At 42.1% G+C, this 137,036-nt stretch overlaps 3 protein-coding genes across 6 annotated transcripts; 2 read left to right on the top strand and 1 right to left on the bottom strand.

Moving 5' to 3' along the window:
• The first annotated feature begins 19,158 nt into the window (after positions 1-19,158).
• Positions 19,159-37,134, top strand: LOC102452447 (transthyretin). Its single transcript, XM_006113604.4, has 4 exons — positions 19,159-19,310; positions 20,508-20,647; positions 33,259-33,394; positions 34,690-37,134. The coding sequence occupies exons 1-4, from the start codon at positions 19,242-19,244 to the stop codon at positions 34,795-34,797; spliced, it is 453 nt and encodes a 150-aa protein (XP_006113666.3). The 5' UTR covers positions 19,159-19,241; the 3' UTR covers positions 34,798-37,134.
• Positions 37,135-37,886: 752 nt separating this feature from the next.
• LOC102452195 (transthyretin) lies at positions 37,887-47,863 on the top strand. Its single transcript, XM_006113603.5, has 4 exons — positions 37,887-38,046; positions 40,002-40,123; positions 42,335-42,470; positions 47,520-47,863. The coding sequence occupies exons 1-4, from the start codon at positions 37,978-37,980 to the stop codon at positions 47,640-47,642; spliced, it is 450 nt and encodes a 149-aa protein (XP_006113665.1). The 5' UTR covers positions 37,887-37,977; the 3' UTR covers positions 47,643-47,863.
• A 2,469-nt stretch (positions 47,864-50,332) lies between these two features.
• On the bottom strand, positions 50,333-96,847 carry B4GALT6 (beta-1,4-galactosyltransferase 6). 4 transcript variants are annotated; one of them, XM_014568775.4, is made up of 10 exons: positions 95,985-96,847; positions 86,949-86,974; positions 74,170-74,286; positions 73,632-73,745; positions 70,048-70,172; positions 69,283-69,399; positions 67,198-67,385; positions 64,335-64,457; positions 61,026-61,127; positions 50,333-53,734 (listed from the first exon to the last, which is right to left on the bottom strand). In XM_014568775.4, exons 3-10 carry the CDS (start codon positions 74,267-74,269, stop codon positions 53,587-53,589), a joined length of 1,017 nt encoding a protein of 338 aa, XP_014424261.3. In that variant the 5' UTR covers positions 74,270-74,286; positions 86,949-86,974; positions 95,985-96,847; the 3' UTR covers positions 50,333-53,586. The 4 variants fall into 4 exon arrangements, with proteins under 4 accessions (XP_014424261.3, XP_006113667.3, XP_014424262.3 ...); XM_006113605.4 differs by lacking the exon at positions 86,949-86,974; XM_014568776.4 differs by lacking the exons at positions 86,949-86,974; positions 95,985-96,847 and adding an exon at positions 86,770-86,938.
• Positions 96,848-137,036: the final 40,189 nt, after the last annotated feature.

Here is a 137,036-nt window from a genome sequence, read left to right as displayed (position 1 = left end):
CAGAGCTCTAACTTCTCTAGGCTGTGGTCGCCCTGGTCTTTACATTACATGGATCTTTGTGATTGTACACTGCCTCAGCTTTCCCTGGGACAGTGTTGTGCTGGTAACAACTGTTAAGGCTAAAGAAATCTGGGTATTTTATGCAAGTTTGCTAACTGTCTTATCACACAAATCCAAACACCCTTATCATAGAATCCTAGAACTGGAAGGGACCTTGAGAGGTCATCAAGTCCAGTCCCCTGCACTCACAGCAGCACCAAGCACCATCTAGATCAGCTCTACTCAACTTTGGAAGCCCCAGGGGCCTCAATGATCCTCACAGCACATGCCGAGGGCCGCAACTTAAGTGTGGTTGTATATACATGCAAATATATATGCAAATATATGCAAATAGCTTATTTCACACTCGCAGACATGAATACAAAGATTAAGGCAAGACTATACAACACACAGGCCCTATTTAAGTCAGTTCTGCTGATATTAATATAATGGTCTTCTGTTGACATGTGTTTTAGCAGTTAAACTCCTGGATTGTCATTGCTCATTAAAATGCTGTCATATGGGTGGAAATCAGGTAACTATTGCATTTTATTGACTCCTTTTTTGTTTTGGCTCCCACCTGGGGGCCACGTGTTGAGTCCCACGTAAACCCAAATTGCACCTTGGGCCACAAACAAATGGACCATGGGCCGCATGCAGCTCACAGGCTGCGTGTTGAATAGCCCTGATCTGATCACCCCTGATACATGTCTATCCAACCTGCTCTTAAGTAGCTCCCGTGATGGGGATTCCACAACCTCTCTAAGCAATTTATTTCAGTGTTTAACCACCCTGAGTTAGGAAGTTTTTCCTAATGTCCAACCTAAACCTCCCTTGCTGCAGTTTATGCCCATTGCTTCTTGTTCTATCCTCAGAGGCCAAGGAGAACAATTTTTCTCCCTCTTCCTTGTAACACCATTTTAGCTACTTGAAAACGGCTACCGTGTCCTCTCTCCGTCTTCTCTTTTCTAAACCAAACAAGCCCAATTTGTTCAGTCTTCCCTCAGAGCTCATGTTTTCTAGACCTTTCATCATTTTTGTTGCGCTGCTCGGGACCTTCTCCAGTTTCTCCATATCTTTCTTGAAATGTGGCCCCAACCCTTGCTCTGCTCCTTCTTCAAGGCCACCCCCTCGCCACTCATTCTATTACCCTCCCTCCTTTGTTTGCTCTCCCCCGTCCCTCATTCACTTTCACTAGCATGGGGGCAAAGGATTGGGGTGCTGAGATCAAGGGTTTGGAGAGTGTAAGGACTCTGGGCTGAGCCTGTGTAGGGAGTTGGGGTACATGAGGGTTGTGGGCATTGAGAGGGAGTTTGAGTGCAAGAGGGGGCTCAGGAATTATAATTTGGGAGAGGGTGCAGCATGCTGGTTCAGGAGAGGGCTCAGAGCTGGGGCAGGAGATTGGAGGAGTTTCATGGTTCTGGTAGGGGCAGCAGTTTGGGGTGCAGGGTTTTGGCTGGAGCAGGAATTTGTGGTGAGGGAGTGAGCTCTGGACTGAGCCTGGCTGGGGAGTAGGGGTACAGGAGAGGTTCAGCCTCTGGGCTCAGCAGTTAGGGTGCAAGTGCACCCAATGATAGGTGTGGAGGCTTGGGGTGCAGTGGGAGAGCAGGATATGCGGGTGCAGGTTGCTGGCTGCAGGAGGGGACTCAGAGCAAGGGTTGGGGGTTTCACTGTGAGAGGAAATGCAGGGTGTTGAGAGGGGTTGGGGTGTGGGGTGCTGACTGGAACAGCGGTTTGAAGTGAAGGAGGGCTATGGGTGCTAGTTCTGGCCAGGCAGTGCTTACCTTGGGCAACTCCCAATAGGGAGCACAGAAGGTTAAGGTGGGCTCCCTGACTGGCCTGGCCCTACACCACTCTCAGAAGTTGCAGGCCCATCCCTGTAGCCCCTGGGGGGCAGGGGTCTCTGTGCCAATGGGAGCTGTGGAATCAAGCTTGAGGCAGGGGCAGCACACAGAGATCTCCTGTTGCAGGCAGGGACATCCAGCCTCTTCCAGGAGTGGCACAGGGCCAGGCCAGGCAGGGAGCCCGCTTAACATTGCTGTGCCCCCAGACTTTCAGCCATTTAAAAATCTCCTGGAAGAGCAAAACTAGTTCCAGGAGACTCCTGGCAAAACAGGGATGGTTGGCAATGATACAGCCTGCAAGTCATGTCACACCTTCCTATGGTTATGCAGCTGAGATAATGCATAGTCAACATTCGTTTGTCTTAAAAAAAAACACTTGTTTTTATTTTCTACCTCTTCTTCCAGTTCTCCCCTCAGGAAGTGCAAGAACAATTAACATGCTATTACAGTCAGTGGAAAATGTTACTGGATATTTAGGTCCTAAAACAACTGAAATATAAATACAAACTGTAGCCAAATTCCTGCCTCTAGACTCTGTCTTGGACAATACATTGTCTCAACCACACCAATCCACTCGTTTAATGTTACATACAACTCACCAGCTCCAAGTGGCAGGAACCCTGACATTCCTGCTTCCTTCAGGACAGGATACCGTCTCGCTCCGTCTTAGAGGTAAATGCATTTATACAATACCCTGTCCTGTGCCATCCCCATGACAGACACACATACACACACCCCATCTCCCCCATAATTTAAGACTGTTTTTTCTTTCACAACATTTGGGGTATTTCTATGCCCTTTCCCTACCCCATTTCTCCCTTGTGGAAATTCCTTCCTGCCTCCCATTGTAATGTATTTCCCTTCTGGAAGGGTGGGGTAGCAAAGGACACACTCCACTGGACATGGGACGAAGAGGGTCAGATGTAGAAAGGGAAGAAGGAATGAGAAGGTGTCACTATCCTTATCTCAGGGTACTCAGTAGAGGCAGAAAGTGGCGTGGTCACTTGGGCACCCTCTGAGCTGGCACTGGGGAGGTGGGGAAGGAGCCTCCTGTGAAGCTCCAGAGCAGGCATGGCGGAGGTGGAAGTAGTGGAGAGCTGTTGCAGGGGAAGGAGAGCAGAGTGCACATTTGCCCATGAATAGTTACATACTTGCTATCTCTACAGGCTCAAGGAAGTGGCTGTAGTCCAGGGCTGTGACAGTTTAGCTGAAACCACAGATTAGGAAGCTAAACAGTCCCAACCTGCATCTTGTTGCATCTCTCTGGGTGATTTGGGCACCTGCTCAGGAACCAAAAAGACTCTTGAAGTTGTGAGTGTCCAGGCAAAACAGCAGCTGAACTAAGCTCCGCGTGCTGACTGCCACAGCGCTGTTTGCAAGCTTGTGTTTTCACACAGCACCAGGCTGCTGCTGTCCTGTAGCCTGTTTGCATATCCTGAGTGCCACATCCTCCCTGCTCTCCTCCCAGCGTCCTCCCATTGCTTTGACCAACCCCTGTCAGTGATTGATTAGGGGTTTGAAGGGTCTTGGCCCAGAGCAAATGAGGACCTCTCTCTACCCCTTCCACCTTCGATTGCCCATCTCCTGCCAGGGAGGGGGGGGGTAGGGATTAGGGGCTTACCTCTCACTCTGGCAGGAGCACCAAGTGGATGGAGCTGGGTAGCACCCATTTTTTCAGAGCTCCCAGTTGGCTAGAACCCCTGCTCATGAGCTCCCTTGGCTCCATGGATAATCTACCATTGACCCTTGTCCTCCATACTCCCCATTGCTGCAGCTTCTGTCTTCACTCACTTATTCCCCTCTCCTCCCCACCACCACCATTGCCTGCAACTCATCTGCCCCCAGAAGCACATCCTGGTGCATTCACACCCACCCTATCCATTCTGGTTGCTTCAGTCTAGCTCCTCTCCTCCCTGCTGCTCCGTTAGTAAGTCAGCTTCTCACATTCACCCTCTTCCCTTCCCTCCTAGTGAGATGTCCTAAGGCTACCTTGCCCTTTAGTCCTATCATCCCTTCTTCTAGCAATTCTCCACAACATCGCCTTCCTAGCCCTGCTCATCCCATTGCTGAGAGCTATCCTATCATGGCCTTCCTTACCATCAGCTCTCAGCTGTAAGCACCCTGTCCCATAGCAGTTTTCATGATCCCTTTTCATTCCACTTCATGGGCCATGCCTAATCCTCTGCCCTATCTCTCCATTTTCACTGACTCTCTTTCCTCTCCTTAGCCCACTGGATTGCTGTGAGGTGTCCCCTCTGCTCTTCCCATGGCTCATAGCTTCATGCTTCCTCATCCCGCATGATTGCCTCTCCGCCCTATTCAGTGTATCTTTATGGGTTCTTTGGAAATTTAACACTTAATATTGGTCAGTTTCCCCCAGAGGATGAGATGGTTTCTTCATTCATCTCCAAGTCCTTGTCCTATTGATTGTGTCAGTTGGATTGTTCCCCTAGATTACTGGGAAACCTGTGGTGGGGAATTTGCTGATGGAGAGAGGGTCTCTAGGGACCTCAGAAGAGCTGAACGTTCCATAACATTTTCCCAGGAGACTATCACACAATAAACAGGTCAACAAATCCCAAGCAGATCATGTACTGAGCACCAGAGGCCCTAAATGCATAAACACGCTATGTACTTCTATCAGAGAGGTTTGTAGTTGGAGACTAGAGGTGACAGTGAACAGTAAAGGCAGGATGAAGGCCAGGTGGTTGGGGTAACTAATCAATCTCAGTGCACAATGGTGGGATTAATGCAAGGAGGGAAAATAAGTGTGAGTACTAATCTCTTGACCAATAAAATAAACGAAATGTGGAATTATACAGAAGTTCTGAATAGAGGTTGTGATCTGTTAATCTCCTTTAGTTGTCACTTAGCAACACAACCACAAACTGAAGCCAGCAAGCCCAGAATTCTTTTTGGTAGGATGGAGGGTGATAAAATCCAAGTTTTTTCAAAAGATTCCTGAATGCCCTTTGTTACTAAGGGCTGACATGAAAAAATATTGCCATTTAAGTGTAAAGTCATGATAAACTGCCCTGTTCAACTAAAACAGTATTAAACAGTGCAGCTACTGATATAGCAAGCTAGTTCAAAAATTGACGCTGATTTACACAATTGTTATTAGTTATGCCCTGCAGATATAATTTCCAATATGCCATACTATGCTTTTCAGCACATACCTAACAAAGGGCAGTGAAAAGCTGCAGTATCCCAGCAGGGGCATTGGAATGATAAGGCCTCTCTGAGTACGTAGAGGTAGCATGCCATTCCACTGCCTGGCCTTAGGAGGCTGTACTGTACACAACAGCGGCATTGACTGGCGAGAAGGGGATTTGGGTAGCCCTCCGGGTCACTACTTTTAGGGTGCTTTGTTCTTGAAAAGCAGTCAGCAAGACACAGAGCCTGGTTTCAGGAGAGTTCAGGAACTGCAATTGTGGGCAAGCAAGAAAGGGGGCCCACAGCTCCTTGTGACACTGCCATTTACTCATGCACCACCCACAACTTAGCTTTATATTTATAGACTCCTAGGATTGGAAAGGACTTTGAGGGTCATCTAGTCCAGTCCTCTAAACTCATGGCAGGACTAAGTGTTATCTAGACCATCCCTAACAGATGTTTGCCTAACCTGTGCTTAAAAATCTCCCATAACGAAAATTCCACAGTCTCTCTAGGCAATGTATTCCCGTGTTTAATTACCCCGGCAGGAAGTTTTTCCTAATGTCTAACTTAAACCACCCTTGCTGCAATTTAATCATATTGCTTCTGGGCCTATCCTCCAAAGTTAACAAGGGCAATTTTTTCCTGCCTTCTTGTAACAACATTTTATGTCCATAAAAATTGTTATTATGTCCCCTTCAGTCCCCTAACCTGAGCCCTGTTCTGCACCTAACCTCCATCTCAGACCGTGCATCCTCTCCATAGAAAAGTGTGGCCCTTGCCCACTTGGCAAAATCTTGACGTGGCCTCCTCATCAAAAATTATTGCTCACCCTTGATCTAAATAATTGATGAGAATATTGACCAGAACCAAAATTGATCCTTGAGGGACTCTACTTGATGTGCCCTTTCCGTTTGCTTGTGAGTCATTATTAACTATGCCTTCTCCCAACCAGCTATACTCCCACCTTACAGTAGTTCCATCTAGATGCATTTTCCTAGTCTGCTTTTGTGAGCTAGTATCAAAAGCCTTATTAAAATCAACATAAACCACATCTACTGCTTCGCCCCTTTCGACAAAGCTTATTACTCTGTCAAAGGCCAGGCTATGTCTAGACTGCAGGCTTCTTTCAGAAGCAGCTTTTCCAGAAGAGATCTTCAAAAAAAACTTCTTCCAAAAGAGCGCGTCCATACTGCCAAAGCACATCCAAAAAGCAATCTGCTTTTTCGAAAGATAACGTCCACACTGAGGCATTGTCTACACTGCAGGGTTTTTGCACAAGAAGCTTTTTGCAGAAGAGATCATCTGCAAAAACTTCTTGCTCAAAAGCGCACCCAGATCTCAAAGCACATAGCAAGAGAGCAACCACACTGCATGGACACTCTTGCGCAAGAAAGCTCTAATGACCATGCATTTTCCAACAGGAGTTTCTTGCACAAAAACCCCTCTGGAGTGTCTACACCTGCCTTTTTGTGCAAGAGCTGTAGCACGAAAAGGAGTTATTCCACGTGGGGAGAGGAATAACTCTATCAGCAAAAGCCCTCTGTTCTGCCGAATTTACTTGCGCAAAAATTATAGAATCATGGAATACTAGGACTGGAAGGGGCCTCGAGAGGTCATCGAGTCCAGTCCCCTGCCCTCATGGTTCTTGAGGTGTGGACAAACCTTTTGCACAAAACCCTTAGGCTACATCTACACTGGCATTATTTTCCGAAAATGCTTTTAATGGAAAACTTTTCCATTAAAAGCATTTTCAGAAAAGCACACCTAGATTGGCAGGATGCTTTTCCGCAAAAGCACGTTTTGTGGAAAAGCATCTGTGGCCAATCTAGACGCAGTTTTCCGCAAAAAAGCCCCGATCGCCTTTTTCGCGATCGGGGCTTCTTTGCGGAAAACAGAACTATGCTGTCTACACTGGCCCTTTTGCACAAAAGTCTTTCAGAAAAAGACTTTTGCCCAAATGGGAGCAGCATAGTTTTTCCGGAAAAGCACAGATGATTTTACATGAGATGGTCAGTGCTTTTCCGGAAATTCAAGCGGCCAGTGTAGACAGCTGGCAAGTTTTTCCGGAAAAGCAGATGATTTTCCAGAAAAACTTGCCAATCTAGACACAGCCTTATAGTGTAGATGTAGCCTGAATGGAAGCTCTCTCACATTTAAGATGTGATTATTATGGAAGGAGTGGCCACCAGGGCACCTGTGCTCCTCTTTCCTCTTCTTTCAAAAGAATTCCCTCTTCCCTGACCACACACACCTTTTTCCAAAAGCGCTCTTTCAGAAAAAGGCTTTTTCCTCATAGAACGAGGATTATCAATGTCAGAAAAACCCCTCTCTTCTTTCAATTTTCTTTTGGAAGAACACAATTTCAGTGTGAAGTTTTTTCAGTGATGAGTTTGGGTTCAGAAGAGAAAAGGAGAGAGGGTTTATGTGGCCTGTAGCCTGCCAGAAGGCCACTAACCACTATTCCACTTCCTAGCTGTGCTAGCTGTGTCCCTTCATGGGTCATAAGCTGGCAGAGGTTTGGCCATCTCTGCCATTGGCTGAAAACCTATGAAGAGGAGTGATTGTTGGAAACTGTCTGTACTCTTCCATCATTGTTGTGGTAGCTAGGGGGATCCAATGATACAGAACAGACTTGTGTGTGTGATAGTTGCTATTGATCCCATTACCTGCAATTGTGGTCTTTCCCAAGGGCAAAGAGTGCCATCTGACTGTGACTCTGTCCTTCAGCCCATGATGTTGAATCAAAGTCAATGACTAATGAACTGAACACCATCCATGGTATGAACCAGGATGAAAGGCCTGACTTTTCACACATAGCAGAGATGTGACTAGATGTTGTGCAGTAGGTCAATTATTTGTCCAGTTCCCACCAGCTAAGGTGGCTGTATTATTTGCATGTGCCTTAAAAATATAGTAGTTCAGTTGCTTCATTACTGGATCTGAGAAAACAAGCCCACACTGCATGAGAGCACCTGTATTTATTTTGCAGTACCACTCAGCTGGCCTTGCTGTGTGAGGTGCTATAAAGCACAGAAAAATATGGTATATTCTTCCTGAACATGAAAGCAGGGAAACTCATAATCACTCACAGGATGCTGTAAGCACTCTGTACCAGCAAGTATTGTTGTGTCTTGTGGCAAGTCTGGGATAAGCCCCCTAGGTCCTCTGCTTCCTGGTGGGGTCTTTGCATGCTCCTCAGAGGATCACGGTGTTCCTACCACTGCCAGGAAGGAAAGGGTACCCCACTCCAAGAGCCCTTTTCATCATTGTCCAGTCCAGGGTTTTGGAGGTCAGACCCTCCGATAGACCATGAGTCACCATGGCAGCCCATCAGCCAAGAGGAGGGTTGGGGGATGTTACCCACCAGCTCTGTGATTCTTGGGAAACCAGAACATGGTCACCTGTCAGCCTGGTGCTCTTGGGGAGCCAGGGAGTGACATTCATGGAAAACCATCCCCCTCCCTTAGGCCCCTGCTAGAATCAAAGACAAAGCAATGAAAAGGCGGGGGAAGACACACCTAAACTGCTTCAGACAAGGGTGATAGAATTAAGGAAACACCCCAGCCTCATTTGCATTAAAGATGGAACAGAGGGACATCTCATTAGCATACAGAATGGAGAGCAGCTCTTCCAAGGCAGGAACCGCACTGAACTATGGGACACCGAAAGCAGAGAAGCACTGCCTGATGGGAAATCCCTGCTCCAGATGCTAATGAACCTAGGCCTGCTCACACCCAAATTAGTCATTATCAGACCAATTCTAGTAACGATCCTATTGACATCTAAAATACTGAAACTGCCTAGTTGCATTGTGAGCTCGTTCAAGGAACATCACCCATAACCAGGGGTGATCAGTCTCTATTGTCTCTCCTCTTTCTCTTTGAACTATCCCTATAAAAACTCCTCTCCTTGCCCCAAGAAAACTGTTCTGATACCTGGACTTAAACTGCATCAGTTCCATTGAGACTTCTTCATCTCCTGTCTGATCGTGCTGGGGAGTCTGTCCTGCTTTTCTCCTGCCCTCTGGACCCCCGGCTACCATCATCATCTGGGAACCCCAATCAGTGCAAGCTCCGTGGAGTGGTGAGGTCTCTCTCTCTCTCTCTCTCTCTCTTTCTTTCTCTCATCAACTATCTCTCTAAGCATAACCTCCTGACCCTGCCCTGTGTAAACTGTTATATGGTTACCTAACATTTGTAATCAGTTTCAATTTAGATTTAATATTGTAATTGTTAGATTTAATATTGTAACCTTTTGATATCTATTCACTACTCAGAAATAAATCACTTTCATTGTTAAACTGGTTGCTTCTCTCTCTTTCTTTCTCTTTTGCTCACTCTTCCTTAAGGGGTGTTGTTTTGGCTTCCCCATTCGCTCTGCAACAACGCTTCTTGTACCCAAGCAAAAGATCCCTGTAGTGCCTAAAATCCTGTGGGGTTTGCTCATCGTGTGGTTTACCAGTGAATGACTGTGGTGTGAAAGTGGGGATAGGGGGTGCTGAACCTGGGGGCTTATGAGGATGGCAGCTTAAAGTGCTGTTTAATCCAGCCCACGGAGTCCAAAGGCATATGAGGGTGCAGTGTGGCATTGCTGTGAAACCCAGCCAGCTGAGTCCAGGGACATATGAGGGGGTCAGCTTGTGAGTGCTGAGTACCCAGTCCTCTCAGACGTGCTCTGATTAGTGGGTGTGAGTGTCTGTGTGTGTTGCCAAGGTGGCAAGAACCCCATCCTGAGGTACCTAGTTCCTGCAGGAGAGCTCCAGTGGGAGGGGGAATTGGCAGCAGGGAGAATTCAGCTCCATATGAGAGCACAAGTAAGCACCAACAGCACACTGATAGAATTGTTAACCTTCCCCCAGTCCCATCAGGGTAACCCTGATAAATGAGCATACCCCAGAGTATTGGGCGAATCTGGTAACAGGGAAACCCGGTCCCACCCACTTGCTCCGGGTTCCGGCCCAGGGCTCTATGGGATAGCCCCAAGTGGGGCTGTGAGTCTTGGCCCTTGACCCACTGAATAGCAGCCCCACTGGACCAGTTCCCCAACCTGGAGAACCTCCTCCCTGGAGTCTTGGAACAGGCCCGGTTAGTTTGCTGCCTTCCAGGTTTGTCTTCTGTTCAGCCTAGCCTAGCCTCACCTAGCCTTGTCTCACCTCGCCTCTGGTCAGCCCCTTTTCTCCGTCCCCTGTCTCGCCTGAGGGAAGGTTTTTGTGGTATGCCCATAAGTCTTAACTGGCAGCTGGTGTTCTAATCAGCCTTCCCTCCAGGCTGACTCCAGATGGGCTTCAGGTGTCCTAATGGCTAAGCTGCAGTCTTTGGAAGCCTAACTCAGGGAACATAAACCCACATACCCAATTCCCCGTGTATTTGCCTTCCACCAGGCTTCTGCAGTCCCCTGCTTTCGGGCTACCATAGACTCTATATCATGTGGAAATATTATGGAAGCACATGGTTCTATAGTTTTGACTGAATTGAATTATGCACTTGAAGCTGGGTATATTAATTTTATGCTGTGATAAACTCCTCAAATAAACCAGATAGTCTAAGGATGGCTTCTACTTAATAGTTTCCTGTAGAAAACATCACACTGAAATATTCAGGAAATCTCCACTCCTCTGACGCTTGAGCATGTTTCTGATACACACACTAGAATCCAGTCTTCCATCCATTTGAGAAGTTGGTAATGGGGTAATAAGCACAGCAGATTAATTAAAATATGCCTCTTGTTGAGCCTATTAAAGTGACAATTTGTGGTTGCAATTATGTGCCCAACTCTAGGCAGGTAGCATTTTGCACAGTATACAAGTTAGTGGAGGATGTGTCTGTAGGTGCAAAAAATATAGCTGGCCTCGTTTTCACAGGCACAATTGCCAGTTAAGTTCCTGTTAGCACTATTAGCTTTGCTAAGGGTTTTTCAAACTCTGAAAATGATATTTGTCCCAGCCAGCACAAAACTAGCTTTCCCCACCCCTCATTTGCAGGAAACCATGTGAGTTGTATTGTCTAAGGGCTTGTCTACACTAGGAAATTATTTTTAAATAACTAAATTCAAAATAACCCCCGAAATAACAAATCAAAATAGTGTCTCCCCACTACGGTGTAGCCTAAAAATTACTCTGAGGCAGGCTCCGTTATTGAGAACGTGCTACCTCAACTTAGAGCCCCAGGAAGCACTAGGGAGTAATTACTTCAATTTACTCTAGGAAGTACTCATTTTGAAATAGCAGCAGGGGAGCCTCCACACTACAGGCAGTCCCTGACTTACGCAGATCCGACTTATGTCGGATCCGCACTTACGAACGGGGCTTTTCTCGCCCCGGAGCTCACGGGCGGCGGGTCGCCGCCCGTGTCCTCCGGGGTGAGAAAAGCTTCTCCCCGTCTCCCTGGTCTGCTGGGGGGGTCCAGTGGCTTTGCTGGACCCCCTCAGCAGACCAGGGGGACAGGAGCAAAGCCACCCAGGCAGCGGGGGTCCCGCTGCCTGGGTGGCTTTGCTCCCGGGCAAACAAGCAAAGCCGCCCAGGCAGCGGCTTTGCTTGGGTGTCCCTGGTCTACTGGGGGGGTCCAGCGGCTTTGCTGGACCCCCCCAGCAGACCAGGGAGACAGGAGCAAAGCCGTACGGAAAGCGGGGTCCCTCCACCTGTGCGGCTTTGCTCGGGTCTCCCGGGTCTGCTGGGGGGGGGAAGGGATGCAGCTAGTGCGCCCCTCCCCCAGCAGACCAGGCTTTTGTTGCGGGACACCTTGGGTAGAGCAGCTGGGGTGCTGCCGGGTTGGTCCTGTGGGAACCTACCGGGCAGCGCCCCAGCTGTTCTGTCCCAGGCTCCAGATTCAGCAGCTGTTGAAACTGATCGGGCTGATTCCAGGAAGCTGGGGGCAGAGAAACTCTGCCTCTGGCTTCCTGTAGTCAGCCCCTGGTCAATTTCAGTGGCAGCAGCTGAATCTGGAGCCAGTTCCAACTTACATACAAATTCAACTTAAGAACAAACCTATAGTCCTTATCTTGTACGTAACCTGGGGACTGCCTGTACTGCTATTGTGAAATAACTATTTTGAAATAAGCGTTATTCCCCAAGGAAAGCAAGAGCACAGATTTCAAAATAACCAGCCTATTTCAAAATAATGGGCTTGGTAGTGTGGACACTCCACTTGTTATTTTGAAATAAGGGGGAGGGGGTATTTTGAAATAACTCCCTAGTGTAGACCAGGGCTAGGTGTCCTAAGCAGGGGAGGCCGGCCTCTGTGTACGCTAGCCATATGCAGGGCCAGACGGAGGCATGGTCGAGCCGGGCAGCTGCCCAGGGCGTCGACCGATGTGGGGCACTTGATGGCAGCTGTAAGGAGCGTGCGGCATCCCTTACAGCTGCCATCAGGCGCTGCACGCCCAGCTCCCACAGCGCCGGCCCGCGCGCATCCCTGTGGCACTGGCCAACAACGCCCTTTCTCCCATGTCCGCGGGGCCTTACACAGCCCAGCGCGCGTGCCAGCAGCAACAGCCAGGTTGGACTGGGCCGTGCTTGCGCCATGCACCCCGGGGGCAGGCCTGCGCACCCTAGGGGGGCGGGCCCGCTCTCCACAGGTGGGCTCACGCATGCACCGTGCGCCCAGGGTCAGGCGCCGCACACCCGTGCCCAGGGCACCAGAGTGCCTCGGTCGGGCCCTGGACATATGGAAAGAGTTTGGGATATTACTACAAAAATGTTTCGCTGCTATGCTTCCCTGGGGTCAGATACTGGTTGATTAAGCTCCTGGCTTTCACCACTTCTATTTTGGACGGCCTGATGACATTTCACTGGAGATGTTTGGATCAGAGACTCTAGATTAAGAATTGTGGCTGCTCAACCAAATACTTTTTAGCTAATCACTTCGTCATCTCCTGCTTCATGTTATGTATCCATAAGGTCCGTAATCTATGATAGTGGTCAAACTTCTCTGCCATACTTAAAACCAGACAGACCCCCCACAAACAGAAAGAAAAATCTGGAAGAGTTCCTTAAACTCTAAATCAAGACACATTCAACCATGTGCAGCCTCTTTGCTTTGCATGAGCAAGGTTTTGTTCAAGCTTACATTTATGTGCATGCACAAATACACTGATCTGTGTGGACCTAGTGACCTCAGCTAAAGAATTTGGGTCCTGATCCAAAATCCACTGAAGTATATGGACAGGCCATTATCCCCATCAGAAACGGTGTAGATGAGACAATATGGCTAGGTCTAGATTACGGGGCTTTACAGGAAAAAGCTATTCAAATTGTGCTCCGCAATTTGCTTAGCTTTTTCTGATCGCTTTTGCGGAAGAGGATTTTCCACCATTTGGCCCAGGGTAGACAAGGCCAAATGGCAGAAAAGCCTCCTCTTTCGATGGAGCCCTTATGCCTTATGACACGAGGTATACAGGGCTTCCCGAAAGAGCGCATTTGCTCTTCTATGAAAAAAAGTGAAAGAGCAAATCTCTGGTATCCCACAAAAAACCCATAGTCTAGACTTAGCTTATGTTGAACATGGCATTTCCTGAAAATTTTGAGCCACAAGCTGTCATTGGGGCAATCCATAACAAGAGAAAAGCAAAGGTATGTGACCACTTTCATCACAGGTGTGGAGAGGCATGACCCATAATTACCAAACCATGTGACAGTGACTGTGGTGATTGGGATAGCGTGACAGTAAATGGAAAGTAGTTAACTCAAACAGTGTACATGGTAGCTGAAATCGTGCTGTATCGGAGCTGAGATACTGCACTTACTAATTCAGTGGTGAGACAGAGTTCCAGAAATGCAGGGCCAGACACATCGAGGCAATTAATCAGAGAAGACAGACAATGGCCTGAGCTATACCAGCACAGCTCAACGTGAACCAACACATTCATAGCATTACTAAATGACTGATATTCATTTATAAATGGCTGCCAGGATATTCCACTAAAACACCCGCCTCGTGGCATGCAGCTCCTGAACAAGAAAATACCACAGCCATGTGGAAACCGTCTGTCCAGCAGCCTCTTAGGGAGGCTGACCATTCAGAGCGGTTCTCCACCTTGACAAGACTGGGGTTGTCCCTACCTCATCTTGCAGGAAGTCATAGTCTCCCCAAGTGTAAAGCCTCATCTTCATTTGCCCAAGCCTCATTCCTTCCCAAAGAGCCAGTGTAAACTCACCTGAATGTGTTGTGCCCCAAATACCCAAGAGCAAATGCAAGAATTGTCACTGACATGCATAAGGAAGTCACCCAGAATCGTGAGGACTCCAGCGCTACTCCCAACAAGAATACAGCATGACCAGAGCTGAGAGGAGTAGCAGGGGGGCTGCAGGCTAACAACTCCCAAATATATTTTATTGTTCAGACTCTCAGCCCAAGAGAACACATTGAGGCTATGTCTATACTACTCTTCCGAAAAAACTTCATTTACATCTACACTGCAATTGCATTCTTTTGAAAAAAAAATTGAAAGAACAGAGGGGTTTTTCCGACATTGGTAAACCTCTTTCTATGAGGAAGAAGCCTTTTTCCGAAACAGTTCTTTCAGAAAAAGGCGCGTGTGGACCGGGAAGCAGGGAACCAGCTGTTGATTCACCCCCCTCAATCAGCTTTGCACCCAGCTGGCCATTTACCTTGGAAACTGCGCAGGTTTCATGTAATCCCGATGAATGTGAAGATCTTGATAGCAGACAGAACCCAAGTATGCAGGATTACTTGCAAAGGCTTATTAACAAGCTAATGCAATGAAAATTATTCTTTCTGGCTTTATGGGTGCACAAATGTCTGCTTTACATTCTCACAGTTTCTGTGCTACCCTTGGCAGTTATCTTCTTTGTTGTGTTCTTACAAAGAGAGAAATATCAAAACATTAATTTAAGCTGTCACAATGCAAAGGGCTGACAGTCACATAAAGAATTATCATCATGGCAGAGAATCGAAACAAGTTAGAGAAGGAAAATTACAGTGACTAGCTAAACAGAACCAAACTTTTTGAAAAATCTAGGGTATTGCCATGACAATTGAGATTGCTGGAACTTTTTCTTTGTGTTTTTTCAGCACATTCCTACTCAGTCTATTATCAAACTGAAGAAAAAAAGAGAAAGAGAAAGAAAAATCATGTAATATGTGTGCTAGTTTTAGTGAAATACGCATTTCAAATGAGAGACAATTCCTGGTGTGCTAGTTTAGTGGGGAGTTCTTTCGAAAGAAGAGGAAAAAGGAAAAAGCACAGGTGCCCTGATGGCCACTTGTCCATAGTAATCACAGCTTACATGCAAGATGGCCTCCATTCAGCATGGATGCTCTCTTTTGGAAGAAGTTTTTTTCTGAAGATCTCTTCCAGAAAAGCTTCTTCCGAAAGAAGCCTGCAGTCTAGACGTATCCTAAGAGGAATCCAAGTAGTAATAGATATAGTATACCAAATTCCACTAAAATGAGAAGTGTAAAGATCATTGAATAGATTAATAGATTTCAAGGCCAGAAGGAACCATTCTGATCACCTAGTCCTTTGTATAACATGGTCAGAGAAAATTCCCAGAACAATTCCTTTTGAACAAGAGCATTTAAAAAAATCCAATTAATTTTTCAACAGCATGTTTTATGCAAGGTAGAAGAAACTCCCAAGCCAAATACAATATTGGAACTGAGTGCTAGGAAGTTAAAAAAACTGTTTCCATATGTCTATTTGTATTAGATACCAGAATAAGGTGCCTGTGATCATTTGACTAAACATTTAACAATCTTAAACAGAAAGATACTGAGCAAAGTACACATTTGTGGTAGCTGACACAAGATTCACAGCAAACATATGGGCAACCTGAAAAGATCATAATCTGTCCCTACAGACTTGAGTTAATTATAGTATTGGCTAGGGGTAGGTATTCAGTGACAATACCACCAATGTAAATAAAGAACATATTAGAAAATGTAATTAGATTAAAATTAAATCAGACAAACCAAACATATTTCAACAAAAATAGACTACTATTTTCTGTAATTTTTTTCAATGAGTTTTGGCAGTGTGGATGCTCTCTTTAAGAAGTTTTTTTTTGGACGATCTCTTCCGGAAAAGCTTCTTCTGAAAGAAGCCTGCAGTCTAGACATAGCCTGAGAGAGAGAGAGAGAGAGAGAGAGAGAGAGAGAGAGAGAAATGTGCATAGAATAGCATCTGGAAAGCAGCTTTGATGTAAACAAGAGAATTAACAGGACATGTTTATTCTTGACCTGAACACAGTAATGCTTCCAAATAGGTAGCATTATTTCATTTTAAAAAATGATTAATTTTAACTAACAGCTGGTGAACTTCAAACAATTTGGAATTCAGCTAAGCCCTAAAGAGTTGGCATATTTGAGGATTAAGCACATATTTTCATAACCACCTCCTTCTGTATTCACCACAACCTAGTCTCTTGCTGAGCCAGCCAGATCCCTGTACCTTTATCTAACCCCATCAAGTCTCCTGACTCCAAACAGCCCTTTTTCTTAGTGCTCCAGTTCCAACAGGCCCTAAACCACTTATTTGCTGTTTCCTGAACCTTTCTATACCTTGTACTCTGTGTGGAGGAACAGCCTTTGTTTAGAAAAGCCTTCAGTGGAATATGGTCATTCTATTTACATTTCATAAGCTCCAAGATTCCCCAGGATAGAAGAGCCTCAGTGCTCAGACCCTCCCCACTGATTCTGGAGATGTCCTAGGACTCACAGAACTGAAGAAATAACTCAGACCATTTTCAAAAATGCAAAGCAAAGGGAATCATAGAACACTAGGACTGGAAGGGACCTCGAGAGGTCATCAAATCCAGTCCCCTGTCCCCATGGCAGGATCAAATACTGTCTAGACCATCCCTGATAGACATTTATCTAACCTACTCTTAAATATCTCCAGGGATGGAGATTCCACAACCTCCCTGGGCAATTTATTCCAGAAAAAGAGAAAGAGAAGAAAGAGAGATCAGCTTGATATTTAAGCTGAGGCACAGAATATTTCCCTATCTTGAAACCATCCTTAATGACAACAACATTGCCCCAAAAAACAATGTTCTTTTGAATAAAGTGCATAATACTCAGAGCTGAAAATGCTATTCCTATAGCTTGCGGATGGGCAAATACCGACCCACGGGTTGGATCTGGTCTGCCAGAGTTAGTCCCTGGTGGCCCCCCTCATCATTGTATTTACCTGTGCCTGTGCAGGTACAGTGGATCTCAGCACCCATCCCAGCGATCACCCATACCAGTGGAGCAACAGTAGCCCTTGGTGGCCTGCCACTGTTTTATTGCCCATCCCTGTTATAAACAACTGGTGAAATGAATCTTACAAAGATGTTAAAAAAGTCTGCTTCTTCCAAATTCAGTGATCCAGAACAGAGAAATCTCATATGAAGATAAAAGAAATACATTCCAGAGGTTGCCAATATGAGCCAATGTTATGCCATGAGGACATTTTGCTGAAATTGGGATCATTTCCTGTTTTAGCCATTAACTTGCTATGGAAAGTCTTAAGAGCTAATGGCAAAATTGTGCTTGGAGATCTCTGATTCCTTTCCATGTGTAGAAAGACCACAGCTTCATGTATAAGAGGTATTCTAATACATAAAGAAAAGATTCCCTGTGTTAATCTGAGAACAGAAGTTTTAGCCTCAAGGTGTGAGTAACTCCCACTGGCTTGCAAGGAAACTGAGCCTGGTTCTCAACAGCCTTACATTTTGGCTATGTCTAGACTACAGGCTTCTTTTGGAAGAAGCTTTTCTGGAAGAGATCTTCAAAAAAATCTTCTTCCGAAAGAGCGTCCACACTGAATGGACTCTATCTCGCATATAAGCTGTGATTACTATATACAGAATGGCCACCAGGGCACCTGTGCTTTTTTCTCTTTCCTCTTCTTTTGAAAGAACTCCCTCTTCTCCGTCCACACACATGCCTTTTTCTGAAAGAGCTGTTTTGGAAAAAGGCTTCTTCCTCCTAGAAAGAGGTTTACCAATGTCAGGAAAACTCCTCTGTTCTTTCCATTTTCTTTTGAAAGAACACAAATGCAGCACGGACGTTTTTCTGAAAAAATTCTGTAGTGTAGACACATACCCATTGTGTGGTCATTTTTATATGTTAAAAGTGGGTGTAGAATGTTCCCATTGCAATATTTATGGACAGGGACTGTGTCTGCTTCAATGTATGTATACTATTTAACATCAGGGGACCCTGCTGGGTTTCTATAATACATTTTTTACATTAATAATTTTACATACAAGTAAATGAATGCATAAGACATGGGGGGGGGGGGGCGATAAACCCATTGTCTCACTTCATACTTTAAAACTTCTCTCTAAGGACTTGATCCTCATCCTGTTCAAGTCAATGGCAAAACTCTCAACACCTGAATGATGCAGGATCAAGTCCTAAAAGGTAAAGGCTCTTTCTCCTCAAAGTTTATGCCTCCTTCTTAGATAGATTTTGAAAAAGAAGCAAGAACTATTACTCACATTTTCAGTTAAGATGGGAATCATTCTGCAAATAGTAACAGGTACATGGAGAGAAATAAAACTAATTTGTTATTATCTCTGTCATTTGCCATTTCTTGCATAAGTTAAGTTCACAGAGACTTGCCATTAAATAACAAAGGGTGAAATCCTGGCTCCATTAAAGTCAATGGGAACTTTGACATTGCCTTCAATGGAACCAGGATGTCACCATCATATTTTTTATGCATCATGCAGCATTTTATCCTATTCTACTTATAATGTGCATGAAAGGAAATATCACTCTGATGGACAACTGGGTCTCAGAAAAAATTAAATTAAAAAAGGAAACATGCATGGGAGTAGACAAAAAATGAGACTGAAGAATGCTTCCAGTGTAAGTCAACAACGGAAATAGGGCCTGCTCTAAGCAGCTATGCACTCAGAGAAAAACAAATTATTTGCATTATTTTACAGAGGGTATTCCAAAAGCCTAATCTCCCCAGGCAAGGTTCATGTTTGTGTGGGTTACTTATTCTCTTAGCTCCAATGATACTGCAGTCCTTCCGCATGCAAAAGTCCCATTGAGTGTCAGGGCAGTTCCAAGCCTGGAATAACTGCAGGATTGGATTGTTTATTAAGTAAATAATCAGAATCAGCAGGTTTGGAGTCATATGGGCACCAGATAAGCAGCCTGTTTTGTGGTAGGCTTGGGTATAAAATCCCAAATCCCATCAGCTTCTAGCTGCTGGCACAGAAGCTCACTAACAGCAAGCAGAATGGCCTTTTATTCTGCACATCTCATTTTCTTAGCTGGACTGGTATTTCTTGCTGAAGCTGCCCCATTGGTAAGTGTTTTGGTACTAAAGGGTGAATTAAAATGATTGCAAATAGCATAAATTCTCTGAAATCAAGCACAGATATATTCTATATTGTATGCATTTACTAGCCTGAAGCCAATTCCTATAGCCATTGTCATTCTACAGTGTTCTGGTAATGCCATTTTTCTCATGCATTTTCTTCAAAATTCATAGTAATATTTAAAATAAACTCAGCTTTGGGATTCATCTATATATTATTTCAAAGACCTTGTGGTTCATCTGTTTCACTGAGATCTTGTGGTTAAGAAAAAGGGGCTGGAATCTGGAAGATCTGGACTTTGTTCTTAATTCACACAGTAATGTTGGACAAATCCCTTTATTTCTCTGTGATACAATATTTATGACTATGTCTAGACTGCAGAGATTTTCTAGGATGCCTCCCAGAAAAAGCTTTGCCATGTCCAGAGAACGCATCCGCTTTTTTGGAACAATTTCGGAAAAACTGGAAGAAGGGATGTGTTGAAAGAGGTTTGTCTGAAGTCTGGTCCTATGTAAATGGGCCAAATTTCAGAAAAGCTTCTTTCAAAAGAAAAGCAGAAAAAGTTAATGCAAATTACGGTTCACAATTTGCGTATCATTTTCTGACTTTTCTTTGTAGTTTATACCTAGCCTAGATCTGTAAAATGGGGATAATTTTACTTTCCACATAAATGTGTTGTGATGCTTGTTTACTTCTTATACTGCAAGAGCCAAAGATGGGAGATGCTATTGAATTATTACTAAGAATTAAACACAGTATAGCAAAGATGGGGAAGGCAATTTCCTCTGAGGCCCAGGGATATTTCTGAGGTGATAAGATGCTGATCATCAAATGTAGAAGCTGAGGTGGTTAGCCTGCACATATACTTGTTCATTACTTTCTTGTCCTATTTCTGATCTCATTTAAAGAAACATCCTTAATTAGCATGTTGTTTTCCAGAGCTATTTGTAAATCAATCCCTGAAGTAATACAGTGCACCCAATCTAAGATTACCCTCCTGTTTGTGAACATCTATTTGTGAACTATACTGAGTTTAAAATACTGCTTTGTTTGAAACATGCCCTCATGAGGGTGTTAAACCCTGCAAGTGTGGCTTTTCTGCTCTTTGGAAGTAGAAAGGCATGTTGAATATGCCTCTATAATTTGGTGCACTACACAAATTTTTTTTTAAACACTTTCTCAAGGTTTCCCATGGGTCTGTTGATTCCAAGTGCCCTCTTATGGTGAAAGTTCTGGATGCAGTTAGAGGAAGTCCAGCTGCCAATGTAGCAGTTAAAGTGTTTAAAAAGGCTGCAGATGGAAACTGGAAGGAATTCGCTACTGGGTAAGTTATGTTGTTCTCTGAAACTTTTATGATGTCTTAAAGATCAAAATGAGATATAAAGGGGACTTTAACTGGATGCCCAACTTATTTTGCAAAGAATGCTTATGGAGCCTGATTTAAAGCCTATCAAGTTCAGGGAGATCAGGCCCATGAAGAGAATGCATACTAGTAGGGAGAATTACTTTGAATTTTTCATCTTACCTTAGTGAGAGAATATTTTATATTTTTATCCTCACTTTCAAAAGGTGCTGTGGTACCACTGCTGTTAAAAATTAAAACCCTGTGCACCTGACCTTCTGTATAGTCCAGGGTAGCCATCTTGATATACAGTAGGTCCAGAGCTTTATTTGTGGAGAAGTAAGCCAAGCAAATTCACTCTCCTCTAATCTTCATTAGAAAGCCCTAAACATGAAGACTACTTCTAGACTGGCATGATTTTCTGCAAATGCTTTTATCGGAAAAGTTTTCTGTTAAAAGCATTTGCGGAAAAGAGCATCTAGATTGGCACGGATGCTTTTCCGCAAAAGCACTTTTTGCGGAAAAGCGTCCGTGCCAATCTAGACGTGCTTTTTTGAGCAAAAAAAATCTGAGCTGTCTATACTGGCCCTTTTCCGCAAAAGGACTTTTGCACGAACGGGAACAGCATAGTATTTCTGCAAGAAGCACTGATTTCTTACATGAGATCGTCAGTGTTCTTGCGGAAATTCAAGCGGCCAGTGTAGACAGCTGGCAAGTTTTTCCGCAAAAGCAACAACTTTTGCAGAAAAACTTGCCAGTCTAGACACAGCCAAAGACAATAAATGACCTTCCCTCTTGTTTTCACTGACACACATGGAAGTCAGGAGAAGCCCCTTGGACAAGGTTACACTGGTGTAACTGAGAGCAGAAAAGGGTCCACAGTATTTGTTTCTGGTTCCAGTTATGGCATTTTTATTGCACATATTAGTGAGGTATCTGAGCAGCTCACAGCCTGCCATCTATTTAGCCTTACAACACTCCTTTGAGTGACGTTGGAAAGCAATTACTCCCATTTTACAGATGGGGACCTGAGACAGAGAGATTAAGTGACTAGCCAAAGGTCATGCAAGAAGCAGGGAGCTGAAGACAGGTCTCCCAAGTGAGCACCCTAGCCAGTTTATCTTCCTGAATATCTTTTGCTACAGATTTTGTGACATTATTTATTTCTCTCTGCAGCATTGAGATCATTGTTTTCCTCTGTCTCTGGGCAATTCACAAACCAACCTCTGTACATGTGCTACACCATAGCTGAATAGATCTGAAGAAACTTTTAAGAGCTAATATAGGAACAAGCAGCATTCAGAATGCATTTATAAATGTAAAAAGTGAAACCTTGTACAAAACTTATTTTCTTCCCAAGTTTTTCATGCAGGTGATGGGACAAGTCTATTTGTCTCTAAAAACCACAGTATGTTTTTCTGCCATCATTAGGAACACTATATTGTTTCTAAAATATATGAGAATAGTAGTTTTTAAAAGCATATGTAACATGTCTATATGCAATCTGCAGAGGAACAAGCTAAATACTATATTCCCTTAGTTGTGTAATATAAGAGCTTACCTTGTAAAATTGTTCTTAATTGAGATTTAGGGATATATCCTGCCACTTTTATGAACCAATAGCTCCCACTGAAGTAAATGGAAACTACAAGTGTTCAGTATCACGGAACATCAAGTCAATCTTTTTAAGCCTCTAAATATGAATTTATGAAACTGGTTTTAGATGCATAAATTTGGAAAATTTTGACTCCTTGTTTTTGCCTGGGATAGTAGGAAGGCCTGCAGTGTGGAGGATAAGACGTTCCGGTTTATTGTTTTTGTATGAAGTCCACTAAACTTTATTCCTTCTTAAATGGCATGGTGTTTGGCTACTGCCATGCTACTTTCAAACATCGCACTTGTTTGAGCAGCTGACAAATTTTCAGACATGGGATTTTACAACCACAGGGCTGGCAGTACTGTTAGGTTATTTTTTACTTTACACAGATCTATGTTTACAAGTTTTACAGCAGAGCTGGGGAACCTAAAGCTTGCCTTGATCTGGTGTCTGAGACTTGGGGCTCCCCCTTAGCATTGGCGAGCTGGTGCTGGAGCTCCAGCCCTCTGCTGTTCTCCCCATGGGGCTAGAGCACACAAAATCTACTAGCCTGGGCCTGAATGATTTTTCTGTGCGTCAGTGGCTCCTGACCCAAGAAAGGTTCCCCACCCCTGACTCGTAAGACATAACCTGGGCCAGAAGACATGGTTAATAGTAATTCTAGACCTAGGGTGTGTCTAGACTACATGCCTCCTTCGACGGAGGCATGTAGATTAGCCAGATCGGAAGAGGGAAATGAAGCCGCGATTAAAATAATCGCGGCTTCATTTAAATTTAAATGGCTGCCCCGATCTGCCGATCAGCTGTTTGTCGGCAGATCGGGGGAGTCTGGACGCGATGCCCCGACAAAGAAGCCTTTCTTCATCGACACAGGTAAGCCTCGTGAAACCAGGTTTACCTGTGTCGATGAAGAAAGGCTTCTTTGTCGGGGCATCACGTCCAGACTCCCCCGATCTGCCGACAAACAGCTGATCGGCAGATCGGGGCAGCCATTTAAATTTAAATGAAGCCGCGATTATTTTAATCGCGGCTTCATTTCCCTCTTCCGATCTGGCTAATCTACATGCCTCCGTCGGAGGCATGTAGTCTAGACACACCCCCATAGATCTATTGCCAGAGGATGTTGTGAAGACCAGGACTTTACCAGGGTTCAAAAAAAGAACTAGGTAAATTCACGGAGGTTAGGTGCATCACTACTTCTTAGCATCTGGTATTGGCCACTGTTGGAAGACAGGATAGTGGGCTAGATGGACCTTTGGTCTGACCCAGTTTGGCTGTTCTTATGACCTTAAGTATAAAACTAATTTAATATATGTGCACCAAAGTTGCAAACATTTTGCATAATTCAGAAAATAAGCTAATAATTGGGCCAAGAAGTGAAAAATTTGGAACCTGGCGTTCAAATTTGTTGGGATGGTCCCTGCAATCCTATTACATTGGTTGAGAATGGAGGGCTGATTTGTTTTGTTTTAATAGTTGATTGATGGATGAAGATGAATCCTTAGTGTTTATTACATTGAGTACTTCAGTGAAACTACTCACATTTGTAAGCACTAATCCACCACTGAATGCCTGCAGGACTGTACCCTACATATGTCACGTTGCTACAAATTACCAGCTCACAGCCGTGTCATATCTGTGAGGAAAAAGACTGATGCGAAAAGGATGAAAAATGTGAATGGCAATGATGCACTGATGTTGAGGGACCTGAGATCCTTTTCTATTTTGATATATGTACAATAATCAGACAAAATATGTGCACTCTGGGTGATATTCATCTTCTGGCCAAAGGAAATCAAACTAATGTCTGGGTCTTTGTTCTGCTATAGGAGTGTAAATAAAAGAAATGTAACTCTGGCAGCTCAGCTTAGGGTATGGTACAGTGAGAGGAAAAGGAAACAGGTGGTTAGCAAACTTGTCAAACAGCAACAGTCACAAGCAACAGATGCACTTTTCCTTTACCGAGCGTCAAGGGTGCATAACTGTGTGGCTGCTCCTGCTTGTGAGTGAGTAGTGAACTGAAGGTGAACTCACCAATAGGCATGCCTGCCCCAAACGGTCAGCAGTCAAGAAACAGAATAGAATTTATCCAAAGAGAAAAAGATCTTTAATAATCATAATTCATGACAGAACTTTTGCTATTTTATTGATAATTTAGAATTTACTACAGCTTTTTAAACTAAAGTAAAAAAACCACTTTGGATTATTTGACTAGTTTTGATTATCTTACTCATTGGAAAGCATTATACAGAATCTCTCTGGAGGGTCCTATCACATAAATGCATATTGCTGTTGAAATCTGAGAGAAAATTTTTGACCATCTCTAATGATTTCTTCTAAAAAATGTGGGTTAGTCAAAATAAAAAATTTCCTCCTGAAACTGTCCATGTTGACTAGATTTTTCAGTTTCACAGCTGGGAGTATTGAGCCAAAAAGTGTCATTTTGAATCACCATTTCCAAATGAAAATGCCATTTATTATATCACATTGTTTCAGGGTTTTCTGGTTGGTTCGACATTTTGGGAATTTTTTAAGTCACAAAAAGTTTCAATACTTCGGTTTAACATTCCAACACTCCAATTAAGAATTAAAATTAACTTTGAAAGATCAAAATTTCTCCTAGGATGAAAATTTTGTTTTCTGAACTGCTATAGTTGTAATGTCTTGAAAGGATACCTTCTTGTATCTTTGACCAAGGCTTTGGACCATCAGAGAAAAACTACAAATATTTCAGTCTCAATTTTAAACAAAACCCAGTCCACGAGGGCAGGCAAATTTGGAAATATGTTATCTCACAGACCTTCTGAATATCTGGATACAATCAACAACTAAAACTGTTCATGTGCCATTGACATAATAAATTATTGAGTGTACATATTGGGAGATGCCCTTCTCAAGGTATGTACCTATGTATGAATAATTACTATCATTCTGTCTCTTAATACTACCCTTAGTGCATTATGAAAAAAACACCTTGAATTTGAAGTAACTATTTAAAAGGTAGGAGGTGAGTTACAGTCCAATAAGTGACTTTATTAAGAAGCTTAATTCAAACTGAGTTTAACTAAAACATGCAAGGGAAGCTAATTCCAGCTGAGAAGTTCTGAGGAAGAAGTACAGTCTAGTTGTATAGGGGACTAGGAGTCAGGTAACTATTTAACTCTTCACTTGACTATCTGTGACCTTGTTATTTTCACACTGGATGTCAACGTACTTTTGCAAATATCACATATTTCAGTAATTCCCTTTGGGCATGTCTACACAGAGCATTCTTTCGGAACAACATCAGTTATTCCGAAATAAGGTAGTTTGTGTCTACACAGCAAGCTCGTTATTTCAAAATAAATTCAAAATAATGGGCTTCTTACTCCAACTTCTGTAAACTTCATGGTACGAGGAGTAAGGGAAGTTGGGGGAAGAGTGCTCTATTTTGAAATAACTGCTGTGTAGACAGTGCCAAAGGTTGAAATAAGCTATTTTGACTTAAGCTACGCAATTAGCGTAGCTCAAATTGCATAGCTTATTTCGAGTTTAGCTTTGCTGTGTGGACATGCCCTTTGTCAGAATGAGTTCTTTCATGGATTAGGGTTAGAATGTTGAAAATGAGCTACTGCCTATGCATTTGAATTCATTTATGCCACAACTTTTAGTCTACAGCACTATTTCATTCTACTGAATATGGTCCAAGTTAGTAGGATGCCTGTAAACAGTTGAAGGCATAGTTTCAATACAGCATACAACCCAGGAGGAAGATAAATAACATTGATTTCAAGGGCACTTTACACTGAGCATATTACATAAATCCCAAGACAGCATGAATGTAGGTAATAAAAAGTTCAGTCACCACACACAGCTTTATAATGAAAAGGTCCCAGACAATGTAAATGGAACAGATTTTTTAACACTGCTAGCTAGGATTTTATATTAATTATTAAAGAGAGGAAGGCCTTGAGCCATCTCCCTACATTCCTTGCGTGCAAAATGAAAATGCTGTCTTTTCTCTCAACTTCCTTCCATCCACAAAGCATATGATTAAAACATTTCTCTAAAGGAATTCAGACGCATCTGTTCTTCAGTCATATGTTTTCTAGAACACGGAAAACAACGATTTATAAAATACCCTGAAGGAATCTTATTCTTTGTGGCAGCGCATCAAGTATCCCCTGACCCTGCACCCCGTCTGCAGCAAATTGAGACTCCGCCAGCCAGTAGACTAGAGAGGGTTTATTGCTTCTCTAGGATACAGCACAGCCGGGTTCTATGTGGGCATAGAATTGAGGGGCCAGGCAGCCTTAGCCCCTTGGAGTAGGGGTCCACAGGCTCCTGAACCCTCAGTACTCAGCTTAGTCTCTTCTCTCCATGTTTCCCAGCCAAGACTGCCTCTTCTCCAAACCACACCCTTCCTTTGTTCAGACCACTTTCCTTGTCAGGTAAGAATCAGTCGGGACACTGTCTACGTGACCTGAGGTTCCTCAGGGCGACCCCCCGCTGGGCAGTGCTTACAGATGCAGCCAGTAGGGGTCACCCCCAGCTCACACAGCAACCAGTGAATGCCCAACCAGAGTGGGCCTAGGGCCACTAGAGTAAACAGCCCATCGTATATCTCCCCCCTCCAAGAGCAAACTGAGCAGGGTCACTCCACTTCTCACCTGGGGAAGTTTGGCCCTCCTCCCCGCCGCCGGGGACAGCAGCGACAGTGACATTGGTGCTCCCCTTGGCTTGGGCCTGCTTTGATGGTGCTCTGCAGGAGCCGGCTCTGCCCTGTTCGGCTGCTGGACGGCTTTGAGGGGCTGGCATGGGCCCACTCTCTATGGTCGTACCAGCCCTTCCACTTCCCTTGGGCTCTGTCCAGGGTCTCCCTGGCTGGGCCCATAAGCTCAGTGAGCCTTTCCCAGAGAGCCAAGATGTCCTCCACCCCCAACTCTCCATCTGGGGAGGCCTTCCCCTCCCATAACTCTCCCGGCAAGCCAAAGGGGGTCCTTCCCCCTTTGGTAGCATGGCTCGGTCAGGGAGAACCTGGTAGATCCTTGGGGTGCCTCCCTGTGTGCAGACAGCAGGTACGGCAGGTACTTGTCCCAGTCCTGTAGGTGCCGGTGCACCCCCACTTCCTTGGGGTCCTTAGCCCCTCAATTTCAGATGTACCTGGGCTATTGGCACCTTAAGCAGGATCCTGTCTATGCCCCTCAGGGTCAGCTGAGTGTTCGGTACCATGTGGTCTGGGGCTACTACCTCAGGCCGGGCCAGCATTACCTCTGCACCCATGTCCCAGTAGCCCATCACCTCCCTGCCATCCACCTGCAGGGGCTGCCCTGCTGCCACCCGGTACATGGAGAAATCCACCTCCAGAGGGTCAGATCTCCCAGGGAAGTTGGCCTGAGAGGCCTTCCTCACACTTTGAGCTGAGGTTTGCCTGCTGGCCCACCCTTCTCCCAGCACCAGCCAGTTAACCCTAGAAAGTCCTGGGTTGTGGGACCTGTCCTGGTGCCTGTTGCCCTGAACTCTCTTGTGGCCTCTTTGTCCACAGCAAGTTAGGTCCTGCAAGTCCCTTTAGGCTGGCTCTGTCCGGGCCCTGGCTGTCTCTCTGTGGGCCAGATGGCTGGTCCCTGTCTCTTGGGCTCGCCCCGTAGGTGATTTCCTTCGTTACTCAGCCGAGAACCGGTCTCTGCACGATTCTCTCTCTCCCCAGGACTCCTGTTCACACCCGGACCAGCTGTCTGTTAACTCATCCGCCGACCCTCCGGCATCCTGGGGGTCCTCTGGCCTCCAGTCCTTGAGCCCCAGGCTCAGGATGGGTGGACATGCTTCATAGAACTGTTCCAGGATCATCAATTTAACCAGGTCCTCTGCAATCTGGGCCCCGACCCCAAACACCCACTTGCGGCAGTATTGTGCCAGGCAGGAGGCCATATTCATATAGGTCTCTCTTGGCTCCTCCTTCCACCCCCTGGAACTTCTTCCGGTACATCTCCAGGGTCAGCCCGAACTTGTGCAGCTGGGCCTCTGACTCATTTGCAGTCGCCTGACTGCAGATTCTCTAGTTGGTTGAGCATCTCTGCGGCCTTCTGATCCAGCAAGGGGGTGAGCTGTTGGAGCCGGTCCGCTGGGGGACTCTGGTGTAGATCACTCAAAGGAGCTAAGGAACTCGTCCATGTCCCCCACATCTTTACATTGAGCCAACACGAGCGTCTCAAAGTGTCTGGCCATCCCAGGCCCCCTGGGGTCCTCCCCACTCACTGCAGTTGGGGCCCCTCGCCTTCTCCATTCCGCCATGGCCAGCTCATGCTGCCGCTGTCTCTCTCAGTCCTGGCGTTCCTCCCTATGGTCTGGCTGCTCTTTCTCTTGTGACTCCAATTCCTTTTGCCTCAGCTTGATCTCCAGCTGTCGCAGCTCTGTCAGGATGGACACCGCCCTGGACGTACCACTGCTGGCGGAGCATGGCCTGGTGGGCATTGCATCTGTCTGGCGGACTCCAGCCCTCCCTCCAGTCTGAGAGCCTGAGATACTCCCAAGGGGTGTCTGGCTGCTCCCCAATGAGACAGGATCCATGATCCTGGACTGTTCATTCTCTTCCAGCCGGGCAATCAGCTGGGCCTTGATTGTTTTCCCATGGGCAGGCCGCTCTCTCTGCACAGCCCCACAAGGTCTGCCTTCGGGAGTAGGCAATCTCCTCGCTGATCCCCGGGGTGTGGACTCACCGGCCGAGTGCTGCAGAGCACCACAACTCGCAGGATTCGCTTTGCTCTGCCTCCAGCATGCCTGTCTCTTGCAAGCCCTTTCTTTCTACTGCACCCTGTTGCTGGAAGCTCCTGTTGCTGGAAGCTCCATCTACCCCTGACACCACTGTGGCGGCACATCGAGTATCCCCCAACCCTGCACCCTGTCTGCAGCAATATGAGACTCTGCCAGCCAGTAGACTAGAGAGGGTTTATTGCTTCTCTAGGATACAGCACAGCCCAGGTTCTATGTGGGCATCAAAGTGACGGGCCAGGCAGCCTCAGACCCCTTGCGTTAGGGGTCCACAGGCCCCTGAACCCTCAGTACTCAGCTTAGACTCTTCTCTCCATGCTTCCCAGCCAAGACTGCCTCTTCTCCAAACCACACCCTTCCTTTGTTCAGACCACTTCCCTTATCAGGTAAGAACCAGTTGGGACATTGTCTATGTGACCTGAGGTTCCTCAGGGCAATCCCCCTCTGGGCAGTGCTTACAGATGCAGGCCAGTAGGGGTCACGCCCAGCTCACACAGCAACCAGTGAATGCCCAAACAGAATGGGCCTAGAGCCACTAGAGTAAACAGCCCCTCAACTATGTCACACTCTTCAAATGCAGAAACTCAATAAATGACTCAATATACAGTTATGCTTAAACAAGCCATCAAGCTGTAGTTCCAGCCCATGAGTTTCTGCCAAGTTAAGCACGGAAGGGAAAAAATATTTCCCAATGAAAATGGAGGTATCATTTGAGCTATTCAAACTAAATACATGAGAAGATACTGTTGTATGCAAACTGTACTTTCACTGTTTACTTTCCATTAATAAGTTTTTCTCTGTTGGGCAGAACCCGTTAAACTGAAAGTGTAAGTCAGTTTCACTCACAGAAGCTTTGTTTACAATCCATCGATTGAGGCCTTGGGGAACTATATCACTGCACTGATTAACAACAATAAATGTAAGGATATCAGGGAATGTGTTTACGCTCAGCAGTCCCCTAACTTGGTTACAAAATTGCACCGGTTTGTTGCATAGACTGGTCTTGTTGTAATCCAGTAATGAAAAATATGGCTGTTGTGCAGACTAAAATGAACATTGGAACCATGCTTGTAACCAAATCAGGCGATATTCACACTATAACAAGGCATTACTTTTATGTTATACACATTGCAATTGTGGGGTCTGATTGCAATTCTTGGAGTCATACTCTTAAACAAACAATTGCTGTTGTTCACGGGTATAACAGAGACTTTTTTTTAATTCAATTCTTAATTTGAAAATGTCTCCCTATCCCATGGATGAAGATGGCCCACATTATGTTTTTGCCCCTTCATCAGATGAGAGCAAAGAATGAATGGAGAGGTTCATTATAAACATAGTCTACACACTCACAAACAGATACTTCCTTTTACAAGGTCTAATTTAGGACAAACTTCTGCATCACTGAAGTCCCCATGGGAGTTTTGCTATTGGACTTTCATGAGCACAGCATCAAGCTTGCAATGGCTTTTACCTGGTACTACTACCATACACTTGAATACAGGACTGGGAGCAACTTGTCTCATGCAAAATTCCCTAACATTCTAGGATGGTGGAAAATGCCACTAGATGTATACTCAAAGTGGAATTTTTCAATCGAACTCAGCACGGGTCTCATTCTGCTACCATTGATGTTGAGAGCTTTTGAAAATCCCACATTATTTGTAAGTAAATACGATGCTCAGTTGCTCTTCACAAAGATTGTAATAATCACGATTTTAAATGATTTAAGTAAGACATTAGCAACCAAACCAAAAGGTACAGAAGCTTGAGAAGTAAAATACCTATGATTCCATCAAGCTTAGCTCGTCAGTGCTGGCTTATTCACTATTTGCTATTTTTATGGAAATTATAGACAATTTATTGATAATAAGTTAATTTTGCTCTTTATTTCATGACTGCCATGTGCCATTAACTTTTTGGTGTCTGCAACACACACCTGAACCATAGGATGCAAATTTATATATCATATTTCGGAAAGCTACTGTAGCCTTGTCTTCGTTTTCCCTCTGATTAGTTGCATTAGTCTTTTTGTTCAGTATCCTCTTTCTATTGCTATTGCACCAACAATCTGTGTATCCGAATGCCCCTGGAATGTTTTAATCCCAGATCCAGATAGGCCTAAACTAGAAAAGGAATATTGCAGACACTAAATCTGGATTCCATCTTCTCTCAAGTTCTGGGTTGTTCACATCTGACAGATTGATTCTGTGTACATAAAATACAGCCTAACTGAAAAACTCAATTTCTATGAGTTGTTCTGATAAGAGATTTTGGCTCAGGCTCAATTGCTGGTTTAACTGACACATGGCTAGAATAGGTAGGCTAATGTGATTAAATAATTTGTACTCTCAAAATTCATACAAACTTCTGCAGAATCTGACACTCTTCCTTTTGCAAGTGTAAATACCAGTGAGCATTCACTAATCAACTACTCTGCCCTTTTTTGTCAGTTTATTCAAAGTTAAATAAGGGCCAGTTCATAAACATTAATAAATGGAATAAATTAACTGTTTTCAAGTCAGGGATGGCATCCCAGTTCTAGAAACCTCTCATCACGATAAACCTATTTCAATCAAAAGTTTGGATTGTTTAATGTTTTCAGTTTATTCTTGTTAAAGTTTATTCCCACTGAACTAAATTGTGGCCCCAGAGTTTCTACAGCAACTTGAAAGGAACTAGACTTTTCTCCCAACAAATATGCCTTTACTTTGTAGTTAGAGCAACTCCTCCTTCATTGAGACTGTTTTCCTTGATTACAATTCATTCTAGGACAAAAACAAGTATAATGAAAGAGGATGATGGAAAGAAGAAAGTGGGAACAATACAACTGATTTGTTCTCTGATCATCATTAGGGTCTTTCATTATCAATCCCTCTCTTCCAGCTCCCACTCTTTGGCCGTGTCCAGACTCAGGGTTTTTTTCGGGAAAAGTAGCCTTTTCCCGAAAAAACTTCCCCTGCGTCCAGACTCAAGCCGCGTTCTTTCGAAATTATTTCGAAAGAACGTGGCTTTTCTTTCGATGGCGGTAAACCTCGTTTCACGAGGAAAAACGCCTTCTTTCGAAAGTTCCTCTTTCGAAAGAAGGCGTTCTTCAATGTAAATAGGGCTTCTTCAAAAGAGAGCATCCAGACTCGCTGGGTGCTCTCTTTCGAAAAAGCGGATTGCTCTTTCGAAAGATCCGCCTGCAGTCTAGACGCGATCTTTCGAAAGAGGCTCTTTCGAAAGATGCTTTCGAAAGAGCCTCTTTCGAAAGAAGCCTGCAGTCTAGACATAGCCTTTGTTATCTGCCTACACAGCCATATTCACAGGTGGCAGTAAAACTGGTGAGTCCTATTAGCTTTTCAGACTTCAGACCCATTCTTTCTTCAAATAACATCACACCATTATATCGGATTGTGAAGTTATTCCATTCATAAATATTTCAAGAAAAACAGGCAAAAATAGAGAGAAAAAAGGAAAAAAATAGAAAATAAAAACAGGGAAGAAGAACAGGGAACTAGAAACCATCTATGTAACCATTTGAACAACTGAAAAAAGACCTAATTGTTTATACTGGCTAGCCCATGTTACAAATACCCATTCCTTTCCACTTTTCTGTTTTAGCCTCCTGCTGGATTTTATCATTAACCTAGGTAGGGGGCTCTTTGGACAAGGCTTTTTTTTTCAATACTCATTTATATAGCATCTAGGATAATGGGTCCCTGGTCTTCAATTTGACCCCTTTGAACTGTAATTCAAATTAATACTACTAACAAACATAGAGATATTATCATGAGCCCAAAAGCAAACAACATTCAGAGTCAATTAAAAATGTTTTGCCTCATATGCTTTTAACAGGTAGTCAGCAGATCTTTTTCCCTCAAAAATCTTCCTCCTTCCATAATTCTATCATGGCATGTCTCCGGATACCACGTCAATCTTTTTCTAGGCCTCTAATTTTCAGTTCCACATCACACATGCAAGTTGAACACCAAATCAAAATAGGCCTTAGCCAAAATGCATGTCATAACTGTAGTAATTCTGTCGCTCAGAGTTAATGTGTGATATATATGGATGAGCTGGTAACAAGGATAGGCTCTGTGATGCTGGGAAGCATACACTGTGCAGAAGATAGGGAATTATTTCAGATGAATAGAATCATTCAGTGGGGGCCACAGAACTGGCTACTTAACATTCCACACTGTCTACTGCCGTGATACATCTGAATGTCAAGATAAAAAATTAATGTGGCTATTTATCATCACAGGAAAACCACTGAATATGGGGAGATCCACGAGCTCACCACAGATGAACAATTTGTAGAAGGGGTATACAAGATTGAGTTTGACACCAGCTCTTACTGGACCAGACTTGGCCTATCTCCATTCCACGAATATGCTGATGTGAGTATTTATTCAGCTGTCTTACACATTGAGTAGAACATCTGCTTTAAAAGTGCATATGCACAAAGAGTAGCATTATGCACTGCAGCATCTCACCCTATCATACAGCATCATCTGCAGAAAATCTGCAGTACATTCCACTGGAATCAAAGAGCTCCCTCATAAGTTAATGGGCCAAACTCTCCGCTAGTGTAAATGGGCAAAACTCCACTGCAGTCAACGGAACTGCCCCCATTCACACCAACAGAGAACCAAATTGTACTCAAATTGGTGCATTATTCAAATACCTTAAAGATCTGAAATGTTCTGCAGTATGGAAATGCTTTTATCATTGCTGGGATGGCTGCAAGGCTTTGGAGATCCATAATGAATGAATGGTATCAACATAATATAAATCAGAAAAGGGTCTTTTTTTTTTTCTTTTTTTTTTTAAAACTGGGGGCATTTTCTTGTTTTGAACAGCAACTCCAGGTTCGGTAATCTAGAAATCACTGAAAGCTCTTTAATCTGACCTGTAGCTTTAAAAAGTCAGACATTTTTTGCCTGCATATCATGTGTTATAGTAAAGTTTAAAGTGCATTTCTCCCCAGATCATTTCTAAAGCATGTGATAGGGAAAACTTCAAACAAACACCATCTAGGAATAAATTATAAGGGAAAGGAAAAAAATCAACATGGCTTTAAAGGCTATTCTATCCAAAATTTCCAGAAGGACTGAGGAGTAATTGTACCTTATGTTTTCATTGGCTGGTGGCCTAGCACTTCTATTTTTTTCACATTTTATAATGTTTACATAGAGTTTCCAGGAAAAAAAAAGCAGCTTATTATTGAATTCTATTCAATTTTCCTAAAAGACTGAATCAAATATTCTGAGAAGCTCTAAACTACATTACATTTTAAATCACAAGCCTGTTTTATATTGCTAAGGACTGATCCTGCAAGGAACTGAGACCACTTCCATTGTCTTCTGAGAATTAAAAAGTACTCCGCACCAGACAGGATTAGGTCTGTAAGGGCCTAATCCAAAGCCTAAAAAATAAAATCAATAGGACTCTTTTCACTGACTTCAATGAGCTTTACATTAGGTCCTGAACCCTCTAATAGAGATTTAGATTTCTCAAGGCATTAAATTGTATCTACTTTAGTAGGTTTACATAGTTAATGAAAGATTAAACCATTAACTGAAAGAAATCAGCCAAATGCTACTCCAGGGAAGTCTGTATGCTAAATCTATTGCTGAGGTAGTTTTGGGGTATATATGTTGTGCTTCAAACTGACAAGTATTTTCTTTTCCAGGTGGTTTTTACTGCTAATGATTCTGGGCACCGTCATTATACCATTGCTGCACTCCTCAGTCCCTTCTCATATTCAACTACTGCTGTAGTCAGTAACCCACAGGAATAAGTATGCCCCACAATACCCTCCATTGATAGAATTACCATAGGGTTTTAGGAGGTTGTTAATTCTTATAACTAACAGCATGCCTTTTTGCTATAGTAGTCTTTATTTTGTAACCTGGCCAAAAACTCAGACAAGTCAATAAATGTTTAAAGACAAAACTGTTGTGATTTTCCGAGTAATTTTTCTCTCTGTTCAGAAGGGACGCATTGGTGTAGAAGTGCAAAACAAAAAAACCCACCCATGCATTACCATTTGACTTAGTGCAGTAACTTGTAATTGAGCCCCTCTCTATGCTGTTAGAAAACAGTTAAATTCATTGCCTTTTTCTTTGATGCCATGTGTTTGAAAGAAGTTACATTTTGGCAGTGAATACCAAGAGCTATAGTCTGCTATCAGCATACATGCTTAAATTCCAGAAATAACTAAACTAATTCTAATGAAATTATAGTCACATTTATTTATTATTTGTATCATGGCAATGACACGGGACTAAGTGGCCACGAGACAACATTGTTCTAGGAGGGATGCAAACCCAAAAGAGACCACCACCGCACAAATGAGTAAGGGGAAGGGGATAAAGTTTAAAAGCAAAGTGAACAGACTGATGGTTTTTATCATGAACTTTTATTCAAAATGCTGTATGCATCTAAACATTTGACCAAATTCAGTTTATGGATGCCATTTGTCAATCTTCTCAAACATCTCTGCACTTGCCAAATTCAGCTGGAAGCAGATATAATGAAAGAAAGCGTGTCCCTATTTGGAAAAAGAAAAGTACCTCCATTTGTCCCTTTCAACAGCACAGTGGAGTTCTATGAAACTTCATGTTAATTCAATCCCAGCCTCATGGACTCTGCAGGATTTCACCATCAGTCCCAACGCCATCAGGATTTCACCATCAGTCACAACAGACACAGAATATTGCTCTTGCTCGCTCTCCACACACACACACACACACACACACACACACACACTCACTCACTCACTCTTTAAAGACAAGTGCTAAGACAGAAGCTTGACTTTTAACAAAGTTATCTGTGTGACAACTCAAGAGATCTTGCAAAATCAGCATGGGTTGCTGCAGACTGTGTGTGATCAGCTGAAGTCATGGAGACATTGTTTTTTGGGGTAGTGGGTGGGAATCATTTGTCTAGACTGGTGGATTAGTCTGCTGGATTGAGTATGTTTGTTCTAGTGGAATTGGCAGCCACTGGAATAGTAACTCTCAAAAATACCAGTTGAGTTTGCCAGTGACCTTTTAGTTTAAATTCTTTAAATTGAGAGCTTGTTCAGAAGACTTGGTACAAGTGACTTAATAAATTAATAAAACTGTAAAGACTGCAGCAAAAAATTAACTGTTTGGATTTTTCTAATTTCTGGACTCTGCCCTTGTTATATAACTCTTACAAACAAAAGTCAAATATTTCCATTTGGTGCCGTTTCAATGGAATAAGTTTTAAAAAGTATCCAGTTTTTGGTAAATCTTATTCAGATTGCAGCTTGAAAAAAACAGTATGTTTGCCCTTGCTACACTCAATAACTAAATATTTATTTGTGAACAACAATTGCATACAGAGAACAAAATGTTTTTACTTAACCACATTCAGTTATCCATGCAATTCTAGGTTTCACACAATTGAAGACTGAATATATGTGTTAGAAGCAATGGCCACAAAATTCAGGTCCTTATTTCAGGGCTCTGCATGGAGCACATTTAAAAAAAAAAAAGTATACATCCATCACTCTCAAATTCATCACGTGTTCTTGTCCTGACCCAACGATTTGTAGCCACATCCCACAGTCTCTTGGGACGAATGCAAGAAACCATTGCAGTTATGATGGTGGGAATTGATGATGTGCAGGGAGAGGGTGGAGGGCAGAAATGTGTTTAGGGAAATTCTGGAGGGGTTAGATTCTCCTTAGTGTGAGCTATTGGGTGTTTTTCTAGCCTGTGTGGTTGCTAATGGCCAGGGTAGCTGATGTTTACTGAGGACTTGTCTGCAAGTTAGGTGGAGCTGTGGTGGGGAGTGCTTACATAAAGACTTCTATGATGAGACATCAACAATCTTATTAAAAGAAGAATCCAGCTGATCACAAGCATAGAGCGACAATTTAGATTACAAGACAAAGTGCCAAATTAAAAGAAATAACTACCAATTTTAGGGATTAACTTTCCACGTGCCATTGATTTGGGCCATAATTTATTATAGTATTTAGATAATAATTTGACGACCTGAAAACAGTTGGGTGCAAATGGCTTTTGGACATCTATGCGACATGGAGGGGAGATAGGCAAGTGGAAGCATGACACAAAGTGATCTGACACAGCTGCACAACTCTGAAGAGGCTGTCTAAGGTGATCTGTAGACTGCTGCTTTTTTTCAGAAAAAGATAACTAAATTGTGCTCCGCAATTTGCGTATCTTTTTCCGATTGTTTTTTCAGAAAAGGCTTTTCTAAAATTTGGCCTGTCTACACTGGGCCAAATTTTGGAAAAGCTTCCTCTTTTTGGAAGAGCCCTTCTTCCTCGTGAAACGAGAAAGACAGGGCTTCTGAAAGAGCGTGTCTGCTCTTCCGCAAAAAATGTTGGAAGAACAGATGCATTCCCTGGATGCGGCAGCATTTGTCCAGGTTCCTGGAAAAACTCTGTAGTCTAAACATAGCCTAAGAGGATGGAGCGGTCCACAATGACTTTGGTACTGTTTTCAACAAAGAATGAGGTAAGTGACCGTTGGTTTTAGATACTCTCACCCATATAATGAGTGTATTTTCCATGTTATGACCAGAATTAAATCTACACTGAACTTGAAATATATATTATTGCACAAGAAAGAAGGAAAATCTCACACATTGTCAAGATCACATCTTCAAAATCAATATAACACAGAAAAGGAAACATGGAAAGGAATAGGCCATTCACAATAAAGCAACTGTGATCAGCAAGGCAAAAAGCAATCTAATTTATCTTACTGAAGGTAAATGCAGCAGACTAATCTCCACAGGCAAGGTTCATGTTTGTGTGGGTTACTTATTCTCTTACTATTTACTAAGTACACAATCAGAATCAGCAACTTTGAAGTCATACGGACATTTGATAAACAGTCTAATTTGAGGGGATTGGGTATAAAATCCCAAATCCCATCCGTTTCTAGTTGCTGGTACTGAGACACAAACTACAAGCAGAATGGCCTTCCGCTCTTTGCTCCTTATCTTGTTAGCTGGGTTGGTGTTGTTCTCGGAAGCCGCACCACTGGTAAGGAAGTGTTTTGGTATTTAGGTGGCTTTTCAAATGTGATTGCTGTAACCTATGTCACTAAAAAATACCCAATGAGAATTGGAATAAATGAAAGTTAACTGTAATAAAACAGAGTGATTTATTTTAATTATAGCTTCTGTGATTGCCCTGCACTCTCCTACCTCTTTTCTTATTCCTATGAAAGAGTGCTCCCCTCGTTTGCGGCAGTTATTTATGATGATGAAAGTGAGTAGATTGAAGGTGCTATATGCTATTACAGCCTATGAGGATAATTTCAACAACTACAGAAAGGTGGGAGGGAAGAAAACTCATAGCCCCCTTCCTTCTCAAATATAATTCAGCATTGGCAGGCTGTAGAGAAGCACCTCCTGCCCTCACAAGCCATCAACGCCATCAACAAGACCTTGGTGAGGCACTGGTTGGGTGGATGTATTACCTGAGAATTCATCTCCCTGCAGGCCTACTTGCCTTTTATTGACTAACCTGTTAATTCCTTCTGTAATGACTCTTGCAGTGACCTCAGGAGAGAAGGAAAATGAAATGGTGCCTGGTCTTTTTTTCTACCCAATCTTCCTTTATTCCTCCAGCTCTTCCTGTCTTCCTAGTTGGAGTGGATCACCACATCCTCTGCTCTGAAAGAGACCTGCAACCAAAACTAAGGGTCCATCCTCCCCTCTCCCATGCCTTGTGGCACTCATGTGGCTCTGAAAAATGTGGTAGATCCACACACAGTGTAGCCTGTTGATCTCCCCCAGCAGGATTGCCCTTGTACACCCAGTCTGCTCTACTAGTTTGAGGAAGCTAGTCCCTTTGATTTTGGGGTGGAGAAAAACAGGTTCTACTCATTTTGCCCTGAATACCCTGACAGAGTTTCTGAAGTGGTGGCTCAGAAGCTCTTTCATCCATAGAAGTTGACAAATTCTTCCTGCAACCTGCTCTGCTGAAAGCAGGGAGGAGGGGGAGTGAGAAAGTCAGTCAGGGCCACCAGTTTGTTTTGGTTTCTTAGGTTAATAGATGATCTTTTCTCTGATTAAGTGACAGGATCCCTAGAGGGAAGCGAGATTGTCATGGGTCCTCAGAAGGGATTAGAAGTGAGAGAAGGGGGTCTCTCAGTTTAAGTTATTACTGTTTTTTAATTAGAACCTCCCTTTAAAAAAAAATCACAAACTGAAACCTGATTTTTTAAACCAATAATGGTGGGACTAACCAGCAGCTACCATAAAGTTCTAGTTTCTATTTTATTTAAGGGACTATGTGAGGGGCAAGGTCCTGTGTCATCTTCATTCTCTTTGGCGTTGCTGGCCTCTCAGGGAGGAAGCACTCACTTCTCTAATGCATGCATGGAACATAATGGTTGCAGACTTTGTGCAGGGGAAGCTGTTTATATCCTCTCACCCATACACACTTGCCCAAGGGCTGTCCATAGTCTGTCCATAATGGGGTTATGATAACAAGAGAGAGCACATATGCAGTACTTGATAAGCTGAAAGTTAAACAAAGGAGGAAGGGGAACATGTGGCCACCATGACCATGTTTCTCTCCTGTCCAAGAGAACTCTCCTTTAGCCCTCACACTAACACAAGGAGATCAGGCTGCCAGATTCCAAACCATCACCACTGCCGGCTTCCATTATTAATAGCTTTATTCTGTCATCTTTGGGTTGGCTGTGCCGGTTAGCAACAACACTGCGCTAGATGTTAGGCAAAACTACAGCACCCCAGAGGGAGTGCATAAGGAGTGCACCACTTTGAGAGGGCGCTATTCTCTTCCTCCCTGTAGATCCTGTAGGCTACATTTTTGTATCATACAGTCAACTTGGTCTCATTTAACGAGAGTGTATGTGACACCCTCTATTTCTAAAAAAGTAAAATGTTTATGAGGCATGCTCCATCATGCCCCATCACTCCTATATAATTTTCCATACAAGAATTACATCTCTCTTTTCTCTACAGGATTCCAAGCATCCTCTTATTGTGAAAATTCTAGATTCAGTCAGAGGATGTCCAGCTTCCAGTGTGCCTATTAAATTATATAAAAAGGCTGAAGATGGAACCTGGCAGCTCTTAAGCTCCGGGTAAGTAATATAATAAAATGAGAAGAGGCAAGAGAGGTCTTGAAAGAGGCTAAAGTTTAGAAAACCCTAATTTTATAGGCATTCATGTTAAAAACACGTAAAATGGTATTAGTTACAATTGGAGAAGCAGTAAGGTAATGTATGCCAACACCAAATATTTACTCTGTGTGGGGATCTCCTCTTCTAATTAAATTGTAACTGTAAAGCTAGTAGACTGGGTCCTGACTGGTTTGGAAAAATTGCTAACAGAAGGGAGATAACTCACAGACAGCATGAAATATGGTATAAAAACTTTTCTTCTATCAATTGTTCTTTGATTCTTCCTCTTCATAACATTTCCCTTTATGGCTACAAGAAGCACTTCAGTTTTTAGTATAAAGTCTACCTCCACTGTCATGTTGTAAGAGAATGAATGCCCACCAATATCTACATAAGATAGTATGCTGTAATCAGAAGAGACTTCTAACTTGGTTTGAACTTGAAAGTGCCAGTTAAGAATTCTGGCTGCATTGGAGCATAAAAAAGAAAGCTTTCATTGCCAACGGTATAGTAACTTACAGGAGAAAGAATATTGTCTGGCTAAGGAAACCAGTGTCCTCTGATAAGAAGTCTGCAATAGTCTGGACATACAAGTGGGTAGTGAAAGTTGTCACACTGCAGGAATCCACCACTAATGAGACACCTAACCCCAGATCAACTGGGCAAGTCTTTCAATATTATTACACAAAGGAATTATTAGTGGTGATACTCCATTTGTTACAACAAAAGTGCCAATACATTTTAGTGAACTTATGACAAACCTAATAACCCATGGATACATATAATCACACTGAGTAGGGGGGTGAAGGAATGTAAAAATCTAGCCATATATTTTCCCATTTAAACCAAAATGTGTCCTTAACCCCAAAGAAGGAAGCACAAGCATATGGTGAACAGCTGATAGCATATGCTGTCACTTGAGATATGTATACTTATTCCTGAAAGAAACAGGCTACCCTGGTAATATACAAAATACAGTGTAATTTAGAGTGGGAGGCAGGTTGTGTGGGCAGGTGAGTATGTAAACATGGCATGGAAGGGAGAGCTGGATGCTTTAAGGTCAGTGTTTAAAAACACCTGAGATCTGATGCAAAGAACCTGTGGTGGCATTTTCATTAGGGTCTATCTGGCAGAGATAATCATGTAGAGCTCTCTAAGTAGTTGAACTTCACTGGAGACAGAGAAATTACTTCCATACTCACTTCAGTGTGATACTGGAATTTTAACAAGAAATGCTCAGAAGCCCACTATAGGGCATCACTGTACTCATAGCTAAAAGTTATTGGACTTTAGTTGAGAACGTTTAAGTAAGTTGATTAACCATGATCAATGTAAGATAAAGAAACATTTTCATCAATCAGGAAAAATTCTAAGGACAGGCTTGGAAGAATTCTAATGAAAGATGAACATGGAATCTGTGATTTAACAAATTCCTAGAAGAGCTAACTTAAGCCAGGAGACAATGTTTAATAAAGCTGCCGCATTCCCACATTGGCTAGCACTCAAAGTTCTACAGCTTCTAGCCAATATTAATGTCTTGATAGACTAATTTAAAACAACCTATTTGCTGGTGGAGAACAGACAAGTCAATGGACCATTGAAATGTCATAAAACTACACTTTGTCAAACCTATGGCAATCTCAATGTAATTCAAATTAATTGAAAAAGTGTTCCTGTAAATAAGATGAGCACAATAAAAGGAATCAGAATCCACCTTATGAAGTATTAATAAATAATAATAATGGGGAAATAGCCACTATATTAATTGTGCTTATTAAAACATCATGGGCATTATGCACACTTAGGCCAGTGCTTAATTTTTCTTGCCCCTCCTGACTTTAAAGTAACATTTAAATAACAGCCCAACAGCTCTCTTAGAAAGCAGTGAATAACCATGCCAGATTCCTTGCGGCTCACCTCCAGTCTTTGCAGCAGTAACTACAAAGAAGCTTCTACAGCCCAGCCATACTTCGTAGCATGTGTGGAAGATCTAGATTCCAGAAGAGATTGTCAGGCCTCCATAGAACAGAGAGGAACAAGTCATTCCAGATGATCATTCAGCAGCTTCCTATATGTCTGGCTAGAGTGTCATTACAGTTCAGTGCTATAGATTGCCTCTGTTTCAGATGTCTGAACACAAAAATAAATGTATTTTATCTTGCTCTCATACAGAAAAACCAATGAAAATGGAGAGATCCATGAGCTCACAACTGAGGAACAATTTGTAACAGGGTTATACAAGATTGAGTTTGACACAGTCACCTACTGGAAGGGACTTGGTCTTAACCCATTCCATGAATGGGCTGATGTGAGTATTTGTTATACTTCTATTTCTCATTTTTAAAGGGACCTATAATTGCAAAGAACAAAGCTGTGTTAATTGTATAGTATTTCATTCATAATTGTGTCCATGCACAGAAAGCCTCTGCCATGAATTAACACCTTCAGGTTCACTGAGCAGTTCAAATTTGCAAACTCAAAGCTCCACAGGAATTTCCATACACCAAATACCCCAGAACTAGCCTTCCATTTCCTCTCAGCAGGCTTCTAGCCTTGTTTTTCCATCTAGGGATTTTTCCTCCAATTTCTGCAGCTACACAGCCCCCCTTCCTAAGTCTTGGGAGGAGGAAGAAGGGAGCGTACTTATGGGAAAAGAACAGCAGAGCTATTTATCCCTCAGTCTAATGGAGAAGAGGAGGGTTCCATATTTTCCTTGGCACATCACTAATGTTTTTTATAGTGATATTTGCCATAGTGATACCAATATAGCAACTTAATATGTGATTGATTTTTTTAAAGGAAGGTTGAGCCAATGCTCTACCTGCATGCAACAGTTATTTAATATCTATAGAAATAATATGATTTAATATCAATAATATTCCAAGTTGAATCCCTTTCCATTTACTTCTCCCCCCCCCCCCCTCAAATCCTGAAGAAATACATCAGCTTTGGAAACTGCTCTAAAAAATCACTAGCCTCAAGTTCTTTTGCATCAGAACTTGGTTTGGGGAGGAGACAAAATTCCAGAGTGGAGAAACGCTCCACTGAAAACACTTTGCTAGCAACCAACTGACATATCTTGGACCTATCATATTGGCCACCCCAATTTATTTCTACTAGGTACAATATGAGAAGGCGAAACAATTGATCACCTACTTAAGCCCCTCAGGAGAAAGCAGTTGTGGTGTTTGGCTGAAATAAAAACCTGGAAATGTTTAAAATGACAAATTTCAACATTTTTATAATTGGAATCTATAGATTGGGCTAATTAAAATATTATTCCCAAAAAACTGACTTTGTTTGAAATACAAGTGTATACATCATTAAGTTCTCATAGCAGGAGAGACATATCATGAAGTCTATGGATGGCAAGGACAATACATGAGAAATAGAAACTTTGTAGATCATTCCTAATCTCAATAGGGCAGTGCAAAACACAGATACGTTAGGAATCCACAGAACATATAGTGCTGTAGAGGGTAAGGAACATAATTAGCTAGAGATATTGCAGAATGAAACCTGGCAGGAGCTGGGAACTTTGCACAAATCATGATTTATGAAAGGCAATAGGAGCTTCCATGCCACATGAAATTTAGGAATTGTGTAGGAGACACATTAGTGTGGGCGAACATAAGAGGACCTAGAGCCTTCATTAGGTCACTTTTTTAATATATACACCATTAAAATTTTAAGATGAGGATATAATTATATAGATTGTAGCAAAACATTTAAGTTACAAAATAATCAATTAAGGTCAAGTAGATACATAAGTCCTGCCCTGTGAGTGTATTATGCCAAATCACATAGGCCCTTTTGCATATTCCATCTGCAGTTTATACAATCTCTTAGGGCACATCTACACTGCAGGGCAAAAGTCAAATTAAGATACAGGCAGTCCCTGACTTACGCGGATCCGACTTATGTCGGATCCGCACTTACGAACGGGGTTTTTCTCGCCCCGAAGCTCACAGGCGGCGGGTCGCCACCAGTGTCTTCCGGGGCGAGAAAAGCTTCTCCAGGTCTCCCTGGTCTGCTGGGAGGCGTCCCGCAACAAAAGCCTGGTCTGCTGGGGGGGGGGGCGACACTAGCTGCGCCCCCTCCCCCCCCCAGCAGACCAGGGAGCCCGGGAGCAAAGCCGCCCAGGCAGCGGCACCCCCGCCGCCTGGGCGGCTTTGCTCCTGTCCCCCTGGTCTGCTGGGGGGGTCAAGCAAAGCTGCTGGACCCCCCCCCCCCCCCCCCGCAGCAGACCAGGGGGACAGGAGCAAAGCCGCCCAGGCGGCGGGGTTGCCGCCGCCTGGGCGGCTTTGCTTGGGTCTCCCTGGTCTGCTGGGGGGGGGAGGGGGCGCAGCTAGTGCGCCCCCCCCCCCAGCAGACCAGGCTTTTGTTGCGGGACGCCTCGGGTAGAGCAGCTGGGGTGCTGCCGGGTTGGTCCTGTGGGAACCTACCGGGCAGCGCCCCAGCTGTTCTGTCTCAGGCTCCAGATTCAGCAGCTGTTGAAACTGATCAGGCTGATTCCAGGAAGCTGGGGGCAGAGCAACTCTGCCTCCGGCTTCCTGTAGTCAGCCCCTGGTCAGTTTCAGTGGCAGCAGCTGAATCTGGAGCCAGTTCCGAGTTACGTACAAATTCAACTTAAGAACAAACCTATAGTCCCTATCTTGTACGAAAGCCGGGGACTGCCTGTATGTTGCGTCAGTTGCGTAGCTGAAGTCGAAATAGCTTTATTCAGCTTTTGGCACTGTCCACGCAGCTGGAAGCAGAAGGAAGAACACTCTTTCTTCAACTTCCCTTACTCCTTGTGAATTGAGGGATACAGGAGTCAGAGTAAGTCCTCCAGCTCAAATTTATTTTGAAATAATGTCAGTTATTCAAAAATAACAATGCTGTGTAGACATACCTGCAATGTACATATACCAGATAAGCAAAAAGTTAGCCTGGTGTGATTAACAGAATATTTTAAGGTATGCAGTATAAATATACAAAATGAATTGGATGAAGCTGGATATTATGTTCATCTGCAAGTTGTCTGATTCAGAAGAGGGTGATTATTAGTAGGAAAAGTTTAAAGTTTTAAATCTGAATAGGGAGGATGGTTAGGTTAGTTTGTATTTTCTGCTTCACTGTGGAATAATGATAGAGCACGCATTGTTCTTTTGGACCTGCACATACAGAAAATGTGGTATGCTGAGGTCTCAATGACAGTGGGTGTCTAAAATAAGGAGTATTGAGTCTTTGGTATATATGTGTAGGGGAGACGACAAGATGTGTCTGTTCTAGAAAGGAATAAAATCTAGGGTATTTGGGTATAAGGGTGGCTAATGTAGTCGTTCGAACTTGCAAATGAAGCCTGGGATTTAAATATCCCGGGCTTTATTTGCATGTTCCCAGGCACCACCATTTTTAAATGCCCCGTAGTTCGAACTACCTGCTCGCAGCTACACACGGCACGGGCTAGGTAGTTCGAATTAAAGCTCCTAATTCGAACTACCGTTACTCTTCATTGCAGTTACACATTGAATGCAACAACACAAAAGAACCATCAATACATTTCTGTAATTGTCATCTATTACTCTGAAATGGGTTTATCTTACTGTCATTGATGTCTCCGTTTCCTCTCTTCCACAAGTGGTCTGCAGTCTCACTTGGTGGATGGGGTAATCGAGATTTAACTATCTGGTCAAAACTCAGTAAATCATTCCCTCATTTTCAAGTAACGAAGCAGTCTTCCAGCTCTCACTAGGCTTGGTATTCAACTGCCCTCCATGGATTCAAAACCCCTTTCCCTTGTTGACACAAGGATACACACACTGATAGTGGTGGTGCAGGCAGTTCCTTTGCTCATACCCTAGGCTAAGCAGTGTCTTACCAAGGGCATGAGACTGTGAGAAGAGAAAGGAGTTGCTCCCACTTTCTACTGAACCTCCTTCTGAGGGGGCCCTAAGTACAAATTTAAACTCAGGTTACAGTCCCACACCTCCATCGCATTGCTCCAGGCCTCCTCTTTTACCAGTTAACCCCTCTCCAGAGTTTCTGCTTTTCCACAAAGTTTTACTTACTGCCATAGTTTCTCTGACTAATACCTTTCCAGGATTCCTCTTCCTCCTGTCTAAAGACATGCAACCATGCATTCCTCCCCGCTCTCTCACTGAGTCCAGATTTCATAGGATATAGTTCTGTAATCACTTTTTTCAGTTACATGGTTAGCCCCAGTAACAGAAGGGCCAGCATACTATGTTACAAATCCTTAGAGCCTGCTGAGAGCAAAGAAAGCACACATATCTATCCCAAATAGGGTTCACAAGTGGCCAACAATACCTTGTTATCAAGAAGCACTTTTTTTTAAAAAAGCACATCAGTCAAGAAAGTTTATGCGGTGTCTGTTCTATAACGTTGATTTATAATATCTTGCACATAGTTTACTAGCTTTATATAACTTACAAAATGTAAAAACACAGACCAAAAATTGTCAAAGCATTAGAAAAGAATGTGTGTGCTTCCGAAATTTAAACTCGAGATAAAACTATTGTATAGATTTAGAGGCACAGTTGGTTATTTGGGAACTGGTAAGTAATAAAGAGGACAGGTCACAGAGAAATCTGGATCACTTGATAAGTTGGATGCAAACACACTATGTTTCAAAATAATCAGATTTAATAACACACACAAAGAGCTATTAGACTAGTCACTCCACTCAGGGAAATGATGTTTCAAAGAAGTGCTGGAGGGTCATAGTGGAGAGCTGGCTGAACATAAGCTGTCAGTGCAACATTGAGGCCAAAACGTGTATAAATAAGGGAATCTTGAGGAGCAGAGAAGTTGTAATTTAGCACTGGTGCAATACTACTAAAATACTGTGCCACATTTCAAGGTTATTGATAAGTTAGAAAGGATTCAGAGAAGAGCCATGATTAAAAAATTGTAAAACATGTTTTGAAATAATAGACATATGCATCTCAATCCAGCCTATCACAGTCCACAAATACCTAGATGGGAAATTAACAGCGAGCCCTTCAATTTTAGCACAAAATTACAAGATCAATGAAAGTTGAAGCTACACAAGTTTAGACAAAAATAAGGAGCACTTTTTTTTTTTTTTTTAAACAGTGAGGGTAAGTTGTTCCAAAGGTTAGTTATGAAGGGTTGTGGTGGATTCTCCATCCTGGAGAGATTTAAAATTAAGATTTGATTCAAACAAACAAAAACAAAAATAGTTTTACTCTAGTTCAAGCAAATAATGTGGGTAAATTCTATGGTTTGTGACATGCAGGTGGTCAGATAAGAATGATCACAATTATCCCTTTTGGCTTTAAAAATGTACAACTATGTATCACTCTCAAATGTTTTTCTTTCTCCTCTCCAGGTGATATTCAATGCTAATGATTCTGGTCATCGTCATTATACTATTGCTGTTCTCCTTAGTCCTTTTTCTTACTCAACTACAGCTGCAGTTAGTGAACCAAAGGAATTAGGAACTGCACATTAACCATGAAAACTGTCCTACGCTGGTCAATTTTGATTTGTCAATTGATTTCCTGTAATGAATGATTCTGCTCTTTGACTCCAACAGTCAGTAATTATTACTCACATAATATTTTTCATCTTGAAACATGAGCACACAAGCGAACTGCTATGCAAAAGATTTTTATTTTGAAAATTGTGTTAACTCTGGTAAAATAAATAAACACTTCTTAAAATGTTTTCAAATACTCTTTCAAATGTTTTTCTTTGTTCAGAAGTAATGCTCTTAGAGTTATAAAAAACCTATATTGAAACCACATTGTTGAGACACCAGAAGCAAACTCAAATCTTCCATAAGACTGATAAACCAAAGTCCTCATCACAAAAGAAATGTGAACAAAACAGATCTGTATTACAAAAAAAGTCTCAAAAGCAAAATTATGGAACAAGATGCATTTACTCTATCTTCATCAGTATGTTGTGTACTTAGACCCAGACACTGCCAAAAGAGGCAATAACAGCTCCTACACCAAATCCTTTTGATCTTGCACTTCTGCAGCTATGTCTACAAAAGACCAAATCAGCCTCCAAATGGTGACAAGATTGTGTGGCATTCAGAGATAGCTAATACTTATATAATTAAACAGAAAATGTATATTGTAAATAAGAAAAAACACCATGGGTGCGTCTAGACTGGCAAGATTTTGCACAAAAGCAGGCGCTTTTGCACAAAAACTTGCCAACTGTCTACACTGGCCTCTTGAATTTGCGCAAGAGCACTGCCTTTGTAATGTACAAAATCAGTGCTTCTTGCGCAAATACTTTCACGCTCCCGCTCGGGAAAAAGCTCTCTTGTGCAAGAATACTTGTGCAAGAGGGCCAGTGTAGACAGGGAAGAACTGTTTTGCACAAAAAAGCCCCGATGGCTAAAATGGCAATCGGGGCTTTATTGCGCAAAATCGCGTCTAGACTGGCCACAGATGCTTTTGCGCAAAAGCACTTTTTGCGCAAAAGCATCCGTGCCAATCTAGATGTGCTTTTGCGGAAATACTTTTAACGGAAAAACTTTTCCGTTAAAAGTATTTCCGCAAAATCATGCCAGTCTAGATGCAGCCTATGTGTATGTCCTTCTCCTACTTTTGTATATCACTGTCATTTAGAACCCAGGTCATACACAGTACATATAAATTTGGCTACGGTTGGGATACGAACTCTAGTTGCTACTATAAAAGTAATAATTAAAAGAAAGGGATGACAGATGAAAAGGGGAAACCACTAACACATGATGATCTCTGTCTGCTATCAGGTTTAATAATTCTAAGAAAGACTTAAGTGAAATCTCTCCATATTGGGTACTTTTCTGCTACTTATAGCATTTTAGAATATTTCTAGGTATGTATTATGCTTAGAAGAAGTAACTTATTAGTTAGAATTCAATCAATATAGTATGTTTGGACAACAATTCTTTAAATCTGAAAGTACTTGAAAAATTAAACAAATAAAAAGTGTTAAGAATTAAGTACAGGTTGGACCTTCCTGGCCTGGCATCGTTGGGACCACACCGGTCCCAAACAAGAGAGTTTGTCAAACCAGGGGAGGTCTGCCACCAGCCCCAACCCCATGCTGCTGGCAGGCTGCTCCACCAGGAACCCTGCCTTGCATTCTCCCCCAAACTGGCTGGGCTGCTTGTCTAGCTGCTGCCAGCTCCCTGAGCAGCACAGGCTCCGGCTGCGGACCATGGGCTGCCGCAGGACTCTGGCCCAGCCTCGTGCTCCCAGGGGCTATTGCAGGGCTCTGGTCCCAACCCCACGCTCCAGGGACTGCTGCAGGGCTCTGGCCCAGCGCTTCTGGGGGCTGCCAAGGGACTGAGGCCCCACACTGCCACAGGGCTCTGAATCCAGCCCTGCATTCCCAGGGACTGCCACAGTGCTGACATGGACTGCTGGGGGACTTCAGCCCAGTCTCACTCTGCTGCAGGGACTCCTGTCCCAGCCTCACATTGCTATGAGATGCCCTGGGGCTCTGGCCCAGCCCCACTCTCCAGGGGATTGTCAGGAGACTCCGACAGTAGCCCTGTGTTCCCAGGGGTTGCTGTGGGACTCCGGCCCCAGTCCTGCTTTGCCTCCGAGCTGCCACCCTGTTTTCCACTGCCCCAGGTGGCCCTCCTGTCCTTAGGCTCCAGAGTTCTATGGTCTAGACGCATCCATGGTCCTGCCAGATAACAGATGTTGCCGGACCAGAGAATGCCAGTTTTCAGAGATACAACCATTATTACTAAATTGTTGTATTAAATTTCAACAGGTGATCAAATTTGTTAATCAGCTGAGGTACACCATTTTTAGATTTTGTAATAAATTGTTTTACAATAGCCCCTAGACATTACAAGTCAGGCTCAGTGCTATGTTGCTCTGGGAAGAATTAAAAAAAAATGGATCCTGCCACAAATAATTCTTACCCTATGCTATTACAATTTTTTAAAAGTTGAATGATTTTATAAAAACTTAACATGCTTTGAAAACATGTTATCTGTAAATGGTTTCTACAAGATCAGTTCTTATCAAATAAGAAACTTCCCATCCTGTCAATTGTGGGATCAATGTGAGAATGATACTGTACCAGAGATTTCAAAGAACGCTTATTTTTTCTTAATACATTGAAGGAGCCACCTTCTATAGACTACAGTGCCTAGAAAAAAATAAAATTAGACAACTCCACTATCTTTAGAACATTATATTTCAAAAGAGACAATGATAAAAAAGTACAAACATTTCCATGAACAACAAAACAAAAATAAAAAGTATGGAAATTGCCAGCAATTGTTTCAGTGCAGTTTTCAATAAGCCTGCCTCAGATACCTCTACAAATAAAATAATTGTAAGTACACTTCCTCTTGCTGATACGCAATATTTTTAAATTTTGATAACTGGCTTGTTTGTAATTAACTATAACACTAATATTTTAAACAGAAGAGTACAAAAATATTTCTGAAAGATTTAATAAACATTTTGCATTCATTTGTCAATATATTCTTGGTGTCAAGGAGAATATTAAATTTTATATTTTCTCTTAATTTAAAATATATAACAGATGGGAAGGAAATTTAGATGAAAAATATCCTTTAGTGTACTGACTAGACTTGAGACACTGTTAGTGTTATCAAATTTCTACATCAATTGTAAAACTCCCTTCAGAACCTTGAAAATACTTTTTCTATGCATTGTGTCCACCGTTGAAGAACAGTCAAATTTGCCATCAGGAACCAAAATGCCAGCATGACATCCTTCATGTTTTACTAGAATTAAGAATATCTTATCAAAAGGAACATGCATAGCCCTCAGTTCTGCACTTCACTACTTTTATTTGAAGGCACTGTTTATGTTAAAGTATGCTACAGAACAGTACTGGATTCAGACAAAGTGAACACATTTTGGTGTAATATTAATAATAAGATAGCAGCCTTCCTGATACTAAAAGGTACCTATCTGGCAAAAATGGATAGTAAACATCTTTCTTAATGGAAGGTGTATCAATTTGGGGCACAATACATTTGTGTCATGTTAAATTAAACAAATTGCAGTTATGCTTTGTAATCCATTTATGTGCAGTTGAGATTATATTTTCTTTTCTTTCACATTTTCTCTCTAAGCAATACATTATTACTTTGCAAGATTCCATAACTTGGGCTAAAGCATATTCATGCGTATTTTTAAATGCACCAGAAAATATTAAAAAAACCAAAAACAAATCAGAAGTCAGACTTTTAAAAGCTATTCCTTTTAATAACCCTTAAGGAAACATGTTCAGCTAATGTGAAGTATGGATATAAGACCAAATTTACTTTGAAAATATAGTTGCTTATTTAGTATATTAAATATTGAGTTCATATCTACCCATCTGCCTCAAAATATTCAGTATGCTCAGATTCAGAAATATATAAAGCAGTAATATAAGAACTCAAGCATGCTTATTTTATGGGTGTGTTCAATCTGTTACTTTACATTAAATATTTTACAGCATATTATATTGACTAGATTAAAAGATCATTCCAATACAATATGAAATATCTCCAACAGCCCTCTTTGAACGATGTCAATTAAATCAGTAATTTCTCCATTTCTGTAAATTATTGGAATGTCTACAAGTGTCCTCAAACGTTTTGTTAAAAAAACGGCCAGGACAAAACGTTCTGTTGGAATGGCCATAAAAGAAAAAGTGCTAGCAGCAAACTAATTAAAGCACCTGCATCAATCCTCTGTAGCAGTAAATCCAGAGGCAAACAAGTGGGCAGTGAATTTAGATTAATGTTTCTGGTTAAGAACTCCATGTAATAAATAAATAAACAATACATTGTTTTTTAATTTTTCAGGGGAGCAGAAGAAAGTCTTTGATTCCTAAACCACTGAATGATTGTGATAGTCAACAAACTAATCTACTAGATTATTTTGCTCAACATTTAACTGATTTGTGTTGCATTAATAGAAAAAGTAAGTGTTTCAGACTACTTCCTACATCATATTCGCTACAGATGTGTAATAGCAGTAGGCAAAAATAGTGTTTCTGAATTGGATGCTATTAGATTGTTTTCCCTATATTGTTATGCTAAGGCAAAATTAAGTTTTATGATAAATAAAAAGAGGCTAGATGTTCATGCATTTAATACTACAAAATAGAGAATTGTCTGGGACCTATCCTGATCAGTCTTGAGTACCTTCAATTTCACTGTAGCTCATGGAGTTTAGGGTGTTTCGCACACTACCTGAAGTGCTCAGCACTTCAGAGGATTAGGCCCATAATATCTATGTGGATTAATATTATTGGGGATATTTTCAAAAGCACTGAGCACTGGCTTATTTCTGATCCCATTAATCCTAACAATAAATGGAGCAGTTAGACCAACACTGCGTGCTCTTAAAAGTTCCACCCCATAAAGGTTAGACATAAATTTTGCTACCAATTCTTTTAAAAGTTAACTAACATTGGTCTTCCAATGAAGATACATTTTTGGCTCTTCTGATTCTTGAGGAATAAGAAGTGCTATTTATTAAGAATTAAAAAAGATGATACTACCAAACTACAGTACATAGACTTGAACACACTGTTTTAGGCATAAAATCCCTGACACTAACACTTGTGGCACCTGTGGAGACAAATGAAATAAGAGTTCCTATATATCATGATATGCAACAACCTTAAAGATTTTTCCAAAATGCACATGCAATAATATGCATTAGCTATGATTTAGATGGCAAGCAGGGAATCACAGGATTTTTACCAGTAATAAGTAAAATTAAAAGCTTTCTTCCGAACAAACTTACATGTGAAATTAATTCTTCAAAACAGATATACATCAGGCTTAAAGCTCAAAAAACGTGTATAACAGTTTACAGTCATAGCTGGCCATCAATTATTGATAGTTCCATTATTTCATACAAGGCATAAATTTTGTTTAAAACACAAATATTTACATCTGTTCTTTCATGCTACTGAACACAGTAATACACCTAAATTCATATTGAAGCATAATTTACCATATTTAAAAACCTATTTGAGCACATCAATTTACATCACATATTTACAAAACACATTTTAAAAGGAAACAAAAAGCATTCATTTAAGTTATTTTAAATTATAAAAATTTCCTGGGAGAAAAGGCCTCTCTCTTGGCTTCCAAACAAGCTACAGATCTGTTTTCTGCAGTATATATAGTTGAGTGGTTGATAGAGAATATGGTGAAACAAGGCTTGAGTATTTAGTAGTCCCATGCTGTAAACATTGAGTAGTAGCTGCTGGCATTTCTTTTCAGAATATAATGCATGGTCACCCATGCAGTCATTTTTCTTCTCTTCCCAAACATCCTTCATCAAATAGTCAAAAAGACCTAATTTAAGGTCTTAATATAGTGTCTTTAATTTATATTTTCCAGTGTTACAAATTTGAACTCCAGGAATGTAGCTTGCCACTCACTTCCATCAATAGTCTCTAACAGGAGCCAGATCTGGTCTGAGGTTTACAGTTATATTTTTATAAAATCTACTGACAAGTATTTTAGGAATATATCTTAAATTGTTCAACCCATCAATGTACTGACGCTCCCTGGAATACCTCAGGAGTTTATACCTGTAGGGCAGAATAGAGAAGGATTGTGGAAAAAAGGTTTGTAAAGAAACATGTAGAAGTTATCAACTGCATTACCATAATTAAAAATAGGCCATCATTGATTTCGAAACCTCTATTTTACAAAACCTCAGTCTGGGAGAACTTCGTATATACAAATTACAAACATCAGCTTTAAATGCATGAATTTTTGCAGTTTTACAAATTAGATGAACGTTTACATGCTGTTCATATTCCTAGACAAATGACATTAACTACACAGCCACCAGGTGATTATGATTAATGCATATTACTATTTGTGGTATCAAACTGATTTGTAAAAACAATTTTCTTCATATTTTTCTTCACTGCATCAATGTAAAACATAGTTGAGATGGTTTACATACTTCAGTTGCATATTTCCATATTTTTAATTATTTGATTTTTTTTTAAATGCAACCTTAACTTTGAATTTCCTAGATTTACACGTGCTTGTTTTTGTGACAGATACATCTCCAATGCTCCATAATCTTAAACTGAGATTTTTCTCTGATTATATAGATTTCCTTAATGCAGTCTATGCTTTGGAATTTCCTTTTATAATCTTAATTAAAAGAAGAAACTCAAGAACAGTGCTATCATATGAGGTTATTAATGCTTTGGACATATGCAATATCAACCTTACCCTATTTTTTAATCTTTTAGCATTTAAGCCAGATTCACTAGCATGCTCTGGTTGTTTTACATCATGGTGGAGCCCACATGTAGTCACTACTTCAATTAGGTTTCAACTACTTTGCATCACCAGCGCAATACAGCAGAGATCAAAGGGAGGGAACTGGAATGCAGAAAAGGAAAGGATGGTGGCAGATGAAAGTAGGGGTATGTACAGGCCTTGGAGGAGAGAGCAATGTTTAATAAGGAAGACCAAAAAAGGAATTAGTAAAAGAGCTACGCAAAAACTCAAAAAGTAATATGAAAACTTTTTTAAGTACCTCAGAAGCGGGAAGCCTGCTAAACAAACAGTGGGGCCAATGGATGACTGAGAAGCTAAAGAAGCACTCAAGGATTATAAGGTCTTTGCGGAGAAACTTAATGAATTCTTTGCATCGGTCTTCATGGCTGAAGATGCTAGGGAAATTCACAAACCTGAGCCATTCTTTTTAGGTGACAAATCTGAGGAATTGTCCCAGATTGAAGTGTCAAAGGTGGTTTTGGAACAAACTGATAAACTAAACAGTAACAAGACACCAGGATCAGATGGCATTCATCCAAAAGTTCTGAAACTGCAGAACTATTAACTATGGTTTGTAAACTATCCTTTAAATCATCTTCTTTACCAAATGACTGGAAGATAGCTAATGTGATGCCAATCATTAAAAAGGTCTCCAGAGGTGATCCTGGAAATTACAAACCACTAAGTGCTTCATGAATGTGTAATTTGACGACTATGAGACCCCCCCTTTAAGAAAACAGCTGATGTCGACATCACCCTCGTAGAATGGGCTTTTACAGACATCAGTAATGACCTGTTCTGGAGTGAGTAACAGGTAGTAATGCATGATGTTCTCAGTTTTGAAATGCGCTGAGAAGACAGTAGTTGTCCCTTGGACCTTTCACAGCCAAGGATACCAGCAATCTCTGGGATAACCGAAAGGACTGAGTTCTACCAAGATAGAAGGCAATTACCCTTCTAATGGCCAGAGTGTGTAAAGCGGCCTCTTCCCTGGAGCAGTGCAGTTTTGGATAGAAGGTGGAAAGGACTATTGGTTCATTGATAAGGAATTCCGATCCAACTTTGGGTAAAAACGATGGATGAGGCCACAGAATAATCTTGTGCTTATGAAAGGTTGTATATGGAGGCAAAGCTGTGAGCACAGCAAGTTCGCTAACCCGCCTTGTGGATGTGATTGCAAGGAGGAACAGCGTCTTCAGAGTGAGGACGGTAAGCGATGAAGTTGCCATTGGTTCGAAATGTGATTTTGTGAGTGAGTGGAGGACCAATCATAACTCCCTTCCAGAATCTCTTAGAGATGGGATGGGAAAATAAGGAGAACCCGTCAATGGGGGGAGCGGGGGGGGGGGAGGATGGAAGGCTGTAATGGCCTCAATGTGCACTCGGAGTGATGAGAGCTATACATTTTGTTGTTTCAAGTTCATAATGTATTCCAGTATCAGGTGGAGCGGTGCCCCAGAAGGTTGGATTCCTCTGTGTGCACACCACTGCGTAAAGCGACGCCATTTGTACAGGTAAGTCTTATGTGTCATTTGCCTCCTGCTATGCAGCCGTACATTTCTCACTTGCTGGGAACACTACTGCCCTGCTTCTGAGAACCAGATAGGTATCGTGCCATCAACTGTAGCGCTCATGGTTGGGGGATGAAGTATTGACCCTTGTTCTGAGAGAGGAGGTCTGGGTGGTTTGGAAGCGGGCAGGGAAGTCAGAGAGAGACAGTTGAAAAAAAAAAAAAAGACATGGGAACCATGTCTGTCGAGGCCACACTGGGGCTATCAGAATCACTTGGGCCTTGTCTTCCTGTATCTTTCAGATGACTTTGGGAATGATGGGGATAGGAGGAAAGGCGTTTAGTAAATGCGTCTCTCAAGAAAGGAGCATTGTATCTCCCAGGAAGCCGTATCTTATGCCCGCTCTCAAACAGTACTGGGGGCATTTGGACTTCTGTCAAGTTGCAAAGAGGTCTATCTGTGGTACACCCCAATGTTGGAAGAGCTCATGAGCGATGTGATTGTGCAGCTCCCACTCGTGCTCTTTGAGGAAGTTGCGGCTGAGGATGTCTGCCATAATATTCTTGTCCCCAAGTAATTATACTGCCATGATGGTTATGTTGTGGCAGATACACCAATTCCACAACTTGATTGCCTCTGCACATAATGACTGGGATCTCGCACCACCTTGGTGACTGATGTAAAACATAGTAGTCATATTATTGGTAAGGATATGCACCGAAGAGCCCTGAATGTGTAGGAGGAAGTGCTTGCATGCGTTGTGAACTGCTCGAAGCTCGAACAGGTTTATGTAGAGTTTGGACTTGTCTTGGGACCACTTGCGAGACCTGTTGTTGGACATGTGCACTGCAGCCCATCAGCGAGGCATCCGTAGTAATCTGTTTGGACAGCTGCTCACGGTGGAAAGGCACCCCTTTGCATAGGTTCTGCGCATGGGTCCACCATCAGAGGAAGGTAAGGACCCATGGATGAGGCGAGTCGTGGTGTCTGGTTAGTGTATACACTGAAGAAATCCAGTGCTGGAAACATCAAAAGCGCAGCCTGGCTTGCGGAACTACGCATGTGGTGGTCACCATGTGTCCCATTAGCTTGAGGCAAGTTAGGATGAGTATGGTTGGGATGGTGGTAACAATAGTGATGTGGCTTTTTGAGGTGTTAAAACGGTAAATGGAGAGATAAGCTCTTGCTGTTATGGAATCTATGAGAGCCCCTATGAACTCAAGGGATTGCATAGGCCATAGTGTGGATTTCTGCTAGCTGATAAAGAAGTCTAGCTACTGAAAAAAGGCCTTTGTAAACCTGATCATGCCTCTCATGCCATGTTGTGAGGAGCCCTTGATAAGAATCGTCCAGATAGGGGAATATTGTAATACCCTTGCATCTGAGATGTGCTGCTGCCACCGCGAGGGTCTTGGAAAAGACTCTGGGGGCAGAGGAGAGTCTGAATGGGAGGACTCTGCACTGGAAATAATGTGACGCTACCACAAATAGTAGGAAATGTCTGGGTTAAGGATGTATTGTGACGTGAAAATATGTATCTTGAAGGTTGAGGGCTGCAAATCAGTCCCCTCTGACAAGTGCCAGAATTATAGAGGCAAGAGTGATCATTTTGAATCACTGCTTGAGGAGATACTTGTTTAATTGCCACAGGTCCAAGATGGGCCTCCAACACCCTGACCTCTTCTCGGTGAGAAAGCAGTTTGAATAAAAACCCTTTTCCTTCAAATCTTTTTTGGACTCATTCTACAGCTCCTATATATTGAGCAGATGTTGCACCTCTTGGCAGAGCTGTGTGTCATGAGAGGGGTCCCTGAAGAGAGAGGGAGAGGGTGCGGAGGTTGGGGGAATTGCTGTGAAAGGGACAGAATATCTATGGCTGATGATTTCTAGTACCCACCGTGTACTAGCAATCTGTGGTGATTGCTGCCCATTGATTGTAATAAGGGCGCAAGCAGTGGTGAAATATGTTGGACTCGCCAGGTACTGGAGCAGAAGAAAGGTCAAGCAGACCCTCAACCAAATTCTCAAACTTGCTGCCTAGAGGCGTGAGTTGTTGAAGAGCAGTTCTTAGGGGTTCTACTATAGTGTTTCGAGGTCAGAAGCGATTCTGTTCAGAAGACCAGTACTGCGTTGTCTAGTAAAGGCCGTGTCCCTGTGTCTCTGGTAAGGTATGTAGCACTTCCTCCGGTAGGGTGCAGTGTACATCCCCAACTTGCGCAAAGTAGTGCGCGAATTTTGCTAAAGTGCAAGGCCTCGTCAGTCCATGTAGCAAATAATTTGGCCTTATCAAATGTCAGGTCCTCTATTTGGCCTGGAGGTCCTTAGGGATTCCTGCTGCTTGCAGCCAAGTTGCAGGTCTCATTACCACATACGTCGCAGTAGACCTAGCTGCAGTATTTGCAGCATCTAGTGCTGTCCAGGGATATATTGTATCCCTCTTTAATGACTGCCTTAAAGATAGGTCTTTTGTCCTCTGCAATACTGTGCATAAACTGTTAGTTTTATGTAATTGTCGAAATCATGATTTGCAAGCAATGCTGTATAGTTGGCTATGTGAAGCTGCAGGGTTGAGGAAGAGTACATATTCCTCCCAAAGACATTGAGGCATTTGTGGTCTTTGTCTTGTGTCTGAGCCTTGTACTGCGGGTTTTTGGCCCTTTGATTCACAGCATCAACCACCAAGGAGTTAGGTTGAGGGTGTAAGTACAGGAATTCCATGCCCTTTGATAGGACAAAATACTTTCCATTGGTCCATTTGTTTGTCCGGCGGGGGTGGGGGGGTGGCTGGAGTTTGCCTTACTTTGACTGCCTCAAGAATAGCTTCGTCTAGAGGCAGGGCAATTTTGGATTTTGCAGAGGGCTGCAGGTTCTTTAGGAGCTTGTGGTGTTTTTCCTGCACCTCTGATAAGACAACCTCATGACTGATAGCTACTCTCTTAAATAGCTCCTGGACCTGTTTAAGGTCATCACTAGGTGCTGGATCATTCAGGATAACTGCTTCGTCAAGAGCAAAGGAGGAATTATCATTGGGTGGTATGTCTGATTGCTGGACCATTGGTTCATCCTCAATTTGCCCTTCCTCTAGGTCCATGCCCTCAGATGGGGAATACAATGGGTCTGAACGTATAGAGGTCACAGACCTCTGTGCAGGTGTAGGAGAATGGAGGTATGATGTGGTGCCCCGTAGTGATGGGGGAACCATTGGCTATGGTGTCTGTCATAATAATACCATTCTGGATACAAGGATGATACTAATAATGAGGTAAGTCGTACGCCCCATAACGTGCATATGTTCTCTCTGGGGAGGAGTGTTGAGAGAACCTCCTCCTTGAATCCCCTTGATAGGCAGTGATTTGAGACAAGGCAAGTGAACATGGCAAGCCTCTTCTTGGTAAAGGGGAGCGAGAGCAGTGCCGTGTCAAAGGCCGAGCAGAGAACCCAGTTCTGGCCCTCCTGTCCTGTCTCGGTGGTGCCTATGTTTTGCGCATTGGAGAATAGCTCTGGGATGATGCCCTGTGAGCCGTTGCTGAGTCCCCCGGTACATGAGGTGGTAGCACGGATGCGGTTACGACCCCAGGGGATGTGGGGTTAGCGTGAGACTAGCCCTGTTACTTCCCAGTGCCTGTGGTGAAGATTGCATTGGGGGTTCATGTTGTGCTGGGGATACTTGAGTGTGCTCGAGGCACCCTGAGTGTCCTTGATGCCATTGGTACCTCTGTTACATCAGGCCCTTAGTAGGTGCCCTTTTTGATGCCTGGGCAGGTGGTTTGACTGCCTGTTTAGAGCGCACTCTTGAGCCTGTCAGAGGAGGCTCGAGATTTCCCCATGCCCGGTTCCATCCCCTTTACTAATTCTTGGCAGGAGAAAGCAGGCTGGTGAGGGTCTGGTTTCTGACCGTGCCTTCTGAGGTAAAGGGCTGGAGAGATTGCCCTGAGGGGATTTTGCGCTCGAGCCCTTATTGCCCCTTTTATAGCTAAGGGGGTGAAGGGCTTTGTCAATACACAGCATGCAGCTGTGAGCTCTCTTTCCTTGCAAGCCCTCGCAGTCAAGCTGTGGCAGTGGACACATTTTTGTTTTACATATGTCCCCCACTCCAAACAGTGTATTCATTCGCTGTGAGCATCAGAGGCTGGCATAGGCTCCTGGCATCTTCCACATTTCTTGTCCTGGCATGTCTCCCCAAGGCTGACTATATCACCCACGTTGTGTAAACCAGGCTACCTGCTTGGGTTATTAGTCGGTTTATTTGTGAGGGTTTTGAGGGAGTTTTTCTTCCTCAGTTTGACTGGGCTGCCTCAGCTTGTTCTTGTGCTGCAGTAAGAGCTGCTAGCAGCCTTTTTGTTTGTTTTTGTTTGAATAAAGAGAGTTTATCTAAAGTACTCAATTGGTTGTCAATTGCTTCTCTTTGATATGCAGAGCACGCTGAGAAGAGGGTGGAGCTCCGTCCACAGCCCAGGGCAGCGAAGAAGGAACTGAGGGAAAAGCGGGCTGTGCGCGCTTCTTCAAAAAGGTGGGAATGCTGCTCTCTGCTCGCGCATGTGCAGCCTGCCTGATGACTGCTTGAAAGTCTCCGATCTGTGGCACTGGGACAAAGCCTGACACCAACAGTGGAGCACCCACGGGGACATCACTTGAAGAATACACTTTCTTTACAGTTTACTTTTTGTTTCACTTCACTTTAAGTGAAACAACAAAGCTGACTTCACATACGGTCAGCATCCCCTGTTGTGTGAGTGCCACACATTTATTAATGGGAAGAGGGAGGACAGAAACAAACCCAATAAAATAGGAAAGTGCTACATAGTTTTTCCTTTTGTAAAACCACAGGAATCAGCAAGCTGTCCCAGAGTAGATCTCACCCGAATTTAGCAATTTTAAATGAACTAGATTTAAAATTATCTTTTGAAAAATGGTATGTACCACAACAGAAATCAATACACCACTTTACAAAAAGGCACGTAGTTTATGAATAGTTCTACTTCATTGTTTTTGAGTGAGAATATTCTCAAGATAAAATCTTCTGTATTCCTTAGGTTTTAGCATGTGATCACATCACCTTTTTACTCACCGGCCTAAAAACTGGACTTCACCTCTGTGATGATGAGGAATGGATTTGTACTTCCCTAGGTCTCCCTCTGGCCTTGTTACATTATATCCAGCATAATGAACCCTACAGTACAATAGTTAAAGATAAATTCATTTTTGTTTATGCATGTATTAAAAAAAAATTGCATTAGTATTCAGAGTAGCCATCTCTCATTTGCTGACAATCTTTCCAATATATAACCTTCACTTAATTGTTTAACTTTTTTTAAAATTTAAGCAAATAGTGCTACACACAGAATGACGAATAGTAAATAGGCCTCTGTCCCAAGCATGTTCCGTCTCTTACTTCCTGTATGAAGTAGGATGCGAGGAGGAGGGGGGAAGTGGAGTAATGCAGCCCTAGCTCACTCTGCTTCCCTGGTTTCCAACACACTGCTCAACCCTGCACTCACCGGTGGAAGTGGAGTGACATGGACAGGATCTGGGGAAGTAGAATGAGCTAGGATAGTGTCATTCTACTTCCCCCACCACTTCCGATGAGTGTGGGCCCCCCCCCCCAACCCTGCTGCTGGCACCAGCCCCCAGCCCTGCTAGTCCTCCAAGAGAGGAGGCTTGGGGGTGGAGCAGGGGTGAGGAAAAGGCAGAGCAGGGAGAGGGCAGGACAGTAATAGATGTAACAGAGGTGGGATCTGGGACAGAGGGGGGGGGGATTGTCCAGGCCCTGCCCCAGGGTAGGGGTAGCATGGGGAAGAATCACATGGAGGGGTGGTCACATAGCCATTGTTCCCTCTGTGTTCCTTGTCAGCAGTCACTCCTGATTTAATGAGGTTTTAATATAGTCAATTCCTCTGTTCTGTTAATCGTCACTTACAACTCTGTCTCATGAGATACCATGAATGTCACTTATACACGCTCTTTGACATGGAATCAATTTATGAGCGTACTCTTCCCCAGACACTGTAAGAAGGATTTTAGTAGCAACAGCAGTGCCAAAACTGTGGTGGGGAAAAGCACATACAGAGAAAAAGCAGAGAGAAGCTCAGATATGCTTTGTGTCACTACTATCATAGCACACATGCCTAACAGGGAGATATATCTGTTTAAGAGGGCTAAGGGTAGGGAGAGGTAGGTACAATGAATGAATGGCATTTGGGTCATTGTTGCTAAGCCAATATACAATCTGCATTCATGTCCAGAATTTTCTGGAGATGGGTGTAATAGTTTGGGGCATGCCTGATATGGTTCCTGTAGTTGGACTAAAACTCCATTGAGGCATGGCAAGTAACCAGAGCAGCTGTGTGGTGGTAGGAAGAAGCTCAGCGATAGGAACAAAAAGCAAACTGATTCCCCCTAACTCTGAAACATTTTGTAGCTGGCTGGTGATACAGGTTGAAACTCTCTGGTCTGGCATGATTTTAGTTAGCCGGATATCCACTTATGAATTAGGTCAAGTTTCTTGTGGTCCCATAAAATGTATTTACAGTCTCCAGTCTTGGCTCTCAGTATTCTGTGCTACTATTTAGTTCTAATCTACCCCCAAATGTCTTTTAAGAGCCTTTTAAGCAGTGAAAGTGTTGGTAATGCTGCTAGACAATATTGACCTCTCATGGGTCAGCAAATTCTCTCATTCGGCACTAGTCAAGTCCCAAGGATGCCAGACTAGAGAGGTTCACTCTGTACTGTTAACTTTCCAACAGGAATGCAAGAGAAGTGTTAGTAATCAGTAATGGAAGGAAAAATCTGGAAGAAAACTAATTTTTTTTAAATGTATACTTTGAATGTTATTTGATTTTAGTCATATTTTCTTAACTGGCATGATTCACCATCTCTTCTCTCATTTAAATGTGTTGATAGGAAAAGTGCCATATAGTCCTAATTTTGCAATGGTTTTGATTCACAAGACTGCATGTAGTGGATTAGCAAGGACTAACTGAGATCAAATGAACTCAATCTAAGCTTTTAGATGTCTCAGGTACATCTCTCTGTGTTTTAGATTTAACTTTTGCATATATAGTTATGTATAAACTATGACAGACAATACATTTGGATTATGAAGTAATCTTGTTATCTAGTAGATATTAAAATAATACTGTTTCTTAATTCTTTCGTACCAACTTTATAAAAAATGAAAATAAAGGTCATTTTTCCTCTCTTTGGAATTGATCCATAATGAAAATCCTTAAGAAATGAATTCTGTGACTCCATGTGCTTTTTTATAGAGGTTATGGTCAAGCACTAGTCGAAGTGGCAATCAATTCTAGCCCACCCAAAGGTTACACTAGTAGGTCCACCTAAAAGAGCCTTTTAGATAACAGGCCAAGCAGAAAATCCTTCATACAGATTTCTTTAAAATACTGGAACATATTATTTAAGAGTAGTATTAGAAACATGATTTTGAAATCTGAACTCTTCAAAAAAATCTAATTAGCAGTGTTCCATTTAATTACAGGTTTATTTGTTTCTAAAAATAGCTAATATCATATCTGGCTCTTCCCAGCTAGGGTCACCAAACCTCCTCGAGTCCCCAAGAATTAAATACAGGTTGTAATTCCCTTAACTGAGACTCTATTCTGACAGGACCACAGATGTTCCTGGACCACAAAGTCCAAGTACAGGGAGGTCTGGCCACAGGGCAGTAGCCTGGCAGAGGTAGGGGGTAGAGGAGGTGCCATAGCAGGGAGATATGGCCCCAGCTACTGGGCAGTAGCAGAAGTCCAGCAGTGGCTGCGCAGCTCTGGCCCTGGCAGCAGCCAGGAAGCTCCATCACCAGCCACACAGCTCTGACCCTGGCAGCAGGCCGGGAGCTCCTGCCCAGCTGCATAGCTCCAACCCCAGCAGCAACCAGGAAGCTCCAACCCCTGCTGTGCAGCTCAGACCCTGGCAATAGCAGGGCCAGTGGGAGCTGGAGAGCTCCGGCCCAGGGAGCAACAGCTGGCCAGGCAACAGCGGGGACGGCCATGGAGGGAGGGGGGCAGCGGTTTAGCATGAACCATTACGGGAGGAACCTCCCCTCGTCCGGCAAATCCCCTTGTCTGGGATCAATCAGGTCCCGAGGCTGCTAGACCAGGGGAGTCTGACAGTCTGCCCCCTAGGCTTTATGATTTTCAGGAGAGAGATTACATTTTTTTTTTATAAAGCACATCAAGTACAGTATCAGTGCAATAACAATGAATACATACTGTTTGATTTAATATAACACACTATAAATACCTGCTTACTCATATAAGTCGTCTACAAACTTTTCTTAACTTAGATAATTTAACAGGAAAAAAAGAGCTCTTGATCACTGTTCAAGAGATCATGTCTTACAAAATGTACTGTAAACACTCACCTATTCCAAAGATCATCATCTTCTCCTCCCCATCCCCAGAAAGCATTTGGAAATCCATTGATCTTTTTGAATTGTTCCACTGTCAATCCACTAACACCACCAAAGAACTCGCTGTATGGAAGACTGAAAATGATAGCAAGTAAGTTTTTACTTATATAAATTCAACCAATAGAGCAGGGCTGGCAAACTACAGCCCGGAGGCCAGATCCGGCCCACAGACCACCCTGCTGGGACCCTCAGGCACACAGCTACCACAGTTTAAAACAGAGTCCATGCAGCTCTCTGCTCTGTAGGAAGAGGGAGGCTTCATGTGATCTCCCAACCCGCAGACCAATCCTCAGCTCCTATTGGCTGGAAACAACCAATAGGCGGATGGGGGCAGCACAAGCCTCTCCCCGCTCCCGGAGCTGAGAGCCATGTGAAGGGAACAGCCTGAAGTTTTAAGTGGTCTGGGTCTGCAGCAGGCAGGGAGCCTATCCTGTCTTGGAGGTGCTGCAGGGCTCCTGGCCAGGAAACACAGAGGTAAGCACCTCCCACTCAGAGCTTGCCTCTGGGCACCCCAACTCCCTCCCTCCTGGTCACCATCCAAACCCTCTGCACTCTCCTGCCACAAGGCACAACTCTCTCCTAGTCCCTGTACCCCCGATATACTCCTCACCTAGGCCAGAATCTTCTCCTGCACCCATACTCCCTCCCTGACCCAGCTCACAATCCCCTCCTTTATCCAAACTCCCTCTCAGGCTCACATTGTCTCCTGCACCCCAGTCCCTTCCCCTCATGCATCCTTCTACACCCTATCTGCATTCTACACCCTGCATCTCCTCCACAGAAAAGTGCAGCCCTTGGCCACTTTCCAAAAGCTTGGAGTGGCCCTGCACCAAAAATTATTGCCCACCTCTGCAATAGAGTAAAGATCTTATTTGAATAACTGCTTTCATATATTTCCGTGGAAAAGGTGTCATATATGGGTTCAATATACCCGCTAGGAAAAAAGCTTTGATATTTTATAAATTAAAGCTGGTAATAGCAAAAAACGTGCACACTGAATATTTGTAATAAAAGCTTTCATTTACGGAACAGACTACAGCAGACAACAGCTCAAGTTAGCATCCCATGAAACAGCAAGCTTCAGGTAGCTGATTTTAGAAAGGAGACTGACTTACTGCTGAAGGAACTGTAAAACAAAGCTTTCAAAATGTGGTATTTGGATACTATTAAGTTGAAAAGTTTCTTTTCACCTTAGTCAGCAGTAAAAGCTTTGATATAAGTCAATAATATTTCCAGTCCATTAATGTATGCTGGAAAACTGGGGAAAAAATCAAACAGTTTAACACCTTATATTAGCCTATTCTGGAGTATTTTAAAAGAATGACAATTCCTCCTTTATTTCATTTTTTGGAGAGCACAGCTAAGCACATTCAACACTATTTGAATCCTTTTTGCACCAAGAGAATATTTGTTGGCTATAAATGCATGTTGACTACCATCACACAATGTTAAACAATAAGAAACTGGCCAACATGTACAACCACGAGATTTACATCGCTAAAATTGCTCTTGTCAGTTACTCTTTGTTAGTTGTATTTGCCTGATTCCAAACACTGTATGCAGCTAAAGGCCACTAGCATGGATGTTCTCTTTAGTCCCTTGCCTTCTACAATTACTGGATCAGATCATTCAAGTTCTCACGAGCTGTCACAGAGAGAAGAAATTTCCAAGAATAGTTTATCAGTTGCCTCTGGGATGCTATGGGTGAAGGAGTTGCTTGATAGAGAAGATAAAATAGCCTTATTTGTATTATATATAATATGGGAGCAAAAAACAAACTGTAAGTAGACAACTATTATCCCCACTTACTAATGAGGAAATAGACAAAAGAAAAATGAATTTAATCCAGATTTTTAGGGTTTTAAATGGCTTTGTAATGAACTGAATTTCCAACACGGCTGGCGCACATGCACAGGGTGAAAGAAAAGTTCCAAAAGTTTTCTGGAACAACTGCAACAGCAAGAGTTGCAGACAAGTGGATATTTAGAATTGATAAATGTAACAGAAAACATTATCAATACAAAATTGCAGCTGAAGGGAAGTAATCAAGCATCAGAATTCACATTACTTTAAAGCTTAATACTACCTGAATGCATGGATGAGAGGCACTCTATCAAGTGGAAGAAACCTTTCATTTAAGTAGTAACAGAAAGTTAAAATACAAGAACCTCTGTACTAAATAGTACATTAATGCAAAGCTGATGTGGAAAATATTTCCCATAGTACCTTCTTCTCCTATTCCAAGATAGTGATATTAGAACAATGATAGGAGAAATCTCAAGAAGGCACACACCAGAAGGAAGGAAGTACTGAAGCCCCTTTAAAGTAGTTAGATAGATTTAAACAGACTATTTTAGAAGCCAATATTAAAAGTATATGAAAGCAACAGAGACCTTTTGAGAGCTGTGATCAGATCAGGACAGTGAACACAAAACCAACATTCAAAATATTTCTATAAATATTATTCACTTTTTCACAAAGAAGAAATAAATGATCAAGAGTAACTTGCTTTCATAGCCACATGTAAATATTTAGTAAAATAGAGGGTATTAAAGGAGGTAGTGTCTTTATACTAGTAGCTTCTCAAAAACAAAAACTAAACACTACCTTCGGTTTTTCCTTTTATGACACCATAAGCTAATAGTTTATACAACATTTACAGTAATAACATGGCACATCTTTTGGTAAAATCTTAATATTCAACCTAACCTACAAAAATGTAACTGTGGCTAAGGATTTCCGTAAACTTTATATGCACATTCAAAAGACATTTCTGCATCTTTTAAGACAGGATAGAGTGAACTGCATTACTTACATGTACATGTATTTGTCCAGCTTTGCTGCAAAATGACGTGGCATCTCTCCACATCCATAATAATTTCGGTCATTTTCAGGCAAATGATCCACATCATGAAAAATTACACAGTCCCAGGCAACATCCTTCATAGCCTCTTTGAAACCAACATTGAAGAGCATTGCACGGTTAAAAGGTTGTGTACCACTCTTTATGGGGAAATAAAGGAGAAACTGAATGAGGCACAAGAAATAGAAAACTTTTATATACAAGAAATGTATTAGCTCCCTCATATTAGAAAAAGGGTGATTTGACACAGAGGTTTGTTTTGCTCCTATTTAATCAAAACAGCAGCAAGAATACCAATAATTTCAACTCTATTTTTGTGCAGTTAAAAAAAAATCCTCACTGTAGAATTTCTGCCCTTGAAGATTTTAAAATTCCATTTAGTTCACATTTAGTAGTACTGCATCATATTAATCATAAGCACCAATTTAGGATAACTGATACCTGTCTTCAAGTTTTGGTTAATGGTTATGAAGAAGTATAAATGCAATACTAAATCACTAATGCAATACCAAAGTTTTAAACAATGTTTAAAACACTCCAACCATGTATGTCACTAAACAAAGCACATAGTATTTATGAGCATCAAGTAGTATGAAAGGCTAATATTTTGCTACATTTACAGTAAATTCAACTTGTAATAAGATAAGTGCACCACTGGATAAAATTTTTTTCAATAATTTTATTGAAAACCTTAATTTTCAACATAATTGAATGTCTTAGGCTATGTCTACACAGCAGCATTATTTTACAATAACCAACGTTATTTTGAAATAAAAAGAGCATGTCTACACTGCAAGCCATTATTTTGAAATAATGTTTAGCTGGAGGACTTCTTACTCTCACTCCTGTAACCCTCATTTTACGAGGAGTAAGGGAAGTCAAAGGAAGAATGTTTTTCCTTCGACATCCTGCTGTGTAGACAGCACAAAAAGTCAAGTTAAGCTATTTCGACTTAAGTTACGCAACTGACGTAGTTCAAGTTACGTAGCTTAATTCGACCTCAGGCCTGCTGTGAAGACGTACATTTATACACCAAAAATCAGATTTGAAGATTAGCTCTCTGAAGATTGAACATTAGTTTACAAAACTTTTTAGTATTAGAAAATGTAATTAGAGCCTTTAAAAAGCATCCTTTCCTTATTCTCTCAGGGTATGTCTACATTTGCCCCCTACTTTGAAGCAGGGAGGTAAATGAAGCATACTGAAGTTGCAAATCACGCCCAGGATTTAAATATCCCGCGCTTGATTTGCATGTTCCCAGCAGGTCGCCATTTTAGAAATTCACTAGCCCAGAGTAACTGCCTGCGTCTACACGCAGTGGGGGCTCTTGTGTATTTCAAAGCCATGGAGCCCGGGGCCAGCGGGGGACTTAGAACCCCCAAGGCGGCTGCTGCACAGCTATCTCAGAGGCAGCAAGGGGAGGGGGGAGGGATACTGACTAGCAGACTAGTCAAAAGACTATCTGATAAGCAAATGCTTATCGGATAGTCAAAATAGTCTTTAACATCCTTAGTATCTATCTAGCTCTTTTTTTAACCTTGTTAAAGTTCTAGCCTTCAGGACATCCTCTGGCAAGGAGTTCCACATTAGACTGAGTAAACCCTCTCATTTCATGAGCCAAATGGACAGCCTTCAAATTATAACTACTGTTGGTTAATCTAGGGGTATAAAACTGTAGAGCTTGCTATTAGTTCCTGCCCTCCAATCCCTTCACAAATATAAATTACTATTTTTTATAGCTACAAAGGTAATGATTTTGCACTAGAAGCCATAACTTTGTATACAAGAGAGTCAATGAGGTTAATGTTAACAGCTATAAAAATATCACCCTATATTTTAAGAGATATAAGAAGTCATTGACCACCAATAAATATGAGAAAAGAGTTTTGTTTAATATTAAATGCATTAGAATGTAACCAATAAACGATTAGTTTCAGAAGCTGAAATTTCCTGATTCACCAAAATATTCAATAGCAATATAAGACTGAAATCAGTGAGGAAGTTCTATTTAACACACTATTCTAATTGAAGACTCACCTGTTCAACAACATAAAAGGCAAATTCCAACCGTTGCTTCTGTAACATAGGTATCAAGTGCCGGAATAAAATTGGAAGATGTTCATGGCGATTGCGAAAAGGAATGAGGATTGCCACCTGCAAAATAAGTCAGATTATAGTGTAAATATTAAGATCATAGATTAGTATTTTAAAATCATAATGGGTAAAAGGAAATCTGTTGTGATTTTTTTCAGTGTTTTAGCCTTAATGTTAAATTAAAGAACTCTTCTACAACTCTTTGCTCGCTTGAAAACAGCAAAGCAAGGTAGTATTTTTTTCACACAAAAATATGATGCATTTTTCTAGCGAATAATTCTACCTGTGAATTTAAGGGGTAATGCTGGTATCCAACTGCAGTTTATTGTAAACACTTTATCGAACAAAGGATTTGACATACTTGGAAGAGCCACCACTGACTAAGGCAATACCTGTTTTTACTACAATCATTGTTCTCATGAGACATGTTCCCATCACGTGAATACACATAGTAGAACACAAATAATGAATTCATGTTTACATAGTAAAATGCCAAATACCTAAAAATTCCTTAATTTCTCTGCAGATTTGTCTACAAGAACTGAAACCTGGTGAAGGTTAATGACAATATTTAAAACTACCCCCTTAGATCAAATGACAGGCACAAGGATTTTAATTCCTAAGAGAATGGATGCTTGCAATTTTAATATACTCTTATAAGCAGGAAAAAATATGTGGAAAGAAAGTCAATAAGGAACTTATTCTCACCTTCCATCGTGGTTTACAATCTTTTGGTTTCCAATGACCACCTGGCTCAATGTCTAAATCCTTTGAAAATACTTCCTGAATTTCATCAAAACTAATTTCACTCATGTTGACATTGATAAGGCCTCCTAATGTAGTAAGAAATAATTAAAATGAATGAATATTTTTTGTAAGATGTACAAGTCTAACAGTGTTTTTAATTTACTCTTCCTGAGACACTGTACATAAGTAAAATCCTTATGTTTATTACCTATTGGTAAAAAGAGTATTGATAATTTCTTCCAGAATATTTACTGCATATAGGAATGGATTTTAATTTTTTTCAAAGAATAAAAACATATTCCTTTGCAAAAGCCTGTATAAGAATCCCATAATTCTGTTTTATAGAAACATTCTACAATAGGTAAAATACAATTAAAGCTTCTAATCAATATGAATACATTTTACCCAAATTTTGTAAAGACATAGTAAACTTACCATAAGTATGTCTTCTCCTAAGAATCACTCTACAAGTTAATTGTGATTTAATTAATAAATTTAGTTAGTTTCTGTACTCAAAAAATTAGGTTTACAGGATCTTTCAAAAAAGCCTGCCATTTTCGAAAGAACTGCGTCTAGACAACGGTTTTACTTTCAAAATGGCGCTTTTTTGAAAGAGCGCCATGACGCAATTATGCAAATGATGTGTGGGATATTTAATTTCAAAGAGTAATTTACATCCCTCTTTCAACAGAGGGATGTAATCTAGACACAGCCCTTGAGTCAAGACTCTCCTGGATGTTAGCAAGGTCTCGAGGACTTTAGAAGATGCATCGAGAATTGCTAAGGTTTCCTTTTCAATAACCAGGCTGTCAGCAGGCGACAGATTAGATTTAGATTAAGAAATGGGATTTGGGAGGTAATCAGTCCCCAAGTTAACTTCTGATAGGCAAAGAAAGGGAATTGACCTAGCTAACCTGAAACTAGAAAGTGTATCAAAATGCACTTTATTCCAGGCAAAGTAGTCATCACTGCCTGCTATGCTAATTATTTCACCCATTGCAAAGATAGCTTCCCCAATTATCACCCCTAATATCATTACCTCACAGAACATAAGAACGGCCGTACTAGGTCAGACCAAAGGTCCTTCTAGCCCAGTATCCTGTCTACCGACAGTGGCCAGCACCAGGTGCCCCAGAGAGGGTGGACCGAAGACAATGATCGAGCGATTTGTCTCCTGCCATCTCTCTCCAACCTCTGAAAAACAGAGGCCAAGGACACCATTTTATCCCCTGGCTAATAGCCTTTTATGGACCTAACCTCCATGACACTAACCTTCCCCCCTCACCCTGTTCTAAAATCTGATTTGTTAATTTTATGTGTGTTCACTTTTTTTTAGTCGATTGTATCACTTTGGTATATACGGGCGTGCCAATTTTCTTCCACAAATTGACCCGAGGAAGTGGGTCTGGCCCACAAAAGCTCATCACCTAATAAACCATCTTGTTAGTCTTTAAGGTGCTGCATAGTCCTGTCTTTTGTTTCAGCTAGACCAGATTATCACGGCTTCATCTCTATCACTATGCTTCAAGAATGATTTAGGGAAGTGAAAAGTTCAAGAAGAATGTCTATTTAATAATAAACACTTCTAAATCAAACACAAAAAATAAAATACATACTAATATGTAATAATCAAAAATCAGAGTGCTAAATCCTGACATTGATATGTTCAGTAGTAACTTACTTTTGCAATTAATTTTAACTGAAATCATTAGGACTTCTCTACGAGGCCACATGTAGACTAAGGCACCAGACAATGTAAAGAACGATTGCGGAATATGACTCAAAGTAAGGAAAATCCAGAGGCATAGCACCAATATGATAGTCACAATTCCTGTTCTTCTGATTACAACTATTTCAATATGAGGTTTTCAGTGCTGGAACTTTATATGTTGTGTTTATGTGTTTTAGTTGTGTGACTAGTTCTCCATTCATGTAGTTTTCTTAATTTACTCATTTTGTTAAAAAGAGAAAATAAGGAATTGCCTTTGATTCATATTAGCATTTTAATATTCTATGTCCATAAAGTTTTCCAACTTTTTTATATAAGAATTGAGATAAGGTCAGGTTCCCACCTTTCCTAATTCTTTTAGTTAGCCACTATTTTCTGCAGAACTGGATTAACAAGGTAGCAACATATTGGTTTATAGTTTGACTTTATCTACACAACAAAAAGAAAAACAAAACTTAGTATTTGAAAAAGATGGCAGAATGCAGCAAGTTCAGTTAATATATTTTAGAAGTATTTGGCTAATAATTTACATATTTGTCAATGTACTTTGCTAATGATATCTAACCAATTTAAACAAATTGCTAATGCTTTTCATAGTTTAAACTTTGCCATTGACAAAATCTATAGCTCATCTTTACTCCATAATTCAACAAGAATCAGAGCAGCTTCAATCAAGACTACTATTGTTGAAAGACTGGAACTACTACATTTACAAATGTTATTTTTTATTATTATTATTTTTTCAAGCAGTTCAGTATTAGCATTAATTTATCAGTTCAGTCACAAACATACTTGGTGATTTAACTAACTTCCTGCAGTTGTAAGGCAGTCATTTTAATTAATGTGCATTTGTAATATTGGTTAAGTGAAATAAAATTAAACCATTAATTAAATTGGAATGTGTTCAAAAATAGATAGAAAATATTTTTTCAACTCATCTCATTTTTCAGTCAGAAGCAGTTTCTGTGTTTTTGACTTTTGATTTATCAAATATGACCTGGCTACAGGTTGAACCTCTCTAGTCCAAAACTCTCCCGTCTGGAAACATCCATCGTCCAGAATTATTTTAAGTTAGCTTAAAATAATGTCCACTTTTCATGAGTGACACCAAGATTCCCCATGGTCCCATAAAGTTTGTTTACAGCCCCCAGTCCTGGCTCTCAGTGTTCTGTGCAGTTATTTAGCTCTAATTTACCCCAAAATGTCTTCTAAGAGCCCAGAAAACAGTGGAAGTGTTGGTAATGATGCGGTGCTGCTAGACCCCCCCCCCTTTTTTTTTTTGCTCAACCAAAATTTTCCTGGACCTGGGGGTCGTGAATTAAAAAAGGTTGAGCACACTGTGCTAGACAATATTGATCTCCTGTGGTCTGGGAAATTCTCTGGTTCAGCACCAGTCAGGTCCCAAGGGTGCCAGACTAAAGAGGTTCAACCTGTACTAATGAATCATTATGTTACTGCACAGCTGTTAAGACTGACTTTTTAGCAAGAGGATTAAAAAAACCAAACTTTTTAGCATTGAAGACAACGCGAGACATCTGAAAAGTTAGCTTGGAATTTCTGTTTTATGGCCTTTTCCACACCAGGAAATTAGGTCAAAATAAATGTGTCATTTAATTTTTCATCAAGAATATTCTCACATCCAAAAATTTGCACCAGACATCCCCAAAGCCTCTAATTCAGTTACAAATTATTATTATTATTACATGTGTTCAAGTGAGTTTTATTTAAGAATTCTTGTTTAACAGTTGGCATTTTGAGTTAACAGAACTAGATACATTAGATAAGGATATAAATTAAGATGCAATTATAAACTTACTCATGTAAGGCAGCTTTTCTGGACAAGCCTGGTAAGGAGAATATGTGAAGTTTTCTGGAAGATACATTGTTGTTTGAGCAAAGTAGTCACTGGAATTGCTGCCTTCAGGATAATCTATTAAAAAAAAGTTTTTTGTTAAAATGAAAGTTTCCTGATAGCTCCTCAATGTATCACTAAGAGGACAGGGACCTTTTTGCATTTTATCCTGGCATCATTGCATGAACTTTCTGCATGATCTGGCAATAAAGATAAAAACATTTTCTGGAACAATTATCAAATTGATCCTCAAATTCCAATTTATTTACTCTAGCTCTTGATAAACCTATTTCTTCTAGAAGACTTAAGTTCAGTTTCATAAGTGACTTTGGAAAGAGTGACCACTCTTTCTTTCCCTATTACTCCTCAAAGTTGGGAAACTATAAGGTAAAAGAAGGGTGCTTTAAATAGATTTTTGCAAACCTACATGTAAACAAAATCTGTCATTGTCATGAAGAAAGAGACTCAACTGTTTTTTAAAGACTTTAAAAAAAATTCTTACCTGTGCCATTCAGTGTAGCATTTTTATTAGTGTACAATCTGATCAGATGTCCTATTGTTTTCACATTTTCTCTCAACATTATGCCTCTGGCTTGTACCATAAAGAGATAGGTGTTTGCTGTTAAACACAAAAGTGACTATTTCATATCAAACTGAATTCAATAGTATTCAAATTTATTTTCATATTTAACAATTTTAATGTAATCAAATCAATACTGAACATCATAAGAGTTCAAGGTACAGGCAGTCCCCGAGTTACGCGGATCCGACTTCCGCAGTTACAAACGGGGCTTTTCTCGCCCCGAAGGACGCGGGCAGTGGGACCGCCCAGACGCGCCGCGGTCCCGCCGCCCGCGTCCTCCGGAGCGAGAAAAGCTGCTCCGCGTCTCCCTGGTCTGCTGGGGGAGGGACCCCCAGCAGACCAGAGAGACGTGGAGCAAAGCCGCGGAGGACGCAGGCAGTGGGACCGCGGCGCGTCTGGGCTGTCCTGCTGCCTGCGTCCTTCGTGGCTTTGCTCCGCGTCTCCCTGATCTGCTGGTGGAGGGCCCCCCCAGCAGACCAGGGAGACGCGGAGCAAAGCCACGGAGGATGTGGGCGGGACCGCGGCGCATCTCAGCAGTCCCCGCCTCCCGCGTCTCCCTGGTCTGCTGTGGGGGCACGCGCGCAGCTAGTGCACCCCACCCCCACCCCCCGGCAGACCAGGCTTTTCTCACGGATGCCTGGGGTACAGCAGCTTGGGCGCTGCCGGGTTGGTCCCGCAGCGCTGCTCCTCGGCACTACTGGACCAACCCGGCAGCACCCCAGCTGCTCTGCCCCAGGCGTCCCCAAGTCAGCCGCTGCTGAAATTGACCAGCGGCTGACTACAGGAAGCCCAGGCAGAGTTGCTCTGCCCCGGGCTTCCTGGAATCAGCCGCTGATCAGTTTCAGCAGCGGCTGACTTGAGGACACCTGGGATAGAGCTGCTGGGGTGCTGCCAGGTTGGTCCCCGCAGCGCTGAGGTGCGGTGCTGCGGGGACCTATCCAGCGGCACCCCAGCTGCTCTGTCCCAGACGTCCAGATACAGCCGCTGTTGAAACTGATCAGCGACTGATTCCAGGAAGCGCAGGGCAGAGCAACTCTGCCTCGGGCTTCCTGTAGTCAGCCGCTGGTCAGTTTCAGCAGCAGCTGAATCTGGACGCCAGTTCCGACTTACATACAAATTCAACTTAAGAACAAACCTACAGTCCCTATCTTGTACGTAACCCGGGGACTGCCTGTACTCTCAAAAAACCTATTTGACCAAGAGCAGAATCCAAAGAGTAAAACCTAAAAATATTTAGGGTAAAAATTAAGATACGGACAAGAGGACAAGTAATTGTACATATTTCTAGACCTAACGGAAGCAAAAGTATAAAGTTAAGGTTTCAGTTTATTAACACAATTTAATTTCCTTCTACCCTGCAAAAAACAATTAAGATACAATGTTAAAATCAATTTTCATAATAAGTTATATATATTTTAGATAAGACTTAGATATTTTGCAAGATTCTTACCCCACAAAACCATCTATTTATTATTTTTTACTGCAAAGATATATTAAGATTTACCTATGTTCATTCACCACCTGGTGGAAATATTAAACAGCAGCTGTCCCATTTTAGAATTATACAATATCAATCATTGAAAAAAAAATCTCAAAATGCAGTAGAACCCAGTTTACCAGATCCTCCATTATCTGGCTCTTCAACCATCACAAAAACAGATCCAGAAGTGGACCATCTCCTATAGCCGCTAGATGGTGCTACATCCTCACGCTTTCCTATTTTCCAGATTTCTTGAATTTCTGATTATCCAGTCTAGCCATGGACCCAATTAGATCAGATAAATAGGATTCTGTGGTATTAAAACTCAGTTTCCCTGTGAAGTAGTTATTAGAGACATTACAGGTTGGTAAACTCAAGTATAGCGAATTTAACTGATTCGCTGAAGATGATAGCACAAGTAACTGAACCAAAAATCCTACCACTCACATTAGTATTCAAAACCCTGAACAGAGCTCCTATAACATTTTGGCCTGAACAGAAAAGTGAAATTAATTAATATAGGGCACACAAATCTTGAAGATAAAATGTTGATGCAGTCTAAATAGGCACAAGCCTAAATTGGATCCATACAACTTCAGTAATCTACAACTGGATAAACAATTTTTTTTTTGTAAATCAATTTTCATATTGTGTTGCAAAGTGGGTCATCTCTATCACTGCACATATGCCAACCATGCAAAGTAGGGATGGAAAAGAGCAGTTGATTAGTCTAGTTGTAAAAAAGCAGTTGATTAGCTTAGGCTTATTGGGTAGTCATGTCAACGACTTGCATTCCCCCCACTTGCTGCCTCTATATCTATACAGGCAGTCCTCGGGTTACGTACAAGATAGGGACTATAGGTTTGTTCTTAAGTTGAATTTGTATGTAAGTCGGAACTGGCTCCAGATTCAGCTGCTGCCACTGAAACTGACCAGGGGCTGACTACAGGAAGCCGGAGGCAGAGTTGCTCTGCCCCCAGCTTCCTGGAATCAGCCTGATCAGTTTCAACAGCTGCTGAATCTGGAGCGCTGCCCTGTAGGTTCCCACAGGACCAACCCGGCAGCACCCCAGCTGCTTTACCCAAGGTGTCCCGCAACAAAAGCCTGGTCTGCTAGGGGGAGGGGGGAGCACACTAGCTGCGCCCCCTCCCCCCCAGCAGACCAGGGAGACCCGAGCAAAGCCACACAGGCGGAGGGACCCCGCCGCCCGTGTGGCTTTGCTCCTGTCTCCCTGGTCTGCTGGGGGGGGGGGTCCGCAAAGCCGCTGGACCCCCCCAGCAGACCAGGGACACCCGAGCAAAGCCGCCGCCTGGGTGGCTTTGCTCGTTTGCCCGGGAGAAAAGCCACCCAGGCAGCGGGAACCCCGCCGCCTGGGCGGCTTTGCTCCTGTCCCCCTGGTCTGCTGGGGGGGTCCAGCGGCTTTGCTGGACCCCCCCCCCCCCAGCAGACCAGGGAGACCGGGAGAAGTTTTTCTCGCCCCGGAGCGAGAAAAGCCCTGTTCGTAAGTGCGGATCCGACGTAAGTCAGATCCGTGTAAGTCGGGGACTGCCTGTATAGGAAGAGTCGGGCTACCTGCATGCCCAGTTTCTACTACATTTAAACTGCAGAGCTGCAGTGACCCCTTATTAACTAATCGTGTACTCAATACAATTTGTATGAGTACACAATTAGTCATTTACTCACTATTTAACACCCTTAATGCAGAGACTCATGCTTCTGAAAAACTTCTCTACTATCTTACAGCATAGTGTCATTAATAAGAACCTCCTATAAAAGCTTTTGAACAGTGGCTCCAGATATTGGTCCACAAAAAGCTGGTTGGTCACATGGCACCGATACCTATTTCCAGCCGTAAAACCACATTAGAAAATAGCTAAAGTCCATCTTCAAAGCAAATCAATTAAGAATTCTGTCCATGATGTTATTCAATGTTTATATGAATTTGTTGGCGGAGGTGGTCATTAGCTAACACAGTGCACTAAAACAAGCACAGTCAGAAGATGGAAATGCTTTGAAAAGCTTGCCTTTATGACATTCACCACTCTCAAGGCTCTTTCTCTTCAAATTAGGAAGCATTATGAAGCATCCAGAACCGTTCAGTCATATTATTTCTCACACACACACACACACACACACACACACACACACACACACACACACACACACACACACACACACTTACTTACCTGGGGTTGCTTGGGTCCTTCAGCACACAGGATTGGAGATGTGAGGGCTCAGTACACAGGGCTGGAGGAGTGAGCAGTGCAGGAGTCAGAGCAGGGGGTTGGGAGGTGTGGGGAGCTCAAGGAAGGGAGTGGGGAAGGGCCTGCTGATTTTTCCCCTGGGTTACACTGGAGTGGGGAAACCACACAGCTCATCCACCAGCTTCTCCCCGGGGGCCAGCTCACAGTGAGGGGTGCAGCAGTCAAGGCCGTCCTTAGGATTTATGGTACCCTACGTGAGATTATTAAACTGGTGCCCTTGTGACTGACTTGCTCTTCCACCCCTACTCCCTCCCCTTCCCAGAAAACCCAGCAGCCAATCCCTTCCCTCAGACTGTGCTGCAGGCAATGCATTCAGCTCTCTAGGACCCAGCCCCGCTGTTACATGCTCTACTGCTTCCTGTCATAGGCATGCGCAGCATATTTCATTAGGGTGTGCACCAAAGAATTTTTTTTAAATGTACCCTTTGACCACCCCCATTAGCAACACCTCTGACCCCCGTTAGCCACGCCTCTGGAGGCAACACTCTCAGGGCAAGATGGACACATGACCAAAAGTAAAAGGTGTCATGTGACGACCCTTCCCCCCCCCCCCCCAAGGACTTTTCACACCATCCTCCTACCAATAGGGATTAGTTTAGCCCCCACCAAACTCTCCTCATTCAACTATCCTGAAATTGCATTAACTCAATGTGTGTGACATTAACTCGGGTGGCAGAAAGGCTGGGGGAAGTGTTCCATCTCAGGCTGGGTCTACACTGGCGCGATCTTGTGCAAAAGCAGCCGCACTTGCGCCAAAACTTGCTGCCTGTCTACACTGGCCGCGAGTACTTGCGCAAGAACACTGACATTCTAATGTATGAAATCAGTGCTTCTTGCGCAAGAACTCTGATGCTACCGCTCAGGAATAAGCCCTCTTGCGCAACTGTTCTTGCGCAAAAGGCCAGTGTAGACAGGCAACATGAATTTCTTGCGCAAGAAAGCCCTATGGTTAAAATGGCTATCAGAGCTTTCTTGCGCAAGAGAGCGTCTACACTGGCATGGTTGCTCTTGCGCAAAAGCACATCTCTTGCGAAAAGGCACATCCCAGTGTAGACACTCTCCTCTGGAAGAGTTTTTGCACAAGAACTCTTCCGCAAAAGAGTTCTTGCGTAAAATCATGCCAGTGTAGACATAGCCTAAGAGTTTCCTCCCACAAGCAAAATGAATTTTGTGTTGTGCACCAGTTCATGTGGCTTGTTTGGATGTGCCACTGTGGCACCCAAGTTATTAATAAATATCTTATAAGCCTCTCCCTTTTCTCTCTTCTGCCATGTCTCCTCCCCTTGCTCCATCAGCTCCCCTGGTGCCTGCTGCCCCAACCCCTCACCCTCCTCTGCTGTCCTGACTCCTGCCCTTCTCACTGCCCTCAGCCTTCCTGAGACCTGCCCCCCTCCACCAGCCCTTCTCTCCCCCCTGTGCTCACTCCTCCAGTAGCCCTACTCTGATCATGTGAGCTACCCCTCCTCATCCCCTCTTCTAACATCTCCCTCTACATACCTGCCCTGCCTCTCTCCTCTGGTGCTGGTCTCTCCCCTGCAGGTGTCTGCCCTTCTGCTTCACCTCCAGAATCCCCTGGCACCTGTACCTTCCCTTATCCCTGGACCCTCCTGGTGCCTCCCCCTTCCCTTATTGCCCCTGCCCCTATTTTCCCTGGTGCCCACCACCTCACCACTCTCTGCCCCATTCCCCTCCTGCCCCTTTGTGTCCTCACACGACTTGCTCCATCCCCAGCAGCTGCTCTCCGAAGAGGCCATGGCCATGCTGCCAGACAGTGGCTGCTCCTCGAGCATGGGACTACTGCTGCCTTCCTGTGGTCATTCATGAGTATAACTATCCCTATTATCACACCTCTCCCTTTCCATTTGATGAGATACCATTGCATTGCATGCATACCCCACTGCCCTGCCACAACCAAACCCTAATCTTGCTTTAAGTTATAACAGAGATTTGCATACCAAATTTGGTAGTCCTAGCTCTTATTGTCTAGGAGGAGTTCTTGAACAAACAGACTTTGACAGACCAACAGGCATACAGATTGACACACAAACTCTCTCAAATATATGATAGAGAGATAGGAAATCTTTGCTGATTTACTTTTCCTTCTTTCCTAGGTGGACATTTCAACATAATTTTACTGTAGAACTTTCAGTCCTCTGACATCTCTGTGTACTAAATGTAACAAACTTTAAGACAGTATGTGTCTGTTGACTTATCAATACAGGAGACTGAAAGCATGAGACCACAAGCACATTATTAACGGATGCAAAATACACCTTTATGAACTGTATTTAAATTCATTAACTGCTATTTTTTACCATATGATTCAACCAAAACAAGCAACGTGTAACATTTTCCTTTCTTCCTTTTGGCTGTAAACCTGATTTCTTTTTTCTGGTACTCTGTACAACCTACTCTAATATTAAGCCGCTGGACAGGAAATAAGAAAATCCTGTGCAATTATACCTTCAAATATATGGAATTACATACAAGGTAACTAGGTTTCCCTTTAAAAGACTAAAAATCCTGTGACAGTAAACAATTTAATGAACATGTCCATTTAATAAAATCATCAGAAATACATACTGCATTACAAAGCAATGAAGACAGGGGTCAATAATCAGCGTTCTTGACAGTTACTTTGTTTCAGGTTATGTTTGGTTACTTGGTTTCCTAATTTAATAAAAAGGGGATTAGATGCCTAATAAGCCGCATGAAATGCAAACCTAAATTTAAGAATAATAAAAAGTTTGTCTACTTGAGAAAAAGGAAAGTTTAACAAAACCACGTGGTATTTTGATAAGGGAAATAAAGGGGCACAGAGGAATCCATTGACAGCAGTATTAGGGACAGCAAGAAGGATTTTTTTTAAATATACTAAGAACAAAAAATCTTGACAATGGTACTTGTCCATTACTCGACAGAAATGGCAGAATTATTTCTGCTCTGTATTTGGGGGAAAACTGATGCTACAGTCTCAAAATATGGTGATAATATTTTTTCCATTCCATTAGTAGCTCCAAAAGATGCTTAACAGAAGCTACTCGAACAAGACATTCTTAAGTCAGCATGTACAAAACTTGCATTCCCCAGAATTTTTTGAAGAATGAGCTGAGAAGCTCATGGGACCATTTATGTTGATTTGGGATACTAGAGAAGTTCCAGAAGGCTGGGAAAAAATCTTTGTGTTGTACCAATATTTACAAAGAGTATGGAATGACTCAAGTAATTATAACCCTGACATCAGTCTCTGGCAAGATAATGGAATTCATAATATAGGATTCAAAGAATTAAAGGAAGTTAATACAATTAATATGGGTTTATGGAAAACAGCTCTTATCAGATTTCAAGTTTGGTTTATAAAAGTTCTGTAAAGGGTATGACTGGTATCACCTGTCATTTTTATTAAACTAGAAGATGATGCAATTTACATAGCACATATTAAATGTATTTAAAACTAACTAACAAATATTCTCAAAATGTATTTCTCAAAATGTATTTCTAAATAGGGAATCATCATGACAGGGCTGTTTCCAGTGGAGTCCTACAGAGATTGGTTCTTAGCCTATGCTAGTTAACATTTTTATCTGTGACCTGCAAGAAATCATAAAATCATCACTGAAAGTTTGCAGACCACACACAAAAAATGGAGGAATAATAAATAATGGAGGGGTGAGGTCACTGATTAAAAGCAATCCATATCACTCAGTAAACTGGGCACAGGCAAACTATAACCTCCTGGTGGGTTTGGCCACTTTGCATCATCATCTCTCTTCTAAGCTTGTTTCAAGTGAATTGAGTCTGAGTTTCTAGTTGATGAAACAGTAGCATATGTACTCATAGAAACATTAACAACACACACAGGAGTGGGATAACAATCTGTTCCTCACTCCCAAACAGGAAGGCTGGTGAACTGCCTTTAGACATGGGTCACCATACCAGTAGCTATGTTGCCACCTGCACAGCTCTGAGGTTTATAGGGAAAGTCCTCCCACTGTGCTGAGATGCTGTCCACAGGAAAGGATCCCGAATCAATCACACTCCAAAATTTTAGCTTTACATTTTGGACGTCATATTGTCATGCAAAACGTCTGAGATCCAAGTGAGAATGAGATTCTCATCAGGAGCATGTGTGAAGTTATGGTTAAACAACCTCTAAAATATTCTTTAAAATGCCAAGAAATATTACTTTGAGTGGTCAGCTTGAAAACTACGTTTTTGTATTCCAACTGTTTAAACTGGTGTTCTTCCCCAATAGCTTCTCTGCTTGTTTGTATAACACCTTTCAAGAAATTTCCAGAGACTATTAATTCCCTGAGCTTGTATTTTAAAAACTACCCAACTGATGAAAGCTTTTCCCTTAGAAACCAATGTAAAAATCAATTAGATGAATTAATACTTTAATGACATTTCTTTACCCTCAAGCAAGTAACTTGGTCTCTCAGGATTTAGTCCCTCAGGGTTAAAATTAATGTTTTGAAAATATAATTCCTATAATAGAAAAAGTTATTTTTCTTGGTAAACATGAGGAGAGATTATACCAGAAAAATCAGAATCATACTTTCCATATCCCCAATCTGATTCTCCCTTCCTTCAAGATCACTTGGCTCCTTCCTTGGATACCTTCATATATTCCCAAGACTATATGATAATTGCTCGCTTTGGATATACACACTAAAATATTTGTTGCTTCCACATTGATTGTAAATGATGTTAGTTTCATTATTAAAAATTCCAAGCATTCTAGAATAGCAGTTTATTGAACACAAGGTTCAATAAATAAGCAAGAATAATTACAGTCCTCATCATATTTATAAATAAATGCAAAAATCATTTCTTTGCAATTACTTTCCCTGAACCAGGTCCACAAAGAAAAAAACCCTCTAAAGTTAAGCTCTTTCTTCTGCAGCATGCAGAAAGATACTATTATTTCTAATTTTGCTTACTGTGCTGCATTATGGGCATCCATACAGTCAAAAAAAGATAGGCATGGGGCCATAAAAGTACTAATTACATACTGAAAAGGCTACATCTTTGATTACATTATTTAGAAACAGACAATATAACACTTGAGAATGTTATAGGGCACCACTCTAAATTAGCAGAGGGGATGGAAATGTTAATAGGACTCTCATCTCCAGCTTCTCTAGTTCACTAGCTATGTGTGTAGTGGGCTGAACAGAAGACAGATAAAAAAAAAGCAACTACCTCTGGGTCTCAGTTCCTCACTGGTTCAATCAGGAAAACACAGTCCACAAGGTATTTTAAAAATAAATGCATTAGTTTCTGTGAAGCACTCAGAACTACAGTGATGAGAAACAGAAAATGCTTAAAAGGAAATTGTACAATCAAAGCAGTAAATAAGGCAAGATGCCACCAGTTATACAATATCTGTTTTATTCTCAATGTTCATCTGCTCAGTGAACACTGTTCCTCCTTTTGAGCACTGAGGGAGAAAACAATAAAATCCATATAATAATTTGTCTTCTTCTGCATATGGTTTAAGATGGCAAAGGCAACCTTCATTTTGGGATCTTCTAACTTTTGAGTGCTTGATTTACAAGCATAGTGTTCTCTTAATATCATTTCTTGTGCATAAATATACCATTAAAGTATACTGCACTTGGTAGAGAAATACTAAATCAATATGGCTACCTTGTTAGGATGTCTGCCTGAACTTGATTTATTTTAATGAAAATAAATTGTAATCATCTCGGTCTATTGGGATTAGCTGCATTAATACAATACATCTATTAAGAAGAGTGCAATAGTTTAACCAGTTTTTAACTAACAAAGAAATTCTTAATGCTGGTCTTTTGGTAACCAATTCTCTAGCAAAGAATAAGAAACATGTTTTCCAGGGTATTCTAGGAGTAATTAGATAGTGAGGAATGAACGGAGAGAACTGTTTCCATAGAAATGCACAATTCCAAACCTAGAGTGAATTATATACCCTAACTCGTTTTCCAATGTCAAAATGTCACTTCATCCCAGAACCCTGCCACTTTGTAATTTTCTGGTTGTGTGGTATGGATACTTGGACTTCTGCATTTGGAGGCATTCTTTTTAAGTTTCTATATATATTTCCACATACTATTTTTCAGCTAGGGTTGCCAGGTGTCTGGTATTCTATCGGACAGTTCAGTTTTTGGGCCCTCCGTCCTGTAAAAATTTTTTTTAGAAAATACTGGACATGTGCAATGTCTGGTATTTTCTGGTTTTCTGGCGGGGCGCCGGACGGAAGCCTGGTGGGGGCGGGAAAAGTGGCTGGGAAGCAGGGTGCGATCTGTGCTGGGAGCCTCTGGTTGAGTCCGAGGAGGAGAGGAAGCTCTGTCCCTGCTCCTGAGAGCCGGTCAAGCATGTGGAGTCGCAGCCAGACTCGCTTCGGCCAGGACCGTGTGCGGGACAGGCAGCGCGCTGGAATCTGCATGTGCTCGGGTCAGTCCTGCTCCCCGCCGGCCAATTCGCTCTCCCCTTTGCCCCTGCTGGCAGTCCCACCCGTGATCTCCCCTGGCCAGCCCGCTTCCCTCCCAGCCGGTCCCTCCTTCCCCCCGCCCCCAATCAAGCGTGTCCAGTATTTTTTTTTTTTTGAGACTACCTGGTAACCCTGTTTTCAGCTCCTAAACCCAGCAGAGGCTCCTAGAGAACTATTGAGTAGAAATTACAAGATTGTCAGAAGTTAAGATATCTATCTGCAAATATAGTTTTGAAAACAATTTTGGTACAACAGCAAAAAAGTTTTTAAGTACAAATCTGAAGAACTGTCCAATACTGAGGTGACGAGAGAGAAAGTTTTGGAACAAACTGATAAATTAAGCAGTTATAAGTTATAGGACCGGATGGCATTCATGCAAGAGTTGTGGAAGAACTCAAATATGAAATTGTAGAACTACTATTTAAATCAGCTTCTGTACCAGATGACTGGAGGACAGTCAGTCAATGTGATAATTAAAAAAAAAAAAAAAAAGACTCCAAAGGCAATCCTAACAAATCCATATTAGTATGCCAAACTTCAGTAACAGGCACATTGGTTTAAACTATAGTAAAGAATAAAATTACCAGAAGCACAATAACCACACTTTCTTAGGGGAAGAGCCAAATGGCTTTTACAAAGAGAAATCATTCCTCAATAATCTTTGGGGGAAGAAACATTCTTTGGGGGGAAGGAGCAGTCAGACAATATGGACAAGGGTTTTCCAATTGATATAGTGTACTTGGCCTTTTAGAAAGCTTTTGAAACAGTCCCTCACCAAAGGTTCTTATCCAGAGTAAGCAGTCATGGAATAAAAGAGAAGGTTATCTCAAATCAATAACTAGTTAAAGAGATAGGAAACAAAGGGCAGGAATAAGTGGACAGTTTTCAAATGAAGTGAAGCAAGCAGCAGTGACCTCCAGGGAACCATACTGGGATTAGTACTGTTCAACATATTCATAAATTATCTGGAAAAAGGGGGCAAATAGTGAGATGGCAAAATATTTAGAGGATACAAAATTACTCAAGATCAGAGTCAGATTTGGAGCTAAAAATTACAAAGGGACACTCAAGAGTTGGTGACTGGCCAATAAAATGGCAGATGAAATTCCATGTTGATAAATGCAAAGTAATCCACATTAAAAAACATAATACCAACCGTACAGTCACAATTATGGGATCTAAATTAGCTATTATCATTCAAAAGAGATTGTGGATTCATTATTCATATTTCTCTGAAAACATCCACTCAATGTGCAGCAGCAGTCAAAAATGTTGATGTTAGGAACCATTAGAAAAAGGATAGATAATAAGGACGAAAGTACCATAATGCTACTAAATACATTCATAATATGCCTACACTTCGAATACTGTGTGTAGTCATAGTCATCCCATCTCAAAAAGACACATTAGAATTGAAAAAGGTAGAGAAGGGCAACAAAAGTGATTAAAGGTATGGTATAACTTCTGTATGAGGAAAGATGATAAAGATCAGGACTTTTCATCTAGGAAAGAGAGATGTCTAAAGGGAGATATAATCCACAACAGTTATGATTTTATAGTTTTGCAAGACCATAAAGTGTTATGTGAAGGAATAAACAAGACAAAAACTAGAGACCACCCAATGAAATTAACAGGCAGCATGTTTAAAACGAACAACAGGAAGTACTTCTTCATACAATGCAAAGTCCACAACTATAGCATACATGGCATCCCTGCTATACGTCACCCTGATATACATTGGTTCCGCACTAACATCGTTGACACTTGTAGGAACTGTTGCATTATAAGTCCTCCCATTCCCCACTTTTTTTTTTTAATGACTGAGACACACCAATTTTCGCAAATACAAGTCAGCGATGGGGAAAAAATTCTTCACTTTACGTTGTTTCACTATACAGCCACATTTTTTGGAACATAACTTGGAATATACAGTGGGGATACCCTGTAGATCAAAAAAGAACTGGACAAGTTCAGGGAGGATAAGTCTATTGATGACAATTAACCAATATGCTCAGGGATGCAAACCTGCCCTTTGATGTTTCTATCCTCTGATTGCTAGAAACTGGGAGTAGATGACAATCATCGAGTGATCCATCCCTTGCCAGTTTTAGTTATTCCCTATGAAGGACCATTGGTCTGACCCAGTATGGCCATTCTTATGTTCGATTCTAGCAAGCAGAATCACTAATAGCAAAAATGATAAAAACATATAAACTATTTGAAAAATGAAAATAATTCTGGGTGATTGCTACTTTACTCAAAATTCTTCAAAGAAAAAGCAATTTGCCTACTATATACCATACCTGTTAATGTATTTTCATGAAAATTAACAACCTCATTATTGAGGAGTAATTTAGAAAAAAAATTTCCACTCTGGTTTCCACGTCCCACTTCATAGAATCAGATGGTTGGAAGAGACCTCAGGAGGTCATCAAGTTCAACTTCCTGCTAAAAGCAGGGCCAATCCCAACTCACCACTCACCATCCCACTTGGCTTTGATATTTCATCTGTAAAGAACACAAGCCAGAATGTATAATAAAGGTTTAGTTTCTCAATGTTCAACTCTATTCTACCTACTTGACATTTATATTTTACAAGTGCCTTTTAGACAGAAGATAAGAGATAAAGTCAATAATACAGTATATTTTCTTGGGCCAACTTTTTTTGGTGTGAGAGAGAAGCTTTTGAGCTTACAAGGAGCTCCTCTTTAGGTCTAGGAAATGTAATCAGTGTCACAGCTAATCAGAAGATGAAACGGATTGCTTAAGGTAAGTCATTAACACTAGTTTCAAGAGACAATTCAAAATTAAGTGGCCTGCTAACACCTCTTCAGTCATAGGTGGGAAAGAAGAAAAAAATAAGGGGGGCAGGGATATTTAGTAGATAAGGATTGCTATAATAAGCCATCTCCAGTGTCTATTCAATCCATGATTTTTAGTGTCTAGTAGAGTCATGAATTTAAGCTAGTCTTTTGAAGGTATTGTATAGGTTTCCTTTGAGGATGAGGACTAAGTCAAATAGAATGACTGTTTTGTGAAGCATGTAAATAAACCCAGACTGCAAAAAAGTAAATTCTTTCCATTTTAACAAGCCAAGCTTAAAAAAAAAAAAAAAATCTTCACCCACTTTTAAAAATATAATTTTATTATATATTCCCTTGTAACAATCAATTAGTTATTTTGCTTCACGGAATGTGTAAATGGCAAATACTTCATTCAAAAATATTCCATTAGGATACATCACAATAAAACTGTAATAAATCAATACTTGACTCTGCAAGTGGTAATTAATCATTATCCTAATTTAAAAGCATTTTAAAAAATAAAACTCACAATAAGGACAACAAAGAAACGTTAAGTACTATTAACTTCTACCATTTGCAAAAGAAAGGCAGTGTCCTTAACAGTATTTTAGAAGACCAATAAGAAGAACGTCTCAACAGGTATTTGTAGAATGCAAAACTAATTGAAATGACAATTATTCATTTACCATATCCATTTTCTATACAAGTTTTTCTACTAAATGCAATATATACATAAGGAAGAGTTCACTAAGGTGTACAATATTCTAAAAGATAATCACCAAAATTTGACAGGTTAAAAAAAGTTCAACTTCAAAACTGACTTCTTCCTACCTAGAGAGAGAGAAAGTGGGTGAGGTAAAATGTTTTGTTGAACTAACTCTTGCTAGTGAGAAATACAAGCTTTCCAGCTACATACAGCTCTTCTTCCTGGTTCCTTTTACTCACCTGTTGTCAGCTCCACTTCACTGCCTAGCTCCTCAGCCCCAATGAACCGTTTGGCTGCCTTTTTCCACACTCCCACGATCCAACTACCAATAAGCCACATTTCAAGTACAGTAGAATCTCAGAGTTATGAACACCTCAGGAATGGAGGTTGTTCATAACTCTGCAACATGTGTGGCTCTGAGCAAAACATTATGGTTGCTCTTTCAAAAGTTTACAACTGAACATTGACTTAACAGCTTTGAAACTTCAGTTTTCATAAAAGTGTGCTCCCTTTTATCATTTTAATATAAAACAACAAACACTGAAAGTTTCGTTACCTTGTAAAAATCTCTTTTTTAATCGTTCACATTTAACATAGTACTGTACTGTATTGGCTTTGTTTTCTTTTGCTTCTGCTGCTGCCTGATTGCATACTTCTGGTTCCAAATGAGGCTTGTGGTTGACTAGTCAGTTCCTAACTATGAGGATCTACCATAAAAGTGTTTGCCCATTTTTTATTTATACAATAAGAACCCATGAAAAAGAAATTTCCTATTTGGAATTGTAACTATTTGTAGAAGGTGAGGAAGTGTAACCCACAAAACTAGAGAATCTGCCTGCTATGGACAGAAACATAGATTCTAGAAGGGAGTTTGTGACCGATGGACAACTTACATACCAATCTCTATGCCTGTCCATAAATGTCTAAGAATCAGAACTCCGACATTTGTGCATCTGCAGGTTTTCCCATTTTTCCTTCACTCCAGGACTCCCCTGTTGCAAACCACAGGAGATAACTGTATTTCTGAAGAATTTTTAGATCAAAGTCTGTCCCGTTCCCTTACCTCTTCCCTCCACTCAGGTCCCAGGTCCTATAATTAAGAAGTTGGTCAGAAAAAATCATTTCTGATCCAAGGAAAATTCTAACATTGCTTTTGTTCCAAATTTTAATTGAGACCATTTAACTCTTCAAGGAGGAAAACATTATATTACATATAAATATTAATATTAAAGCATTAAATTATTGACATGTTCCTGCAGACTCTTCAATTTGACAATTTTTATTACCAGTGCCTCTACTAGCAGGAGCAGGAAGCAGGGAAAAGTTACAGTACAACTCTAACTACTAGGAGTTTTGTGATGGAGGAATATTCTCCCACTTTTAGTGAGTCATAAAAGATTTGCTATAGGGGAATTTAATACAGGCAGTCCCCGGGTTACGTACAAGATAGGGACTGTAGGTTTGTTCTTAAGTTGAATCTGTATGTAAGTCGGAACTGGCGTCCAGATTCAGACACTGCTGAAACTGACCGCCAGTTCTGACTTACATACTGAACCAACTTAAGAACCCCAGGCGTCCCCAAGTCAGCTGCTGCTGAAACTGATCAGCAGCTGATTCCAGGAAGCCGGGGCTTCCTGTAGTCAGCGCTGGTCAGTTTCAGCAGCAGCTGACTTGGGGACGCCTGGGGCAGAGCAGCTGGGGTGCTGCTGGGTTGCTCCAGTAGTGCCGCTCCTGGGTGCTACTGGACCAACCTAGCAGCACCCCATCTGCTCTGCCCCAGGCGTCCTGATTCAGCTGCTGCTGAAACTGACCAGCAGCGGCTGAATCAGGACCTGGGGCAGAGCAGCTGGGTTGCTGCCGGGTTGGTCCAGTAGTGCCCAGAGCGGGCACTGCAGGACCAATCGGCAGCGCCCCAGCTGCTTTGCCCCAGAGTCCAAAACAAAAGCCTGGTCTGCTGGGGGGGGGGCACACTAGCTGCGCCCCCCCCCTCCCCAGCAGACCAGGGACACGGGGAGCAGAGCCTCTGAGGCTTTGCTCTGGCAAAGCCTCAGAGGGAGGGACCCCGCCGCGGCTGCGGCTTCAGTCCGGGAGCCTGTGGTCTGCTGGGGACGGTCCCCAGCAAACCACAGGCTCATGGACTGAAGCCGCAGCCGCGGGGGGGTCCCGCGCCTCTGAGGCTTTGCCAGGGAACCGCCGCTGCTGCCGCTTCAATCTGGGTGCCTGTGGTCTGCTGGGGACGGTCCCCAGCAGACCACAGGCTCCTGGACTGAAGCCGCAGCCGCGGGGGGGTCCCGCGCCTCTGAGGCTTTGCCAGAGCAAAGCCTCAGAGGCGCGGGGAACCGCCGCTGCTGCCACTTCAATCTGGGTGCCTGTGGTCTGCTGGGGACCGTCCCCAGCAGACCACAGGCTCCCGGACTGAAGCCGCAGCCCCGGGGGGGGGGGGGTCCCGCGCCTCTGAGGCTTTGCCAGAGCAAAGCCTCAGAGGCGCGGGGAACCGCCGCTGCTGCCACTTCAAACTGGGTGCCTGTGGTCTGCTGGGGACCGTCCCCAGCAGACCACAGGCTCCCGGACTGAAGCGGCAGCAGCGGCGGTTCCCCGCGCCTCTGAGGCTTTGCTCTGGCAAAGCCTCAGAAGCGCGGGAACCCGCCCGGTGCCCCTGGTCTGCTGGAGACGGTCTCCAGCAGACCAGGGGCACCGGAGCAGCTTACGAACGGGGCTTTCTCACCCCGACTTCCGGGGCGAGAAAGCCCCGTTCGTAAGTGCGGAGCCGACATAAGTCGGATCCGCGTAAGTCGGGGACTGCCTGTACTGAAAATCTGAGAAGGTTTATTAAACTTCAATTCCTCCTGGAGAAAGCTAAGTTTTTCCAGGGAACATGGGAAGGCAAAAATGCTGTCATCTTCTCCAACTTTCCCTATTTAGTCCTCCTCATTACATCACCACCCCATACACAACCCAACCTTTTCCACTTCATCCAACTCTCCTCCTTTCCTGTTGTCAACACCCTCATATCTTTCTGGTCAGAAAAAAGACAGCAGCTGCACTATAACAAATTTCTGTGGTATGTCAGAGCTGCCCTCTGATGAATATCTTGTGATTTGATGCAGAAGAGCTCCATTCTGATGAACCAGAAGAAGCTCATCACGGCAATGCTCCATTGTGATGATCCATACATGTGTTATTATTGTAATGTACAGACAGAAGAATAACTATGAATATTGATCATTCCTTCACACATTTTCTTAAACATTACAGGAAAATGTTTTACAGAGATAGTTTAACTGAATAATAACCAATATACACAGTTGGAGTTGGATTTCAAAAGTTTCCATTGGTTATTCACCACCTAGGTAGATATATGGTTTGTGTAGCTAGATGAAGAGAAAGTAGCTGGAGGACAAGGAGAACTGGTTTGAGTGCAACATAGATGAGGTGTTGAAAGACAGCTATACATAATCATGCTTTTTTACAATTTGCTGGGGGATAAAAGTCTCTCACAAACTTTAGCTGCAAATTTAACTGAAAATTATAGTGCTTTTGCATGCTGGCTGGTTCAAAGGACTTACAATGGTAGGTCAGATGGGAGGAGGGGAAGACAGGCAGTAGGGATGTTAGTTATCGTTTAATTGAATAGTCGACTAATAACATGAATTCTTAGCGGTTAGTCAACTATTCTATAGTCCCCGGGGGCGGAGCTGGCAGCCAGCGCAATGTGGACCCAATCCCAGGGAGCCCCTTTTGCCACCCTGCGTTGCTGCCTCTGTTTTAGAGGCAGCAGTGTGGGGTGCCGGGTGGGAACCGGTCCATGAGAGGGGAGGAAGGGACAGAGAAGGCTGTTCCAAAGCAGCCTCTGTCTGTGGAGGCTGAACAGAGGGATGCGGGGCAGCCTGGGCTCACCGCAGGCAGAGGCTGCTTCATGGCAGCCTCTTCTGCCCTTCCCCACCACCATCCCTGTGGTGGTTTAGATGCTGCTTATAATTATTAGAACTGGGAGCATTGGCTGTTGGGAGTCTGGAAGCACAGGAAACAGGAGGGGGGAGAAGTTTAACCGGGGCTGAGTGATAGCTACAGAGGGATGCAGCAGCTTTGTAAAGAGGTTTCACTTTTGGTAAATAAAGTCCTGTTGAAGTTTGTTAGTAACTTGCTTGCATGATACAACAGTCCCATGCACTGCTGCCTCTAGCAGATGCAGGAGATTGGGGGAGCAGGAGGCACTGTGGAGCCGGTGCTGGGGGAAACTGGCTTTTAAGCTGGCTCCCCGCCACACTGGTTCCTGCTCCCCCACCCACTGCCTCTAATACAGAGGCTGCAAAGGAGGGGGAATGCAAGTAGTCAACTAGATTAACCAATAAGTTTAGGTTTATGGGTTAATCCACTAGTCAACTACTCACTCACATCCCTAACAGGCAGAACCATATATAGTTTTTCCACACATTCAAATCCAACTTATGTCAGTAGTGAATTTTTTTTTAAGGCTCATTGGATGAATGAGCAAAGTTAAATAGCGTGGGGCTAACCCAACAAAGATGACTCAGATACAGCATTGCAACTCCTAACATTTAGGCACCTTACCGCCTAATGGAATTCACATCCCCAAGTTAGATCCCCAAGTTAGATCCCCAAGCACACACACACACGCACACACACACACACACACACACACACACACACACACACACTACAGTAATTGTGATGCAATACTGCAGCTTCACCACTGTAGTGCTTCACTGTAGACTCTTATTACAGTAACAGGAGTGGTTCTTTAATCATTGCAGGTAATTTGCTCCCCTGAGAAGTGGTAGTTATTTTGACAGAATAATTCTTCCATCTTGCTAGCACTGTCTACACAGGATATTAGGCTGGATTAACTACACTTCTCGGGATGTGGATTTTTCACAGCCGTGACATATACACTGATGTAACTTTTCAGTGTAGACCAGCAACTAAATAATCCTCACAGCTAACATTTGAGCTAAATATGTATCATCCCAATTTTGTAGACGAGGAAACTGAGGCACAAGAACTGAAGATTCTTGAGTCACCTAACGAAGTGGTTTTCAAACTTTTTATCTCATGACCTCGCTGAAGAAAATTGTTGATGACCATGATCCAACACAATTATATCTTTTGACAAGTGTGGGCTCCAGAGTGGGGCCAGGAATGAGGGGTTTGAGCACAGGAGGGGGTTTAGGGCTGGGGCAGGAGATTGGGGTGATGGGATGGGCACAGGCTTACCTCCAGCAACTCTCAGTCAGCAGAACAGCGGGGATTCTAAGGCTGGCTTCCCGCCTGTCCTGGCACCTCAGACCATGCTATGCTCTAGAAGCAGCCAGTAGCAGCCAATGAGAGTGTAGAGACAGTACTCTGGGGAAAGGCAGTGCATGGAGCCCTGTGGCCCCCTGCCTGGGAGCTAGACCCACCGCTGGCCACTTTTGGGGTACAGTGTGGTCCATGGTGCTAGGAGAGGGAGGAAGCCTGCCTTAGCAACACCCACTACTCACCCTACAGCAAAGTGACAGTGCCTAGCATTCCATGACCCATTACTGGATCACAACCTAGTGGCAGATGACAGAACCAGGAACAGAATAGGCCCAAGGAATTCTGGCTCCCTGCTGTAGACACTTAAATTAGGTACACATTTTACATGGTAAATATGGCTCCCCAGTGTTTAATGACTGGTGTAAGTCAAGAGCCATGGCAGACTTCTTTTTCTGAGGCCTATTCTCTACTGTCACGGAGCGGCATCTTAAACATGTTAGTACCATTTTTGAAGTCCCATTTAAATGAACAAAAAATATCGGAAAAAAATACTAGTCTTAAGTAACTATGGAACTCTGGATAAAACTGATGAAAAGAAAAATACTAATTAATGTGCTGTTTTTCTAGTTTGCTAGTTTCCAATTGTCTTCAATGTTCTACCAGAAGACTTTTAGATTACAGGCAGTCCCAGAGTTACGTCAGATCCGCAGTTACGAACGGGGCTTTTCTCGCCCCGGAAGACGGGAGTGGCGGGACGCCCAGATGCGCCGCAGTCCCGCCGCCCGCGTCTTCCGGGGTGAGAAAAGCTGCTCGGCGCTACTGGACCGACCCGGCTGCACCCCAGCTGCTCTGCCCCACGCATCCAAATTAAGCCGCTGTTGAAACTGATCAGCGGCTGATTCCAGGAAGCCCAGGGCAGAGCTGCTCTGCCCCGGTTTCCTGGAATCAGCCGCTGATCAGTTTCAGCAGCGCTGAATCTGGACGCCAGTTCCGACTTACATACAAATTCAACTTAAGAACAAACCTACAGTCCCTATCTTGTACGTAACCCGGGGACTGCCTGTATTAGATAATAGTTAAAACAGCCAGTGCTATAAAGTATGTGAGGCAAGAATGAAGGAGTCCACATGACATACTGACGTATCCAACCAAATGATGCCAACTGCATCTCACTCAATTATTTTTCAAACAAGCACCCTACAGGCTTTTTCCCATTATAGAGGGCAGAACCTTCCCAAAGCATCTGCAAAGTCACTTTGTTACATTCCTTGAAATTTCATCTTAAAACTTTTCCCTGTTAAGAAGTATACCAAAAACTCCACAATTGTTAGGTAGTTACCTTGCTGTGGCCATTGCATACAAGTCAAAGTCAGGTCAACATAGTTACATCATTCAAGGGTGTGAAAAATCCACATCTCTGAGCAACATAATTAAGCCAACATAATTAGGGATGTAAAGGACTAGTCAAATAGTCTCCTCCTCTCCCCTCCCCCACCTCCTTGCTGCCTCTATCAGATAGACAGCAAGGGGAGGGAAAATGGGGTACTTAAAAGCACACTGCCACATTGAATACAGAGGGGAGCCCAGTCTCAAGCTCCTCACAGCATTTCAAAGTAGCAGCACCCTAGGGAGCCCAGGATCAGCTGGAGACTCCCCAGCTGGGCTCCACATGGCGTGCCAGCTTTGAAATGTACAATAGCTCCAGTGGGGGCTCTTGTGCATTTCAAAGAGGAAGCACAGCATGGAGCCTGGGGCCAGCCCAGGACTCTGAGTTCCCTGCTGGGGCTCTTGTGCATTTCAAAGCAGAAATGGTAGCATGGAGCCCAGAGTCAGGGGACTTCCCACTGGCCCTGGGCTCCATGCAGCATTCCAACTTTAACTACCAGCTGGGGCTCTTGTACATTTCAAAGGCAGAACACAGACGTGCTTATCGACTACTCGACTAGCAAATTAATCGCTACTTAACATCCCTAAACCTAATCCTCCATGGCAAAAGTTATTCCACCAACTTAGCTACTGCTAAGGAGGTGAATTCATTAGTATAGGGAGAATGCCTCTCATCCCTGTAGAGAACACAGGTGCCAGCTTCCCCTAGCCCTGGGTGGTGCTTAAATCCCAATCTGCCCTAGCTGATTATGGCAGGAGGGAGGCACTAGAAGAGAGGGTGGAGTTGAGTGGCAGAACAACCAGTAGATGGAAGGCACTGGGTAAGAGGAGGGAGCCAGCTGCCACTGGATGCTAAATACCCACTGATTTTTCCCCTGGAGCACCCATGGAGTTGGCACCTACAGTACAGAGTGTCTACACTGAAGCATTACAGCAGAGCAGCTGCAAAATTTTAAGCATAGACATGTTTACAAAGCATCTGAAATCCTTGAATGAAGGTGCACCACAAGTTTACTGGGTATCTAACTAGTTTTCATCCTGCTCTCATCATCCCTGGAGAAGAATGTCCATTAGCTTTAGATCCAAATTTACTTTCAACCAATATCATTTTTGTGGTACCGGTCTTACTCTGTACGATCTCCCCCATGTCATATTATGAATCTGAAGGCATAGACATTGCGGTGTACAAGCGTTTAAGACAACCCCAAAATTATTTAAAGCTCTCCCCAAAACAACATCAGAGGCACCCTTCCCTTGGGCCTCCCTCTCAGAGACATTCCTCACGCTGGGGAAGTGTGGCAGGTTAAGAGATATGTCACCCTCCACCCTCACCCGCCCGCCCAAGCGCAGGTTCCCTGCTTACCTATCCCAGGGGCCACATAAATGAAGTAGAGGCACGATGAGGAGAAGGAGAAGAAGAAGATAAAGGCGAGGATGGAGCGATTGGAGACCCGCAGCACCTTCCCAAGCAGAGACATCCTCCTCCTGGGCAGGGGCTGCTGCCTCCTAATCCCAGCAGCAGCAGCTGGCGGCGCGTTGCAGAGGGCGGCGGCAGACTCCCATGGAGCGCGCGGCGGGGCCAGATAAGGGAGAGGGCCTCAGGCCAGCAGTGGCGAAGAGGGGGGTGAGGTGAGTGCCTGGCAGGGGGAGCCGGGAGCGAGCGGCTGCGATGCCGGGCACAGGTGCGACAGCACGGAAGGGCGGGGGCTCTCGCCGCGGCACAGGCGCAGGGAAGGGGGAGCGGCTCGCTGGGGCTGGCTCTCCCGCCAAGGGGTCGCTTCCCGGCTGCGCAGGCGAGGCGGGGAGCGGCGGGCCCCTCACACAGCTGGGCGGCGCGGCGGGGGGGGGGGGGGGGAAGGGGCGTTAATCCGGGCCGCGGCAGACCCCCGAGGCTGGGCGGGACACCCTAGTGCTGGGGCGGGCGCGGCTGCCGGGCGGGCCGGTGCCTGTTCCCGCTGCTCCCGCCGCCGGGAGTCGCGGCCACCTGCTCCCTTCTCACGGGCATCGCCGCCACGGGACAAAGGCACCTGCGCGCCCCGCCGCTCCTTCCCCCCGGGCAGGCGGCGGCGGGTGGGAAGGGGAGCGCGCTGCAGCCGCCGCCCCGCCCCACAGCGACCCGGCTACTGCGGCGGTTGAGAGCGTGCGCGAGCCTCTGCGTGGCGACTGACTGCAGAACTTCGGCGGGCGCGCGCCCGCCCACTCAGGCCGCGCGAGCTGTCTCGTCTGACACTGTCAGCGGCTCGCGGCAGCGCTAGACAGATCGTGCGGCCCGAGTGGGTGTGGAGGGCTCGGGTCCAATGGGGGACAAGGGAGGAAAAACTCCGCTTTCCTGATTGGCTGGATAGCTAGACTACTCTTTCCTTGGGCGGAGCGTCTTCTCACAAAGCTGCGTGACTGGGCAACAAAATGGCAGATGACATTCAATGCTAATAAATGCAAAGTAATGCACATGGGAAAACTTACCCCTAACTCTACGGATAAATGACGGGGTCCAAGTTAGTTGCTACACCTCGAGAATGAGATCTTAGAGTCTTTGTAGCTAGTTCTGCCAAAAAAATCCATTCAAAGTGCAGCAGCAATCAAAAAAAAGTGACCAGAATGCTGGGACTGACTCAGAAGGGGCAAGGAAAAAAAGACCCCAAAAAATCATATTGCTTCTCTATTAATCCATGGCACATCCACAGCTTGCATAAGGGTGCAGATGTTGCCCCATCTCAAAACGAGATATATTGAAATTTGTAAAAAGTTCAGAAAAGGGCAACAAAAGATATTTGGGATATGGCACGGCTTCCCTATGAGAAGAGATTAATCTGGGACTTTTCAAATTGGAAAAGAGACAACCCAGGAAATATGATTAAGATCTATAATATCATGATTGGTGGGGAGAAAGTAAATAAGGAAATGTTATTTACTCCTCATACCACAAAAACTAGGCATCACCCATTGAAATTAATAGGCAGCGGGTTTAAAACAAACAAAATGAAGTATTTTTCCCCATACAACACATAGTCCACCTGTGGAACTCTTTGCCAGGGGATGTTGTGAAGGCCAAAACCATAAGAGGATTCATAAAAGAACTTGAAAAATCCACAGAGAGAGGTCCATCAATGGCTATTAGTCAAGATGGTCAGAAATGATATTCCTAGCCTCTGTTTGCCAGAAGCTGGGAATGGGTGACAGGGGGATGGATAATTTGATGAGTACTTGTTTTGTTAATTCCCTCTGGAGCACCTGGCTTTGGCCACTATTGAAAGGTAGAATACTGGACTAGATCAACCTTTGGTCTGACCCAGTATGGCTGTTCTTGTATTTCTCCGGAAGGAGGTGATGAAAACAGATTAGGTGTAGGTCAAGGGCTAGGGAAAGGTTAAGGTAAGAATGGATAGTTGAAGAAGGGGCATGGCAGGGAGACAGAGCTGGGGTGGACAGTGTGTGAAGAAGCATGGCTGGGTCCTTTGGACTGCACTGTTTCTCCCCTTAGGTGTGACCCAGGACTGTATAACTAGTGCAATGGCATCTGGTGCCCTTTGGCAGTCATAGTGTTGGGCCTGGCAATGATAAGTAGGGACTATTTTTAACAGGAAGATATGTGAGTGTTAAGAGCGTCTCAGAGAGAGGATGTGAGGGGCATCAGTCACTTGTCAGAGGCCAAAGTCCGGGACTTTGAGGCAAGAATGGGGGAGGTAAGAAATGTATACAGTTAAACGTTACTCCAAAAACAACAACCACCGCCACCCTGCATGGCATATTCTCCAGTTTAATAGCTATAAATTTCTGCAATCACCATGAGGCACACTTACAAAAACTTTTCTTACGTAGTAGGGGGTAACTCTTGGTATTTTCCCCACACAATACAATTGTTATGAACATTTCAGTACACAGTATATTTCTGTACAGAGATACCTGCATATCCCCCTCCCATTTTGTCATGGAGATAGTGTATCCCTTCCTGTAGTGTGTCTTCAGAAGTGAACATATGTGGCACCAGTTCTCACAACTGGAGAATAGTAGCTTCACAGTTCCCGCTAAATTTCTCAAAATTGCTTTGGCAAAGCAGTCTGATGATCCTCGCAACCAACGGCAGTTCCTGTTTCAGAGTCAATATCTGGCCAGTTCTTCAGTTTTCAACTACATCAGGAGTCGGAATACTAACTAACACAGGCTGCTGTGGGATGCTGTTCTGATCATCCTGGGATCTTCTACCATATTAGTATGCCAGGTTGTCTCCAGATGCCATCTCTCTTTATTTATAATCTTTTCTTCACTCACCTCAGTTGTTGGATGTTTTGCTGTAAACTGTATGACCTTAAGAGAAATCCTGTATCCCATTTCAGAGACCGCTAATGAGCATGCGCAGTAACTACCACACACCTCTTCTCTAGAAGTCGCCAGGCCCTTGTAACTAAGGCCCACCTTACAGCTAGTCCCCGAGGTGCGAATGGTTGACTTACAACTGTTCGCAGTTATGACCAAAGCTGTAATAAATGGTGGATCCCGAATTACGAACGTGATCCGTGCTTACGAACAGCGCAGTCACGTGTAACTCAATGGGGTCCGACTTACAAACGAACTAAGTTACGACCAATTGCTTGGTCCGTAACCAGTTCGTAAGTCGGGAAGAGGCTGTATTTTTAACACATGTGCAGAGACAAGATTCAACATGAATCTATGTTTCTGCCCCATTGCTTTGCTCCATTTTAGATTTAAAAAAACCCATAAATCAAATGCTGCAGTATCATCATGTAGGTTATAACAGAACCCCAGGACATGTTTTCTGTCACTTCTGCACTATGCGGGCCATAATTTAATTAGGCTGCGTCCACAAATACAGCCTGTATTGACATAATTTATGCCACTCAGAGGTGTGAAGAAACCACTCCCCTAAGTGGCATAAGTTGCATTTATATCAGCACTCACGTGCATAGCATTATGTTAGCATGGGTGGGACCTTCCTCGCCTGGCACCTTTGGGACCTGAGTGAAGTCTTCAAACCAGGGGGTCTTCCAGACCAAGGTAGGACAATGCTCCCCTACTGGCCACCAGCCCCTGCTTCTGGGCTTCCGTCTGGGTCGCCAGCCCATTCCAAGCCACCAGCCCTGGCCATGAGGCTCTAGTCCCAGTTTGATAGAGCTCCTGCCCATGGACCTCCCTGCTGCCAGCCCAGCTACATCCTTCCAACCCTGACCAGGGCTCCTGGCAGTGGCTCTCTGGCCAGCACTGACTCCCTGCTGCAAGCCTGGCCAGGGCTTCTCAGCCACTGCTGGCTTCATGGCTGCCACTGGACCCCTTGCTATCAACTCTGCTGCAGCTGCCAACAGTTTCCCTACCACCAGCCCAGCTGTGACAGGCTCCCGGCTGCAGCTGCCCAGCTAGGATGCCAGCCATCAGACTCCCAGCCGGCCCCTACTTCTGGCCGTCAGGGCTCTTTGGTCTGGTAGGACCACAGATGTTGCTGGACCATAGAACTCCAGATTTCAGAAGTTCAACCTGTAGGACAGTTTTTCTTGCCAGCATAGTTTCTGCCATCGTGGAGATGATTCTTTTATGCCAACGGGAGAACTCTCTTCTGTTGTCAGAGAGCATTTTCACCAGACATACTGCCACTGCAACACGGTACAGAGACAGGGGCTGTATATTGTATCATGGACATCACCACTTTTATTTACAATTGTGTGTTCTCCTCTTACATGTGACAAATGTAGAATGTTCTTATGTGAAAAAATATTAGAAATGTCTATTTTTCATTTTATCAGATATTGGTGCAATGTACTTATACCTGTCGAAACAGCTGGATATGAGGGTAGTTGATTTAGTGGACCTATGAATTCTCCCCAGAGCACCACCAAATGTTCTGTGGATGAAATGTTTGAAAATGATTATATTAAGCAATCTAACTTTCTCTAAGTTCATGTCTACATTAGAGTTTAGTTAATTGTTTGCCAGTCCCCTCAAGTTAGCCAAGATATTTGTACATCTTAATGACACTTCACATATGTTTGTGGTTTATCCTTTACACATTATTTTAGTGAAGTGAATAAATGAAAAGTGTCAAGCCCACCACTGGGTTGGGCACTTGTTTTCCCTGTTTGCTTAAGCACCTCATGCTGGCTACCAGCAAGCCATTAGGTGACTGGGTCACAACCACACTACATTCCTGTGAAAGAGCTGTAACTGAACTGGTGTGTGCCAAAGGACTAGCTCCTGGCCAAGGTGTGGCTGGTGCACCTGAGATAGCTATAGGGTTCAGTTTTCATGTATGTTCAGTCCCGTTTTGCTAAAATGTTTCATCTGAAATCCTGGAGTGCTTTAAGGAATGAGAACAAACTTGCATTTTTTCCAGCTTGTTCTCCACTCAAAAGACTAGCACTGTTTTGGCAGTGTTTGAAATAGTCCCTGAACCTTGTTAGGTTTTAAAGTCAGCACAATTAGTATTTAGAAGCATTGCTCAAATCTTAATAAGCTCATGTCACGCTGATACAATTGTTTTAGGACAATGATGTGGAGTACCCAACTCTGGTAGCTGCCACAAAGACAGAAGTGTTCCCTCAGAACAGAAGATAGTACAGTTTGTTTTTTTGTGAAAGAGCTAAAATATTTTTCGCGAAAGATCTAAAATATCATTTTCTACAATAGCTGGTGAAAAGTCTGGTCCATTTTCTTGCCTTTCACTATTTTCATTAAAAAAATGTACATGATAATATTAAAAATGAGCACAGTAATAACCCCATGAGAAGTGTTAAGAAACATCACACTTATTTGGTTAATCAGTGGATAATTAGGTAAATTATTCCTATTAATGACATACCTTAATTTTCTATGTAAGCTATTTGGGGTTAAAAATAAAAGTAAAATAAAAAGGGGGTTACCCTAGAAAGTAGTGGCCCATAATATTGTTACATGATGAGAATAAAATTCCTACATATTATATTAGTCATAATTCTGTAGCCATCCAGAAACTTCAGTTATTCTTCATAGGCTTGATAGAAACAGGTTTGTATGTTTTATTATTTCACTGCAAAATATCAATGTTTATTTTTATTTTTTCTTCAATCTATTTACATTTTCACAGTTGCAGTAAGTTAGGCCGGACAGGCAATAATTACTCAATTACAGTAGATATAGAGATTCAAAAAGTTATGATTTTATAACAGTTAAAATAAAAAATTGTCAAAATATCTGTTAAATATATGTTCTCAACCATTTTTTATTTTGCTTGTCTGTAAATCTTAATAAATATTTTTAATCCGTTCATGCGTGTACAGTGAAATGGAAGTTTACCAGCATTTAACAATAAAAACCTAATCCGTCCAAGCCTAATTATGCTGCACTCCATGGCTACTAGAATCTTCTGGCAACAGCAACGAGAGAACTTAACACTCTCAGATCCAAAATCACAGACCCCCTACTTCTTAAGATATTAAATGCTATTCTAACTAATACTGAATATTGTTAGTACTGAGTAGCTGGGGTGTTTCAGAATAAATGTTTTATCACAAAAATATATGACAACTATAGATACTGTATCATGCTTTCTATCTATGTGAGTTTTACAGCTCATAGTATTATGTTACAGAAAGAATAATTAAATGGAAAGCAGTAAGAGACACATTATTCCATTTTTTACATGACTTTTCTTGCAGGTGGGCATAACACAAGGCCATACTAACTTGCCAGCAAATTTTGCATCATTAAGTGAAAATAGATCTTTCTGATATATTATTAATATATCAGAAATCTAATGTAATCTCCTATTAATATTATACAATTTGGAGTTGGTAAAGTTTCATTTGTATATGATACCATGTTTATACTATTCTTTGGTATTAGTTGGTATTTGCACACTATATTTAGGATTTACTACTTTTGATTTTAACAGTATTTTGGTAGACATTTAACATTTTATTTGTTATGTACATATAAGGAGAACATTAGAATACCGCTACAAACACATCTTGGCACTATCCATCCATGACAAGAACAGGACTTGTGGGATGAGGAGAAAGTCTTTCCCAGCCTGATTCATGATTGTCTATGTTCCACCCACAAGAGTTAAGAATTACTACAATTCTTACAAATTACCTTCAGGACCAAACACAAAGTCCATGTTGTGCATAGCATACTGATATGTTAATATTAGATTAATTTCAAGTATGGGGAAGTATACAAAACAGAGAGCTGTTGTAATAATATAGTGATGTAGGTGCTCAGATAGTGTAGGTGATAACCAAGATGATTATTGAATAACGTGCTGGACTAACAGTCACCAACAATATAAATAAATCTCCGAACTTGGAAATTTGTATAACATCAAAAGAAACTAAATCCCAAGAGATAATAGAAAAGTTTCAAATAGAGGAACTTTCTTCTTAGCTTTACTAGGTTAAAGAACACTTGGTATAGAGGAGAAGATCAGTTGTTTTATGAATTTTCCATAATTACATAATAAGCACTGACCACCAGCTGTTTTATCATTATTTTTTATGTAAGTAAGAAAGCTTTTTGAGGCCCAATTTTGCTATACAGAGCTGAACCAACACTAATATAGATGAATTACTGCTTCCAAGTAGTCTAGGTAGACTAAAAGTCTATTTCTGATTGAAAATTCAAGTGACACTGAAATTAGAGGGGGGTTTTTTTGTTTGTTTGTTTTTGTTTGTTTGTCTAGGACTGGTTTTATAGTGATAGAAAATTCAACATTTAATCAAATGCATTTTCAATTGCACTGGTGAGATAATCATCATTTGTATTGCAATTTATGTCCATAAGAGAGCAAAATTTATTACAGTTGTTTAAACTAAATAGTTGATTAGCCTTTTCAAAAGTGCCTTTTGAAGGTGGATTGTGTGACTTCTGCCTCCATCTTTATCATTATTGGTTAGATGAAGGGGGGGAGGGAGATTCAGTAGAATAGTGGTCTACTGGTAGATCCTGGAGCAGGGGTGGGCAATAATTTTTGACTAGGGGCCACTTCGGAAATTTTTGAAGTGGCCCGAGGGCCTCAGGTGGAGGCCAGGACACTTTAGTGCTTCCTCCCCACAGATCCTGATTGGTCTGTCGGTGGGGAGCACATGAAGTCTTTGCCCTTGCCCCTCCCCAACAGAGAACTGCCAGCTGTTCAGAACAGCTGGAAGTTCCCTCTAGGCGCCCATGCCCCTGGCAGTACGAGGGGACTTTGCATGCTCTCATCTGCCCCCAGATCAATCAGGGCCTTGGGGCAGGGGAGCACACAAAGTTTGCCCCTGTCCTGCAAGGGACTGCCATGCTTAGAGTCACCTGCCACCTGAGCAGAAGCTGGCAGTTGATTCTAAGTGCTGAGCCCCTTGCAGAGTGAGAGGAGACTTCACATGCTCCCCCCTCCTCCATGCCAATCAGGGCTTGAGGAGCGCACAAAGTCTCCTTCCATCCTGCCCCCGTTCTGCAAGGAGCGCACACACTCCTTGCAGGGCAGGGTGAGAGGGGATTTGCGCGCTTCCCCCTGCCCCAGGCCCTGATGGGCCTGGGGGGAGCGTGGAGTCTCTTGCTTCCGATGTGCGACATTTAGAGTGAACCACTAGGGTTGACTCCAAGTGCTGCATGCTCCCCTGTCCCTAGCCCTGATTGGCCTGGGGAGTGGCAGGAGGACTTCTGCAGGCCATATCAACCCACTTGGTGGGCCAGATCAGGCCTGCAGAGGTCCTTTTGCCCTCCCCTGTCCTGGAATCTCTGACTGGTGATTCTGACTGGTTTGGCTAGGAGGCTATCAAGTGCCAGCACTTCAGAGTCCTGTGGAGCTGCACTCTGGAAGTTTACTGTGCAGGGTGGGGAAGGCAGAAGAGAGAGTGCTGATGTCAGGGAATCCCCCTCCCCTATGTACCCCATTTCCACAGAGAGGGGGACATGATAAGGCTCAGGATGGAGGAAGCTTGCTGGCTCCTATGTCTGAATGTACTTAACATACTTAAAGGGGCAATGTGAATCTCTGTCACTCACACAAACACACAGTGTCTTCCACGCTCACCTCCCAACTCAACACATACCTGTGGTCGTGGTGTTACTACTTTTACTACTTTCAAAATGTATTATTTTAGGTTTTTGACTGGTTTGTGCATTTCATAATTTTTATTTCTTTCTTATGCTTAAATTTAATTCTATGAGTAGTCAGTTCTAAAATGCCTAAACTGCCATGGCTGGAATAATTATACCTATATAATGTCTAGATTTTTGGTTTCTAGTGGATAGTACATATCACCGGAATATTGGTGCACATAAAGTGTTCCCTCTAACTTTTTCCATTCAAGGTCACTCATAGCAATATAGAACAAGGAAGTAGCCAGCGTAAATCATAACTTGTAAACTGTGTACTTGATAAACCTGGTTACTTCCCCACATGCAAACAAACTAGTTCAAGCTTTTCAACTGCAGAGAAGAAAGAAAAATGTTTGCACCAGGCACTTTCTATAGAGGCACGGGAGAAGAGTTTGCATCATGAGCCTCTAACCTGCAAACACCTGTGTGTGTACTTACCTTCATTCATGGTAATGGAATGATATGTATGCTTAAAATTAAGTACACACTCAAGGTTTGTAAGATAATGACCTCCAACATTAACCACAGCTTTTAAACGATAATGGAGACCTTTTTTCTGGCTTGATTTTCATGAAATTGAGTCACTTTCAGAGAAAAAATCCCAAAAAGGGTATTGATGAAGCACACTTATTGCCTGTGCCCTTCATAACATTTTTACTTTCGAGGAAACTAACGACCCCATTTCCCTCCACTTTATTTGGGGAGGGAGGAGAAGAGATGAGTTTACAGATTTCAAAGGATGTAAATCAGGCCCAAAATTTTCAGAGTAGTTTTATTTTAAGAAAAACAAGTCTGCATTATGTTGTTCCAATATAAACAAAATCACAAAAATAGAAAGTGAAATTAATCAACATTTGTACAAAGAAAAAGGCCCATTAAAATACTATTTTGGTGAAACACGTTTTTTTATTTGTGTTAAAAGCTAATGAGTGTTTGATCCTTTCCAAATAAAAAATAAAGATGGTTCTAGAGTCTTTAACTTCATGTATTCTAGAATCTGAATATTAAATAATCTGTTTTGCCCTTAAGAAGACTCTCAAAGCTCTTCACCATTTAGTTCTCTGACATTTGCCCATATTTTTAACAACAAAATTTGGCAAGTAAGCCTTTTCTTTATGACTGTTAGTCCCATATATAGCATTATTTTTTTCTATTTTTGGATAACTGTATTTGTCTGTCACTCTGGTTGACTTGGTTTTGGGGCTGTTAACAAATACTTGACTTTTTATAACACTGTATTATGTAGTATCATAGCATTTCAACACCTTGTACAGTAAATTAATGCCAGAAAGTAACTCTCTTGGCAGGTTAACAGTCAGTCAGCTAAAGCAAACAGATATCTTACACAAGTCTAATACACTGCATGATATATCTGGTATTTGTTAGTAATTAAGATGCATGGAGGCAAAGCAATTGATTTAAGCTGGTGATGTAGAGGTTAGAGAGTAATTTAAAAAGGTAACTTGACTCTGTAGAATAGCTCTAATCGTCAGTGTATGAACCTTGCAGCTAATCAAAAACGTAACCAGCCATAGAATTTGAGTAAAATTGGGTGGTCATCGGATACCTATCATAGTCCTACTAATCATGTTAAAGCTAAAATACCATAATTATAGGACTGAATAAAATCTTTTTGTATGTTTTGGCTCTAAAATATGTCTCCTAAATACTTCAACTTCACCCGCCCACCATCCCATGATTTCAAATAAATACTTCAACTACCTATCCAGTTATCCATTTAAAAAAAACCACTATGTCAATAGTATAGAAAGCTATATGTTAATTCCCTATGAAGACTATCATTTTTACTGGTTGATTCTATGGTTATGTTTTCATACAGCAATAGGAGGAAATAATAAAAATATCAGACAAAACTTGTATTTTTTAATTCTACAAATTTTGTTTCTCTCTTCTAGTACGTTGGTACTTGTATAGGCTGCTAAATCATTCATTGCTATCTATACTCAGTTCAAGTAACTCATGTTCACTGAGTATAATTTTTACTATTCTAATTTTTTCCAAAGTCAAATCCTTTCTTGGTATACAGGAGATCCAACATGGATTTTCTTATATTCTCCCTTGCTGGCTTCATAAATTTTTTTCCACAGAAATGGACTAGTGAACTTTGCAGTGGATATGCTTGCTGGAAACACTTTCCACAAATGGACGTTGGTTAGTGTAATGGAATGCACTCCGCTCTCTCAAGCGCCCCGTTGGCTGAGTGCATGTGCCTGCACTTTCTCTCTGTTTTGTGGGTGAATCTTCAGCAACTCAACCTTCTGGCCCAGTTGCACACAGTCTGTATGTGAGAAACAAAACTTCTGGTATGTTTGTCTAACAGGGTGACTAATTCAAAAATTATTGCCCACCCTTTCCCTGCTCTGTCCAAGACCCAATAGCTCCTTACGCCAGCAAGGCACATAATCCTCACTCCTCCAGCTCTAGCAAGGAACTGAACTCTGCTCTGCACTGCAGGTCCTTTTATATGGGCCTGCTGGGCCCATAATAACTACTCTCTACAGCCCCTCTCTGATTGGCTGTGTCCCATGCCGCCACTCTGGGCCGCTTGGAGGACTCTCTCCTCCACAGCCTTTTCTGGTGTGGGGCATGTGATAGGGCTATGAGACCCGCAGCAGGGCTCATCAGGTGCTTGTCCACTCCATCACAATGAGAGTAATATTCCAAGCAGCTGCTGAAATAAACAGTAGATCATGTTAATACATTTCAATTACCTGTAATTGTGCACACTACAGTTATAAATAAAATCCGATCTAACTTACTATTACTACTACTCACTACTATCGGGTACCCAGGGGAACTACTGCCACTGCCCAAACCAGGGTGGACCTAGGCGGCCCAGGCAGCCACTGCTGCCAGACCAGCATGGCCCCGGAAACTGCTGCTGCCGCTGAATCAGCATGGCCTGGGAGCCCCAGCAGCTGCCAACCAGTGTTGCCCTCATCACCACAAGTGGCCCTGGTGAGACTCCCCAGACCTCCAATCCCCCTTCCCTGAGCCCCCACCCTCTGCCCTGACACCTGCACCCCCACTCCCTGCCATGAGCACCACACAGAAACCCAACCTCCTGCCCTGAATCCTGTAGCCTCAACCCTTGCCCTGAGTCCCCTCTCCCCCAGCCAAAAACAGTTAAGGACCCAAACAATGTTGGGTACATCTGTTTAAAAAAAAGAATGTGACATTTATATTCTACTATTAACCTGTAAAAAAGAATTATCTCTTAAGGCAATATATTGCAATATTAAATTTTCAAGTTTGTTTTATTTTTATTATGCTAGCACTTACCTTAACATCTATCCAAAGGCCCCAGTCAGAAACTAGGTCCTCATTGTGCTAATGCTGTTTGTCCACACACACAGGAAGACAATAGTCCTTGTTCCATAAAGCAGAGTGTACAATTCAATTCTTATTAAATAATGGGTTCTTATTAAAGAAGAGCTGTCCTGCAAATGGATCAGTCTAGACACACCCATGCAGAATCCCACTGATGTCTGCATGGCTCCACCTGGATTTCTGGGTGCGTCACATGCATCCATTTGTAGATTTCAGCCTTACCAATCATGCCATCAAACTGCACCATTGCAGAATTGCATTAACTTCTGACAGCTTTTTGCTTGTCTTTCACTTTATCATTGTTATTCATGGTAAAAGACAACAAGGTTGCTAGGTGGAATGTTGTTGTTCCATGTGTATCTCAGGATATTAGAGAGACAAGGTGGGTAAGCGAATATCTGTTTGGGGACCAACTTCTGTTGGTGAGAGAGACAAGAAGAAGAGCTTTGTTTGTGTAAAGCTAAAAGCTTGTGTCTCACAGCAATAGACACTGGGTCCAATAAAAGATATTACCTCACTCACTTTGTCTGACTAAAAAGGTTGTTAACATTTCTGAAGGCACCAGTAGTGGTTCATTAATACTACCCATTGCAGATATTTACATTAAAGTAAATTACACAAACTATGTAGCTGCTATGGTAATAGGCACTCTATAACTGTTTTCAACCAGGTGTACACTGGTGTCTTCCAGCAGATACATCAGCTCATCTAAATATTTGCCTTATTTTACAACAGGCTACACACTAGTGAAGTCAGTGCAACTAAAATATCATACAGACAATGACTTGTTTATACTGCTCAATATGCTATACACTGAAATATAAGCACAATATTTGTACTCCAGTTGATTTACCTTATAATTATATAGTAAAATTGAGAAAGTAAACAAGTTTTCAGTAATAGTGTGTTGTGATCCTTTTGCATTTTGTCTGATTTTGTAAGCAAGTACTTTAAGTGAGGTGAAATGAGGTGCATTTTAAGTGGTGCACAAGACAAATCAGACTCTTGAAAGAGGTATAGTAGTCTGGAAAGGTTCAGAACAGGTCTAGTTTGGGGTAAATGCAAATGTATCTAGTTAGGTCATGTGAAGAGGATAGTTATTTTGAGACAAGGTCACCACGTCCCCCACAAACTGGATACAATTTTGTGGTGACCTTGAGGCTTTTTTTCGCCGCCTCCGCCTCCGAGAATATTTCCAAACCACCAATGAACCTACCAGACCCCCCCTATCAACACCAAAGGAAAAATAATTTTATGTGGACTCCCCCTGACGGTCGGAATTACAATCTGGATTTCTATATACAAAGCGTCGGCAACAACGCACAGACTGACATTATTCGCAAACGACAACAAGCGACACACAATCTTAGCCGCGCTGAACACCATGCCATCCAGAGTCTCAAAAACAACTTGGACATTATAATCAAACCAGCTGACAAAGGGGGTGCTGTGGTCATTATGAATAAGGCCGACTATAACCAGGAGGCAACCAGACAACTCTCGAATACCACGTTTTACAAACCTCTCCCCTCTGATCCCACCTTGAAATACCAAAAGAAACTACACTGTCTCCTTAAAAGCCTCCCCACAGCTACTCGGGAACAAATCCACACAGAAACACCTTCTGACCCCCGACCAGAATTGTTCTATCTGCTTCCCAAGATCCATAAACCTGAGCACCCCGGACGTCCCATCATCTCTGGTATTGGCACGCTCACTACTGATCTATCCAGTTGTGTAGACTCTCTTCTCAAACCCTTCGCAACCAACACCCCCAGCTATCTCCGAGACACTACTGACTTCCTAAGGAAACTACAAAACATTGATAACCTCCCCAATAACACCATCCTTGCCACCATTGATAACCACCCCAATAACACCATCTATATACCAACATCCCACATGAAGACGGATTACAAGCAATTAGAAACACTATCCCAGAGGACACCACTGACAACCTGATAGCAGACCTATGTAACTTTGTTCTCACCCACAATTATTTCCAGTTTGAGAACAACTTATACCTCCAGTTCAGCGGCACAGCCATGGGTACACGCATGGCCCCACAGTATGCTAACATCTTTATGGCTGACCTAGAACAACGTTTCCTCAACTCCCGTCCCCTTTCACCCCTTCTCTACCTACGGTACATCGATGACATCTTTATGATCTGGACGCATGGCCAAGAAACACTGGAGATATTCCACAGAGATTTCAACAACCTACACCCCACCATCAACCTCAGCCTGGACCATTCTACACGAGAGATCCACTTCCTGGACACCACAGTACAAATCAACAATGGAAAATTAGACACCTCTCTCTACAGAAAACCCACCGACTCATACATTTACCTACATGCTTCCAGCTCCCATCCAGAACACACCACACGATCCATCGTCTATAGCCAAGCCCTTCGATACAACCGCATCTGCTCTAATCCCACTGACAGAGACCAGAAGCTTCAGGATCTCTACCAAACATTTATAAATCTCAAATACCCACCTGGAGAAATAAAAAAGCAAATTGAAAGAGCCAGATGAATACCTAGAACCATCTACTTCAAGACAGACCCAAGAAAACCAACAATAGAAAACCACTTGTCATCACCTACAACCCCCAACTTAAACCTGTTCAACACATTATCAATAAACTACAGCCTATACTGGAAAAGGATACCATACTCCAAGAGGCTCTGGGAGACAGACCCATAGTCTCCTATAGACAACCACCTTACCTCAAGATGATTCTTACCAACAACCACAGGACATACCACACTAATACCAACCCTGGTACCTTCCCTTGCAACAAACCCCGTTGCCAGCTTTGTCCACATATTCATTCTGCTGATACCATTATTGGACCTAACCAAGTGAGTTATAACATCAAGAACACATATTCCTGCGCATCCAGAAATATAATTTATGCTATCATGTGCCGAAAGTGTCCGTCTGCTATGTACATTGGACAAACATCTCAGACACTTCGCCAAAGGATTAATGCCCACAAAACAGATATCAGACAAGATCACAAAGAAAAAACAGTTTCTTGCCATTTTAACCAGAAAGTATCAGAGGGGTAGCCGTGTTAGTCTGAATCTGCAAAAGCGACGAGGAGTCCTGTGGCATCCACCAACGTAATATATGCCATCATGTGCCAACAATGCCCCACTGCTATATACATCGGCCAAACAGGACAGTCCCTACGTAAAAGAATCAATGGACACAAATCTGATATTAGGAATGGCAACATACAAAAACCTGTAGGGGAACACTTCAATCTTCCTGGACACACAATTGCAGATCTAAAAGTAGCCATCCTGCAGCAAAAAAACTTCAGGACCAGACTTCAAAGAGAAACTTCTGAGCTACAGTTCATCTTTAAGTTTGACACAATCAACTCTGGATTAAACAAAGACTGTGAATGGCTTGCTAACTACAAAAGCAACTTCTGTTCTCTTGGAATTCACACCTCCAGATCAGCTGCTAGAAGTGGGCCTCATCCTCCTTGATTGGATCCACCTGGTCATCTCCAGCCTGATCCTGGCCTGCATATTTATTCCTGCCTCTGGAAATTTCCACTACATGCATCTGACGAAGTGGTTCTTTGCCCACGAAAGCTTATGCTCCTACACTTCAGTTAGTCTATAAGGTGCCACAGGACTCCTTGTCGCTTTAACCAGAAAGGACACTCTCTCAATGACTTAACCACCTGCATTCTGCTACAAAGACCTTTTACATCTGCACTTGAAAGGGAATCCTCTGAACTGTCATTCATGTTAAAATTTGACACTCTCTGGGAAGGAATGAACAAATACTCAAACTATCTTACCCATTACCAAGATAGCTTCCCCAATTATCACCTCTAATACCATTAGCTCACAGACATCCCACTCTCCCCACCTCTAATATCATCAATTCACAGACACTTATCTTCCTTCCTTCCCCCCCCCCCTGCATCCCCCTCCTGTTCTGAAATGTGATTTGTCCTTTTCATATGTGTTCACTTTTTTTAATTGTATCCTTTGGTATATATGGTTGTGACTATTTTCTTCCACTATTTGATCTGAGGAAGTGGGTCTGGCCCACAAAAGCTCATCATCTAATAAATCATCTTGTTAGTCTTTAAAGTGTTACATTGTCCTGCATTTTGCTTGATCGAGATAAATTGCACATGGGAGAGAACCCTGCAGAGACATGGGGTTAAAGATGGAACCGTGACTTACATTTCTTTTCCCATCAAAACAAAATTATTCCCTTACCACAATGGCCAAGATTTGAGGCCACATCAACAATTATCATTCTGGGGGTAGGGGAGCAGCATGTGAAGTCCACCCCTCCCCGGGCACGTGACACAGAGAGGCACATGGAACAGCCAGGTACTTTGAGCAGTCTGGAGCTACGGGCAGGCAGGAGCCTACTTGAGAGTCCCAACACTTTGAGCTGGATCCAAAAACTTGGGGATCCAGATCTTGCTTACCACCGCTCAATATCCATCCCTCATGCTTAATTCTGATCAATTCAGCCTAGGTTTACTCTGTGAAAAATAAAGGAACCTGAGTGATTGAGACTACAGTCAAACTGAATTCTGGGGAACCAAGTGTAAGAGGTCTTGGGGGAGCCACAATAAAGAGGTAATGGGTTTTTTGTCATATTTCAGGAAGTTCATCACATTATAGTAGGTAGAATGGCATTTCAGTCATGCCCCCAGTAATTTTGTCTGTACATTGCTTTGCTTGTTTGTAGAGCACTTTGCCTTGTCTATAGCAATATCCACAGTATAATCAAATTATGTTCTAAATTATAAAAAATGCTAAATAGTATAGTGCGTATCTTTATTTATTTATTTATTTATTTATTTAACTCAAGGCAAAGCCCTATCCAAGGCTATTTAGAGGAGAATTTGTGACAACATATCATAATTAATCCTGGCAAACAAATGAGCCATCTGTCCCCACAGGAGATTCCAGTTTATCCAACAAGAAATGATTAAACATCAGTTTGTTTCTTAATAGCCTCTAGGATTATCACATGGCCTTTTCTGGCAAGGACAATAATATTACATGGTCACATAAAAGGGCAGCATATGCATCTTTACAATCCAATTTTTCAACAAATTATTTATTTATAGGTTTCCGGGAGCTTTACATTTAATTGAAAGTTTCTTCATTGCTAAAAACAACTTTTATTTACAATGAAATTTTAAGGTTGCTAAGTGACAAAACTTAAGTATTCATTATTTATAAAACCCAAGCTCTCAAAGACAAGAAAGTGAATAGTTAAGATACCAAAGTTGCCCCTTTCAATCAATTTTCAGATCTCCTCTGGCTGTTTTGCTCTAAAACAGTCAGTATATCCAGTCTCATCATGTACGTTTCTTAAATATTTTATCATTACAACCCTTGAAACCTGCCTCTTGTAAAAAACAAACAAAAAAAACAAACAAACAAAAACCTTCCTTAAAATGTATGTGTTCTTGACTTTTTGGTGTGATATGATTTTTTTCCCATTCAGGCAGGAACATCTCACACTTTACAAAACATTCAGAGATATTTTAAAAATAGTTTTATTTTATTTTATTTTATTTTATTTTATTTTATTCACATTTTTTTTGAAAAAGTGCTCTCTTAATTAAACTTAACCTTAAAAATCTGAAAGAAATAAGGATTTTTGTTTATGGAGTTACAAGACTGATCAGAATGACTGGTCTGGTTATAATCTTAACTCTGGAGATCTTACCCCTTCTCCACAATAAAATATCCAGGAGTATCTTTATCTCTTTAGTGACAGAAAGACTCTTGCATTCTTCTTAAATTTCAGTCATTCAGCAGAACAATTTGATGGATTTTTTTTTGTAATTTAAACTGAGCTGCAAAATTCTACTTGTCCCTCATAGTAAATCTGCAGTTGTCTGGCCAAGCAAATATACAAAGCAATGCTATAGAGTTTTACAACAGAAACCAGTTGCAGTACTCTTTCCACAGTTAATGTTGCCTCTCCGTAATGTGGATATTTTAACTGCTCCCATATACTTTCTACACTTATAATTTTGGCATTCTAAATCAAAACATGAGAAGATGTAACTCCTGGCACTAGGGTTTTATTTGAGACAGAATACAAAGCAAAATATACAGTTCTCCTATAAGATGCTGTGGATATGTCAAGTATTCTATACTTCCAAGAAAGCAGGGATACTTTCTGATGGATGACAACATTAATGGAAAAGCAGAAAACCATCCCAGGTTACTTAAACTAGCTGAAGTTACTTTGAGTACTCATGCAGGATAGATGAAGTCCCATAGGGCTGACTGAAGAGCAAATACTACCTATTTTTAGAAAGGGGAACAAAGCGGATCTGGGAAATTATAAACTAATCAGTCTAACTTTGATACTTACAAAGTGACTGGTGCAAATGATTAAACAAACAAGGGCATAGGAGATAATGGATAACAAATAGTAGCCAACATGGATTTGTAAAGAGCAAATCATGTCAAAATATCCTAATTTCTTTTTTTTATAGTGTTACTGGCTTCGTGGATGAGGGGAACAGAGAGGAAGCAGAAGGTGTGACATTTTGATTTTAGAAAGGCTTTTGATACAGTACCACATGACATTCTCAGAAGCAAAGTAGCAAAATGTGATAGAGAAAACTATTACTACGTGGGTACACAACTAGTTGAACAACTATACTCAAAGAATCATTAAATGGTTCCATGTCAAAATGGAAGGATATATCTAATGGGGCCCCACATGGATCTGTCCTCAGTCTGGTATTATCCAATATTTTCATTAATGGATAATGGAATGGAGAGTACAGATATAAAATGTGTGGATGACATGAAGCTGTGGAAGAATGCAAGCACTTTGGAAGATTGGGTTAGAATTAAAAATGACCTTGATAAACAATTACAAAATGATAAATAACTGGCTCACCCATAGTTCTGCTGAAAATGATCTGGGGAGAGGCTATAGTGGATCACAAATGGAATGAGAGTCAATAATATGAAGTAGTTGTGAAAAAGCTAATATTGTAGGGTATATTAACAGGAGTGTTATATGTAAGACAAGGGAAGTAATTGCCTACTCTATTTGGCCCTGGTGAGGCCTCAGCTGGAGTACAGTGGCAAACTCTGGATGCCATACTTTAAAAAACACATGGACAAGTTGAAGAAAATTCAGAGAAGAGCAACAAAAAAGATAATTAAAAAAATTGTATATTTAGTCTTGAGAACAGATGACACACACAGTCTTCATATATGTAAAAAAGCTGTTATAAAGTGCAGGACAAGAAGTAGCTGGCTTAATCTGCAGTAAGGGAAACTTAGGTTACATATTAGGAAAAACTTTTTAAATATAAGGATTAAGTAATGGGATAGGTTGCAAAGGGAGGCTGTGGAATCTAAAGATGTTAAATACAGTTTAATCAACTAATCCTCTAGTTGATGGATTTTCCATCAACCAGTCGATAAGCAGGAAAACTGCAATGGGGTTAGCTCCCAGTCCCATTGGTTAACCCTGCTGCTCCTCTGCCTTTTAAATGTATTAAGAGCCAGTAGGTTCTTAATACATTTCAAAGGCTGAAGTACTGCAGCAGGGACACAGCATGAGCCAGGAGAGCTGATTGCCAGTTTGCACTGGGTCTCCCCTCTTGAGCTTCTGATTTTTTAAATACATTAAGAGCCTGCAGGATCTGAATACATTTAAAGGGCCAAAAGACAGCAGGGGGGACCTGGAGCAAGACAGGAATCAGCTGGCCCCACTTACACTAGATCCTCCCATCCGCTGTTCTTCTGATTTTTAAATGTATTAAGAGCCAGCAGACTCAGTACATTTAGAAAGCAGAGTCACAGTGCCTGCCCCTATTTCCCTGCCCCTTGCAGAGAAGGTGCTGGGAGGAACTGGCTTTTAAGCTGCCTTCCCTCCAGCACCGGCTCCTACTTCCCACCTTGATGCCTCTGCTAGAGGCAGCAAGGTGAGGGGCAGCAACTAGTTGAGGAACTAGTCGACTATTCGATAAGGTTTTGCTCATCAGATAGTTGACTAGTCACTTACATCCCTAGTAGAATCCCCCATCAGTGGAGTTTTATGAACTGATTGGACAAATGCCTCTCAGAGATAGTCTAGGTTTATTTGGTCCTGACTGAGCATAGCATTTCTACAATTCTATGAAAGTCAGTGGAGGCTACTCTAGTTCACTGGAAAGAGTAGCAGTCATGGGAATGGGTGAATTAAGGGATGAATTTCACTCTCTAAACTTTTCTGCACTCCACCCAGAGAGTTCCAACATTCACTTTTAATACAAGCAAAGTGAATGTCCCATAGTGTGCATTTAGCATCAAACAACATCTTAACAAAAGGTAAAAGAAAAACAATTTGAAAACAAAACTAAATGGCACTGTTCATTCTGCTGAGCAGAAAGAAAGATCCTATGTAATTCTGCTAGCAGTCAGCTGGTAGATGCATTAGAATTTGGAAGGTCTGAACTGGGTCAGCAAAAAGGTAACACAAAGCTGGCATTCATCATGGAATGAGTCACTATTTTCAAAGCAGAGATGAATGGAATAATTGAATGGAGGTTGTATATTGGTAAATGTTCCTGTATCTTCATTTGGGAAAAACTGCCTAAAAATCAGTTGTCAATTTTCCAAGCCCTAGAAATATAATTGGTTTCTAAAATGTGAAACAAAAACTCAGTAACGGATCCTCAGGTGCTGAAAACTTTTATAATTTACCCTGAAGTCAATGGCACTGACATTCTACATCAGCTGAAGAGTTGCCATTTATAAATAGAATAATAAAGTGACAGAAAGCTTGAAAAGACAAGATTAATTTATTTATCATGAGTAGTATTTTTTCAGCTCTAGATTCATGAATTACTGGTATTGTTTTACAAAATAGGATATGGATGGTAGGGAACTGACTTCAAGAATACAGATAAATGAAAATTAAAAATTAATATTCTTATTGAGTGTTTGCAGAATGAGAAGGTAGATGCTCATAGTTTGGTGATAAGTAAAAGATTAGATACAATAGAAACAGCATGCTGAGTGACACAGGAGAGTGGACACCTACAAGATACCATGGAACACAGATTATCCTAGTTTCCAATACAAAAACAATTTATTTGTTCACAAAACATTGGGACTAATCTGATATTACCAGTCCCTTAGCTTGTAGAAACAACCTGACACCAAGGGATTTTTCAAACCCTTGCATTAAAAGTATATAAAAATAAAGAAATAGCAGATTTGACTACTAGGGCATGTCTACACTGCAATGTTATTTCAAAATAACTAAGGGTATGTCTACACTACCACCCTACTTCGAACTAGGGTGGTTAATGTAGTCATACGAACTTGCAAATGAAGCCCGGGATTTGAATTTCCCGGGCTTCATTTTCATGTTGCCGGGCCCCGCCATTTTTAAATGTCCGCTAGTGCAGACTCCGTGCCCGCAGCTACACGCGGCACGAACTAGATAGTTCGGACTAGGCTTCCTATTCTGAACTATCTGTATGCCTTGTGGAATAGGAAGCCTAGTCCGAACTATCTAGTTCGTGCCGCGTGTAGCCGCGGGCCCGGAGTCCGCACTAGCGGACATTTAAAAATGGCGGCACCCGGCAACATGCAAATGAAGCCCGGGAAATTCAAATCCCGGGCTTCATTTGCAAGTTCGTATGACTACATTAACCACCCTAGTTCGAAGTAGGGTGGTAGTGTAGACATACCCTAACATTATTTCAAAATAACAAGGTGAGTGTCCAGACAATAAGTCATTACTTTGAAATAACAGGCTTCTTATTCTGGAATAATAAACCCTAATTTCATGAGGAATAACACCTATTTCGAAATAGCGGTAGTGCAGACTTTCCACTGCTGCTATTTCAAAATAGCTCACGCCCCTAGGACTATTCAAAGTAATTACTCCCCAGTTCTTGGGGCTCTAAATTGAGGTAGCGTGTCCACATTAAGGGAGCCTGCCTTGGACTAATTTTGAGGCTTCCCTGTTGTATGGATGTGCTATTTAAAAATAGTTATTTTGGGAGTTATTATTCTGAAATAGCTTATTCCAAAATAAGCGCATAGTGTAGACATACCTCTGGAGATCAATTTTTCTCTGAAAATCGTACATAGGGCATCTGATAACTGAATAACTCTCTAATACCTGGTGGGAGAGGTTCCCAGGACTAGCACTTCCCAAGCCTGGGTGCACCACACACTAATAAGAGAGAAACTCCATTTCTCTAACAGAACACTATTAAGTCTTACATTGTGGCTAGAAAATATAAGATTAGGAACCTGATTCTCAACTGCCTCATACCCTATGTAGTTATTTATACCATCTTTACATAGATTTCAATGACTAGACAAGTGCGAGGCAGCGGAGATTCAAATCCTATGATCTTTACATCTTGTCGTATTAAAGATTTTCCACTGGAAGGCCCAGCAGTGTCACATGCTTCTGAAAGAAGGAGTTAGAGATAAAAGGGTAGAGGCAGTGAAGAAAAGGTCAAGAGGGAGTTTTGCTCTTAGCAACAGGTTGAATCTGTTTATGGTAGACCAAAACTGCTGTAGGCACTCTGCTTTGGGCATCTGTACAGATCCGACAGATATGGATGAAATCTCCTGTTTGACCAGAGATTCCCACATTCTTCTCTCCCTTTCCTTCCACAGATTTCACATGATCTCCCCACCTCCATTAACATAGCATAGCACTGCTGTTGTAAGTGCATTTTGCAGCATACACTTTTTTTTGCATTTCATCTCGATATTGCATAGTTTCTTTGAAAGAGCATTGATTTCATAGTCATAGAACACACTTTAATAATCACGGGTCACTCTTTAATAGATCACAAAGTGACTAAAGCATGAAAGACATTCTACTATAAAAGCTCTTTACTATAATTATTTGCTGCAAGCACCAGTTGTTAATGATCCAAAACAAAATTCAGTCTAGATTATCCATGCTAATGATTCCCTTGTAAGCTAGATAACTCATTTTAATTAGGTTTGCAAGACTAGAAATACCATCTCTTTACAATGAACCAGAAATTTCTACTTGTCAATAATAAACCACACTGATAATTAACCATAGCCTTTTCAACACCTAACCTGAAAATCTAGGGTATGCGCTGTACTTGCCTGGTAAACTTGCTTACTTTTTTCTACAAAATTGCAAAATTAAAGATTTTTAAAAACCATAAGGATCTTTTCATTGTGTCAGCTACTTAAGTGTTGCTATTGGAGGAAATTGTATCTTGTTATGGGACATAAATATTTTCAATTTGATTAAAATATACTCAGATATTGCTTAAGAGAATATTCCAGAACAGAATAGCATCCTCTTGAAGGTATAACAGTGAGGCTTATAAACCAGGCACATTGACTTCACCATCAAAATTTATGAACATGAGACACACTGAATTATCATTTGAAATATGAAAGAATGCAGAAAAATAACCCCTCTCCCATTCACACACAAAAACATCTGACCAAAGTTTGGTGATACATTCAGCTCCAGTTAGCTTGTCTGTCTGGGGTATTGGCAAATGCTTAACTGCTAATTTATTTAGTGCTAATATCCCTCTCACTTTCAGCAAGCTAAAGTACTTGGGTGATGATAGTCCTCCAATGACTACTCCTAATTCTTCCTGTATGCCCAGCACTGACAAATTCTCCCATAACTCACGAGAAAATAATCATAAAGTGGCTTTGCTCATTGTAATGCTAAGAACCATTAGATACGATCCTGGAAATCCTAGCAACACACACAAGTTAGTGAAGCAGCACCGTGGACAAAATAGCTCACCTATGGTTTTAAAGTGCCTGGTGGGGAGGATGTGCCACAGAGTCAGAAGCAGGGTTAAAGTAATCCGTAAAAGGCTGCACAGGAGCTAGCTAATGAGGAAAGGGCTTCTATCGACCAGGAGTAGGTTTAGAGAAACATCCACTCAGGAACAAGTTGGGCCATATAATAAAGAGCACAGCTTCAGTCCCTCCCTAGAGTTTAAAGAAGGAAAACTGGCTACCCTGAAAGAGAGAGACGAGACAGCTCCATGGACAGAGCAGGGCTAAGGAGCATGAGCAAGCTCCTGGCTGACCATTGCCAGACTAGAGTCCTGAAACAACGGTGGAGAAGGTGCTAGGAGTGTGGGGAAGTGGCCCAGAGAAACAGACAGCAGGGACTGGAGGCAATGCAGTAAGTGGTTGCCAGCTATAGAGTGCCTGGGTGGGGACTTGGAATAGCAAGCTGGCCCAGATCATTCCCCTCATTGGTACCACTTGGAAGGGAGTGGCTAAAATATGGACTGCAGTTTGTCATTGATGTGGGTGGTTAGACCCTGGACTGCAGCCTGCCACTGAGGCAAGTGGCTGGACAGAGGACCATCTGCCCCCTAGAAGTGGGGAGAGAACTGAGTGAGGCACAGCTGGAGGGCTGTGTCCAGAAGAGGATACTGTGTTCCTGAGGGCAACATGGGTCCTGATAACAGAAGTGACAGCATCAAGACATCACCATGTGAATGGACCTTGATGAACCAGAGCTAATTCCCAGGATGGCCAACACAAAGTGCTGCAGTGGTGAGTGATACCCCTATTACATAGCAGAGCTACTCATGCCCAATTTGGGCTTACCAAGGTATCAAGCAAGCCTTGCCCAGGTACCAATCACCTAAATTAACTCTGCAGTGAGCAGACTTTTAGTGTTTTCCAAACATGTAGGAGAGCCAAGTACGTCTCAAAACTCTGAGAATCTCATTTCAGTCACGTTTTTCAATGTATTACCATTCCCCAAGTACAGGTGAAATGACAACCATTCTTTCTGCCGAAAGGATTAAATGCAACTCCCACTGGACCTTGTTAATCAGGGCTTAAACATGTTTGTAGTAAGTCACTCCACATTATAGAAAATACTGTGCTAGCTATAGATAAGACCATGATTATGTCACGGAGGCCATGGAATCTGTGACTTCCATTGACCTCTGATACTTTCCACCTCCAGGCTGGAGCTCCCAGCAAGCCCACACCCATAGATTCAGCTCCTGCCTCAGGAGGGGGGGGGGGGGGGAAAGACCCTGCAGCTTCCCAGTCACATCAGGGGGTTGGTGGACCTTGCTGGTCTCCAGTAATGGCTGGTGGTGGGGATGCCCCTCTACTGCCCAGCGGCGGGGCAGGAGGAGGGGCAGCAGCTCCTAGATTCCCCTGACAGTGAGGGGATCCCACAGAGGCCCAGCCCCGCAATCAGGAGGATACTGAATCTCCCATATACCTGCAGTGGTGGTGGACCCAGAAGCCCCAGCAACAGTGGGCACTGAACCCACCTACCCCTTCTGTAGGCATCACGGGCCTCAGAATTGTTAGTGCCATTATCTGTAACTAAGCCTAAGAACTTTACAGTCTGGTCAATAGTGCATATTTTAGTATTTATTTTCAAAGCTTTTCTGTGCCAACATGCATCATTATGGTCTCACCATCAATTCCACTTCTAAATCAGCTAGAGGAGTCACTAAAGAACAATGCAAAGCACTCCCTCACACCCATTCCCGGATGCTAAATGCACCAATTGTGAAGCAGTCCCTTTCTGGCAGCCTGGAAAAGGGGACCAGGTTTACATTCCTTGCTTGCATTGTGTTTCCATTGATTTGGGCCTAGTTTAGATTTTGCACATCCTTAGAGTGCCTGAGAATATTAATCAGTGCCACTATTTGTTTGAAGTCACTCACACACCAAAATGGAAATTGTACAAGAAAGAAGATCACTTAATGAGTATGAATCTTCTACAGACGAGTAAAGCAATTCAGGTAAAAAAAAAAAAAAGAATCAATACAACCCTTCACACAAATTGGAACTGATATAATCTTTGACCAGAAGAGAATGGTGCATACTTTAAACCAGGCAAATGGCCCAATTTCCATGCTTCTGTACCCAGTCCTTCAGTTCTTTAAAAGCAGGCATATATACACATCTATCTGGAATAGAATAATTCCCACACATTTCACCTCATGGTAAAAGCACATCATACAGGAGGGATAGCCATCTTGTAAGTACAGAAGACAAAGCATGATTACACCTGCAGGTACATGTAGAAAACTGGCCATGTTATTCTTCTTAGAGTTCACCACAGACAAATTGAGCACAAGACATTTTAAGCTAATTTCAACAAGCCAACTTTCTTATTTTTCTGAATTTTGCTGTATCTGTCATTATTTGTATGAGTTTGTTCATAATCAGAGTATCTGAGCACCCAACCATCCACTACACTGCTTCAGAACATATCCTCTGTAGCATAGGGAAAAGACAATGGAGATAGACGAAGAGAGAATGGCTAAGGATAAAAATGTTTCTTGCAAATGTTTCCTTTCTCCATCCTACTGCTTCTCCTTTGCACTCCTCTGCTATTCAACTTTTGCTATGCCTGTGCTGAGGAGCAAGTGGGTGGTTTGGGCTAGATTTTGTTTACATAGACGATGAGTCACATCTCTCTGAATTCCTGCTATACTGAGACTTAACACTATTTGTGGCCTATGTCAGATGGATTTGTTGTACAACACATTTACAAAAGTTATTAATTTATAAACATGACAGGCGATTTCATCAGATCTAGAGTGCTATTTTTATGTACTTTGTGTATGTGGCTTCCTTTTATTGGATTATTTAAAAGAAACTATATTAGATTTCAGAGATTTTTTTTAATGTATTTCACTCAGTCAATTCAGAGCAGTTACAGTGTGAGGGCTTTTAAAAATATTTTATGTCAAAGAGGCCATAATAATAAGCAATGTGAAACTAACAGAAGGAAGAAAAGAAACAAGCAAGGAAGCAGCAGCTATTTTTAAGTCTGTAGTGCAGTGGTCCCCAACATAGTGCCCGCAGGCGCCATGGCGCCCGCCAGGCCATTTCTGTGCGCCCACTGAGTGATCAGGGCTGGCCCCAGGCACATGGCGTATGGGCGGTGCTGGCCCCTGGGCACGCGGCGTATGGGCGGTGCTGGCCCCTGGGCACGCGGCGTATGGGCGTCCCAGTCCCTGGGCACGCAGTACAGGAATGGCGCTGGCCCCGGGCGCGTGGCATATGGGCAGCCCCACTCCTGCACGTGCGACACAGGAGCAGCGCTGGCCCTGGCAGTGTGGTGCATGGATGGCACCAGCACCGGCGTGTGCGCGGCTCCACCCCTGGGCACCCAGCATGTGCGTGGCCCCGCCCCAAAAGGTTGGGGACTACTGCTGTAGTGTTAGTATTTTGATTTGTTTTGTTCTTAACCAATGGGATAGAATACATTTTATTTCAGGTAAATTCTTACTGCAGAAATCTCTCTCTCTCTCTTTCTGAAAACACCTGTAGTTAATTTATAACCTGTGGTCAGATTTTGCTCTCACACCATTATTATACTGGTGGAGTTCCAATCTCTGTAATAGAGTTCTCTTGATTTAAAATAAAATAAAATATATCAATACTTCCTCCTTTCTATTTCCTTTAATACATTGACAACTAGTTATTTTTTATGGGCTTTGGTTGTTAAAATATTTTCTGATTATTTCTAATGGGCACTAAAATAAATAGGAATTTAAGAAATATTAAAAGCCAATGGAAATATTGCATACAGCTTGTATTAATATAAATCTTTTTTTTTTTCTAACAAAGGTAATAAAATCAAAACAATTCAGCACAGTTACTAGATTAGATGTATCTAATCTATCTATCCTTAATACACTATTGCAAACACAGTGCATCATTGTATTCCCATTTGCATTTGCTCATAAAGTACCCATCATCACCATGTAATGGTGCTGGAGAAGGTAATTCTAATATGTGTAAAGGCAACCCATATGCTGCAGTACCCAATATACAATTCTTGATAACATACAAGAGTTGCAAGTTGGCTTCCAGAGTGATAAATTCACTATCACCTGTATTGCTGGGTTAACCCCATTCCTCCCTTCCCTTCCCCATTTTCTCTCTTCACTGTGCTACTGCCTTGAAATTGGATAGAGAGAGCAGACATGGAGAAACAAACCCCAGTCATGCAGGATGGCAAGTTCCCACTATACACTTCAGAGAAGACTCACCATGTGACCATCCTAGAGAGGACACTAGCTTAGTGTCATCTGCAAACTTGCTGAGGATGCAATTCAGCCCCTCATCCAAGTCATTAATAAAGATGTTGAACAAAACTGGCCCTAGAACTGATCCTCGGAACACTCCTCTTGAAACCGACTGCCAGCCAGACATTGAGCTGTTGATCACTACCCATTGAGCTCAACAATCTAGCCCAACTTTCCAGCCACCTTAAAGTCCATTTATCCAATCCATACTTCCTTAACTTGCTGGCAAAAATACTATGGGAGACCGTATCAAAAGCTTTGCTAAAATCAAGGTATATCACATCCACCAACTTCTCCATGTCCCCCACAACCACCAAGTGTAAAGAAACCCTTCTTAAACCCAGGAAGAAGCACTTGAACTTCTTCCAGAGGGGTACCCCCAAGCTTTTTTATCACAAGAGAGCTTGAAGGAAAAAAAAAGAGAAAAACTGCAATCTGTTACCTGAACTCTTAGTCTTAGTCATGCATACACAGACCTCCTGCTACATTCCAGGATGCAAGAATTAAATCATCGCCTTAAAAAAGATTATTTTATTAACAAAACAAAAATATATACTTGATAAAGCATTCTTGGATGCTAGATGTTATAGAGCAAATAAGAAAAGAACAGATTAAATCACAGAGAAAAATGGTATCTCTGGGTGCAGCTTAGATATAGTGAATGGAGTGGGGCACATGGATTTAGCACAGAGAAGTTTAACCAAACTACAAAACAAAGAAAAATAACCTGATCTCAACTAAATATACATTTCTCTATCTACTCACAATCCGTATTGATCCGTACTTCAAGGCCCACTTCATTTCCATGTCCAGTATTACTTGTAGGCATGGAAGTTCTGCCTGGTTCAATTCATCTTGCTTCCCCCAGCTCCTATCTTAAAACTCACACAAAGAAAACAGCAGGCAGGTATATCTTTTCAATTCAAATTTCAACACTCCCTGCTATTGGCTCTCCTAGCTCCCTACCAATACCCCCTAGTTACCTGAGTTTAACTTTTTAGTCACTGAATGTCGGCCCACACTCCTCCTATCCATCACAGATGCTCTTCTCTGGAGTTTCTCCAATTTGTTAATATGTTTCCTGAAATCTGAGTCCCAAAACAATTAAAAAACTCAAGTTAAGGCCTAATTGACATGCAGTAGAGCAGAATAATTATTTCTCATGACTTGCTTTTAGCACTCCCATTAATACATTCCAGAATATTTCCTTTTTTGGTAACAGTGTTACATTGTTAACTCACATTTTGCTTGTCATCCACTATGACCCTTATATCCCATTACATAGTGCTCCTTCCTAGGCAGTAATTCCCCATTTTGTATGTGTGCAACTGATCGTTACTTCCTAAGTGGAGTATTTTACATTTATCCTTATTGAATTTAATCCTATTTACTTCAAGATCATTCATCTACACGATAGGATGTGTGTTTCCAAGTTCTTCCCTGCATTTCAGTAGCAAAGAGAATTGGATAATTATACAAATGTGTGATTAAAGTTATTTTCATAGAAGCAATACATGAAAGAGCACATTTTAGCATTGCCAAAAGGAAGCAAAGAAGTGGAGGTGTTTTTTTTAAATAAATTTAAGAACTAGCTGAATATTTCAAATTTGAAGATGGCAGAAATTGATGTATCTGAGACAGATTTATGATTGGAATACAAACAAGAACCTGTCTGAAAGATTGCACGTGAAAAATGGAACTTATTTTATATAGCATTATAGAAATTGCTTGTCAAGAACTAAAACTCAGAATGCTAAATAAACCGTCTTCTGAGAGATGGCATGAGATATGCTGATACTATTTTATTACAGCTGTCCTTTGAGCAAAGGATTGTGAATCAGAAGCACAAACAAAATACCAAAATACTCTGAAAAAGAGTGGACCACTGATATGCAACTATACACTTGTAATGATCAGACCATCCAACAAAAACAATATTCTCTAAGTGTACAGAGGCAGGCCATTATGCCTGAGTTGTTTATATCACATTTCTATAGCAAGTAACAGCAGACACAGAGGGGGGTGGGGAATCCATGAAGTGTGCAAATGATTCAAAATTTGTTTAGCAATTGAATGCAAAAATGTGCAGCCACTATCAAAATCTATTTCTAAACAATGTATAACTAAGCTTGATCAGCAAGAGCCAATGCATCTGTGCTATCAGAATTGAATTACAACAGAACACTGCCATAGTCACCGCTACAAGCAAATGATATTCGTAAGAAATCCCACTGGGGCTCCACTGAAACATAAAGGGCAGTTTGTTGCTCAGACAGAATTGAAAAGGCAAGCCATTCAGTTCCCAGAGTTTTGTGATCTCCGGTGACAAAGTTGATAACATGAGAGTCGTGGGGCAAAGATCATTAAAACAGGAGTTGTAGTGGAGCAAAGGGCATTACATTTGTGAACCTGGTCAATTCTGATGTGTTTGGAAACCTAAATTTTATAGGATTTCCCTTACAAAAAATTGTCTTGAAACTGATTTGGGATTCTGCTAACTCAGGGGTTAGGAACCTTTTTTGAGTCCAGGGCTGCTGACCCACAGGAAAGTCAGTCAGGGGCCACACACAAGCAAGAAGCAAAAGAGAGAGAGAGAGTTATCACATAAGAACAGCCATACTGATTCAGACTAAAGGTCCATCCATCTTTCTTTTATCCAGATGCGCACCCACCTTACAGTAATTTCCCGTTTTTGTTTGAGACTGTCATGTGGGACTTTGTCACAAGCTTCACTAAGAGTGTTAAGATATATCATGTCTACTGCTTCCCTCCAATCCAGTAACCCTGTCCAAGAAGGAAATTAGGTCCACAGGATGCAATTGAGGGAGAATGCATGAGCCAGCATGATACTCTGCTATTGTTCCAGTCAGGAAAAAGGAGAGGAGGCAGGATAGACTGGTTCAGGGTGGCAGCCCCAGGTTCCACATTTGGCAGGGCCGGAGGGGGGGGGGGGGGAGCTGTGATGGCTGCCCCAACTGTCCTATAGATGGGACCCATGGGATTACCTGGGCCAGGTGCCTGGTGTGGCAGGAACAGGGATCCCTCCCATGGCACTCACTGACCTGGCACAGCCCAGAAGCCTGCTTCACTCCACCCTGCCACCTTGGGCTTCTCAGCGGTGGTGGGAAGCAGAGCGCCGTGGCCCCAGGATGCTCCAGTTCCCACCGCTGTGGGAAAGTGTGGCACAGCTGGCCAAGAGGGCAGCGCTGTGGGGTGAAGAAGAGCAGGCTGCCAGGCAACTGCAGCTCCTACTGCCCACTGCTGTGGTGAGTGCAGGGGGCAGATCCCTGCTGCTGCCACACCTGGCCCTTCATAATCTCCCAGGCTGCGTTGCTCAGAAGAGAGGGCAGGATGGGAGTAGAGCAGGGGTGTGGCTTGGAGAAGGGGTAGAATGGGTGCAGGGCAGAGCCTAAGGTAAGAGGGTTGCCGCAGACCCCGTGCCCCTCTCAGGACATCCTGACAGAAAGATACACTAGGGATGTAAGTGACTAGTCGACTATCCAATAAGCATAGCCTTATCGGATAGTCGACTAGTGATGCGACTAGTCGCTTCCTCCCCTTTGCTGCCTCTGTCAGGAGCTGGTGCTGGGGCAAGGGGTCTGTACATTTGGCCAGTCCTGAAATATATTCAACAATTTGCAGGAAAACAGTATATTTCATCTGTTCTGGAAGGCATCATTCCCAAACCTGCCTGTACAAATATGTCCTCAGTATTAGATGCTTGCTGTGGGTTATCAATCTCACTAGAATAACGGAGCAGAAATGAAATGTCTTTCATAACTACATTGAGTCAATTATGTTACAATGTACTGTAGGTAAATCTTTGTATTAGTCATTTTATGATGTCTCAAGTCTTTTCATAATATAAAAACTTTGTATTAAATCTTTTTTCAATGTTACAGTCCCAAGAAATAATCAAGGTAAAGAAAATGTCTTTGTACTAGAAATAGAATAGATCTTATCCCTTTGACTTGAAAGTGGTTCTGAACTGGATGAATGAGATGTGAATGGATGAGGCTCGGAAGGCAAGCAACTCCAAGGATTAACAGTCAGAAAGGGGAAAAATAGGAGCCAAACACAAGGATTCCAAGACACTGTAACTAAGGCTATGTCTAGACTACACTCCTCTTTCGAAAGAAGAATGTAAATTAGGCAAATTGAAAGTGCAAATTAAGCACAGATTTCAATATCTCGTGCTTCATTTGCATATTCGTGTCTGATCACTGTTTCTAAAACAGTCTAGACACGGTTCTTTTGGAAAAAAAACAAACCCTTTTTCAAAAGACCCTGTACTCATTTTTTCAGGAGTACAGGTTCTTTCGAAAAAGGGTTTGTTTTTTTCAAAAGAACCGTGTCTAGACTGTGGTTTCACTTTCAAAAAACCCTTTTTCAAAACAGCAATCGGACATGAATATGTAAATGAAGTGTGGGATATTTAAATCCATGCTTCATTTGCACTTTTGATCGGGCTCGTTTACCTTCCTCTTTCAACAGAGGAATGTAGTCTAGACATGCCCTAACTGACACAGCTAAAGTGCATAGATTTGCGTGAGAGAGAAGCTCCTATAAATGTGGGGTGCCTTGCATGGGACCCTGAGTCTCGTCTGGTCAACATTGCAGTATTGGTCCAGACCAACAGAAGCCTGGCTCTTTTGCCTCCCCCATGTAACTCATCTGACCAGTGAGTTAAGGGGAGCAACAAGTTGGTAAGTAAACAACAAGAAGACAGAGTGCGCATGTGTGTGTGCATGTGCATATGAGTGCATGAGTATAGTATATCATATGCATATGATACAGTATTGATGTATATTGATACATTACCAATAAATGTGGTGTTTTGCCTTATCCCCCTGAAAAAGAGCCCATGCAATTCTTTAAGTACATCATCTCTCATGATTTATGTACTAGTTTTCCTGAAAATATCTGGTGTAGACTAAATAGCGTATCTACAGTACTTCAAAGCCTGCAGGGATAATGGTCTATTATATTTCCCAAAGCTATGAAAGATAAGCCCTCCAATAGGAAAATTAAACCGATCAAACTATTGCTGCAAACTCTGTCCTACGCATCTGAATTAATACAGCTTCTGCACTACGTGCCTAGTGCTCTTCCTTCCAGCCCCAGTTGTCCCCACAGCGAGGGTACATCTAGATTGCAAGCTTCTTTTGAAAGAGAACATCCACACCTCAAAACCATATAAAAAAAAGTGAGCTGCTTTTTTGAAAGAGCGTCCAGACTGCATGGACGCTCTCTTGAAAGAAAGCCCTGATTACTATTCACAGAATGGCCACCAGAGCACCTGTGCTTTTTTGATTGCCTTTTCTTTCGAAAAATGTCCCTGTTCTGCATCCACATACGTCTTTTTTTGAAAGAGCTCTTTAAAAAAAGGTGTTCTTCCTCGTAATTTGAGGTTTACCAATGTCGAATAAACCCTTGCATTCTTTCAATTTAATTTTGAAAGAATGCAATTGCAGTGTGGACACAGGTGTTTTTTCGAAAAATGGGCAATTTTGTCTAAAAACAATGTAGTCTAGTCTGAGGGAAATACCAGTGCAGATCTTCATAAAATGAGATTATCTTTTTGTTCCCCTCACATGCTTTGTTAAACACTGAAATAATTAACAGTTGAAGTATTATGACTGGCATTCACATCTCAAAACTATTGTTTCAGGCTTTCTGCAAACTCAAAGAGATGTCTTTACAATGATTATTCTTGTTTCACAATCTTATAATTTTATTTCCAACCATAACAAGTAGAGACTTACTTTTCCTTTTTTTTAAAAAGCTAAAATTCTAGAAATCAATCATAAGGCCTGTCCACATGCCCTATAATTCCTCATCATATGCAGGTGTAGGGATAGTCAGAGAGAGAAACCTCATTAGGAGTCTCAAGGAAGTCTTTAATATAATGAATGTTTTTCTTCAGTTAAAATGGCAGTTGAATCATTTTATATATGAAGACTGCATAGCAATGATTAGTTTAATCTTCAAGCCAGATCATGAACGACTCACGTATTTCTGTCTGTTATCACCCTATTTCTCTCATAAATTGTGTCTTGAGACTATTTGCAAAAGTTGTAGCCTAGGCATCATTTCTCTACAGGGAAGGACAACGAAGTGATTAAGTGTATGGAACAGCTTCCATATGAGTAGAGATTAAAAAGAATGGGACTTTTCAGCTTGGAAAAATGATAAAATCATGACTGGTGTGAAGACAATGAAAAAGAAAGTGTTATGTGAAGGAGAAAATAACATAAGAACCCAGGGTCACAATTAAATTAATAGGCAACAGGTTTAAAACAAGCCAAAGGCAGTGGTACTGCACACAACACACAGTCAAACTGTGGAACTCATTGCCAGGGGATATTGTGAAGGCCTTCATATTGAAAAAACTAGAAATATATTCAGTATTATTCAATTGGCTGTTGAATCCTCCTCTGTCAAGCTATGTTCTGTTAGTTAGTAAAAGGTTTTGGCTGAATGGAATGGAACTGCATGTTACCATGGTATGGAGTGACTTTCAGTCACAATTTCTAAAGTAAATTTGCATTCTTGATCAGAAACCAGCTCCAAGGATCTTTTAATGCAATTTTCCCTAAACATTTTCCATGCCAAAAGATAAGATGATGTATTTCATCAGAAATGAATCCTGAACAGAACAAAACAGATAAATGTGTTCTACTGAACCTACCCCATTTTTGCTGGCATTCCCTTTGTTAGATCTCCAAACACCACCAACCTTCTTAGCAAAAACCAAAACAAAGTCATTAAGCACCTCTGCCATTTCCATATTTTCTGTTACTATCCCCTGCTCCTTTGAGTAACAATCCTATCCTGTCCTTTATCTTCTTCGTGCTTCTAATGTATTTGTAGAATGTTGTATCATTACCCTTTATGTTGCTGGATAGTTTGATCTCTTTTTCTGCTTTTTCCTTTCTAATTTTGCTCTATGTACTTGTGTTATTTCTTTGTGTTCATCTTTTGTAATTTGACCTTGATTCCATTTTTTGTAGGATTCTTAATTTTTAGATCATTCAAGATCCTTTGGGGATGGTATTTCTCCCTATCTTTTGTATGTAGTGGAATAGTTTGCTTTTGTACTCTTAATAATGTCTCTCTGAAAAACTGTCAACTGTCTTCAATTATTTGTCCTCCTAGACTAGCAAATTCAGATCCCATGGGAAGCAAAAGTCTGCCATCTTGAAAGCCATTGTCTTTATTTTTCTGTTTTCTCTCCTACCTTTCCTTAGAAATATAAACTCTATCAGTTCATGATCACTTTCACCCAACCTGTCTTCCAATTTCAAATTCCTCCCTAGTTGACAAAATCAGACCCAGAACATCCTCCCACCAAATAGCTTTCTCCAACTTCTGAAGTAAACAAAACAAAAAACCCACACCTTTTCTCCAATACATTCCAAGAATTTGTTGGATAATCTGTGCTCTGCTCTGTTATTTTCCCCAACAGATATCTGGGTAGTTTAAATCTTCTATCACCACCAGTTCTGTGCTTTGGATGATTTTATCAGTTGTTTAGAAAAAAAGCCTAATCTACCTCTTTTTCTTGGGTAGGTGGTCTGTAGGGTCCCTCTATCATGAGATCACCCTTGTATTTTACCCCTTTTATCCTTGAGAATCTCAACAAGTAAATAGGAGTCAGACATCTCAACTTCAATCCAAGTGTATACATTTTTACTACATAAGGCCTGCCTATCCTTCCTGAACAAGCTGTACCCTTCTATATTAATATTCAAATAATGCATATTATCCTACCAAGTATCTCTGATGTTAACTATGTCATAGTTGTGTTTATTTACTAGCATTACAAGTTCATCAACTTCAAAGTAGCTATATCAGTTTATCCTAGCTAATAGTCTGGCACAAACTGTACTACTTGTCTCTAGTAGAGACAAGTAAACTTTTTATTATTAGTTTACAGTGGATTAATTTATCATTCCTTAAAACAAATTTTTTTAATATATTAAATTAATATATAAACTGTTTAAATATCTTAGGAGCCTAAATTTCATTGACTTAAGCCCCTAAGTAAGCTTAAGCACATTTTTAAATTGTATCCATTATACTTTGCTGTAGAATTTATGAGTGTGTGAGACAGTCAGAGTAATACTAGACATTTCTAATGCTTTATGTTCTCTGACTAAGAGAATATATATCTTTAAAACCTGTAGAGAAGAGAGAAAGAGGAGAAGGAAGACAAGTTGAGGAAAAAGCAGACCAGACCTTTCCTATTTTGAGAACACAGGCAACGCTATGACCTGAACCAATCACTAGATGGCGTTCTTCTAACCACAATTCATAATTTCTAGTGAAATGATTCAGACTATTTTCTACAATAACACTACTAGCCAGTCTTCAGTTAGTCTTGTGTAGAGCACTACTTTTGCTATATGATAGTCTGTATTTATTACAGCCAATTCCATGTTTTATACAGAGCTGGCAAAAAAGTTATTCTACTATACAATTGCTAGAGGAGGGTGATTAATGCAAACAGTGACTAGCAAATAAAAGCACTTAGTGGAGTCACTTCAATATTCAGCCACTATGTATTCAGGGAAATGTTTGTGAATACCAATATTTTGATGTAAGAGTGTTTGTTTGAAGATTCATACAAGTGATACATTTTCCCACTATTAATCACTGGCTATTTTCCTTTTATTATGTCAGCCAACCAACTGAGGCACAAATGCAATACTATGAGACTTAGGTGACCAATCATAAATTGTGAATAGTCAAAGTGAAAAGTTCATGAGCAACCCATAGAATTATGCAGAATTTTGTTTGCATAAATTATTTGCCAACCACTGTTGCATATTCATAGAAATTAGGGTTGATTGGATAATTACTTATGGACAGGAAAAGTCTAAATTTATATCTGCAATTAATAATTCAACCAATTCTAGTTATCACCTTTCCCCAGATTATCAGAGAGAAATGGAGGTGTAGCTGGCAGTGTCCACTCTACTGCTTCATTTACTTCTATCCCCTGCTTTTTATTTACTCCCTAACTTGATTTTTCTATTTCCCCCCCGTGCTCCCCCAATCACTTTCCCTCAATATTGCTTTATATTAGGGACGTTAAATGGTTAACCGGTAAACATATCGGTAAGGAAGAGGCTTTCCAGTTTGCTTAACTGTTAAAAGGTTAACCGGCCCTTGCCAGTGAATTCTAGCAATAGCTAGCTGTTTTGGACTAGAGCAGCCTCGAGGACAGAGGGACTGGCAAGTCAGATGGGGGGACCTCACAGCTACAGCAGGACTGGGAGCGGGACCTCACAGCCCAGCCAATGATGGACCAGATAGCAGGCTCTGAGTTAAAATGATTAACCATTTTAGCATCCCTACTTTATATATTTAAAAAAAATACAAACAAAGCCTACTTGTGTGATTCTTCACACTAGCAGAACTTTGCCTTGTTTCTGTCTAACAGGGAGTCTGGGTTTCCACAGACTGTCCATGGAGATATATGTATAACGTCTGAATCAATCTGATTTTTAACAAAACAGTGCCAAGCCAGAGACACAAAATAATTCACAATTAACGAGTGGTTATGTGAAATCACTTTGCTACAAAACAATAATTCTCTCCTCCTCCCCCCACTTCATTAGGACACAGTCCTGAGCACTTTCATTTCCCATCCTTACTCATGTGCTCACTCTTCTCTCAGGAGAAGGGTTTTGTGAAAGCAATAAGACTAGTTGTGTGAGTGAAGGATACTCACATGACTAGAGCTTTATCAGGCTGGACCCTGACACAATAAGGAAAGCCAAACATTTTTGCAACTCTTGTTTTCAAATGGTTTCCCAGCACCCTTCTTTAATCTACCACATGAAGTTGCTTCTTCCAATAGCATAAAAGCCTACTGCTGTAGAGATGTGCAGCTCAGGGTATGTCTACACTAGCCCCCTATTTCGAAATAGGGAGGCTAATGTAGGTATTCGAAGTTGCAAATCAAGCCCGGGATTTAAATATCTCGCACTTGATTTGCACCTTCCCAGCCAGTCGCCATTTTTTAAATTTACAAGTCCGGACTAACTGCCCGCGTCTACATGCGGCAAGGACCCGGTATTTCAAATTAAAGCCCCTAAATAGAACTACCTGTTAAACCTCCTTGCAGGAGGAATAACAGATAGTTCAATTTAGGGCTTTAATTCGAACTACCGGGTCCCTGCCACGCATAGACGCGGGCAGTTAGTCCGGACTTGTAAATTTAAAAAATGGCGACCGGACGGGAAAATGCAAATCAAGCGCGGGATATTTAAATCCCAGGCTCGATTTGCAACTTCGAATGCCTACATTAGCCTCCCTATTTCGAAATAGGGGGCTAGCGTAGACATTCCCTTAGATATCAAAGTCCCAGTTTGTCAAATCTTAAAATAAGCCAGATTATACCCAGCTGCTCAAGTAAGAGAAGAAGCAAGGGGTTCACCACACACAGCTGTTGCACTTCTGTATAGCAGTTTGACACAACTACAGTCCTCTTCAGAGTAGGGATTGCTCCCAGATAGTGTGAGGTGGGGTTATGATGTCTCCCCAACTCCCCTTCTGAACAACCTGACAGAATAGATCAGATCCACAGCGAGAAGTATGCCTTACCCCCAAAAGCAGCAAGTGTACTCCTGCTGCATACAAGGGAGTTCCAGAAGGGACTCTGCCTTCTCAGTGCAACTCTATATACTCTGCAATCTGTGCCTGCAAAGTAAGAGTGGTCCCCGTGAGACCTGCAGGCTCCAGCTCTCTTCAAGTTGACAACTTCCAGGAATTAAAGATTAATTAAAAATAATATCCTGTGATAAAACTTCCAGGAATACATCTGGCCAAAATTGGCAATCCTAACCTATCTACATATTCTGTTGTGATTTTTGTAATGTATACAATAGCAGATTACATTTGGGACCCAGTCCTGCATAATCTTCCTCATACAAGTAGCCCAACTTAGGCTAATGGAGCTGCTTCTGGGTTGCAGCAGATTCTGGCCATTAAGACAACAGGAATGAGTGAACTTGAAGCAAAATTATAGGAGGAGAGAGGAGAGGATGTGTTGTGGTCATTGGTATGTAGGAAGGGGTTAATGTCTGCCATCAATGTAAAATAAACTATAGTCACTTTAAAGAAGTGGTTTGAGCTGCTGGGTCTGCTTCATCAATGCCAATTTATCTGTTTCCTCCTTGTTACAGTTTTGGCTTCTCCTATTTCCACCCCAACAACATCAATAGGGATCTGAATTTTTGGAATTGTAGTGCAACAGCTTTTGCACTACAGACAGACACACTGTTGACTTAAGTGCCTTGCTGTACTTAGTCATGAAAGCCAACCCTCAGCAAACAGGTGGGTGTGGGTTGCATGTGATGTATGTTCATATATTCCATTTTGAACAAGTTGGAAAATACACCTGCTTCTTTGAGATGAAAACACCATCTGTGCAAAGTGGGACAGTGGAAGAGGGCAGTTACTGCATTTCAATGGATGAGGTCCTGAACTAGCTGTCTGGAACTTTTTCTGCTTGGAAGGCACAATATACACTGAGCCTCAGGGGGGAGTGCTGCTAGAGACTACAGGGCCATAAAAGCCACTGTTTTGAACCAGTTAAGCATGTCTAAGGACAATTACTGGCATAGATTTCAAAATCAGCTTTTTATTTCTTTTGCATGCAACTGCATACCTCTGCCTGACACTGAACAGAATGGGTGACTCATTGGGTCAAGCCAAAGCAAAATGCAGGACTATGTAGCACTTTAAAGACTAACAAGATGGTTTATTAGATGATGAGCTTTCGTGGGCCAGACCTACTTCCTTAGATCAAATCGTGGAAGAAAATAGTCACAACCATATATACCAAAGGATACAATTAAAAAAAAAGAACACATATGAAAAGGACAAATCACATTTAAGTACAGAAGGGGGATGCGGGGGGGGGGGGGGGGAGGAAGGTAAGTATCTGTGAGCTAATGGTATTAGAGGTGATAATAGCATAAATTATATTTCTGGATGCGCAGGAATATGTGTTCTTGATGTTATAACTCACTTGGTTAGGTCCAATAATGGTATCAGCAGAATGAATATGTGGACAAAGCTGGCAACGGGGTTTGTTGCAAGGGAAGGTACCAGGGTTGGTATTAGTGTGGTATGTCCTGTGGTTGTTGGTAAGAATCATCTTGAGGTTAGGTGGTTGTCTATAGGAGACTATAGGTCTGTCTCCCAGAGCCTCTTGGAGTATGGTATCCTGTTCCAGTATAGGCTGTAGTTTATTGATAATGTGTTGGACAGGTTTAAGTTGGGGGTTGTAGGTGATGACAAGTGGTGTTCTATTGTTGGTTTTCTTGGGTCTGTCTTGAAGTAGATGGTTTCTAGGTATTCGTCTGGCTCTTTCAATTTGCTTTTTTATTTCTCCAGGTGGGTATTTGAGATTTATAAATGCTTGGTAGAGCCAAAGACCTGAGCTGTGGGAGAGATGATGAACATAAATATAATGGAGCAGAAGTCAGACGTACCTAGGTAAGTAAATCTCAGAGTATGCTAGCCCTGGACATCCACACTAGTAAAGATTTGCAACAAATGGAGTATGAATCATCATTGAAAACAACAAAGAGAGTAAAAGGGCAGGAGCAAAAGGAGAAGGGAGCTTTCTCAAACATCTAGGGAAGAGACTCCAGCCCACCTATTGTCTGTGTTGTTTTGGATGGAAGGGGGAAAACACAATCTTCCCATTCACACAGTGTAACTATGGCAAAATCAATGGTCTTGTGAGGATCTGGAGGATAAGGAAAGTGAGAAGAGAGATGCATAGATTTTTAAGGCCAAAAGGAATCATCATAAATTATCCATCTAAACTGGCTTCCTGCATAACACAGGCCATAAAACTTAATATATCAATTCCTGCATC

The sequence above is a fragment of the Pelodiscus sinensis genome, chromosome 2, assembly GCF_052426305.1.
Source record: "Pelodiscus sinensis isolate ZL-2025 chromosome 2, ASM5242630v1, whole genome shotgun sequence".
Lineage (NCBI taxonomy): Eukaryota > Metazoa > Chordata > Testudines > Trionychidae > Pelodiscus > Pelodiscus sinensis.
Note: the sequence above shows the minus strand (reverse complement) of the source record. Positions and strands in the feature narration are given on the sequence as shown.

What these genes read in the sequence shown, in the direction of transcription:
- LOC102452447 (XM_006113604.4), top strand. Translation starts at nt 19,242, where the DNA reads ATGGCCTTTTATTCTGCACATCTCATTTTCTTAGCTGGACTGGTATTT. An exon ending in TTGCTGAAGCTGCCCCATTG is followed by an intron (nt 19,311 to 20,507) that starts GTAAGTGTTTTG and finishes CACTTTCTCAAG; the next exon opens with GTTTCCCATGGGTCTGTTGA. An exon ending in TGGAAGGAATTCGCTACTGG is followed by an intron (nt 20,648 to 33,258) that starts GTAAGTTATGTT and finishes TTATCATCACAG; the next exon opens with GAAAACCACTGAATATGGGG.
- LOC102452195 (XM_006113603.5), top strand. Translation starts at nt 37,978, where the DNA reads ATGGCCTTCCGCTCTTTGCTCCTTATCTTGTTAGCTGGGTTGGTGTTG. An exon ending in TCTCGGAAGCCGCACCACTG is followed by an intron (nt 38,047 to 40,001) that starts GTAAGGAAGTGT and finishes TTTTCTCTACAG; the next exon opens with GATTCCAAGCATCCTCTTAT. An exon ending in CATTCCATGAATGGGCTGAT is followed by an intron (nt 42,471 to 47,519) that starts GTGAGTATTTGT and finishes TCTCCTCTCCAG; the next exon opens with GTGATATTCAATGCTAATGA.
- B4GALT6 (XM_006113605.4), bottom strand. Translation starts at nt 96,099, where the DNA reads ATGTCTCTGCTTGGGAAGGTGCTGCGGGTCTCCAATCGCTCCATCCTC. An exon ending in TGCTACACTGAATGGCACAG is followed by an intron (nt 73,746 to 74,169) that starts GTAAGAATTTTT and finishes TTTTTTTAATAG; the next exon opens with ATTATCCTGAAGGCAGCAAT. An exon ending in AGAAAAGCTGCCTTACATGA is followed by an intron (nt 70,173 to 73,631) that starts GTAAGTTTATAA and finishes TTACTACATTAG; the next exon opens with GAGGCCTTATCAATGTCAAC.